Source organism: Musca autumnalis, unplaced genomic scaffold, assembly GCF_047663935.1.
Source record: "Musca autumnalis isolate F117 unplaced genomic scaffold, ASM4766393v1 scaffold_1, whole genome shotgun sequence".
NCBI classification, from domain to species: Eukaryota; Metazoa; Arthropoda; class Insecta; order Diptera; family Muscidae; genus Musca; species Musca autumnalis.
In genome coordinates, this window is record NW_027411644.1 from 34,153,601 (window position 1) to 34,285,034 (window position 131,434).

The 131,434-nt window shown below is 35.2% G+C and overlaps 10 protein-coding genes and 2 long non-coding RNA genes across 22 annotated transcripts; 7 read left to right on the top strand and 5 right to left on the bottom strand.

Annotated features, from left to right (window-relative positions):
- The first annotated feature begins 8,990 nt into the window (after positions 1-8,990).
- LOC141390465 (G patch domain-containing protein 11-like) lies at positions 8,991-10,294 on the top strand. Of its 2 annotated transcripts, none has more exons than XM_073963418.1 (3): positions 8,991-9,296; positions 9,348-9,833; positions 9,896-10,294. In XM_073963418.1, exons 1-3 carry the CDS (start codon positions 9,250-9,252, stop codon positions 10,209-10,211), a joined length of 849 nt encoding a protein of 282 aa, XP_073819519.1. In that variant the 5' UTR covers positions 8,991-9,249; the 3' UTR covers positions 10,212-10,294. The 2 variants fall into 2 exon arrangements, with proteins under 2 accessions (XP_073819519.1, XP_073819520.1); XM_073963419.1 differs by having other exon boundaries at positions 9,041-9,296; positions 9,356-9,833.
- On the bottom strand, positions 10,191-11,866 carry LOC141390464 (serine/threonine-protein kinase 16). The gene is made up of 4 exons (XM_073963417.1): positions 11,632-11,866; positions 10,925-11,519; positions 10,715-10,849; positions 10,191-10,580 (listed from the first exon to the last, which is right to left on the bottom strand). The coding sequence occupies exons 1-4, from the start codon at positions 11,739-11,741 to the stop codon at positions 10,464-10,466; spliced, it is 957 nt and encodes a 318-aa protein (XP_073819518.1). The 5' UTR covers positions 11,742-11,866; the 3' UTR covers positions 10,191-10,463.
- Positions 11,867-25,165: 13,299 nt separating this feature from the next.
- On the top strand, positions 25,166-27,327 carry Dlip2 (Dorsal interacting protein 2). Its single transcript, XM_073971889.1, has 2 exons — positions 25,166-25,255; positions 25,449-27,327. Exon 2 carries the CDS (start codon positions 25,514-25,516, stop codon positions 26,810-26,812), a length of 1,299 nt encoding a protein of 432 aa, XP_073827990.1. The 5' UTR covers positions 25,166-25,255; positions 25,449-25,513; the 3' UTR covers positions 26,813-27,327.
- Positions 27,263-32,899, bottom strand: slx1 (structure-specific endonuclease subunit SLX1). Its single transcript, XM_073971899.1, has 4 exons — positions 32,772-32,899; positions 29,747-30,006; positions 29,249-29,443; positions 27,263-27,891 (listed from the first exon to the last, which is right to left on the bottom strand). Exons 2-4 carry the CDS (start codon positions 29,993-29,995, stop codon positions 27,412-27,414), a joined length of 924 nt encoding a protein of 307 aa, XP_073828000.1. The 5' UTR covers positions 29,996-30,006; positions 32,772-32,899; the 3' UTR covers positions 27,263-27,411.
- On the bottom strand, positions 30,968-32,902 carry MED31 (mediator complex subunit 31). 2 transcript variants are annotated; one of them, XM_073971909.1, is made up of 4 exons: positions 32,772-32,902; positions 32,195-32,487; positions 31,800-31,889; positions 30,968-31,735 (listed from the first exon to the last, which is right to left on the bottom strand). In XM_073971909.1, the coding sequence occupies exons 2-4, from the start codon at positions 32,220-32,222 to the stop codon at positions 31,155-31,157; spliced, it is 699 nt and encodes a 232-aa protein (XP_073828010.1). In that variant the 5' UTR covers positions 32,223-32,487; positions 32,772-32,902; the 3' UTR covers positions 30,968-31,154. The 2 variants fall into 2 exon arrangements, with proteins under 2 accessions (XP_073828010.1, XP_073828017.1); XM_073971916.1 differs by lacking the exon at positions 32,195-32,487 and having other exon boundaries at positions 32,772-32,897.
- Positions 32,903-50,649: 17,747 nt separating this feature from the next.
- On the top strand, positions 50,650-52,962 carry TfIIFalpha (transcription factor IIFalpha). The gene is made up of 5 exons (XM_073971930.1): positions 50,650-50,948; positions 51,023-51,930; positions 51,989-52,206; positions 52,275-52,560; positions 52,634-52,962. Exons 1-5 carry the CDS (start codon positions 50,925-50,927, stop codon positions 52,842-52,844), a joined length of 1,647 nt encoding a protein of 548 aa, XP_073828031.1. The 5' UTR covers positions 50,650-50,924; the 3' UTR covers positions 52,845-52,962.
- A 1,448-nt stretch (positions 52,963-54,410) lies between these two features.
- LOC141390466 (probable dimethyladenosine transferase) lies at positions 54,411-55,671 on the bottom strand. The gene is made up of 3 exons (XM_073963420.1): positions 55,516-55,671; positions 54,732-55,444; positions 54,411-54,668 (listed from the first exon to the last, which is right to left on the bottom strand). Exons 1-3 carry the CDS (start codon positions 55,571-55,573, stop codon positions 54,519-54,521), a joined length of 921 nt encoding a protein of 306 aa, XP_073819521.1. The 5' UTR covers positions 55,574-55,671; the 3' UTR covers positions 54,411-54,518.
- Positions 55,672-68,976: 13,305 nt separating this feature from the next.
- LOC141390467 (short coiled-coil protein B) lies at positions 68,977-69,901 on the bottom strand. Its single transcript, XM_073963422.1, has 2 exons — positions 69,677-69,901; positions 68,977-69,616 (listed from the first exon to the last, which is right to left on the bottom strand). Exons 1-2 carry the CDS (start codon positions 69,738-69,740, stop codon positions 69,279-69,281), a joined length of 402 nt encoding a protein of 133 aa, XP_073819523.1. The 5' UTR covers positions 69,741-69,901; the 3' UTR covers positions 68,977-69,278.
- Positions 69,902-70,826: 925 nt separating this feature from the next.
- Positions 70,827-86,887, top strand: l(3)mbt (lethal (3) malignant brain tumor). Of its 3 annotated transcripts, XM_073971940.1 has the most exons (5): positions 70,827-71,049; positions 73,611-74,525; positions 80,591-82,657; positions 84,382-84,941; positions 85,002-86,887. In XM_073971940.1, the coding sequence occupies exons 2-5, from the start codon at positions 73,988-73,990 to the stop codon at positions 86,340-86,342; spliced, it is 4,506 nt and encodes a 1,501-aa protein (XP_073828041.1). In that variant the 5' UTR covers positions 70,827-71,049; positions 73,611-73,987; the 3' UTR covers positions 86,343-86,887. The 3 variants fall into 3 exon arrangements, with proteins under 3 accessions (XP_073828041.1, XP_073828049.1, XP_073828056.1); XM_073971948.1 differs by lacking the exon at positions 70,827-71,049 and having other exon boundaries at positions 73,417-74,525; XM_073971955.1 differs by lacking the exons at positions 70,827-71,049; positions 73,611-74,525 and adding an exon at positions 80,349-80,468.
- An 8,798-nt stretch (positions 86,888-95,685) lies between these two features.
- On the top strand, positions 95,686-110,078 carry woc (zinc finger protein without children). 7 transcript variants are annotated; one of them, XM_073971976.1, is made up of 12 exons: positions 95,816-96,409; positions 98,927-99,709; positions 99,774-99,992; positions 100,706-100,792; positions 100,897-102,617; positions 104,465-105,585; positions 105,646-106,022; positions 106,090-106,215; positions 106,293-106,414; positions 108,030-108,159; positions 108,228-108,327; positions 108,398-110,078. In XM_073971976.1, exons 2-12 carry the CDS (start codon positions 98,983-98,985, stop codon positions 108,570-108,572), a joined length of 4,905 nt encoding a protein of 1,634 aa, XP_073828077.1. In that variant the 5' UTR covers positions 95,816-96,409; positions 98,927-98,982; the 3' UTR covers positions 108,573-110,078. The 7 variants fall into 7 exon arrangements, with proteins under 7 accessions (XP_073828093.1, XP_073828099.1, XP_073828077.1 ...); XM_073971966.1 differs by having other exon boundaries at positions 95,827-96,538; XM_073971985.1 differs by having other exon boundaries at positions 95,827-96,538; positions 108,231-108,327.
- Positions 110,079-115,388: 5,310 nt separating this feature from the next.
- Positions 115,389-118,077, top strand: LOC141396511 (uncharacterized). Its single transcript, XR_012411181.1, has 2 exons — positions 115,389-115,610; positions 115,692-118,077. It is a non-coding gene; the product is annotated as an uncharacterized lncRNA (long non-coding RNA).
- Positions 118,078-125,416: 7,339 nt separating this feature from the next.
- Positions 125,417-128,111, top strand: LOC141396512 (uncharacterized). Its single transcript, XR_012411182.1, has 2 exons — positions 125,417-125,647; positions 125,729-128,111. It is a non-coding gene; the product is annotated as an uncharacterized lncRNA (long non-coding RNA).
- Positions 128,112-131,434: the final 3,323 nt, after the last annotated feature.

The following is a 131,434-nucleotide window of genomic DNA, read 5'->3' on the forward strand; positions in this document are numbered from 1 at the left end:
CTCAATGTTTATCTTTTTTATGGAAAAATACTATAAATATTAAAATTCAGCTATATTTATTGATTTTTTATTAATATATTAATTATTTTGTATTTATTTTGCTTAAAATTTAAGAACTTTTTCATTGCTTTGGAGTTAGTTTATTATTATTATTATTATTATTATTATTAACTGTATTATTATTATTTTTATTATTATTATTATTATCATTATTATAATTATTAACTGTATTATTATTATTTTTATTTTTATTATTATTATCATTATTATTATTATTATTATTATTATTATTATTATTATTATTATTATTATTATTATTATTATTATTATTATTATTATTATTCTTATTATTATTATTATTATTATTAGTGTTATTATTATTATTATTATTATTATTATTATTATTATTATTATTATTATTATTATTATTATTATCATTATTATTATTAGTATTATTATTCTTATTATTATTATTATTATTATTATTATTATTATTATTATTATTATTATTATTATTATTATTATTATTATTATTATTATTATTATTATTATTATTATTATTATTATTATTATTATTATTATTATTAGTGTTATTATTATTATAATTATTAACTGTATTATTATTTTTATTTTTATTATTATCATTATTATTATTATTATTATTATTATTATTATTATTATTATAATTATTAACTGTATTATTATTATTATTATTATTATCTGAGTTGTGACATTCTCAGCGCAAGCTGGAATTTACGCACCGGGTCTATGACCAAAGGTTGCGCTCAGTTGGGATATTATATATCCATTATTCTTCCTCATCCAATAGTTTCTCTTATTATAGAAGTTGCTTTAATTAAAATACTTTTCTGCATTTCTGTGAGAGTTTTGTGGCTTAGATTCAGCTGTTCCAGGCTTTTTGTGGTTTCCTTGGGTATTGTTCCTAACGAGCTTATTACAATCGGTAGTACTTCTATTTTCTGCAAGGATAGTGAGTTTTTTAGGTATTGTGCTAGCGGTTGGTATTTCGATTTTTTGGTGTTGATTGTTTCCGTTATATTGATATCCAATGGGACAGCGAAGTCTATGATTTTTGCAGTATGTGCTTTTTTGTCTATTATGACCATGTCCGGTCTATTTGGTATAGTTATATCTGGTGGATTGTTTACCAGGATTGATCTATCCCAATATATTGTGTAGTATTCTGTCTCTATTACGGGTTTTGGGTGGAATTTATAGTAATATGATGTGTTTTCGTTAATTTTCAGTAGTTTGATTATGTTTATATATATTATTTTTCCTATATTGTTGTGTCTTGTTGTGTAGTGGTTGTTGGTCAGGGAGGTACAACTATTTAGCAAGTGTGCTATAGTTTCTGAGGCTCCTCCACATCTTCTGCATCTGTCATCGGCGATCGTGTTGTCATGCATGATATATTTCCTGTAATTTCTTGTTTGTATTACACCGTCCTGTATTGCCGTTATGAAGCCTTCGGTTTCGGCATATATGTTGCTGTACTTGAGCCAGTTAGTTGTGTTTTCTATGTCGACGTATGTTTGATTTATTTGATTGGGATATTTTCCATGTAATGGTTTGGATTTCCATTTTTGCAGTAGCAGTTGTGTGGTTTCCGGGATTCTTTGACTATTATTTTTCAGGTTTAGTGGCGTTAGGTTATCGTCTGAATTTACAATCGCGTTGTAGAGTGTGGAGGTTGTTGCTTTTGCTTTGAAGTAGTCCGTTAGTGTTTTTATTTGTTTATCATGTAGGATCTGGATGTTGAGTAGTCCTCTACCTCCAAGTTTTCTTGGAATATATAGTCTCTCCATACATGACTTGGGGTGATGTTGGTTGTACTTGGTTAGTATTCTCCTGACCGTTCTATCCAGGTCAGTAAGGTCTGTGGGAGACCATGATATTATGCCAAATGTATATGTTAGGAGGGGTATTGAGTATGTGTTTATTGCTTTGATTAGATTTTTTCCGTTAAGTTTGGTTTTACCAATATTTTGGACGCGATATATGAATTCTTGTTTTATCTTTGCTTTATTCACAGTATGGTCTATGGTTATGTTTTGTCGGATACCCAGATATTTGTATTGCTCCTCTCTTAAGAGTGGGGTTATTTGCTCTCCTGCGGACGTACAGAACAATTCTCCTGGATTGTATTTGCCCTTCGTTATGTTCTGTGTTTTACATTTGTCAATCCCAAATGCCATTTTTATATCATTGGAAAATACTTCGACGATTTTGAGTAATTGACTTAGATTGGGCTTGGTCCCTGCGTATATTTTTAGATCGTCCATATAAAAACAATGTGAGATCCTGAGGTTGTCGGATGTTTTAAGTTTATATCCGTATTGGCTATTTTTTAGGAGTGTGGAGAGCGGGTTAAGAGATAAACAGAAAAGTAGTGGGCTTAGGGAATCGCCCTGGTATATACCCCTTAGTATTTTGATTGGGTTTGATGTGACACTGTCCTTTCCATTTCCTATGTGGAGAGTAGTTTTCCAGTGCGTCATTAGTTGACTTATACACTTTATTAACACAGGGTTAATTTTGTATAGTGTTAGTACTTCAATTATCCCGGAGTGGGGTACAGAGTCGAAGGCCTTTTGGTAATCTATGAAGGCAGCGTACATGTTTTTTTTATTCTTAATAGCTTGTCTTGTGATAGTGCTGTCAATGATAAGTTGGTCTTTGCATCCTTTTGTTCCTTTCCTACATCCCTTTTGTTCTTCGGCCATTATATCTTGTGACTCGCAGTGTTCGGAGATTTTTTGGCTTATACATGCCGTGAGTATTTTATATGCCGTATTTAGGCATGTTATTGGTCGGTATTGGGCCGGGGATTCTGGGCTGTCCGTTTTGGGCTTTAGGTATGTGATGCCAGCGGTGGTATGGTTTCTGGTTGTGTTATCATATTGTTAAATATGTTAATAATTATTGGGTGTAGTGTGGTGAGATATTTGTAGTAGAAATTTTGTATTTTATCTGGTCCTGGTTGTTTCCAGTTATGGAGTTTCCGTGTTATTTTCTTGAACATGGGCTCTGTTATTAAGTGGTTGGTCATACCGGGGTTTGTTGAGATATCCTCAAGTAGGGTGCTTATCCATGTTGATTGTGTATTGTGTTTGACCTCATGGCTCCATATTGCTTTCCAGAAGTATTCTATTTCATCAATATCAATGCTGTTTTGGGTGGTTGGATTACATGTGGAGGGTGCAGTTATGGAGTTATAGAATCGTTTTTGGTTTGTGTGAAACTGTTTATTTTGCGTAGATCTTTGGTAGCTTTTCATGTATGTTCGTAGTCGGTTTGTATATTTCAGAAGCCTTTGTTTAATGGTGTCGCGGATCTGTTCTATTGAATTATTTATTGGGTCGAATTGCGTGTGTATAGTATATTTACGTTTTATGTTGTTTAGCTTGTTCTTGCATCTTTTTCCAGTTTTTCCATTGATGTGGCTTGTGGTTACGCCTAAGTCTCGTCTATATTCGTCTATCTTTCCCTCTATTCTTGATTGCCAACGGGGTTTTTGGGTGGTTTGCTGTTTTGACGTTGTGTTACTAACTTGTCTTGTGTTTTCATTATTATGACTATTTGTCGGACTATTTCGTTTTGTTATATTGGACTTATGTATTTGGTTCGCCAGGGTGGTTATTGTGTTTGCGCTACAGTACATTAATTCGATGAGTTGATTGTAAGTGATAACTTGTCCAGCTATTTCTTGAGGTAGGATATGATTGTTTACTATTGAAGTGATTTTGGTTAGTATTTTTGAGGATGTTGGTTTCGGGATATATGGTCTGTTTTCGGGGCTGATTTCTGAGAATTTAATCTTTGCCTCATTGAATGCAGCTATGGTTGCTGAGGGAATATCAGTGATTGGGTCTGTGGGCTGTGCTGGGTGTGGTATGTGTATGGTTTCTCCTGTGGGTTCATGAGTTTCTGGAGTGTTATTAAGTGTGCTTTGCCTGGTTTCTGTTATATTTTGTAGTATTGGATTGCTGGTATTTTGCTGTAGCTCGTGTTCGACGTTTCGTCGTATTTCTTCCTGTATAGCTATAGGAATTAGGTTGTTCCTAATTATCGCAGCTCTTCTATCCGCTATATTTTGCTGAGTGAGATGCGATAATTCGGGGTATTCGGATAGGAAGATAGTGTACATCTGCTGTCTGTAACCAATTGGGTTTTGTGCGCGAGTAGCTTTGAAATAAGCCTTTAGGACTGACACGTTCATGTCATGTGTCCATTTGATTCTGCGCCGCGGCAGCCCTATCTCGGCGGTCGTCTGCTCACGAGGGACAGACGAAGCGCGAGTGATAGGTGGACTTCTGGTGTGGGTTGTCCTTTCTCCAGTTATGTTAATTTGTTGATTTGTTATGTTTGTGTTATCATTATTGTTTTGTGACTCCATTATTTGTTTTTGGGGGGTTTTTGTGGGTATTTTTGTTGACGTCTGCCTACCCGAAAGACGTATGGTGGGCAGCCGTTCCTGACATGGAAAACAGACGCTGACCCGAAAGCCGCTCGCTGCGAGACAGGCGCTCTCAGGATTCACTTGGGGTCCGCGGGGTCGTTAGGCCCGTCATTCCTTGTGTGGAATGCCCCATGCGGGGTATTATTATCATTATTATCATTATTATTATTATTATAATTATTAACTGTATTATTATTATTATTCTTATTATTATTATTAGTATTATTATTATTATTATTATTAACTGTATTATTATTATTATTATAATTATTAACTGTATTATTATTATTTTTATTATTTTATTATTATCATTATTATTATTATTATAATTATTAACTGTATTATTATTATTATTCTTATTATTATTATTATAATTATTAACTGTATTATTATTATTTTTATTATTATTATTATCATTATTATTATTATTATTATTGTTAATTTTAGCAGACACCGGTTCCCGATGCTGACCCGTCGTATTGAGTTTTAATGACAACTTTTTAGGGACTTTATGCTAGACAATTCAAAAATAGGTATTTTCTTCCTAACTTCTTCGGTCCATTGTCAAACCCTGTCTTTATCCTAAAGCGATCTAATTATACAAGTTAAAAAAAATAGTTAAGTCGAATTCTCCCACCTATCAAGACTTATATGTTTTAGTTTTTTTATGGCTGAACCTCACCATTTAAGGAAATTTGTAAATATATCGTTTTTCTTGATCGGGGGCGCAACACCGTTGTCTCGAAAATTAATTTGCAAGCCGATGCACTCATAAGTTTAGCAAATACAGCGATTATAAAACAATAGGATCCCGAAATTCGTGGACCACGGGATATTCCTGAACATTTTCTGAAAATTGCATGAAATTTGGGGGTTGATTATGGATAGCAACTCAACTGTAGTGTGATATAGTGACATCTTATGTTGCCACCAATTACCGATGCGGCTACCTGTGTATTTGACATAACCATAATGCTAAGTTTACATTTACGAAATCCACTCGATTTCAACTGTCAGTTCCATAGCTCAAACGTCAAATGAAATCTCATCTGGATTTCATTTGACGTTTAACCTATGGATTTGACAGTTGAAATCGAGTGGATTTCGTAAATGTAAACCAAGCATAAGGCCATATCAATCAGCTGATTGAACCAAACCTATGGAAATCAATGTATTCGATTAGTAGTAACATAACATAATGCCATAGTCATAACCATAAGAAACCAATTGGGTTTTGGTTTTCTATGGTTATGGCTATGTCACGTCTAATGCTTGGTTTACATTTACGAAATCCACTCGATTTCAACTGTCAATTCCATTGCTTAAACGTCAAATGAAATCCAATGGATTTCAGATCAGATTTAATTTGACGTTTAAGCAAAGGAATTGACAGTTGAAATCGAGTGGATTTCGTAAATGTAAACCTAGCATAATTCTACCTTTACTCATGACACCAGTAGATCAACCGGTACGTCTCTGGAACGATCTTATGGTTGATAGCAACGCCTACCCAGTCAAGTTGGAGAGCTTTTTTATGATCTACAGATAGAGAATGAAATTTGTACTGAATGTTGTGTTTTTACTTTTTTTAATTTTTTCCTTTGAAAGAGTATAAAATGCTTTACTCTCTAAAAAGAAGTTACTGAGTAATATTTACTGAGAAAGTACTGGGACAAACCTGTTATGTGCGTTTATGTTAAAATTTTCCTAAAAAAGAGGAAACAAGAACTGAAGGCCTGCGTACATAAGCTGCCTTGCCTGATTGCTTTGCTTTCCTGCTCCATTTCTGACATAATAAATGGTCTGTTCCAGTACTGCAAGAATCTACTAATTTTTACTATTTTTTCCGATAACATAAAGGAAAAAATGTTATCGTAGTAAAAAATAGTAACTTCTTGCAGGTTCTGGAACACAGCAAAAAATAAAAGAAGGCCGAACAAATTTCGAACTGGGTTGCCCTTTCCTTTTTTATTCTTTTATCAGAAGCAAGCAAGGTAAGCAGGCAAGGCAGCTTATGTACTCACCCCTTGAGAAAGAATGTTACTATGAATGACGAATGGTGTCGTGGAAACGGGTTAATTCGTGTACGTCGTTCGACAGACATAATTCAAACGCTCGTGGGAACATGCTATAACATAGTGTTACCACGACACTCAGAGGGATCTTGGAGTGATCAGTGTGAACATCCTAAGAAGTAAATAATAGCTGTGTTCCTTTACTTACCTGAGGTTACCATTTCTTACCATTTTTATCCTGTAAAGTGTTCCCTTACTTTTAATAGCATACAATTTATATGATAGCAGTTTACCACTTTTACCATTTTCTGCCACTGTTACCACTTTTAAAAGAAACGGAACAGACCAAATTTAAAGCAAATAACTGTTCTGTTCCCTTACTTTTAAAAATTGTAACAGTGGCAAGAAATGGTGAACTGCAATCATATAAATTGTATGCTTTTAAAAGTAAGGGAACAATTTGCGGGTAAAAAGTGGTAAAAACTGGTAACCTCAGGCACGTAAAGGAACACGAGGTGAAAGATTGCAACACAATTCTATTGCAACTCAATTTTATTGAAATCTCGGGTCTCAAATCTGTGCAGAGTCAGCAGCAGCTGTGGGCAAATATTTTCTTTTTAGATTAGAATTGTCTTCTTTTAACTTTCTTAAGGTTGTTTTAGTCGTTGATCTTTTTTTATGGATAGCTGAAACCATGGAAATTGGAACATAACCAAGACTTTGGAAAAAAAAAACAGTATACATACATATGTTAATAATTGTATAAAAGATAAGGATTGATAAACACACTATGCTTTAAATTTCCATTTAATTCCGTGTTATATACCTGTGTTTAACGGAGAATAATTCAGAAGCTCGATAATTTGTGGAACTTCAGGCATGCGTACATAAGCTGCTCTGCCTGATTGCCTTGCTTTCCTGCTTCATTTTTGACATAATAAAAATAAAAGAATAAAGAAGGCCGAGGAAATTTCGAACTGGGTTGCCCTTTTCTTTTTTTATTATTTTATCAGAAGTAAGCAAGGTAATCAGGCAAGGCAGCTTATGTACGCAGGCCTTTCTTTCTTCCGCTTCGTCTTGTAAACATTGGCTCAAAGGAATATGACAAACAAATATTTTGGAACAAGTCGAGTTTACGCACAACGCGAACAAAATTTTCTTTAAAAATGTAAATTTACGACTTTCTCCTATGGACAGGAGCAAATTTCGGGCACGGAAAAAAATATTTTTTAAATTGTAAAATTTTCACTAACTAGCCGGCCTTTAACAAGAGAATTTTCGCAACTCAAGAGGCCCATATCTCGGGAAGTATGGACTTCCGCAACAAATGTTGTATATATTTGTGATCAGGGTGACGAGATCTACCTGTGAAAAAATTTCACCCCGATCCGAGCTTAATGGGTAAACTCTTATACCCCGTTTGAATATAACCGGATTTAACAAACCGACTGGGTTTTAAATGTCAATTCCATTGCTTATATTTCAAACAAATCCTCTCAAAGAAGGTTAACCCTGCAAAAAGCTCTAATATAAACAGCATATGAGGCCATGTTTATATTATACCTTTTGCAGGGTTAACCTTCTTTATGAGGATTTGTTTGACGTATATGTAATGGAATTGATATTTAAAACCCAGTGGGTTTGTTAAATCCTGTTATATATAAACGTACTATTATATGCTGTTTATATTATACCTTTTGCAGGGTTAACCTTCTTTATGAGGATTTGTTTGACGTATATGTAATGGAATTAACATTTAAAACCCAGTGGGTGTGTTAAATCCTGTTATATATAAACGTACTATAATACGGCGTTTATATTATAGTTTTTTGCAGGGTTAACCTTCTTTATAAGCATTTATTTGAAGTATGTACAATGGAAATGACATTTGAAACCCAGACCCACTGGGTTAACCTTGTTATATGTAAACGGCCTATTATACTACATTTACGAAATCGAGTGGATTTCAACTGTCAATTCCTTTGTGTATACGTCAAATGACATCTCATCCGAAATCCATTGGACTTCATTTGACGTTTAAGAGGTAGTTTACACTATCTATCAATTTCATATGACACGAAATAAAAGCATTCCATATCTACCCACTGAGGCCATGTGGAGACGTAATTTTATTATATTTTTGTTGGGGTGGACGCAAAGAATAAATTGCGTAAGGAAAATCTCCAATATTCCACATATTAGTGAATATTTAACGATGGAAATTTTCATGTCATATGACATTTACATATAGTGTAAACTACCCCAAAGCAAAGGAATTGACAGTTGAATCGAGTGGATTTCGTAAACCTAGCATTATGCCTATTTTTTAGTTTAAAGCAGGGATAGGCGATGTGCGCTAACTGAGAGCAGCATACATTTCAATGTATTTTACATTGAAATTTTCGCTCACTTGCTCTCAGTAAGCGCACATCGCCTATCCCTGGTTTAAAGCGTACATACGTTACGTTAACTACAGTCATTTGCCAAACGTCAACATTGAAGGAACCACAAGGTAGCGATTGTCAAAGTACACTGAAAAAGTAAAGTGTGCTCTGTTCCAGAACCTACAAGAATCTACTATTTTTTACTACGATAACATTTTTTCCTTTATGTTATCGGAAAATATAGTAAAAATTAGTAGATTCTTGGAGTTCTGGAACAAACCAGTGAGAAAACTGTTGTTTATCAAACATTGTTATTGTTTGTTTACATGAATTAAATTTTCAATTAACAAAAACGAAAAGAGGAACTATGTCGGACGAAGACGATGATTATATGTCTGATAAATTCTTAACTGGGTAAGGTTTGACGGGTTGTACTCACTTACACCGTGTAACCTAAATTCCTAGAATTCCAGATGTACGTCCAAGTTTGATAAATAATCGTGCCAAAAAGCGTCAAATAATGGTGGAGGCAAAACAAAAGGATCACATTAAGAAACAGCGAGAAATGAAGGCCCAAACCACAGGCTTAGTTGATAATGAAAAACTCCAGGAAGCCCTCAGTAAACCAATAGAAAATGATAATAAAGGTTTTAAGCTATTGGCAAAAATGGGCTACAAGCCAGGACAAGCTTTGGGTAAAGCTGTGACAGAAAACGATGATAAACCAGCAATGTCGTCTGGCACACAAAGACTACTAGAGCCCATTGGAATTACCATTAAATCTGATCGTCAAGGTTTGGGTCGAGAGTCAGCACTCCGGGAACTAATGGAAAAACAGATTGAATTGCGTAAACAACGTTTGAAAAAAGAAAGTGGTGAAACATCAATTGAAGAATTTCGTAGAAGGGCAACAGAGAAAGCAGAAGAAAGATTTGTTACCAATGCATTAAGGTAAGTAGCAGAAAGTTTTGAAATTGTAAAGCAATACTAAATTTTGTTTTAAATGACTACAGGAAATGCCAGAAAACATGTGAAAATTTAGATGTGGAAAATCATGTCGACACACCCGCAATGCCTTGGTTTTGGCCTGAAGTGCCCAAAAACAAAGATGAAGCAGATGATGAAAAATGCTCAGAAAATGAAAATCATAAATCAGACTCTGAAGAAGAGGACGCTGTTGTTGATGAGTTTAGCAATAGTGAAAAACTGGAAATGTTAACACAATATATTCGTACCTCCTATAATTTTTGTTTTTGGTGTGGTATACGTTACGAAGATCTAAATGATCTCAATACAAATTGTCCTGGCTTAAATAAAGATGATCATTAAACTTTATTTTTTTATAAATGCATGTAATACATGTTCGAAATAAAAGCCTCATATGTGTATGCAGTATATATAAATACACACAAGAAGAATAGAAGGTATAAACTTTTAATGAAAAATATTTATATAATTTAACAAAAATTAACTAATTGAACTTTATAGTTAAATAGAGAATGTGTAAGAAAATTAGTAAATAATATTTGTTTTATATAAATGATAAAAACATATAAACACCATAATTTTCTCTGGAATGTGCTAAACACGACCTTCAAGTTTTTGTATTAGATCGTGGCATTTTTCAATTACACTATAAATGAAGGGTCTTTCCATCGGATCCATTCGCAGCATATAATTGATGAGGTCATGCATGTCCTGTGAAAGGAAGATGGAAAATAATTAGAAATAGGCCCAAAAATACGAAAATATGTGAAAAATAGCCATCCTTTATGGTTATAAACGCTATGAAACTACATGTTTTACTTTTAAATATTTTTTATTTACTTTACCTGTGAATATATTGAATTCTCCGGAATATTTATATTGCCACTTAGAACAGCTAGGGCCACACTGTCGCCTTTTTCGTAAATTGGATCAAATGGACAATGGAAAAAGCACATTGCGTACAGAACACAACCAAGACTCTACAAAAAACCAGGGCATGTTAATGAGATAAGCACACTAAGCTTTCAATTTCTTTTTTATTCCATCTTTCATACCCATATATCAGTTCTTTCATCAACAGTACAATACGATTTGACCGAAAATAATTCTGGAGCTCGATAAACAATGGAACTACGTTCTTCCGCCTCGTCTTGTAAACGTTGGGCTTCGCTTTGGCCGCATATTTGCAGACGTGCCTCTGTCATTGAACCCAAATCAACAATAATAGGTTCAAAGGAGTCGGACAAACAAATATTTGCCGTCTTCAGGTCACGATGTGCCAATGGAACTGGTTTCGATTCATGTATTGCTCTTAAACCTTCACATATGCCCAAGAAAATTTGCATAATTTGTGATTCTGGCATATAATCATGACGTTTAGCACGCATTTGTAAATGATCCAGCAGCGAACCATGTTTGTAATAGGGCAACACAATATACAATGTACTCGTTGTATTTATCACAATATCAGCAGAGCCCTTCAACTCATAGTCAATAACTTTGATGACATTTTCCGAGTCTATGCGACGGCAGTTTTCAATTTCTCTTAAAGCTATATTCTGATCATCAATACTGTGACAAGTTATCCTTTTTACAGCATATAATTTTCGGGTGATGTTATTTTCTGCCAAGTCAATTAAACTGAAACCTCTGCAAAAACAAAATTTTTAAAACGAGAGATAATAAGTTTTATATTAGACGTAAGCATCATCATCGTATCTCTCTGTTCATGTCTTTGCAATAGAGCAAATTTACAATTTACCCTTGTGCCAGTCGATCTTTTATTGTATATTTGGTCCCGTTAATGGTTAAGGTTTCTTTGGAGCAAAAGCAACCACGTTTCACTATTAAAGCCCATCCTAAACTATTCATATTTTGTTGAAAGGATAAATAAATCTTTTACTTTGATTTAATAATTTGTTGTTTTCTTAGTAGTTAAATTGTATTTTTGTTTTTGTAAAAAAAGTGAAATCATTTAATCAGACAGCTGTTTGAGGGTTCTGTAAGAGCGACTTTTGAGAGTCCAAAAAATAAAATTGGAGATCTCTAACGTTTGGGCAAAGAGCATGGCACAATCATACAGGTACAACGGGAAAAACAGCTGATTATCACATTAGTTGTCAAAATGCATTATTGTAAATAAAATTACATACAAAGGTAAACAAGCAATACACAGTAATGCGTTATACCCCGGTTACACTATTGAAGGTTAACCCACTGGATTTAATAGATCCAGTGGGTTAATCTTTGCTGGTTACACATAGCTTTTCGAGGATATAAACTGTCAGCTGATGTTTGTTTACGTATACATACAAAATAACTAATAAAGTCGTGTGTTACACTTTTACGATTTCTCGTATGAGATATCGTCCCCTCTTTGCTCATATTGGTATATTTTACATAGGGATACATTTTTGTATCATGGTATCAAGCGTACTTTTTGTTAAAAAAGTGTCTAATGAAAAAAAAAAAATAATAATTTTATGATTTCCAAATAACTTTAGATTTACTAAAAGCGTTTCTACACGGTATGTTTTTTACATATTTGTGCATACCAACTGTCACTTTTTACAAATCTGAATTTTGTACACATGGTGTGAACCATACAGAAATTTCAATGCATCAAAGAGTTATGTGCATACATATGTATATTTTTCGAATAGAACGCGCTCTATTCTCGTCTGTACAACCAAAGGTAAACAGCTGTTTTGTTTGTACGCGATATAAATAAAGAAAAAACAGAAAACGAATGAAAAATAAAATTTTGCCGTGCAGAAGGAATTACATATGGGCGAAAAAAAGTGACAGTTGCTATGCATGAATCTGTAAAAAACATACCGTGTAGAAACCCCATAACTCCATAAAATCTCATACGACCAATCGTAATAGCTCATTTAGACTAGCCATAAATCCTCGACTGGATTTAATAAATCCAGTACAAATCTCATTGCATTTAGATATACATTTTGGAGGATTTAAATGGCAGTCAGCTGATTTTTGTTCATAGCACAATTACCAAGGTAGATGCATCAGCCCATCTGAACGAATGTGAAACGTCAAAAGAATTTTTTGTAAATTAAATTCGTCTCAAAAAACATACGTCAAATTACAAATGTATTGTTTAATACCGAAAATGTTAGCACATTATGCTACTAATGCTAACTAAAGAGCAAATAAAGAATTATTTTATCGCAGTTTGCCCATCTAAAATAAATAAACGAATTATTTTATCGTTTATACATCGTAAATATCAGTCTTGGTTGATTAAAATCAACTTTGTACATCAAAACAAATTTAATTTTTCCGCCTTGTTTACAAATTTTTACATTTTAAATTATTTTTAGTGTAGCAATTCACCGATGCATCTACCTTGTTTCTTGTGCCAGCATGCAACTTTTTGTATTTTCTAGCAACATGTTGCAAAAAACAGAGTTGTATACGAGGATTTATGCCAGATTTAAAACAAATCCACTCAATAGGAGGATTTATTTTTGTATGGGAAATCTGGTAGATTTTGGCTGGATTTAGCAAATAAAACCTGATAATGCGCTAAATCCGGCTAATGGTGTCATATCTAAATGGCATATAAACGTGTAAAACACGACAAACTCTGTTGCAAAAACAGTTGCAACTTTTGGTACTTTTTGAGTAGAGTTGGATTTTTTTGCACAAATACCGAATACAACACTGTATTTTTGGTGGATTTGTGCCGGATTTAAAATAAACCCAGTCGTGAGAGGATTTAATTTTTGTATGGCAAATCTGGTCAGATTTGACCAGATTAAGTAATAAATCCTCATAATGTGGGTTAACCCGGCAAAAAACTGTAGTGTAACCGCCATGGTACAATAATACAGGTAGAATTATCAAGCCAGCTGATGGTAACATAATGTGTCAGTTGCATTGAATTGATGTCAAATTTTGACATCTTATGTTACCAACAATTGCCGATGCGGCCACCTGTGTATTTGTACCATGGTAACCGCACTATTATTGTGAACAAATTTTGACGTTTGGTATGGTAATGCTTATGCTTGGTTTACATTTACGAAATCCACTCGATTTCAACTGTCAAATCCATAGGTTAAGGTTTGAGCTATGGAATTGACAGTTGAAATCGAGTGGACTTCGTAAATGTAAACTTAGCATTAGTTTACATTCGTCGTCGTTTCGTGATTTCGAAGGCGTTTCGTGATTTCGCGCGGAATCAAGCTAAATTTATCATGATTTCGGATACAAAAATGAAATCATTTTATTTCATGATTTCAGCGAAATCAACATCGAAATCACAGTACACATGAGCTGTGTTCCTTTACTTACCTGAGATTACCATTTAAACCATTTGTTACCATTTTTAACCTGCAAAGCGTTCCTTAACCGCGAAAGTGGCAAAACTGGAAGCAATTTTTAAGAGAGTGAGAGGGGACAGAGAGCGAAAATGGCTTTCTCTTCTACCACAGGCTACCAGCAAAATTTCTGCAGGTAGAAAATGGCAGAACTGATTTTTCGACTATTGTTTGACGATTATTTCACAAAATGGACGAAAAACCGAAGAAAACGTCGAACACTGACAACACTAAGTCCCAATTTACATTGGGCGAGTTTACTTGCGGCAATTGTCATTTTGTAGGAGAGAGAGGTGAGGCATATGGTAACCCTTTGCCTCTCAGCACCCTCTCTCACCTACAAACTGACAATTGCCGCAAGTAAACTCGCCTAATGTAAATTGGGACTAAGTTAAAAACTGTGAAATAAAAGACGAAAATTGATTTTTTTATGTTTTTTTCTGACATTGCTGCCAGACCTACCATTTTTCCGTTCCTTTACTTTTCTGGTAAAAATGTTCACGAGAGAGCAATTTTGAGCAACTTTGACACTTTTCTCTTTTACCACCCTTACCATTAAAAAAGTAAAGGAACAAAGCTTTAATGAGACAGCTGTTTCAAGGGTTCTGTAAGTCCTTGGTCACACTAGCTGGTTTCATTGAAACAATTTCATGAAATCCAGGGTTCCTAGGTCGATTTCCATACTAGAGTAAATTCATAAAATTGCTGTAGTGGGAAACTCGATTTAAGAATCCCTAAAAGTTTCAATGAAACCACTCTAGTGTGACCTTCGACTAAGGGTGACTTTTGAGAGTCCAAAAAATAAAAGTGGAGATCTCTAACATTTGAGCCAAGCGCGAACAATGGTGGAATAAGAAGGTGTATTATTGTACCATGGTCTGTTCGTTTACTCAATAATTAGTACAAATTTGTACAAGTCCAGTAACTTCTTGCAAACCACTAAGGTCTTTTGCATTGTACTGTAGAGTAAACGAACAACATCCAGTAACAATTTGTACAAATTTTAAGTAAACGAACACACATATTGTGAGCAAATTTGACGTTTGACATGATTTGATGTAACACCTTCTTATTCCACCATGATGTGAATCATTTGTAGGAAACGTAAAGAAACATTTTGACATATTGAAGAATTTTCGTCAATAATAGAGATGTTGTTGTGCTACTTACGTGACCTTATAAATAGATCTTGTTATTCCACCATGGAACGGACATTTGTTTTTATACTGCCTTTGATGTAATAAAAAGTGCTACATTTTTAATAAATAAGAAAAGTACACGTGCGGGTGCGGCAGGAATGTTGGCATTTCTCTTTTATCAAAAAATTCATTTTCGACCTTATAATTGCCGGATCTGTCAAGGTGACTTTGACAATCGAATAAGACATCCCAAATAGGCTGTTTATATTATACCCCGTTTGAACTTAACCGGATTTAATAAACCCACTGGGTTTCAAATGTCAACTCCATAGCGCAAATGTCAAAAAATCCTCGATAACTCTACAAAAAACTTTAATGCAAAAAGCGTATGTATTGATTTTTTCGAACTGTCACTGGCATGTGTAAACGCTGGGTAACGCATGTACTCAATTGGCACCAATTTACTGGCATGTGTAACTGCTGGGTGGTTAGGACATTTTGTCGGCAGCATGGTACAATAATACAGGTAGCATTATCATGCCAGCTGATGGTAACATAATAGCCCTGTTCCTTTACGTTCAAGAATCTTCAAGTTTTACAACTTTTTACTCGAAAAGCGTTCCCTTACTTCAGACACAATACAATTCATATGGGAGCAGTTTTCAACTTTTACTACTTTTGCCAGTTTTACCATTTTCAGAAGTAAAGGAACAGACCTAATGTGTCAACTGCATTGAATTGATGTCAAATTTTGACACCTTATAGTACGTTTATATATAACCGGATTTAACAAACCCACTGGGTTTCAAATGCCAATTCCTTTGCTTATACGTCAAACAAATCATCATAAATAAGGTTAACCCTGCAAAAGGCTATAATATAAACATGGCAGAACTACCAGGTAGTGGTATCACACCAGCTGATCGAATATGAAAAGTCAAATCCCTTTATAAAAAAAATATTTTTGTTGTAATTTCCCCAACAACATAAAGAAAGTTTTGACATGACATATTCAAAATTTTACGATGCCACTACCTGGGTAATTGTGCCATGAATATAAACATGGCCTTATGTTACCAACAATTGCCGAACAATTGTCGGCAGTGAGGTTGATAGCAAGGCAAATTCATATAAGGTATATGCATGAATTACAACAACTAAGTCCCAATTTACATTGGGCGAGTTTACTTGCGGCAATTGTCATTTTGCAGGAGAGAGAGGTGAGGCATATGGTAACCCTTTGCCTCTCAGCACTCTCTCTCACCTACAAACTGACAATTGCCGCAAGTAAACTCGCCTAATGTAAATTGGGACAAACAAATTTACAAAAACAACATTGTTGTTATTGAAAATTAATTGTCAAAGAAAATATTGAATATTAGGGTCGTTCCAAAAATTTGTTCAGGAAAAACATAAATAGATTTTAAAAAAAGCAATATTTTTATGGTAGCAAATTTCGAAGTTCCAAATTTCATAAGTAGACCCTATTACATTTTGAAACCCAAATTTACAAAAAAAAGTAATTATACAGCTGATTGTCACTTCTACCTTGTATAAATGTGCCTTGGTTGATAGTAGAGCTTTGTTCCTTTACTTTTTTAATGGTAAGAGTGGTAAAAGAGAAAAGTGTCAATATTGCTCTCTCATGAACATTTTACCAGAAAAGTAAAGGAACGGAAAAATGGTAGATCTGGCAGCAATGTCAAAAAGAAACATAAAAAGTCAATTTTCGTCTATTATTTCACAGTTTTTAATTTGGTTTTGTTAGCGTTCGACTTTTTCTTCTGCTTTTCGTCCATTTTCTTTTTCATTGTGAAATAATCGTCAAACAAAAGTCGAAAAATCAGTTCTGCCATTTTTTACCTGCAGAAATTTTGCTGGTAGCCTGTGGTAGAAGAGAAAGCCATTTTCGCTCTCTCTCCACTCTCACTCTCTTAAAAATTGTTTCCAGTTTTGCCACTTTTCGGGGTTAAGGAACGCTTTGCAGGTTAAAAATGATAACAAATGTGAACAAGTAAGAACGGCGTTAAGTTCGGCCGGGCCGAACTTGTTATACCCTCCACCACAAGTTGTATTGAAGTAAAATGGAATAATTAGTTTCCTTTCGTGTATGAAGAAGACTTAATACTAAATTTCAGCAATTTCGGTAAAACAATGTGAGGCACCATTCTATGGGGGCTATTTCAAAACGTCGATCTATACCGACAAATTTCTGACGGAAAGTTTTTAGGCTCAAAGAAGACTAAATACCAAATTTCCTATATTTCGGTAAGAGAATGTGGCTAAAACTTAACAAATACCGCAAATCAAGAAGTACGCTTCTATGGGGATATAGGAAGACGTGGACCTATACTGATAATACTCTTCTGGAATATTTTATAACTATATGAAGGCGTGGACCTATGCCGACAAATTTGAAGGGGAAGTTTGAGTACCCCCAACGAAGTCTAAATACCAAATTTCAGCCATTTCGGTGGAATATTGAGGCCACAACGTTCAAAATACCGAAAATCGGGAGGTACCGTTCTATGGGGGCTATATGAAGGCATGGACCGATATCGACAAAATTCTGGGGGAAAGTTTTATACCCCTAAAGAATAATACGTACCAAATTTCAGCCATTTTGGTAGGATAATGAAGCTAAAACCTTCAGAATACCGAAAATCGGGAGGTACGGTTCTATGGGGGCTATATGAAGGTGTGGACCGATACCGACAAAATTCTGGGGGAAAGTTTTATATCCCTAAAGAATACTACGTACCAAATTTCAGCCATTTTGGTAGGATAATGAAGCTAAAACCTTCAAAATACCGAAAATCGGGAGGTACCGTTCTATGGGGGCTATATGAAGGTGTGGACCGATACCGACAATATTCTGGGGGAAAGTTTTACACACCTAAAGAAAACTACGCACCAAATTTCAGCTGTTTTGGTGGGATAGTGAAGCTAAAACCCTAAAAATACCGAAAATCGGGAGGTACCGTTCTATGGGGGCTATATCAAAACGTGGACCGATATATCCCATTTTCAATACCAACCATCCTGTAACTAATAAAAACTTCTGTACCAAATTTGGGCTCTCTATCTTTAAAATTGCGAGCTGTATCTTGATTTCAACAGACAGACAGACGGACGGACGGACAGACGGACATGGTCAAATCGACTTAGAATTTTATGCTGATCAATAATATATATACTTTATAGGGTCTCCGACGAATATTTCGATGTGTTACAAACGGAATGACAAATTTAATTATACCCTCCATATGGTGGAGGGTATAAAAATGGTAACCTCAGGTAAGTAAAGGAACACAGCTAATGTGTCAACTGCATTGAATTGATGTCAAATTTTGACACCTTATAGCCCTGTTCCTTTACGTTCAAGAATCTTCAAGTTTTACAACTTTTTACTCGAAAAGCGTTCCTTTACTTCAGACACCATACAATTCATATGGTAGCAGTTTACAAGTTTTACTACTTTTGCCGGTTTTACCATTTTCAAAAGTAAAGGAACAGGGCATATGTTACCAACAATTGCCGAACAATTGCCGAACAATTGTCGGCAGTGAGGTTGATAGCAAGGCAAATTCATATAAGGTATATGCATGAATTACAACAACTAACAAATTTACAAAAACAACATTGTTGTTATTGAAAATTAATTGTCAAAGAAAATATTGAATATTAGGGTCGTTCCAAAAATTTGTTCAGGAAAAACATAAATACATTTTAAAAAATACTCTAAAATAGAACAAATTTGAATCAAAATGTAAATATAACGCATTCAGAACTCTCGTAGGTAATTTTTGTTACACGTTCAGGATGAAAAGCAGTATTTTTATGGTAGCAAATTTCGAAGTTCCAAATTTCATAAGTAGACCCTATTACATTTTGAAACCCAAATTTACAAAAAAAAGTAATTATACAGCTGATTGTCACTTCTACCTTGTATAAATGTGCCTGGGTTGATAGTAGGTGTCATTGAATATCTCATGGTTCACCCATACGCAACAGTTGCTGCAATTTTGCAATTCCATTTTGACCTTCATTTTCACATTCTGCAGGGGTAGAAAAAAGTAGCAACATAGGTAGAAATCGTACAATGAAATTATGGTCACGCACTTTTGAAGGAATTTTTAGCTGTGTGGTTGATTTTCATCCGAATTCATCTATTTTTAAAATCCCCCACACATAGTTTTGGGCCTCTTTATTTCATAAAAACACACATATTAATTTTTTATTACTGCTAAACCTAAATAACGACGGACATACACAAATATTTCACCAACCTACCAACACAACGCTCTCTGACCGTCCGTATTACCCAAATACGTTGAATCCGAAATCCCATTTAAAACACAAAAACCGCGACTGAAACTTTATTAAAGCTTTGTTCCTTTACTTTTTTAATGGTAAGAGTGGTAAAAGAGAAAAGTGTCAAAATTGCTCTCTCATGAACATTTTTACCAGAAAAGTAAAGGAACGGAAAAATTGTAGATATGGCAGCAATGTCAAAAAGAAACATAAAAAAATCAATTTTCGTCTATTATTTCACAGTTTTTAATTTAATTTTGTCAGCGTTCGACTTTTTCTTCTGTTTTTCGTCTTCATTGTGAAATAATCGTCAACATCGTCAAACAAAAGTCGAAAAATCAGTTCTGCAATTTTTTACCTGCAGAAATTTTGCTGGTAGCCTGTGGTAGAAGAGAAAGCCATTTTCGCTCTCTCTCCCCTCTCACTCTCTTAAAATTTGCTTTCAGTTTTGCCACTTTTCGGGGTTGAGGAACGCTTTGCAGGTTAAAAATGGTAACAAATGGTAAAAATGGTAACCTCAGGTATGTAAAGGAACACAGCTTAAATGTTTTCATTCGTAAAACAAACATTTTTCCTTTGCAATAATTGTATTTCATGTTTTGTTGGGCTTTTGTTTTTAAAATACAAAACACACACATACATACAATACGTTCTGTCATAGTTGAAAATGTTCAACTTACAAAAAGTATACGCTCGACGTATTTCGGTAGTTCTCATAAGAATACATGTGTTCTACTTTTTTCACCACCAATGAACGGAAACAAACAAAACGATTCCCGTACCAATCACACAAAGCCACAAACTTTTCAGCTTCTCTATATCGTTTCATTCTCACAACCAAAACAAAAACACAAACTTTTCAATGTAAAAAGATGGAAACTGTACGATTGCTGTAATGTAACTTCGGCTATGCTTTGCCGAGTTGTTTCATTCACCACCGAAACGACAAGTATTTTTGGGAAACGTTTGCCGTGCGTATTGTCAATGGCACACTCAGACACACACACATGTGATTGCTTAACAACCCTATAAGTTAGCATCAGCATAACACAGTGAACACAGTGAATTTTATCAACCACCAAACGTTTTTGATTTATTCACATGTGTTTAGTACTATTCCGTTTTCTATCTGCTCTTGTGGAGTTGAGTACTTTTCGCTTTTCGTTTTGTTCGTACTCACGAATGTAAACAAAACAAAACTAAACAGCGAGCTCGGCCAACGTGGGTTATGTTTCGTTTTGTATTGTTCCTATGGAAAATACGAAACGAAACGATTGGAAATGTTATTTAAAGTATTTTTACGTACGCTGTTCACCACACACGCCGTGGGAATACGGACGTATTTAGGCATAGCAGTAAAACAAATAATTTTCTTTGCAACGAATTGTATTTCATGTTTTGTTTGGCTTTTGATTTTAAAATACAAAACACACACACCTACAAACAATAACGTCTTTCAAAGTTAAACTTTTTCAACTGGCGGTATCTCTTAGGAGCGGCCAACAACTCTTCGGGGGATTGATTGTCCTTCGTTGCAGTAATAAAGTACAAGAAAAAAAAACTTTTTCAACTTACAAGAAGTATACGCTCGACGTATTTCGGTAGTTCTCATAAGAATACATAGCTCTGTTCCAGAACTAAAAAGTTTTTACAATTTTTACCACTTGTACACATTTTGCGTTCCCGTACACAAAATTTATATGAAATTCATTTACGACTTTTACCACTTTATAAAGTACGGGAACAGGCCACACGTGTTCTACTTTTTTCACCACACACGCCCTGGGTATACCTCCGTATATACAGTTTGTCAAGTAATTGTTTTCGAACCAAGAAAACTAACATTTTTCTGTATTAATTTATGAAAAATTACTGATAATTGTGATAAAAATGTCGGGTTTTTTGCAAAAATTAGTTGGTCGACTTATTTAAGACAAGATAGGATGAATAAATAAAAAATTAACCCACGTAGTCCAACAAAAAGTAACGAAAACCAATAACTACGTCTAATGCAAGTTGTCAAATAAATGTTTTCGAAATGTAGTGAAGTTCCGAAATATCCCATATTTTTGGTAAATTCTTGAAAATCATGACATTTTATGAATGTTATTCTTAAAAAGGGTTAACTACTAACAAGTATCAACAATATTAGGCATAGAATATATATAGAATACCAGGTCATATTACATGTAAACAGGGTCCTATAGGTTTTAAACAGGGAATATCTGAAAACTAAGACGATTTATGAGTTTTTTAGTTCACGAGAATGGACTGCCATCAAATACAATAAATATTACCTACAGCATAATTAGATCAGAAGGGTTGCCATAATGACTAAAAAGGTACCAGTTTATATAAACAGTGAACGAGGCCACCTGGGCCCCGAAACAGGGCACCGAAGTTTGTTTTTTTACTTAAAATTAATTAAGAGATAATTGCATTTCACTAAACAATCGGAAATATCGCAGTAGTAGACCAGTACTGCTTAGAAATGTATGGGGTAAAGGTTTCGACAATTTTCAGAAATGCATAGGTTAGGTTTTAGGATGCGTAGCTGCTGTGATAGCAGCCACTCCACTCGGAGACCTTGGGGTCCATTGTGATCATCCTGAAGGTTGAAACGGATTGTGGTTGTGATTGTGATATATAGGAGATGTGGATGTGTGATAGTAGCTGTGGGTAGACGGAGCTTGCGAGTGATGTGGTTTGTAAAAGCGTAGAATCCAATAGTTCAGGTGTGGTGGTGAAGGTATTGAAGGTGATGACGGGTGAGATGTAGTGGTGTATAGGCGATGTCTGCAGATTGGGTGTGAATTTCGGATGCAACTATAGGAGTAGAAAGATATTGTAGATGAGAGTGTAGATATGGAGGTTAAAAATAGAAGTAGTGAAGTTGTAGTTTTGTTTATAGAAGTAAGTTGTAGCTCGGGCATGGTTGACAATGCTACTATATAGGGATAGCGATTGTCCTGTTCTCAGCTCTTTGGAGCCATTTTAGGCCTTTTGCCATGTGTAAAAGATCCGACGGCTCTGCTTGGCAGAATGCTGTAAGAGCATGGATGGTGTGCACACCCATGGTGCGTTGTCTTCTAGAAAGGAGCATAGGACAGCGACATAAAAGGTGCTCGATCGTTTCAGTTTCTTCCTCATCCTTGCATAGTCTGCAGTAGTCAGCCGAGTGGTCTGCTTCCCATTTGCTCATCATGGATCCTATTCTACAGTGACCCGTGATGATCCCCACTGCTAGTTTGAGGTCTGATTTCCTCATTGAGAGCAGTGAGGCGGTTCTCGACTTGGACGGGATTGGCCAGATTGCCCTTGATATGCTGCAGTTTGGCGTGTTTTGCCATTGTTGGCAGAATTTCTCCCGACATTTTTTCTCTATTATTTTCCTGAAATGGCACAGTGGTGGCTTGATGGAGTAGTCGATTTCAATGGTTTGTGACTCCGATCCACAGCGTGCCAGTTCGTCGGCTGCCTCGTTACCTTCGATGTTGCAATGCCCTGGGACCCAACACAAGGTGACGGTTGATTTTAGTGGCTCCAAAGCGTGTTTGCAGTCTAGAACAGCCGCGGACTTGATGTATTGGGATTTGAGTGATTTTAGGGCCGCTTGACTATCAACGTAGATAGTCACCGGTCCAACTATTTCCCCTCTCAAGTTGTTTATCAGTTCCGCGGCCTTTCTTATCGCAAAAACTTCGGCTTGGAAGACACTACAATATTCGTTCAGCTTGTATGATTGTCGAAGACCAAGGGATTTGCTGTAGACACCTGCTCCTGTGCCTGTTTCCATCTTAGAGCCATCAGTATAGATCTCTATACCGTCTAGAGGTTGGCTACTGTGTGTCCATTTATCCCTGTGGGGTATGTGCACCTTCGTTGCCTCGAAGCACATTTGTGGTGATATATAATCACTGATGTTCCCCGAGGCCGTTGATAGTCCGAATCGACGTAGAATTGCAGTTCTTCCGTGTTCGGAACTGCGCCATGAACCTAGCTCCTTAAGACGAAGTGCACTCATTGCTGCCAGTTCCTGTACTACTAGGTCTAGCGGATGCATACTTCGACCTATTGTACACATTTCGCGTACTCCGCAGTACTACTGAAGAACATTTTAAGGGGAAAATTATGTTGATGGGTAAATAATGCTTCAGTGTTAGCATGGAAGCAAAAAAACTTAAAGAATTCCTCTGAACTCGCTATAAACAGTTGAAATCGGAGGTCTATTAAAAATCAACATAGACTGACAATATCTTATGTATGCATTTCTAAGCGATTTTTTTACCTCTATGTCGTATTTTGGTTTATGTTGGGGAATTCCCTTATCCCTTAATTCAATTTGAGTTAAATAAACAAATTTTAAGCCCTGGTTATGGATCCAGGTGGCCTCGTTTACTGTTTATATAACCTGTCACCTTTTATTAGATCTGGCAACCCCCCTGATCTAATTATTCTGTAGGTAATATTTATTGTAATTGATGGCAGTCCGTCCATTTGAACTAAAAAACTCATAAAACGTCTTTGTTTTCAGATATTCCCGGTTTAAGACCTATAGGACCCTGTTTACGTGTAATATGACCTGGTACGCCCTTGGTCCATATGGTAACCCTCCTAGTAGGGATATTCTATGCCCAATATTGTTGATACTTGTTAGTAGTTAACCCTCCTTAAGATTAACATTCATAAAATGTCATGATTTTCAAGAATTTACCAAAAATATGGGTTATTTTGGAACCTCCATTAAATTTCGAAAACATTTATTTGACAGCTTGAATTATATGAGTTATGGGCTTTCGTTATTTTTTGCTGGACTACGTGGGTCAATTTTTTATTTATACATCCTATCTTGTCTTTAATAAGTCTACCAACTATTTTTTGCAAAAAACCGACATTTTTATCCCAATTATCAGTCATTTTTCATAAATTAATACAGAAAAATGTTAGTTTTCTTGGTTCGAAAACAATTACTTGACAAACTGTAGGTATCGGCCTTAGTCGATGGTCAGACTAGCACGATTTCAACATGGCGACGTCAAGTTTATAGGCGAGGGGTATGAAGTAGTGAAACCCATGTACATGGTTTTCTGTGTTTGGTAAAATAAAGAGGACACGCAAAAATCTTAAATTTCACGTTAACGTGTGTGGACACTAACGAAACTTGAAAAGAAACTTTACCGAAATTGGTTTCAAGAAACCTTGCTAGTCTGACCATCGACTTACAGGCAATTCAAATTGTTTTTGTACATGAATATGTAGTACATTTTTGTTCACAAAGTACGTTTGTTACAAAAATGCTAAAAACATAACATAAGAAAAATGGTCAAAACGGAATTAAAAAATTTGCGGCAACGGTTGCGTATGTGTGAACCATGACCTTGCTGCAAAACACATCAACGCGTTGATAAGGATTTAGTTCCCATAGTTCATTTTAAGAAACTGTCGCTTTGAACTACCACTCTTTTTTCATGGACGCTTTCATGGCACAATTAGGAAGGTAGATGCATCAGCCCAGCTGATCGAATCTAAAACGTCAAAAAACTAGGAATTCGCCATGAAAAATCAAAACAAATAACCATATGATTGGGTAAGTAAGAGATAGCATGTCATCACTTTAAAGACAAACACAAGCGATAAAAAGAGACAACAAGAGACCATTCGGCGAAAATTTTGACAGTTTACATTACAAAAAAAGTTGCTTTGTTGTAGCAATTCGCCGATGCATCTACCTTCCTAATTGTATCATGGACGCTTTTTAATTTTTGTTTATTTTTCAATAGACGCTTTATTTGCTGCCTTGCAAGGAGGCGCTCGAAACCACACACACTCAATAGACGCTAAAAAGATGGCCGTAAGAAGTTGTTTATATAAAAATTGTCAGAATTTTACAACAATAGGAGATAAAAATTTTCGCATTAAACCAAATTTAACAGTATTTGCCTTTCCTAAAGATCCTGAACGGCGAAAAAAATGGATGGAATTGGGAAAGGCGCCACCGAATTTGCCACAGAATTATTATTTCTATTGTTCAGATCATTTCGAGGATCGGTTTTTAAACCATAATAGTCGTCGAACGACACTCGTAGGAGAAGCCATTCCGCGACCATACCAGCCCCAGCCTGACGACAATGATGAAGATGCCGAAGAGGATTTGTTTCTATATAACATAAAGGATGATTGTATGGAACCTGTTGTACAACATCAAAAAGACCAACACATATTGGTGGAGTCAACAACCTCACAAGATTGTGATGAAGATATACAATTTTTAGCCGAAGAACTAGGTTTGGATGAAGATAATCTTTCATCTGGTCTTATAACTGTTTTAAACCCTGCTGGTGGTGGTGGTGGTAGAAGCGGAGGAACAACAAAAAATGTGCTAAATAAAACATATAAAAGAAAACTGCTCAATACGGAGCCCTCAACAATTGGATCTTCTGGTAATAAAATTAGAATTGTACATAATGTGGAGAAACCCTCAACATCATCTTCAAATGTCAAAGTAAAAAATGTATCTAGCACTTCCATACCATCATATACCTTGGCGAATACAAATGATATGATATCCCTTGAGGGACAGGAAGAGTTTTCCACACTTCTACCTGGTAATAAAATTAGAAATGCAGAAAGAACTATTGCCTCCTCTAAAATTAAAATTGAATCCAGCACTTCTATACCATCGTTTACTTTTGCGAATGCAAATGAAATGATAACTCTTGAGAAACATGGGGAATCTTCAACATCTATGCCTTCTACTAGTAATAACATTAGAAATGTACATAATGCAAGGAAGGCTAACACAAATGTCAAAATTGTATCTAGCTCTTCCATACCATCGTTTACATTATCATCAAATTCAAATGAAATGATAACATTCGAACGATTAGATGGGGAAGATACTACTAACACAAATGTAGACGGCGAAACTGAACCACCGAATGTTGATATTATTTCTTCTGGTCAGGAAATAAATCCTGAGAAATTAATTGATAGTGAACAAGTAACATGTTTTATTTTTAAAGGCGAGGAATATGTACAAATGTCTAAGGACTATTATATTAAAGAGAAATTGGAATTGGCCAAAAAAGTTGAGAAATTAACCAAAACTATTGACAACATAAAGAAATTGTTGAAAGAGACATGAAAATTTATGCAATTTTGATGCTATAGTTAAGGGGTTGATTATGGATAGCAACTCAACCAGAAGAGAAAATCATAGAATTAAAATAATTGTAGCGACAGAAATGTTTGTCAAATTAATTCAATATCAGTATCAAAAGTATGAATTTCAATGCAGAAATGGAATTTGCTAAATTTGTTGTCGGCAACGCAACTGTACTTGGATTGCTATCCATAATCGACCCCTAAGATTTCTTATTCTATATTTATGTATATACATACATATGTAACTGTTTTATAAGAAAAATAGTATTAAGTCTTGCGTGTTGTACAATAAAGCCAGTAGAATCTAGGTTAAATTCTAAGCGACGATATAAACTGATGGAATTTTTGTTATGTTTAATGCAAAACTTTTACATTACACCCAGAAAGTGTATTGAAAAGTGAAGGGATAATTTAGAAGTAAAAGAAAAAATATGGATATGTTTTTTTGTAATTAAATTTTAATACAAAATTAATAAATAGCACAAAAATGGCACATAATAATGAACTTTATTTTATAAATCGGAATAACATTTTTAACAATTGTGTGTGTATAAACACTTTCAACACTTGATAATAATCTTAAAAACTATCATTACAAATTTCTGAATCTAATTTTTCATCTTCACTGCCACTTAATATTTCCACATCACTATCATTCTCATCATCATAACTATCATCATCTTCTACGTCATCATCGTCGTCTTCTTCCACTGCAATACTTTGCATTTTACGTTTACGTTGTAACAAATCGATCCATAAGAATTGTATCTCACACAATGGACAATATCCCGAAATTGGAATATAATGACCTTTTTCTTTGGGATCAGCTGATATCATATGATTGGCCAGGCATATAATGTGACAAGTAAGTTTACAAAGATTATTTAAACATCCTATACGGGAACGTTCAACATCCTGTATGGGTTGCATGCACAAATGACATTCTGGAGCCCATATGGCTTTAGGCAAAGCTTCCTGATGCGGTTTCTTACGTTGTTTTTGTTCCAAGGCAATTTTACCATTGCGAATTTGCATGTGATTTGGCGGTCTATAGGCAAGCTAAAGAGAGTATCATTAACAAGATTATAGAAATTCTATAGGAAACGCTATTTTTTATCAACAAGAAAATGCTATTCCATGGGAAAACTTTCATTCAGCCCGGCTGAATAGGGTTTTCCATGGAAAAACTTGCATTCAGCCCTGCTGAATAAGGTTTTCCATGGAAAAACTTTCATTCAGCCCTGCTGAATAAGGTTTTCCATGGGAAAACTTTCATTCAGCCTGGCTGAATAAGGTTTTCCATAGGAAAACTTTCATTCAGCCCGGCTGAATAAGGTTTTCCATAGGAAAACTTTCATTCAGCCCGGCTGAATAAGGTTTTCCATAGGAAAACTTTCATTCAGCCCGGCTGAATAAGGTTTTCCATAGGAAAACTTTCATTCAGCCCGGCTGAATAAGGTTTTCCATAGGAAAACTTTCATTCAGCCCGGCTGAATAAGGTTTTCCATAGGAAAACTTTCATTCAGCCCGGCTGAATAAGGTTTTCCATAGGAAAACTTTCATTCAGCCCGGCTGAATAAGGTTTTCCATAGGAAAACTTTCATTCAGCCCGGCTGAATATGGTTTTCCATGGGAAAACTTTCATTTAGCCTGGCTGAATAAGGTTTTCCATGGGAAAACTTTCATTTAGCCTGGCTGAATAAGGTTTTCCATGGGAAAACTTTCATTCAGCCTGACTGAATAAGATTTTCCATGGGATAACTTTCATTCAGCCTGGCTGAATAAGGTTGTCCATGGGAAAACTTTCATTCAGCCCGGCTGAATAAGGTTTTCCATGGGAAAACTTTCATTCAGCCCGGCTGAATAAGGTTTTCCAAAGGTAAGCTTTCATTCAGCCCGGCTGAATAAGGTTTTCCAAGGGAAAACTTTCATTCAGCCCGGCTGAATAAGGTTTTCCATGGGAAAACTTTCATTCAGCCCGGCTGAATAAGGTTTTCCAAGGGAAAACTTTAATTCACCCCGGCTGAATAAGGTTTTCCAAGGGAAAACTTTAATTCACCCCGGCTGAATAAGGTTTTCCAAGGAAAAACTTTCATTCAGCCCGGCTAAATAAGGTTTTCCATGGGAAAACTTTCATTCAGCCTGGCTGAATAAGGTTTTCCATGAGAAAATTTTCATTCAGCCTGGCTGAATAAGGGTTTTTATGGGAAAACTTTTACTTAGCCCGGCTGAATAAGGTTTTCCAAGTGGAAACTTTCATTCAGCCCGGCTGAATAAGGTTCTCTATGGGAAAACTTTCAGCCCTGCAGAATAAGGTTTTCCATGGGAAAACTTTCATTCAGCCCGGCTAAATAAGGTTTTCCATGGGAAAACTTCCAATCAACCTTTAGAACATGTTTTTAGGAGAACTACTTACATCGAATTCACATTCATAATCACTCTCCAGCCACTGAATAATAAGTGGTAGCCTCTTCCATGGTCCAGTATTCAGCATACGACTTAAAATCCGAAAATTGTACTGAAAATATGTTTCCTTGGGTAGTTTTCGTTTCAATTCCGGATATACCTTTAAGCGGGCCGATAGGGAAGGTTGCTGCCATGCCCATTCAAACTATTTAAAGAAAAACAGTGAGTTTCCATTTTGAGGTTAAATGATTTTAGTTTAGTTGAGGAACACCACTTGATTTGCTATGAAAACTGTAACCAACATAGAATATTTTGGTTCCATTTCCGAAAATCAAAGAATATTGGGAGTTATTCTGAACGAAAATTCCCCTTGAGTTTTGTCATTCCGTCGTTTCAACTTAAGGAGATTCCAAGGGGAATTTTCGTTCTGAATAATGTCAGAAGACGTTTCATAACAATCGCTTTGTGGGCCCTAAACTTAACCTTTTCAATATAGAGGACTACTTACCTGTAATGCTGATATGTTATTAGGAAATCCATGTACTATCATTACCATTTTCCATGGTCCCTTATTGCTGGTCTTCTTGGCACCACCAAAGTCCTTGCCACGATTATGTTGTTTGATTCTACGATTTGGATTAACAGTAAACCCGATATAACATTTGCCATTATAACGTTTCTCCAAACTATGGCTACACAAAAGATAAACACCAAAGAATCGAGATTTCGAATTGTTGTTTGCAGCATTTGAAGACATTTTCACTTAATCTGAAATAATAAAAAAAATAACCATGAAAACACCGTTTTACGTAAATTGAGGTAAAACTTGATGTGGGAGTAACATTTTTTTTCGAAATTTCTTTCTTTTAATGTCTTCAGCAGTCCACATCTTCGAAAAACTGTTCACTGCACCACATAAGATGTATGTATAATATAAAAGCCAACCTATGGTGAAAATTTCATGTTAAATTAAAGCTCTGTTCCAGCACTAAAAAGTTTTTACAACTTTTACCACTTTTACACATTTTGCGTTCCCGTACACAAAATTTATATGAAAATCGTTTACGACTTTTACAACTTTTGCCACTTTATAAAGTACGGGAACAGGCCATAAATGTAACCTAACCTTGTAAACTGATTTAGTTTGGATTGAAATAAGGCTTACATTTTGATTAATATAGGCTGACGTCCGTATCGCCAGTTGCTTTACAAATTACTGAAAATCTGCGAAGTATTATGTTTCTTAACGCCGTTGTACTTAACTGCGAAGCTACGTGTTTCAAAACATCAAAACTACGTACTTTCAACGCAGGTAAAAAAGCAAACGTTTATCTGATACATTTAGTTGCATTTTCGAAAAACAATGTATGAATGTGCAACTGAAATATTTTGACGAAGTTTAAACAACACAAAGCAATTGACGATACGGAAGTCAACCATAGTCTATATGGTGTATATTGGAAGCAAAACAGCAGGATCAACCGCAGTTTAAATTGTTATAACAATCTGAGTGCTGCATATAAACTTAACCTGAACCTCTTAAACATTTCGGAAATAAGCCCGTTTTTATGTTAGGTTGAAATGTAGGGGGGGCAATGTGATATGGCCACTTACATGGGAGAGATAAACATTAACCAGCGTAGTCCCATACGTTTTTAATTCTATCCTTAATCTAAAAACTTTATCCTAAACAACAAATTGTCCCTTAAATAACAACTAAACAAAGTAGTTCTATTAATATCAAAGATTGTTTATATATTATTTTTAATAAATTAGTTGAACTTTTACCTATCACTTACAATAATATTTTAAAAAAGCGAGAGTACAATACATTATTGTTTAAAGCTACAAACTATTGTTGTTGGTTTTTTTTTTATAATTATAATAAATGAAAAATAAGAATAGAAAAACAATTATTAAATTTTCTGCATCATTGCAGCACCAGTGTTGCTTTGATTTGGAACAATGGAAGAATTTGCTGAGTTGCCATTCAATTGTTGTTGAGACTGTTGACCTTGTTGTTGGGCCATCATTTGATTTTGTGGTGTATTGACCGCCGATGAGACAGTACCATTTTGCATTGCAGTACCACCACCACCCATGGCATTTGATATTTGACCTCCTCCTTGCTGTTGTTGCTGTGTTTGTTGTTGTTGGCCCGTTGTTATTTGCGATTGTTGTGTATCCACCAAACCATCCAAATTGGAACCACCTGATGTATTCAATTGACTATTGACATTACCATTGACGGCATTTAACATTTTAATACGTTTGCGGGTGTAATGCTGCCACTGTAGAATAGCTTGGTCATCAATAAATTTACAGCATTGCGAATTAACAATTTCCCGGCGAAAGTGTTCATATTGCAGGAGATCAAGAAAATATAAACACATGGGATACATTAGATATTTGGCATATTCCGGTTCTTTCCAATATTGCAGGTATTTCAAATAGTTGATAAAGGCAGGATCCTTAAAGTAGCCACGTTGGGCCAAAACTGTAAATCAAGAAACAAAACAATTATTTTAAATTTATTAATAAATTCTAAAGCATTTACTTACAATTTAAATAATTGGGATTAGCCAAACACTGAACAAATTCCAACTCCACTTGCCATCGTAATTTTTGTTGTTCCTCCGATTCAATGGCGGCTATGGATGGTCAATACAAAGAAATCGTTGATTAAAGCATGTTAACAACATCACCAAATAATATGATACACAAGCATACAAAACCAAAAAGAAAATGGCAAATTAAAATAAAGCTTGGCCAAAAGGTTTGTAAAATTGTTAAATTTTGGGTTCAAAAGCATTTTCAAATGATAACCATGAGAGATGATTTGTTTCTTTTTTTCTACTTTAATTTTTCTTTCTTTTTTGTCAAAACTACATTTTTGTTTTTTAAGCATTTTATGAATAACTTGAAGGTTATATTCAAGATATTGATATATACTTACTCTTACCCTTTCCATACATTTTGGCCATATTGCATGGAAGGGTTTGCTTGCGTGCTTTCAGTTTGCTTGTTGTTTTTTTAGCAAAATGCTCCTGGACAATTTTGGTTTATGAAAATGTTCTTTTTTATTTTGGGAATTTGTATAGTGTTTTGGATCAGGAAATGCTTTCCTTTTGTGTGTAGTAGTAGTGGAATATATTTTGGGAATATTTGTTTTATAAACTACTTGGCGTTATATGGTGGCTGTATGTTTATTGCTTGTTTTCTTTTGTTTTTACACTTGTAACACACAAACTAAAAAGAATACAAAACGAAAGTTAAGAAAAAGAATACCACACGCTATTTACACAATAATTAATAATGGAATATAGTTTTATGAATGTACATAAATAAAAAAACACAATAACAGATGGTGGATATGTTTGTCAGGCCGTTTTTTTATAAATGCGCTATGCGAGACTGGAGCAAGAGGGCTGAGCTAAATTGTTGGTGGTGCATATATTTAGAGGCATTTTGAGGAATTGGGCGAACGTAAATAATATATGGGGAAAGATTGATGTTCTATGGTAAATACAAACCGTAGGAGTTCATTAGACTATGTTAAAGCTAAGTTATTTTCTGTAATATTTATTAGAAAATTGTTGTTTTGTTTAAAAAATGTTTGATTGGGCAAAGCAAAAACACTGAAGAAAATATGATGGAGAATTAGAGGTGACAAATAAACGATATTAATAATCGATAGCTCGTTTTTGCAAAAATATCGATGTTAAGGTGTCTGGTCATACAACAAATCATTTTGCAAACAATCTCATGGTTCACACTAGAGCTGGCAAACCATCGACATTTCCAACATTAGATATTTCCGATATAAGCTGTGTTCCAGAACTAAAAAGTTTTTACAATTTTTACGACTTTTACACATTTTACTCGAAAAGGCGTTCCTGTACACAAAAAAGTTGTAAAATGTTCACTTCTCTTTAAACAAAAATGGCGCTGAATGACGCTCTCTTTAAAAACTTTTTACACGACAAATTTGGGCGAGTAAAAAAATAGTAACATGGTTGCCGGCGTCTGATTGGCTGATACGCCGACTTTGACATTTGTTCCAGTTTTTTTGACGTATTTTCCATTTTTCCGTTCCCGAACTATTTCAAAAAACTTGTGTGTAAGAACAAATTTTTTGCAGTTCTCTCTTTTACGAGTTTTACCATTAAAAAGTACGGGAACGAAGCTATAATGTTTTAAAATATTGATTGCTATCGATATTATCGTTAAGTTGTCATCACCATTAATTTGGAGATGAAAATGGCGGAAATGTCAATGATTTTCTTGAAATTTTGCACAAGTAGTTCACAGAAATGTAAAGGAGAATAAACAATTGCTGTCATTTTTTAAAAAATATGAAAAAAATACATTTTACTTTGCCGAAAAAATGTGTAGGTGTGACTACGGGGCTTAGTTTCTCACCCACGCATAACCGAAAAGCAGCGAAATTTCTATTTATTTGAATGAATTTCAGGTTAGGGGTTTTTGTTCCGATAATATCGATAGGCAAAACTATTTATCGATTTTGAATTTTTAAATAATAATCGATATTATCGATAGTGCAATCGATTTTTGCCAGCTTTAATTTATCTGGTACCCATTTGGTCTGTTCCAAAAGTCATAAAAGTTGTAAATTGCTCCCATTTGTATGGTGTCTGTAGTAAAGGGGAGTACACACTAACAGTCAAAACTGACAGTCAACGTACTTTAAGGACAATTTTCCGGCAAATAACAACTTTTATTTAGCTAAAAACGTTTGAAATACAATATTTACGGTATTATTTATAGATTATAAAAGAAATTTTTCAATTAGGCTTTGATATTCACGAAATAAACCTCGATGACTGTCAGTTTTGCTTGTCAATGTGTACTATACTTAAAGGAAGGAAAAATCGACAGTCAAATCTGATCGTGGGTACAGAGCTGGCAAACCATCGATATTCCCAACATTAGATATTTTCGATATAATAGTTTAAAAAATCGATTGCTATCGATATTATCGTTAATTTTCCACCACCATTAATTTGGAAATGAAAACGGCGGAAATGTCTACGCTTTTGTTGACATTTTGCACAAATAGTTCACAGAAATCAAAAATTAAAAAAAAAAACCATTGCTTTTATTTAATAAAAATATATTTTACTTTTTCGAAAAATTTGTACATGTGACTACCAACTTACTTTCTTACATCCACAAAACCGAAAAGCAGCGAATTTCTATTAATTTCAATAAATTTTAGGTTAGGGGTGTTTATTCCGATAATATCGATAGACAAAACTATCTATCGATATTGTATTTTTAAAAATTAATCTATATTATTGATAGTGTGTTCGGCTTCCGGCTATGGACAGGACACCGCGACTATCTGGGTAATGAAAGAGCAGATGAATTAGCTAGACGAGGATCGTAGTCTACAGATCTAGCTATCGCTGACTCTATCAAACCACCCATTTGTCATTTCTTCCAAAAAATTGAAACGTTCTCTGACGAAAGAGCCAGTGAATTGTGGCATAATGAACCTAGGTGCATTGTGGCAAGATCCAGTCAAAAGAACCTGAGTAAAGCTGAAGTTAGAGTAACGACGGGAGTCATTACTGGACACTGCTATATCAGGGCCCTTACCATCAAATGGGATGAAGATGTTACTGACTACTGCAGACTCTGTGAGGATGAGGAGCAGTTAGAGACGATTGAACACATCCTGTGTCGTTGTCCAGCCCTGACTCGTAGACGGCATAGGCTAGTAGGTGTTCACTTTCCACCGTGTCTAATAGCCCGTTTCCACGGTACGTCGTTCGTTCTCTATTCGTTGTTCGACCCATAACTACGAATAAATTACTTATTTCCCCACACAAAATTCTATGAACGAACGACGATTTTTCTACGTTGTTCGATTAGAATTACTCTCTGAACGACGAATAAGTATGTCCCATCCCTAACAAAAGAGAGAATTTATCGAAAAAATTAATTATGACATGTCTAAATTCAAAATTGAAAATTTTGTTGAAAACACAAACATTTTTAGAAAAAAGGAAAAAGATGAATGAAAATTAATGAACTAAACATTTTATATAGATGCAGAAGGAAGATGGTTGTGTTTCCTTCTTAATTCCACACACATTTCTTGTCCATTAGTTCAAAATCGCGTAAAAAATCAGAAACAAATAACTGAAAGTCTGTATACACAAATATTAGCTCTGTTCCTTTACGTGCAAGAATCTTCAAGTTTTACCACTTTTTACACGAAAAGCGTTCCTTTACTTCAGAGACCATACAATTCATATGGGTGCAGTTTACAACTTTTACTACTTTTGCCGGTTTTACCATTTTCAAAAGTAAAGGAACAGACCAATTGTTTTGACATGTCTCTCTCTCTCTTTAATTTTGAAAATAGAAACATACGCCAAGTTTACACTTGCGCTCCAAAATCCACTGGATTTCACGAAATCCTGAAATACACCCCGGTGTTTACACTTATTTTTGTTGATTTCAAACATATCACAATGATCAAGGTAGACGCATATGCGCAGTTGATCGAACATGAATTTTCAAATCAAGTTTTTGCAAATTGAATTAATCATCAAAAATATACGACAATATAGAATTTTACAACTTTCTTTAGAAAATTATAGTAAAATTATCTATATATCGTATTATTTGTGTATAGTACTAACAAATGAAAAAATAAAAAAATGATTTTATCGTTGAGACATCGTTATAATAAATTTTGATAGATAAAAGTTGTGCTCAGATCCTGCACAATATTAGTACTTGCAGTAGTTTTCCCGTTTAGTGCTAAAAATGCGTTCCCGTAATTCGAATTCTAGTAATACTTGCACTTCTCTTCAAACAAAAATCGCGCCGAATAACACCCTCTTCTCCTGTTTTCTGCCATACACTTTTGGCCTAGTAGAAACTAGCAGCAAGCATGTTCATTGGTATCTAATATGATAGCTGATACGTTGATTTTGACATTTATGCTGGAGTTTTTGCAATTTCCGTATCTGTATTTTTTAAGAAATTTTTATGGGGAAGCAATTTTTGACAATTCGCTCTTTTTTCTAACATTACCATTAAAAAAGTACGGGAGGGAGCACAATGAAAAATAGCATTGTAACAAAGTAATTTAATATTTTTTCACATTGTTTACAAATTTTGATACTAAAATTTATTGTTGCAGCAATTTACCATCTACTAGAGCTGGCAAAAAATCGATGGCACTATCGATTGTTATTTAAAAATTCAATATCGATAGATAGTTTTACCTATCGATATTATCGGAATAACAACCCCTAACCTGAAATTCATTGAAATAAATAGAAACTTCGCTACTTTTCGGTTATGTGTGTGGGAGAAAGTAAGCCCGTAGTCACACGTACACATTTTTCGGTAAAGTAAAATGTTTTTTTTTTTATTTTTTATAAAATAAAAGCAATTGTTTATTCTGCCTCACATTTCTGTGAACTACTTGTGCTAAATTTCAAGAAAATCATTGACATTTCCGCCATTTTCATTTCCAAATTAATGGCGATGACAGCTTAACGATAATATCGATAACAATCGATATTTTAGAACATTATATCGAAAATATCTAATGTTGGGAATATCGATGGTTTGCCAGCTCTACCATCTACCCATGGCACAATTATAGAAGGTAGAAGTGACAATCAGCTGTCTTTCTACTTTTTTTAATTATGTTTGTGAAATCAGTTGTCAAATTCAAATACTGACATAACGACTTTTCAAATTGATGTCGATTTAAATAAATTTATTTGTCAAACAAATCTGTTTGTTTTTAATTTTGCTTTGATTTTACTTCGATTGTTTGCACAAAAATAAAAATGCGAAAGTGTATCGTTTGCAAAAAACGAGAACTTCACGGAAACGGATCTTTTTTTAATGTCCCGAAGGACGAAAAGAGGAGACGTAACTGGAGCGAAATATGTGGTATTGAATTGTCGGTTAAATCATGTATTTGCGAAGACCATTTTTCCCCTTCTTATATGATAAGGGGAGCGCAAAAAAAACGTTTACTGCCAAATGCTGAGCCAAATCCATTCTATAATTTAATTGGGCTTCATATAGAAGAATGGTAGGTACGATTATCTTTCATGGGAAAAAATGATTGATTTTGTTTGATTAGCGGAAGTATACACGAGATGGATACATTGGATGATTGCAATTATTATGAAGAAACGGAATGCCTGAACAATGATTACGCTAACTTCAAAGAAATGGAAACACAAACAGAGTACGTATAGCCTTTTCCGATGCGGTAGTCAAATACGTAACATTATTATTCATTCACAAATCCAATTTCTTCGTTTAAATTAAAAGGGGGAGATAGATAGACGCCATATTCCGAATGAGTTAATATAGAAGGAAGTTTCTATAAGTGCGCCTTGGGCTTATCATCAAGTTCAAATATGGACTGTATCGGTCCACGTTTTGGTATAGACCCAATATTACGGTACCGCTCGATTTCGCGTATTTTGAGAGATTTAGATACATTTTCAGAGCGAATTAGCTATAAATAGGCATTTAAGATTCGAAGTGGTTCAAATACTTATCCACTAAAAATTGCGGAAATAGGCTCACGTTGTGTTATAGACCACCTATAACGGTACCATCTGATTTCGGATATTTTTACATTTTAAGCTATAATTTGGCATTTGGGTTCCTTGCGGTCAATTAAATATTGTGGACATACCTATGTACCATAACAGAAAGAGAATTAACTATTCCATATTAGCTCAGAATATTTCATAGATATAAAAAGTTCGGTCGAGCCGCTTTTTTTCTTGATTGCCGAACGTTTGTCCTTGATATCGAACGCTATTCCAAAATCAAATTTTTGCCCTTATTTTTTACAATTAAGCTCGAGCATCTTCCAATATTTGGAAAAAGTACAAATATCAGGGTTTCCGTATGCTTTCCTTCTGCCACTTGCTGCTAACAAGTCGAAATTTCTCTTTTTATAGGTATGTTTTTATCTTTTAATGAAAATGTGCTTATCTTCCTTAATCATCCTTGCGTACAATGGTTCGGCTGAACGCTATTTCATGTCACCTGTTGACGCGCAATTAATACAATTATATTTAATTTTACAATCCCAATTAGATTAACACTCGGGCTGTTGGCAACTGGAACGTTAATGCCACCATCAAAGGAGTCATTTAGTCAGTCAGTAATTGATAAAAATTACCATGGGACGCATATTAGTTCATTAAATGCAACCAATATAAATCCTGAACATTGTTATATCTCCATACCTACCTTTTATAATTTTTAGCACAATAATCATTGAATGCACAATGCAAATGGAACTTGAGAAACTAAGAGCTGCAAATAGGTCATTAAAAAAAGAGAACCAAAGTTTAAAGGAAGTGGTCAAAGAAAAAAATGAGGAAATCAATAACATAAACGAAATGCTAAAGCCAATATTTACTCCAAACCAAATAAAAAAGCTGCAAAATCCTCGCCGTCACAACTGGAAAAGGGAAGACATTTCTAGCAGCTTATGTTTGCACGCGGCGGGTCCAAGGGCCTACAGGCATTTGTATAGCAAAGGACACCCAATACCGCACGAGTCAACCTTGTATCGCTGGAGCAAACATGTTTCAATAAAAGAAGGGATTATAACGGCCTCGTTAGAGATCTTAAAACAGAACACAGAATTGAAACATGAAGAAAAGATATGCGTTCTCGCCTTCGATGAGATGAAGGTGGCCGAAACTTATGAATATGAAGCTGAAGGTGGTTACGTAAGAAAGCCGGCGAAAAACGTTCAGGTTGTTTTAGTTCGTGGTTTAAAAAAGTCGTGGAAGCAGCCGATATTTTATAGTTTTGATTGTGCTATGACCAAGAAAATATTGTTTAAAATAATATCGGAGCTTTACAACATAGGCTACACGGTCGTTGCTATTGTCTGTGACCAGGGACCTTCAAATAGGAAGTTGATAAACCAATTAATAGTGGATATAGGTATTTATTTAAAATTCGTACATACGCATATTTTTGCACTCTTGAGTCCTGAAATTATATATACATCATAGAAAACCCGTGGTTTCCTCATCCTGAAAATCCCAATGACAAAATTTTTGCGTTCGCTGATGTTCCGCATCTTTTAAAACTTGTTCGAAACCATTATCTTGACTCGGGATTAATAATTAATGGTCATTTATTAACACCCAAAACAATTCATGATGTCCTTGATCACACTTCAAAAAGTGACGTGACAATTGCCTTTAAAGTGACAAAAGAGCACCTTTCAGTTAAAGGAGTTGGTTGGTATTCATAAATATAAACGAAACAATTTTAAGTATTATTTTTCAGGGAGACAAAAAGTTAAATCCGCCGTACAACTATTTTCAAATACAACTGCCAGTGCAATCAAGTGGATATATTCACAGGGGTTGGACGTATACAAAGCTGTTCAATCGGCAGACTTTTTCAAATTGATCAATGATTGGTTTGACGTAATGAACTCCAAAATGGACACATTTTCTTATCCCGGCAAGGTATAGTAAATATGTTTTTCCTCATATTGTGTAAAATTTAACATGGAAAAGCAAAGATAGTGTAGAGTCTAAAAATAAGATATATAATGGAATTTCCTAGCTTTGCATTTACATGTTTACTGTCTCGGTAATTAAGGAAATTTTTCGGTAAGTTACCAACCAAACTAAATTTCTCGCTAAGTCCTACCGATAGCAACAATGTTATTAATTTGTTCGATTTTTGTCGAGATTATTCATCATTTTCCAGCCATATCATAGTAACATATTGTATTTCTTTTGTAATCATTGTATTATACAACTAATTTAGGAACCATACGGAATAGCGTTAGAATCCCAAGAGCAAATTTTGTTACGCATGGCCCACCTCATGTCAACCCCTATTGTACCAAACAGGAAAAGAATAGAACCATTCCAAAAAGGCATCATTATGAGTAGCAACGCCTTAATAATGCTGCATAAATATGTTCAAGAACGGTTTTCTATGAGATACATTCTAACTGATCGTCTAAATCAAGACATCATAGAACATTTTTTTGGCGCTATTCGTAGCAAGGGTGGTTTAAACGACCACCCAACACCAAAGGAATTCAGATATAGGCTAAGGAAATACATTCTAGGTATTTATAATAAAAGTGTTACATAGTACTATTTAAAGCATTATTATTCCTTTAGCTCGTGACACCGAAATCTTACGAGGATCTGGATCTGTACAATCCGACAATACAAAATGGTGTAATACTACAAATAACTTCAATGGTGCAAATTGTAATACATCAACAATCCAGAATGATTTTGAATTTGAAGACAATACTCCATTGTATGTGGAAGAGAATAACGATGATGAATGGGAAGTGGAATTTCTTGAAGACATTCAAAATATGGTATTTGAAGAATTAGGTACGTTGCAAGAACATGCTCTACAGTACTTATGTGGATACATAATCAAGAAGTTAAGTCTTCGTGAATATGAAAGCCTAGAGGATTCAAATACTTGGGTTGACCATGTGTCAAAGGGTGCCCTCAGAAAACCCAGTCCGCAGTTTTTGGAGGCTGTTAAGGGCCTTGAAAAAGTATTTCTCTATATAAATGGTATGTAGATTGCAGATACTAAAAATCTTACGAAAGAATTACTTGATGCGAGTACTTTTGTTTGTCTGCCACTAAATGTAAAACGCTTATTTTTCAAATGTCGTATCCACTTTAGAATACGCCACTTAAACGCTAAGCTTAAGGACCAAAAACTAAAAAAGAAAGCATTAGCCTACAAGAAACTTTTAAAAACTAATTTTTAACATTGTTTTTTCGCCAATGTTTTACTTTATAATATCTTGTTTTCTTTGTTTATCGTTTTTATTTGAGCCAATCCTTAATATATGAACAATTACATAAATACAAATTAATTGCGTTTTACATGTTAATAAGCTTATGGTTTTTCTTTTTACAATTTTTTATACACTTAAGATGATATATACACTTCGATACGATAAAAAGTGTTCATCATCACAATAGTAGCTTTAGACCACCATCCGTCTGTCTGACTGGTGCACACGTTAACTCTCGAAGGAAGAACCCGATTTTGTCAAAAATTTGCGCGTCGTAATATTTGCTCCGGCCGTAGATCAACTTTTAACCTGGACTTTATAGGTCCAGCCCTTCGAGTATCTCCCAAATAAATTTCAAAATTGTTGGCACAAGTGCAGTTATGGAACTCTTGTTAGATCGACATAAAATGTTTAGCGTTCAACAACATTCTTCCAAAACATTTAAATAGCACTGCCCATGGTAGAATAAAGTAAAGGTAGGCCACAGCTAACAGCTGATTACAATTTTTTTCTTTTTATGGCCTAATCTGTCAAAAGCAGGGTTGACATTTTGTACTGTTTTTGACATTATGCAATCATAAAGGTAGATGTATCGCTAAATTGTTCCTAAAAAACTTCTGCTGTAACACTTGGTCTGTTCCAGTACTGCAAGAATCTACTAATTCCTACTATTTTTTCCGATAACATAAAGGAAAAAATGTTATCGTAGTAAAAAATAGTAGCTTCTTGCAGGTTCTGGAACAGAGCAACTATTTCTTAAAATTGAAAACAAGGACAAAAAATGTGTTTTCGCGTGGCAAAATAAAATTGTTGATTTTTTTAGCAAACTTACGAATGAACGGTTTATCAAATATTGATATTAATTTAAATTTGTTCCAAAAGTACGGGAATGTAAAAATGACAATTTTTGTAAAAATTCTGCTGACATTTATCTGCAAATCGGATGCCAGCAATCACGATGTCAGATTAGCTAAACTTGTCAAGTAGAAAATAAGTGAATGACATTTTTCACTGTCATAAGTTTGGGAAGAGCTTTTGCTATTTTTGGAACACTTTTCCAACAAGAATATTCTGGAGCCTAGCTAAAGAAATGTTTTTACACTATATGGCACTTTTTAACATTTAAAAAGTGAAGCTCTAAGTTCCATATGTTTTTGTAATACGGGATAGCTATGCAGGTACATCTACCATTATTATTGTACCATGCCATTTGACGTTTTAAGCCATGGCTGCGGGGTGGCATTTCGCAGTGATTTTCATACCTGGCCTACCTCTACTTTATTGTACCATGGCACTGCCGATATCAACTCAAAATGAATGCACATCGTTAAATGTCGTCCAAACGTTTGAAGACGGTCTTTATTGGAACACCTCTCAGGGTACTTACGACCTGTTCCTTTGCAAATTTTGTGGCCATGTTTACAGGGAAATATATACTGTTTTCCGTATGGACTTGATATGCTTCCTGACTAATGGCCCAACAACTCTGAAAACCCAGGACGACAAATTAATTTCTTTCACAATTAAATCATGTTCGAAATATTGACTTTATCTGTTTACTCCTTTGATAACCTTCCACAGACAATTTTCCGCAATGTGCAATTCAAGGACTTGCCTCAGATCGTTTTAAAATGGTTACATTAAGTAAGTCCATGGATCTGACTCTTCTGAAGCAACATCCACTTGTTTATAACATTTCTTCCATTTAAGACTTTACACCTTCAAGGAGATATGTAGGTTATCAAATGCTATCGAGTTTCGAGGATCATCACACGAATCTTGAAATTACATCTATTGTAGATACATCAGCGTAAAGTAGACGAAATTGTTTTCATTTCAGCCATGTAACTCTTCTTTACAAGAAGGTGTCTTGTTATATTAAAGGATACTTCTCAAAAATTCGATAGAAACTTGTGTCTGTAAATGATTTTGTGGACAGAGTCCTTTGAAAAGATTAGCGGTTAAAGAAAGAAAGTATATAAATATATTATATTGCATACATACGTATATTTCGTGTTTCTTTTTTTTTTGCAGTCATTTTTGATTTACTTTTTTGTTATTCTCTCCATTATTTCAAAGAATAATTTAATTTTGTTTCTTATTTACTTTTGTCTTCATGTCAAAGAAACACAAATAGTCTTGACAATTGATTTTCTATAACAACAATGTTGTTTTTGTAAAAAAATAGTTGTTGTAATTCATGCAAATACCTTATATAAATTTACCTTGCATCTACCTTATTTATTGTGATACGTGAAAAGTGTTGCAACTTTTGGTACTTTTTTATGCAAATACAGGGTTGTATATCATGTGTACTGTGATTCGATGTTGATTTCTCTGAAATCACGAAACGAGATGATTTCATTTTTGTATGCGAAATCATGATAAATTTTGCTTGATTCCGCGCGAAATCACGAAACGCCTTCGAAATCACGAAACGACGCCAAATGTAAACTAAGCAATATAAAAATATATTGAAAATACAAAATTATTCAGAATTTATGGGAAAAATGAATGAAATGTGTATAGTTAAATATAGAAGATACATTTGAAGGAAAGTCTATTGATTTTCCTATTCATTTAATGTATATTTTATGTGATTTCGGTTCAAATTTTCGTGAAAACAAGGAAACAAAAATGAAGGAAATTTTGTTTATGTTTCTGTTAACTACGAATAGTGTCGTGGAAACGGGTTAATTCGTGTACGTCGTTCGACAGGCGAACAACGTAATTGAAACGCTCGTGTGAACATGACATAACTGTGGAACCTGCTGTGGTCTACAACATCATCAAAAATCTGAAGTGGATGGGACAGCACAACCTGAACGCGTAAATTATGTTTCAAATATTCTGCCTACCATTAAAAATAAAACTTTTTTCCTTCTCTAAAACTATTCCTCCCCTCTTAAAGTTTCTTGTAATTTATTCGTTCTTTACTTTTTAACAACTTCCTCTTTTTATTTCTTCCCCCTATCCTCTCTTTTCCATCTCCTCTTTTCTTTGCAGCATTTTCCTCTTTTTTCTACTGGGTGATCACAATGGACCGGAAGGTCTCCGAGTGACGCAGTCACAAGTTAGTGGCTGCACATCCCCTAACCTAACCTAGTGTGTACCATGATAGAATTATTTATGGGTACTTTACACGATATGTTTTTTACATATGGGTTGTCACTTTTTATATAAATTCATGGTACAATAAGGAAGGTAGGACAGGTTCGAAAAAACCATAGAAAATCAACCCTACACGTATGCCCGCTTCCTTTCAAAATTGTCTATTGTGACAAACTTCAAGTTTTGTTTGTGTTTATTTCATATTCAATTTTCAAAATTGATGAAATGTGAAAGAAATAAATGGAAAAAATGATTGGAACACAAAAAATGTTTATGCGGATCTACTGGAAACGTTGCTGCTGCAGATGTTGTAGCAACTCAAATATGTTCGTTCGGATATTATTTCAGTTATACGGTTCCTCTGTATCCAGACTCAAAAATTCTGCAACCTGGACTGGACCTGCGTCCATAAAGAATGAGGAGATGGTGAGTGAGGTTTAAAACAAATGTAAGTGTTGAATATCATGGCATCAATTCGGCACCGATACGAATAAAGGCGGCTGCATCGTCCGGATCTTAACTGGGCTAAAACCACTCGTGTTTGCCGTGACAGCTGGCGTTCTTCTGTTACGATGGACGGGGGTGGTCCCCAAGTACGGCATTTACACTGTATCGCTGTACCACCTGCGCGACTGCATTAGTGTGAATGCTATCTAAGCCTGCCCGATAGGTCCGTTGATCTACAGGTTTTTGTTTATACCTTTGGACGTCTTTTTCTAAATCATGACGTTCCTGGGAAGCCTGTCCATTAAATCGTGACAGGGATGTTCACTGCGATGAGACCCAAGCAGGTACTGCATCGAAAACATTCTGTTGTGCTGATGCACCGTCAAAACCTTCGTCTCCTCATGAAGATGGTCCACTGGCAGGTTTAAATATTTTTTCACTGCGTAGAGGAACCATTTGCATACCACGCTGGCGCCGCATAGCTTACCACAGAACGGCATATTACTTTGTAAAAACCTCGGCACATACGATCTGTTGGGTGCCGTTTTACAACAACCACATGAAAACTTCAAGAACGAACTTGCCATCACTTGCACATTTTTCGTGTGGTTGTTGTGTGCCACGCGTGACGCGACTCACAACGGACTGTATGTGCAGAGGTCTTAAGAGGTCAACATGATTTCTTTGTCAGCACCCTAAGTGCCAAATTGCCCTTCCCATGGTGAAAAAATACACGAACATAAACACATAATTGTTGAGGTGGCGGTCCTGGTCGAAGATTCATCCGAGTCAATCTGGTGCATAGAACCGGCCACCGTGATGGTAACTGTTGGTGAATTTATGTATAAGAAAGGTACCGGTAGCCAGCGGAAGTAACATGACACATCCTTCTTATCGCTGCGTCTGGACGCGTATCTAACCAAATACGCAGAAATGAGACAAACAGGTGTGTTTACCATTGCACCACGGTAAGGACTACCTAAATCTTTAAAATTACCCCAGAGAATGTGGAAAAGTAGCATTCTTTCCACTGGAGATTAAGATACCACATAGTGATGAATAAATGAAAAATCAGGATAACATTACCTTAGAAATATGTATAAACTGGAACTTTGATGTTTATTGATTATTGTTTATTCACTGAGAAGATACATTGTTAAATACCCAGCAAATTTTGAAGGAATGGGTTCTTTGCGATGACGTGATTTCATGTCATCTTTTACATTGGTTCAAAGGAAGTCGTGAAAGATGCGATCTTTTCACTAGGATTTGTACCAATGCAAAGGAAGTCGTGAAAGATCCGATCTTTTCATCAGCATTTGTACCCATTCCATCGATCCGATAGAGAAGATGTTTTTATTTACACACCTGTTTATTTTCATTTTGGTATGTTCCAGTACTGCAAAAATCTACTAATTTTTACTATTTTTTCCGATAACATAAAGGAAAAATTGTTGTAGTAAAAATTAGTAGATTCTTGCAGGTTCTGGAACAGACCAAAGTTGTTAGAACTGTCGTCGGTATGTTGTCTTACATTTCCTGCGTATTGCTTGGTTTACATTTACGAAATCCACTCGATTTCAACTGTCAAATCCATAGGTTAAACGTCAAATGAAATCCAGATAAGATTTCATTTGACGTTTGAGCTATGGAATTGACAGTTGAAATCAAGTGGATTTCGTAAATGTAAACTTAGCATATCAGACAACTAAAACTTCTAAACAATTGGTATTGTATGAAGCTCGAAATGTCTGCAATAAAAATGAAGTCCCAATCGAGCTAAAATAAATCGCTAAAAATAGAATCGGACTGCACACATTGCTATTTTAAAAGTTCCCTTGTCTGTTCTAAATCTGACGTAGAACGAAATCAATCAAATCTCGCTTCTTGGAATTTGAAAAAAGTCCGAAACGAAAAGGTACAAGAATCTGAAAATAAAGAAGAAACGACTTTTGGAAAAAAACAAAAATAAATTAATTAAGCATAAATGGTATTTTCCAGAAAAAGTCTCTCCTCCCTGTTCGTTACATTTTGTTCTTAGAGATCCCTAAAGCAAGCCGGGTTGTAGATCCCTACATATTTTCGTCATTAAACAAATGAGTATAAATTTCCAAAATGTTGTTATAAAATAACAAAATTATAAAATAAAAGTAATTTACGAAATAAAAATACTTAAAGAAGTGCATTTGGAGTCCATGTCGAAATCTGAACTGGTGATGGGAAGATAATAGAAAAAACCTTTTGTAAGATGAATGAATATCAGTTGCGGAGAACGGAGGAAGTACTCTTTTGCGTTGGTGGTTATTGGCGGTGATGCAATTTTGGATGTAAACTTTTTGCTGATCAATTAATTGTTGTTATTTTGTGAATTCGTTTGAATTAATAAAGTTTTGTTGTTTTGTTTGTCCATATTTCAATAGAGCATTTCCATTTTCCAAACAAGACATGAAAATGTCATGCCAAGGGGTTGGTGAAAATGACATGTCAAAGCATTGGTTAAAATGACATATCAAAGAATGGGTGAAAATGACGTGTCAATGCATTGGTTAAAATGACATGCCAAAGCATTGGTGAAAATGACATGTCAAAGCATCCCAAAAAGAACGTCATCTCTTCCTTTTTGTTTTATGAAAATAAAATGTATGTATGCACGGTTTAATAAGAAAGGTTAGCCAAAGCTTTATGTCAATTTAATTTTTTTCATTCGAGTATGCCTAAAACTTCAAAACAATATAAACAAACCGTGTATGTGTGTGCGGTGTTTGAATAATATGCCAAACAATTTTAAAAACAATCGAATTCAATGATTTTTAAAATTGTTTTTAGACTATTTGTATGGAAGAAATTGTTGAGATTTGGATTGAAACAATTAGTTTATCATATTCACAACTCGATTATGTGGAGAAAACTTAACTCTTCATTCATTTTTCGCGTTTTTTATAAAATGCTCAAAAAATGCATTGTAAACAAACCCACATGTTGCTTTTATTTTGAAGTTTTAGGAATTCAAGAAAAACAAGGGTTCTATAGATTTTTTTTCATTTAAATCTACCTCTTTACTCATGGTAGAACAATAAAAGGTAGCAGCAATACACAGCTGACTGAACTGGGTTGTAACGTTAGTGTCAAATTTTATATGACATTTTATACGTTTATTTCTATTTCGATGTACATTAGGGATATATATTTTTTGAGAAAAAAAATATATCATTCGGGAAAAACCATTTCCCAGAAAGACTTCTTCATATCAATGATATGTAACCTCCTCCAAGTTCGAACGATAAGCCGCGCAGTAAATCCCCGCTTGTAGAGGCGACACAACGTTTGTTAATATGTGAGGTATTTTGTTAAAATTAAAAGAAATAAAGCCCTAATAAACATGTGCTTCTTTGATTTCTAAAATAAAACATTGAAACAGCTTCTCCTTTTTCTATGAATTTCCAGCGACCCCAAACTTGTCTGCAAGAATTCTACTTTCTGCGAGAATTTATGCATTTAGTGGAATGATGTGGAAACATAAAAATTGAAAATGTAACGAATTTTCATTCATGTTTTCCAAAATATTCAACCAAATGTGAAAAATTATTAGTTTTTTAAATTCCAATAATTTATAGACATTTCCTTGTTTTGTTTACAAATACAACTGGCAGTAACGTTACAAACAAAAACAAATTCCTTTGTGGTTGTTGTTCGAGTTGTATTTGTTGTAGTATTAACTTTACCTTGTATTTGTTCTACCATGCTCTTTACTTATACCATGTATGTATGTATTTACTTTTTTGAAATTTGACATAATTTGAATCATGGTACAATAATTCTTAGGTAGGCCACAGCTAACAACTGATTACAATTTTTTTTTTTGTTATGGCTTAATCTGTCAAAACCGTGTTGACATGCAGAGTTGATATTTATTATTGATCAAAAAATTCAACTCTGTTTTCTTTTTAATTCAACATTTCGTTTTTCTTCTTCTTTTTTTACTCATCCGTTATCATTCATCAAAACAATTTTGACGTTTTAAGCCATAGCGACAGGGTTGTATTTTTTTTTTGGCGATTCTCATACCTGGCCTACCTATGAATTATTGTACCATGATTTGAATATTAAAACTAAACATTTCAAATTGAGTTTGACACAAGTCGGTCACCAACGAAAAAAATTGAAATCAGCTGTGAGCTCTGCCATACCTTTCTTATTATACCACGATTACAATCATGTTGAACAGTTTTTCTACTTTTACTTTATTTAAGCTGTGTTCCAGAACTAAAAAGTTTTTACAATTTTTACGACTTTTACACATTTTACTCGAAAAAGCGTTCCCGTACACAAAAAAGTTGTAAAATGTTCACTTCTCTTTAAACAAAAATGGCGCTGAATGGCGCTCTCTTTAAAAACTTTTTACTCGACAAATTTGAGCGTGTAAAAAATAGTAACATGGATGCCGGCGTCTGATTGGCTGGTATGCCGACTTTGACATTTGTTCCAGCTTTTTTGACGTTTTTTCCACTTTTGCGTTCCCGAACTTTTTGAAAAAACTTTTGTGTGACAACAATTTTTATCTCTTTCTCTCTTTTACGAGTTTTACTATTAAAAAGTATGGGAACAAAGCTTTAGTTTTAAGAATTAATTTCAGAGTTAGGTTTAGTTTAGGATAACTTTGCTTTTGTAACATAAACGCATTTTGCACTTAAAACAGATGTTTTGGGAATTTACGTCATTTATTTGATAGATATTTGGCCTGTTCCCGTACTTTATAAAGTGGTAAAAGTCGTAAAAGTTTTAAAAGTCGTAAACGATTTTCATATAAATTTTGTGTACGGGAACGCAAAATGTGTAAAAGTTGTAAAAATTGTAAAAACTTTTTAGTTCTGGAACAGAGCTATTGTATGGAATTGACAACTTAAATGTTGCATGTTTTGTAAAACATCCTAATGCTAGGTTTACATTTACGAAATCCACTCGATTTCAACAGTCAATTCCATTGCTCAAACGTCAAATGAAATCACATCTGGGGCTCAATTCTGTTTCTATGAAAATGTGAAATGAAAACTTTTATAAAGGAAGAAACTGTCAAATGAAAAAAATTATAAAGAAAATATTTTTCATTTCAAATTTTCATAGAACAAGAATCCAGCCCCTGAAATCCATTGGATTTCATTTGACGTTTAACCAATGGAATTGACAGTTGAAATCGAGTGGATTTCGTAAATGTAAACCAAGCATAAATGTAAAATGGGCTTATAGGCTTGGGCTGGATTCTTGTTCTATGAAGATTTGAAATGAAAAATATTTGCTTTAAAATTTGTTCATTTTATATTAGTTGTGTCTTTTTACTTTTTCAGTAATAATTATTCAGTAACTTCTTTTCAGAGAGTAAGTCCATATTTACATTCGGCAATTTTCCTTGCGGCAATTGTCAGTTTGTCGGTGAGAGAGGGTGTTGAGAGGCAAAGGGTTACCATATGACTCACCTCTCTCTCCATCGAACTGACAAGTGCCGCAAGGAAAATTGCCTAATGTAAATATGGACTAAGAGAGATTTTACTCTTTGATACGAAAATAGAGAAACAAGTAAAAAGACAGCATTTAGTAAACTTTAGCAAGATAACAGTTGATAACCAAAACAAAAACATTGGCGCCAATGCATGAACGAAAAAATAACTCCAAAGCAATGAAAAATTTCTTCAATTTTAAGCAAAATAAATAGAACATAATTAATATATTAAAAAAATAATCAATAAATAAACCTGAGTCGTAATATTTATAGTATTTTTCCACAAAAAAATTAGATTAACATTGAGCAGCTGACCATTAGCAGATGATTAAAAAACAGCTGATCGAACTTGCTGGGAAAAATTCTTTCAGCAACTTTTAGCAAACAACTGTCAAACTTGTTCTCTCACTTCGCTCTCTTTTACTGAACTTTTGTGTAAAAAGACAGCATTTAGTAACATTTCGTAATAATTATTACAAATTGTCACGTAAAAAGACACACCTATTTATTTCCTTTATAAAAGTTTTCATTTCAAATGTTCATAGAACAAGAATTGAGCCCTTGGTTACCCGTATGAAATAAATAAAATAAAAAATATGTGTGTGTAAACGGGGGGTCGGTAATTGGGCCATGCAAGTACTCTAATAGTAATGAATACTCATGATACTCTCATCACTAGTAATACTGCCACAAACCTACTTGGAGAGAATCTGTGTGCGGTGGTTTTGATTGATTTTTTTTAGTTTATTGTGAAAAAAATAGAAAGTAATTTAAAATATAACATTTAGAAACATGTCTGCAGTGGCCAAACCAACGGTATGTTGTTTTAACTAAAAAATTTCACAAAAATGTGTATATCTCACGCTTCTTGGTATATTTTTCGGCAATAGCCATCAACAAGTTCGTCGTCAAATGGCTCGGCAACTGCAACGACGCAACCTGCTCCACCAGCTAATGTACAAGAATTTAAAATTCGGGTTCCGAAAAATCTTCGCAAGAAGCATCATGTTATGCGTTTTAATGCCACTCTGAATGTGGATTTTTCACAATGGCGAGCTGTCAAATTGGAGCGTGAAAATAATATGCGCGAATTTAAAGGAGCCGAAGAGGATATGCCCAAATTTGGCGCTGGTTCAGAATATAATCGCGATTTGCGTGAAGAGGTTAGACGTAAAAAGTTTGGTATTATTGCCAAGAAGTACCGACCCGAAGCCCAACCATGGATTTTAAAGGTTGGGGGTAAAAATGGCAAAAAGTTTAAGGGTATTCGCGAAGGTGGTGTAAGTGAAAATGCAGCATTTTATGTTTTCACTCATGCTCCCGACGGTGCTATAGAAGCCTATCCCCTTAATGAGTGGTATAACTTCCAACCTATACAACGTTATAAGTCGTTGTCGGCCGAAGAGGCGGAGCAAGAGTTTGGTCGCCGCAAAAAGGTCATGAATTACTTTTCACTTATGTTAAGGAAACGTTTGAAGGGTGACGAAGAGGAAGAAAAGGATCCTGAGGAGGTGAAAGTAAAAGGCGCTGGTTCCAAGAAATCGAAAGAATTAAAAATTAGTGAAATGGATGAATGGATTGATTCAGAAGATGAATCGGATTCGGACAGTGATGGAGAGGAGAAGAAGAAGAAGGATGCAGACAGTGATGATGACATGGGTAAGAAAAAGGGTAAAAAGGGAAAGGATGGTGAAAAGAAGAAGAAAAAACGTGATGTCGATGATGAGGCATTCGAAGAATCTGATGATGGTGACGAGGAAGGACGAGAAATGGATTACGACACAGAATCCAGTGAAGAGTAAGTCATAAGAGCATAATAATGCGTTTATAGCTTTATAATAATATTTGATTTACAGTGAACCTGATCCCGAGGCAAAATTGGACAAGGACATGAAATCTGTTGCTGAAGAAGACGCCTTGAGAAAGTTGCTCACATCCGATGAAGAGGAGGATGAAGAGAATAAATCAGATGAGTCTGACAAGGATGATGATGAAAAGAAGAAGAAAGACAAATCCAAAGATGAGAACAAAGAGAAAAAGAAAAGCAAAAGTAAAGCAAAGGATACTAAAAAGGGTAAGGAAGAAAATATTTCAATTTGTCATGTCATACCTATAAACCTAATCATCGCAATCCTATTTCAGATTCATCAAGTGATTTTAGCTCAGATAGCAGCGATTCCGAAGCTGAAAGTAAAACCAAGAAGAAAGGAAGTTCCAAACCACCCAGCAAACAAAACTCACGTTCCGCTACTCCCACATTCAATAATGATGCTAATAAACGTAAATTGAACAGCATGCCTGGTGATCTTACCGCTTCTGAAAATAGTAATAGTCCCATTAATACACCATCAAAACGTCCCAAAACTGAATCAATTACCCCATCACTACCCTCAACATTTGCCGGAGTGGTTAATACAAATAACAAAGAGTAAGTGTTTCAATCTAACAAAATTAATTTCAAATTTTCATTATTTTTTTCTCCCCTCTCTTCCTATGCACAGTGACTATGGCATTACTGAAGAAGCTGTACGTCGTTACCTTATGCGTAAACCCATGACAGCCACAGAATTATTGACCAAATTTAAAAATAAAAAGACTGGTGTTTCCAGTGATCGTTTGGTCGAAACAATGACACAAATTCTCAAGAAAATCAATCCTGTCAAACAAACCATACAGGGAAAAATGTATTTAAGCATAAAGGTTAATAAATAGTTTTGTTTGTTGTTTTTTTAATATCGTAGAACGCAACACTTGCGCAATTTGTATTTGTGATGGAAAATTATTTTAGAAACAAATAAATATTTTATTGGAATTATATATAAAGGATAAAGGACGAGTTTTTTACACAATGGGGAAAAATAATCTCGGATGAACTTTTTTTATAGGAATAGTTATCACCAATGAACTTTTCTATAGGAAAACTGATCACAGATGAAGGTTTCTATAAGAACTTTTCTATTGGAAAAGTTTTCACCGATGAACTTTTCTATTGGAAAAGTCATCACCGATGAACTTCTCTGTAGAAAAAGTCATATAGAAAGTCATCACCGATGAATTTTTCTATAGAAAGCCATCACCGATGAACTTTTCTATACGAAAAGTCATCACCGATGAACTTTTCTATACGAAAAGTCATCACCGATGAACTTTTCTATACGAAAAGTCATCACCGATGAACTTTTCTATACGAAAAGTCATCACCGATGAACTTTTCTATACGAAAAGTCATCACCGATGAACTTTTCTATACGAAAAGTCATCACCGATGAACTTTTCTATACGAAAAGTCATCACCGATGAACTTTTCTATACGAAAAGTCATCACCGATGAACTTTTCTATACGAAAAGTCATCACCGATGAACTTTTCTATACGAAAAGTCATCACCGATGAACTTTTCTATACGAAAAGTCATCACCGATGAACTTTTCTATACGAAAAGTCATCACCGATGAACTTTTCTATACGAAAAGTCATCACCGATGAACTTTTCTATACGAAAAGTCATCACCGATGAACTTTTCTATACGAAAAGTCATCACCGATGAACTTTTCTATACGAAAAGTCATCACCGATGAACTTTTCTATACGAAAAGTCATCACCGATGAACTTTTCTATACGAAAAGTCATCACCGATGAACTTTTCTATACGAAAAGTCATCACCGATGAACTTTTCTATACGAAAAGTCATCACCGATGAACTTTTCTATACGAAAAGTCATCACCGATGAACTTTTCTATACGAAAAGTCATCACCGATGAACTTTTCTATACGAAAAGTCATCACCGATGAACTTTTCTATACGAAAAGTCATCACCGATGAACTTTTCTATACGAAAAGTCATCACCGATGAACTTTTCTATACGAAAAGTCATCACCGATGAACTTTTCTATACGAAAAGTCATCACCGATGAACTTTTCTATACGAAAAGTCATCACCGATGAACTTTTCTATACGAAAAGTCATCACCGATGAACTTTTCTATACGAAAAGTCATCACCGATGAACTTTTCTATACGAAAAGTCATCACCGATGAACTTTTCTATACGAAAAGTCATCACCGATGAACTTTTCTAAACGAAAGGCCATTACCGATAAACTTTTTTATAGAATAAGTTATCACAAATGAATTTTTTAAAGGAAAAATTATCGCCAATGAACTCTGCCATAATCAAAAATTAAATTTAAAAATCCATAACGGTCTGGCATACCGATTTATAGGAACACGTTAATCGATCTGCTTTCCCCAAAAAAATCGTTAATGAAAAAATTTCTTCAAAAATAGGTTTTTATTTTTTAAAAAATAAATGTTCTATACTAACTATAAAGAATCTTAAAAAATATGTATGTATTTAATTTTTACATATCAATCTGAGCCTTAATTAAAATGGATGCCCTCTGAATTGAAGGCTAATAACAAACGCATAAAATCATCCAAATCCATTGAACGGGCACGGAAATTGTCCATGTCCAATTTTTGTAGTATTCCTATTACCTTCTCTGTCATATTGAGGTTTTCTTCAATGGGCTGAAAAGAGTAAAATTATTTAATTTTGTATCGGAAGTTGATTTCTCAAGTGGGTGGACATACCATATTGTTAAGTGACAAATGTAATTTATAATTTTTTTCCAACATTTCCATAACGGAATTTGTTTTGAATGCTGCAGCCAGTGTTTTATTCTTACGCAAGAAGGCAATACGTGTCAAACCATCCCATTCGGTAAAGTTGACAGGTGGTGGAGGATTTTTGGGTTCCAAACGCACGACACTTGACTCAACCTTTGGTGGAGGTTTAAAATTATTCTTGCCCACTTTCATTAACATATCCACCCTGGCCAATAGTTGTGTATTTATACTCAAACGACAATATAACTTATCGCCTGGTTTTGCCACCAAACGTTGTGCAAATTCTCTTTGGAACATCAAGACGGCACAACGAAACAGTGGGCGATGTAGCAACAATTTAAATATCAAAGGAGAACTGATTTGATAGGGCACATTGGCAATGCACAAATCAAAGAAAGGAAGCTCCGCTTTGAGGAAATCACCAATTAACATTTGTAGCTTTGGTTGCAGCGGTGTGCCTTGTATACGTTTTTGTAATTCAGCCGCAAGACGAGTATCAATTTCACATGCCACCACCTTTTTGCAGCGTTCCAACATACGTACAGTCATGTTACCTGTTCCGGGACCGATTTCCAATACTATATCTGTGGGTCGTAGGGCAGCCTTTTCAAGCATGCTGGTTATGACGAGTGGATTCTTCAAAATATGCTGGCCAAAATCCTTGTTAAATACAATACCTTAGTGTGTGGGGAGAGAAAGAAATTGTTTATTATTTCAATTCATGTCCATGTGAACATTTAATACTTACCCTGTTTTTGCACCTCATTGTGTATGCGTGACTTCTTTTCTGTTTTCACTTTCGGCATTTTTTATTAGTTTTATTTTAATTTTACTTTTAAAATTTAAATTCCTTCTTCTTTAAAAGAGCACACCATGTGGAAGTGTTTACGTTTTAGAGAGGATTGTTGACATTTGTTGCCACAGTCCACAGTTGTAAATTGAAGTATGTAAATCAGCTGTGACCGTGATATTTTTACTATCTATCAAAAAGAAGGGTGCCTTAGACAGAGAGATTAGCTTGCCACTTTTCTTATTTATCGGAATTAAAGGCGAACTTCGGTAATCCGGAAATGAAAAACATAAATTCTTGTTTATTTTGCACCGAATAACCGTAAAAATCTTTATGATTCGAATTTCAATAGACAAAAACAATGCACAAATTAAACAAGAACAGTTTCAGTTCTTTCAACTTCACATTTAATTCATACTCTTGTTTATAAATTATTGTAAGAACGCATATTTTTTGATTAAAAATATATAAGAAAATGCCTGGTCAGAACCTACAATAATCTACATTTTTTACTACGATAACAATTTTTCCTTTATAAAGTCGAAAAAATGAACAAGATTAGTCGATTCTTGCTGTTCAGCAACAACTGCTTCTTGTTACTCCAATACCCGGGAAAATCGATTGTCCGTAATGCCAAGTTTACACTTGCGCTCTAAAATCCACTGGATTTCACGAAATCCTGAAATACATCCCGGTGTTTACACTTATTTTTTTTTTGTTGATTTCAAATATATCACAATGATCAAGGTAGATGCATATGCGCAGCTGATCGAACATGAATTTTCACAAGTTGTTGTAAATTGAATTAATCATCAAAAATATAAAAATGTAGAACTTTACAACTTTATTTGGAAAATATCGTAAAATTATCTATATATTTTATTAATTCTAACAAATGAAAAATAAAAAAATGATTTTATCGTTGATACATCATAATAATAAATTTTGATAGATAAAAGTTGTGCTCAGAACCAATAAATGGGATTATTCGTGTTCATTATGTTTCCAAATACATTATTCTTGTTCTTATGCAGTAGTTTTCCCGTTTAGTGCTAAAAATGCGTTCCCGTACTCCGAAATGTAGCAAGACTTTCTCTTTAAACAAAAATAGCGCCGAATAACACCTTCCTCTCCTGTTTTCTGCCATACAATTTTGGCCTAGTAGAAACTAGCAGCAAGTATTTTCATTGGCATCTAATATGATAGCTGATACGTTGATTTTGACATTTATGCCGGAGTTTCTGCAATTTCCGTCATTTTCACGTTCCCGAATTTTTTAAGAAATTTGTATGAGGAAGCAATTTTTGACAATTCGCTCTTTTTTCTAAGTCCGTGTTTAGACACACAAATTTCTCGGGAAAGTAAATTCAATTTTTAGGCAATAGGGGGTAGGAAAGAGTATTGAGGAGCTCTTTCCTCTCCGCTCTCTCCCAAAAAACTCAATTTACTTTCCCGAGAAATTTGTGTGTCTAAACACAGACTATCATTGCCATTAAAAAAGTACGGGAACACAATAAAAAAATATCATTGTAACCATGGAACAATTACTCAGGTAGTGGCATCGTAAAATTTTGAATATATTATGTCAACACTTTCTTTATGTTGTTGGGGAAATTACAACAAAAATATTTTTTTATAAAGGGATTTGACTTTTCATATTCGATCAGCTTCTGTGATACCACTACCTGGTAGTTCTGCCATGATTGTAACAAAGTAATCATGGTATAAGTAAAGAGGTAGATTTAAATGAAAAAAAATCTATAGAACCCTTGTTTTTCCTGAATTCCTAAAACTTCAAAATTAAGCAACAAGTGGGTTTGTTTACAACACCAATTTTGAGCATTTTATAAAAATCGCGAAAAATGAATGAAGGACCAATGTTTCTCCGCATAATCAAGTTGTGGATATGATAAAATGTTTGTTTCAATGATAACCTGACGAATTATTTCCATACAAATGTTCCAAAAATAATTTTAAAAATCATTGAATTCGATTGTTTTTAAAATTGTTTGGCATTTTATTCAAACACCACACACACATACACAGTTTGTGTTTATTGTTTTGAAGTTTTAGGAATACTCGAATGAAAAAAATTTAAATTGACATAAAGCTTTGGCTAACCTTTCTTATTAAACCATGAAAGTAATTTAATAATTTTGTCACATTGTTTACAAATTTTTATACTAACATTTTTTGTTGCAGCAATTGACCATCTACCTTATTTATTATGATACGTGAAAAGTGTTGCAACTTTTGGTACTTTTTTAGGCAAAACCAGGGTTGTATATCACGTGTACTGTGATTTCGATGTTGATTTCGCTGAAATCACGAAATGAGATGATTTCATTTTTGTATGCGAAATCATGATAAATTTTGCTTGATTCCGCGCGAAATCACGAAACGGCTTCGAAATCACGAAACGACGCCGAATGTAAACCAAACAGTAGATGCATATGCGCAGCTGATCGAACATGAATTTTCAAAACAAGTTGTTGCAAATTGAATTAGTCATCAAAAATATACGACAATATAGAACTTTACAACTTTATTTCGAAAATTATCGTAAAACCATGGTTCAATTATTAGAAGGTTGGGCAGGTTCATGAAATTATAAAAAAACAACTCTGCTGCCGGTTTGCTTATAACTTCAAATGACTAATAACAAATGCAACAGGTTTTGTTTATTTGAAATATTGTCAAATATTTAAATTGAAATATTTTATATATGTATGTATGCCCACGTTTTGGTATTATAGCCCCATATAACGCGAATTGCGCTTTCAGGAATTTTGAATGTATTAGCCCAATTTGCCCTTGTAATTTAATATTTTGTATCTGTAGAGGTTAAAACACATTTCTACCGGCTTAAGTCTCGTTTAGGGGCACCTCTCGGATCGGGCTGAAATTTTCACCATAGGTAGTCCTTGGGACCCTGATAACAACTATATATATATTTCCCGGGGGAAGTCCATACTTCCCGAGATATGGGCCTTGACATTTCGGGAAAGTCCTACTTTAACACCATTACTTTATTTATGGGCACCTCTCGGATCGGGCTGAAATTTTCACCATAGGTAGTCCTTGGGACCCTGATCACAACTATATACATATTTTCTGGGGGAGGTCCATTCTTCCCGAAATATGGGTCTTGAAATTTTACTATTTTTACTTATGCAATGATACCCATCATTTTAAAGCTCGTGGTGAGTACTTTTCTTTGCAATTACGACTTTTTCTTTTGATTACAACAATATATAGCTTTTTCGGGAGGAGTCCATACTTCTCGAGATATGGGTCTTGAGATTTTACTATTTTTACTTGGGCAATATGGGTATCATTTTCAAGCCCGTGGTGAGTACTTTTGATTGCGTTTACGACTTTGCTCCTGTCCATAGGAGAAAGTCTTAAATCCCAGCCGAAGGCCGGCTACCTTAAGAAAACTTATAATTTTGGAAAAACTTTTGTTCGCGTAGCCCACTTTTGCTCCTGTCCATAGGAGGAAGTCTTAAATCCCGGCCAAAGGCCGGCTACCTTAAGAAAACTTATAATTTTGGAAAAACTTTTGTTCGCGTAGCCCACTTTTGCTCCTGTCCATGGGAGAAAGTCTTAAATCCCGGCCGAAGGCCGGCTACTTAAAGAAAACTTATAATTTTGGAAAAAATTTTGTTCGCGTAGCCCACTTTTGCTTCTGTCCATAGGAGAAAGTCTTAAATCCCGGCCGAAGGCCGGCTACTTAAAGAAAACTTATAATTTTGGAGAAACTTTTGTTCGCGTAGCCCACTAAATAAAAATTATAAATAATCATTACAAAATTAAATTACTGATTCAAATTATTAACTGCATTAGGAAGCAATACTCATGAGCTTTAAAACGACGCCCATATTGCATAGGTTAATAATGGCGATAAGACTAACAAAGTCAAGACCAATATCTCGAGAAGTATGGACTCCCCCTGAAAAAGCTATATATTGTTGTAATCTGAAGCAAAAGTCGTAATAGCAAAGAAAAGTACTCACCACGAGCTTTAAAATGATACCCATATTGCCCAAGTAAATATAGTAAAATGTCAAGACCCATATCTCGGGAAGTATGTACTTCCCCCGGAAAAGTTATATATCGTTGTGATCAGGGTCCCAAGGTCTACCTATGGTGAAAATTTCAGCCCGATCCGAGAGGTGCCCATAAATAAAGTAATGGTGCCAAAGTAGGACTTTCCCGAAATGTCAAGACCCATATCTCGGGAAGTATGGACTTCCCCCGGGAAAGATATATATAGTCGTGATCAGGGTCCCAAGGACTACGTATGGTAAAAATTTCAGCCCGATCGGAGAGGTGCCCCTAAACGAGACTTGTTCCTTTCTACCAAATATAAAGTCCACGGATTTTAGTTCAGAAAACTGGAGGATATAAAACGTTCGCCAGGCCCAGTGGACACTAAGATCACCTTGGTGCCACCTTCCGAGCTACCTTTACTATCTGTTATGGTTAATGAGCTAACATGTTTACTCAAAAGAACGTTAAAAACTTGAGTTGGGCATTGGGCTAATAATCCGTCCCTCCAAAAGATCGTATTACGCAAAACAAAGAAACAGAAAACAACCCCCCTCTTAAGTTGACGACCTCGCAAAAGTTTTATGGATTATAAACAGCGAATCTGCACCTGGAATGTTCGGAATCTTTGTAGAAGGCGCAGTTTACGCTTTGGAAGGTGTACTTGAAAAATACCAATATTACTGCCATACAGGAAATACGATGCATTGGGAAAATCATCAAAAGAACACCTAATGGCCCCGGCACATACGGTCCGAACAGACCAAAGATATATTTTTTGAGCGCTTAGGAGAAACGCATAATTGTTGTCCAGTACATTTATTTTATGCTATTTTAATACCGAAATTGGAAAGGAGAATAACTTTGGTCCAACAATCCGACAATTCAGCCTTCCCAGTGAAAATTCTGCCAAACGATCAGGTTGATAGTCTTCGCAGCGACAAAAACATTGCAGTTTGCAGTACCGGATTTAAGCATCTCGACATTCATCGTTACGAGGAGCTAACATGGACTCCGATCACCATATTGCTACGAACGGACACAACACGGAAGTTGAACATCGGTAAGCTGCAGTCCCAACACATAGCCACAGCATATTCCACTCATCTGGCCCCATTGTTTAATGCAAGTGCACGTCGACAATGTTGAAGTCATTTCTGTTTTCAAAATTGTACATCTTCTGTATTTGTTTTTGTACGTATCCAATTTGATTTTGAATAAATTTATTTTGCCGTTTGTCAACTTTGTCAAAACTGTTTTGACACAATAGGAGGACCTCAGGAAAAAATTGTAATCAGATGTTTGCTGTGCCCTACCTTTTAATGATTGTACCATGACACATCCAACGTTTGGGTAAAGTTTTGTGTTGGGCATGTGAAAAAGCATACAAAAATATGTATATGTATAAATCAACTATGATTCATCAGTAGTAAAGAACAACCGGAAGTATCAGGTTCAATTTGTTTACCATCAGACAGAATGAGTTTTGGTTTAGCTCCATTAATTATTCTGTACTTCGAAATAATATTCTGCCGACGAAGTTACTAGCCTAGATGCCTTTAAGAATCGACTCTTAAAATATTGTCATGATCTCATCTCGATGTTCTGCACAGTTAAGTTTCACTAAAATATGCTTCTTGTTATTAATGTAACAAGCTAAACCGTCATCACGACGTTCCAAATTCACATTAGAAAAGCTACTATAGAAATCACAATTCCAACCAAATCAATTAAACCATCAGGAAGCCCACTAATAAGAAAATCTGTACGATTCAATCTACGGTGCAAGGCATTATTTTCCGCTTTTAGGAGCTTATTCTCATCTTCCAGCGCTTTAACAAACGTTTCAACAACAGTAACTTTCTCATTGCACCTTGCGATATCATTCTTTATTTCATTGAGACAGGACATCATTTCCGCATTCATGTTTTCAATAGCTGTCTTAATTGAGCTAAGCTCTCTCTGACACACAGCAGTGAAGGAATCCAGTTTCTTGTTAATATTTTGTAAGTCATCTGAAGTTGCACTACGGCTATTTCGGATTTTATCAAGGTTGGATTCACAAGTGGTGCAGATAAAGGCGCTGACTTCAATTGCAGCAAGATCTTTTTCACTTAAGTTTGCTCAATGTCCATGCACCCATTTGTCACAAATATTGCACTGAATAGAACCAGGGTCACAGGTTCATTACATTTACATTTTTTCGCTGTAGGAATATTGTTTAGCAACAACAGATGAGGAATAACAAAAAAGGATTTCGTCTTCGGACGGCTCACCGTGAAGACATAAAATTACATGTAGAGACTACGCCTACGGGCTTTAAAACAAAATGGCGTCATGTTGGGCTATCGCTTGACATGTGCGCTTTCGAAAATTAACTTATATAATTAGTGATTACGCCTACGGGCTTCAAAATAAATTTAATATTTACTGCTTGTTGTGGCGATATAGCGGTCAATAAACCCGAGAGGAGTGTTCACTCCTATTCAGGTTGACAACTTTTAAACACAAAAAAAAAGAATAACAGAAAAATACAGCAACAACAGCAAGGCACTTCCAGTCAAAGGAAAGAGAAACAACAGAATAGCAAAGAATAAAACAATTGAATAACTCAGTCAAAATTTATATATGGAAACCACAGCATATGAATTTCAATTTGCCGGTACAAAATAACTTTTTCGCAAAAACACTCTATTGTTTACAAAAGCCAACAGTTGATATTTAAGACAAAAAACAATTAAGCGATCACCTGCAACCGAACAGACATTTACTCAGGCATAGGGTTGCCTCTGCTTTTTAAGAGGAGATGATCTTGTTGTCCAGAATACAGTAGCATGGATCTATAGAAAAGAAGTAAACACAATTCTTCTGACGTCTACAGTTTTTTTTCGAGCTTTTGGTCCATTTTCTCAAGAAGTATGGACTTGCCCCCGAAAAAATTGTACCGTCATAACTAGGGCGACGATTCCTTAAATTCCACTCTTCAAGCTTTGTGTGGGTCCGATGTAAACAATGTTCGGACATTATCAGAGTCTGGAAGAAATAATACGATGTACAACGTTTGGACCAAATCGGTTTCTCCTCTCGAGGGTTACGCATTTGTTGGGCCATTATCTCAGGAAGTATGGACTTGAATCCAAAAGAATTGCGCAGTCGTTACAGGGCGCGCAAAAAGAACTTGTGCAAAAAAATTCTAAAAGATTCGAGACGAGCTGTTAAACCTTTATATATACCTTTTCTAAATGTTGTGTGGGAGGTGCACGAAGGAGCCCAGCAGAATTTTATGGAAGTGGTTCCATGAGATGCCATGATTTCACTGGATCTTTTGCATTGGTTCAAATGAAGTCGTGAAAGATCCGATCTTTTCATCAACATTTGAACCCATTCAAAGGAAGTCGTGATAGATCCGATCTTTTCATCAGTATTTGAACCCATTCCATCGATCCAATAGAGATGAATTTTGTGTTTTTATTTATACACATGTACATATATTTTCTTTTACTTATCTAAGATTTATTAAAGCTGTGTAAGATTTATTACGGTGGGAAGTCCCAATCATTGAGCAAAAAATAGAGTCGGACTGCAATCTTTGGTATTATAAAAGTTTTCTTGCCTCTAGAGAGCCCTGCTCTACAAGTCGATTTGTAAATCCCTACAAAACAAAAAAACGTACATTTCCAAAATGTTCGTAAAATAAAATTCACGAAATAGTAATTTGCAGTTAGATGAATCAATCAATCAGTTGCGGAGGAGTTGAACTATGTTGCGAGCAGCGGCGGTGCTTAAACTGCAACAGCTGGACGGCCAAATGTCAAGTATCTCAATAAAGTTCTCAATCCGTCGCTAGCCACACACATCGTTCCCGAAGTCTGGAAAATAGGTGTGTCTTTTTACGTGATAATTTGTAATAATTATTACGAAATGTTACTAAATGCTGTCTTTTTACACAAAAGAGAGCGAATTGAGAGAACAATTTTGACAGTTGTTTGCTGAGAAATTGCTAAAAGTTACTGAAAGAATTTTTCCCAGCAACATTTAGCAAGTTCGATCAGCTGTTTTTTAATCATCTGCTAATGGTCAGCTGCTCAATGTTTATCTTATTTTTGTGAAAAAATTCTATAAATATTACAATTCAGCTATATTTATTGATTATTTTATTAATAATTTTTTTATTTAAGAACTTTTTCATTGCTTTGTAGTTAGTCTTTCTTTCATGCATTGGCGCCAATGTTTTTCTTTGGTTCATCAACCGTTATCTTGCTAAAGTTTACTAAATGCTGTCTTTTACTTTTTCTCTATTTTCGTATCAAAGAGTAAAATCTCTCTTACTCTCTGAAAACAAGTTACTGAATATTTATTACTGAAAAAGTAAAAAGACACAACTAATATACCAGCTACTGAAGACTAGCAAGGATGACAGCAAAGGTGAATCGTGCAGACAAATTTCGCTTTTGTCGCCCGTAGCAAAGGCCCTTGAGGCTTTAGTCCTCCTCAGCATCAGAAATAACTGTCTATTTGCCGATCAATAACATGGGATCCGCAAGCAGCACAACAACTGCGCTGCACGCCATCTCCACACATATTAGTCGAGGACTCAATCAGAGCAAGCCGTGCGATAAAACAGTGATGATGGCGCTTTTCTTCTCAAAACCCTTTGATACTGTCAAGCACTCCACGCTGTTTGAGGTCATCGAGCAGTTTGAAACGTTGGATAAAAATTATATGTGTGTGACACCGTGCATAACATCTGCCTATCATGCGGCACAGGCCCGCACGACCCGCTGCACCTTTTCAAATGCCCTACCAAACCTTCTAACAAACTTAAGTATGTAGCTTTGTGGTTACAAACCATCGAAATTCTTACAACTGACATACAAACATATAAACTACTGTTACAACAACAAACTGCAATTATGGATGTAAACTTTTTTATGATAATTAAATAATAGTTATTTCAAAAATTCCTATGAATTAATAAATACATTTTCCATTTTCCGAACAACACGTGAAAATTTCATGCCAAAGGGTTGGTGAAAATGACATGCTAAAGATTAGTGAAAATGCTATTCTAGGTAATCGGTTAAGATGTCATGCCAATGGATTGGTATAGATGCCATGCCAAAGAATTGTTGAAGATGTCATTCCACCGAGTTAGTAAAGATGACATGCTTAGGATCTGAAAATGAATTGCATCTTTTGGGGGTCACGCTCTTGTAAAAAGAATGAGTGAAGATGCTAAAAAAATGACATTCCATTTCACTTGCACCCATTCTTGAATAGCATCTTTAGCATCGAACATTTTGCTGGGTTTGAATAAATAAAAAAGCCATGAAAATCATATTTCAGTACAGCATTTTCCGAACAAGACGTGAAAAATTCATGTCAAAGGTTTGGGGAAAATGACATGCCAAAGATTAGCGAAAATGCTATTCTAGGGAATTAGTTAAGATGACATACCGAAGAATTGGTATAGATGCCATGCCAAAGAATTGTTGAAGATGCCATTTCACCGAGTAAGTGAAGATGACATGCTTAGGATCTGGAAATGAATTGCATCTTTTGGGGGTCCATTTCACTTGCACCCATTCTTGAATAGCATCTTTGGCATCGAACATTTTGCTGATTTAGTCCATATTCATAAGCCTGCCTTCTAAACGACAACACAAAGTCAAACCCCAAAACATAATTTTGCGTAAATTTCACGTAAAACTTCTCTGTAAAAGAAAACCCGTTTTCAAATTTGAAAACTCATGTTTTTTTCGGGCTTCGTACTAGAATAATTTCTCGAGTAGAATAATAATTTTTCGAGTAGCTATGGCATAAAGAAGAAAATATTGGTTGTACCGATGATATTTTTGAAAATTCTATATTAATTTTTACCTATTTCGCCTTTCAAAAAACAGGTTATTATTAAATTAAATACTTAAAATTTTATAGCATATATGAAGAAAAGACAAAATTTTTTAGTTTTCCATAAGAAAAAAAATTAAAATTTTTTTTTAAGCTACATGAAAGATTTTTGGTACATAGATTGGGAAAAAAAATCCCATTCTTAAATCTGTTCGAGATACTAATTTTGGTTGTTGCGCGCAAAAGTTATGGCGGTTTCAATTCTGATAAAAAGAAAAAATCTTTAAAAGACTGCAATCATTATATTGAGATACTCTCTTAATTAGGGGCTCCCTACGTAATATATGATTACTGAGGCCCCATAACATTAGTGAAAAAGTTTTAAGTTTTCGCGGAAATTGAGAAAGAGTTAAAAAAATTGGTACTTTGCAACTTGTTTTAATAAAATTCAACCTGTTTATGCATCTGAAAAATATATAAAAAATATGTACGTAATCTATACATCGCGAAGATTCAAATGAAACCAAAACTATACAAATCCGTTTAGTGGTTTTCATATTATAGCAAAAACCAAAAAATATATTGAGGAAATTTATAAAATTTTTGCAAGAGAAAATATTTATTAAAATTTATTTTGTGAGTTAGTTGAAGAAAATGTAGGAAAAATAGGTTAGAGTTATTTTTCTATTTTAGTTAATTTTCACGCAAAGAATCACATTTTTTATTCTAATCACTTCTCGAATACACGCTAACATCTAGCGGAAGATATGGGTATCGTTCAAATAAATGTTGGATTCCTTTAAATGGGGTATACTCTTGAAATAAAACTGTATCGGGTAATGTTCATTTTGAAATGCGTGTAAATCGCGAAATCCTCAAAATCACTTGATGCGCATGCAGTTTACCAACACAGCGAATTCTTCTCTTTTAATTTGTACACATTTGCCAGGATTTACTTTGGCCGCTAAGATGTAGCTTCGTCTGCAGTTTAGTGTGCAACAAACTGTATAACGCTTATAATTTGCACAAAGTGCATACACTTTTTATGCGCATCCGATTTCACTATCAACCGTGAAAAAATACATCGATCTAAACATATTTCAATAAAATCCATCAAGAACCGTGGATGTAGCATCACACAGTATTTTTTGGATAAATCGGATACAGCTCCCATGCCACTAAATTTTTCAAACCGCTGTTTTCGCACAAACGCGATTGATGATTCACTTTCTTCATTGAAATGGAAACGATCCACATAAAACGCGAATTAGTCAGCGATATTTTGAAAAACATTTTTCGCAAATTTTTCAATTTTTGCAGTAGCCATTTCCGCCGTTCTAGTAGATGGATTTTTACGATCTGTGATTCATATGATCCGGATCGTCGAAAAACTAAAATATCGCGGGGTACCAGCACACTCAAAACGATATTGTAAATACTGTACCCAAAAAATAGGTTTTTTAGAAAAAATATCGCACTAAATTTTGGCCTTTGGCAGTAGATTACTCTGCTGCTGTGTGGGCTACATACTCAATATACATATCAGATTATGCGAAATCGCGAGTTCTTTAATCATATAATTGGTTTTTCGAAATATCCGAATGCGCGTCCCAGTTACATAAAAAATACAAAAAACACCTGAAATCCGGCTTCAAAATGTCAGCATCCATAAAAGGTGGATACAGTGGAAATTTTGGAAAAAGATACATTAGAAGTGTAATCTTCATTTTGTATTCTCCTACTTTTACTTTGAACAGATGTCCGTCATTTGAATGGTTTAATCAGAAATCGAATAGCAATGTAAAAAACCTGTTTAGATTCAACGTGTTTTTACCTATGGTTTTTCCTTTACGCGATCGTAACTACCACGTAAAAAATAAATTTTTTTGCTAAATTTTTGAGCTTTGTACAAAAACATCTAAATTAATCCAGCAATAGTCATAGTTACTGGTAAACTACAATAGTTCGCGTATTATAATAGTGCAAACCTTGGCTTCATGGAAACTAAAAAATTTTGACTTTTCCTCATATATTCATTGTTATTAAACTTCACAAAACAAAAAAAAAAAAAAAAAAAAAAAATACAAAAACATAACTTTTATTCGAGTAACTATGGCATAAAGAAGAAAATATTGGTTGTACCGATGATATTTTTGAAAATTCTATATTAATTCTTACCTATTTTATAATATGTTGATAATATACATATGAGTAGTTATGATGTAAAGGAGGCAAATTATAATCAATGCAATAATTTTTTTTTTTAATTTTTATGTATAGTTTGTAAGAACAATAATGTTTAATATTTTATTTATAGAGTAGCTATGAAGTAAGGTGGAATCTTTGTAATTATATCTGAATTGGCCATTGAATTATCCATATGGCTTCGATTGCAAAGTAATGAAAAATAAATAAAAATAAATAAATAATTCACCATCCTACCACAAAAGCGCTCTTATGGCGTCCGTATTACCCAAATAAGTTATAATCGAAATTCCGTTTAAAACACAAAACTAAATACGGACGTATTTAGGCATACCTCTAAAGTCAACGTTTAACTTTCACCGTAAACGAAACTCATTGACCACTTATCTGTAATCTCTCTTATATTCAAGAAAGCATTGACTTTCAAATCCACTCTGGTACCTTGACGCAATGCTAATACCTGCCCACTTTGCTCTGACGAAATCACCAAGTCAAGGCCTTTAGCATGTTGGTTACTCTTGTTCCAGTAATTTAACATTTTCATGAAACATTTGTTGAATTCATGGTTAAGAAGGGAGAAAGGGAGGTTTTTGCAACGCAAAAATTTTCTTGTTTGTTTTGTTTTGGTTGAAGTTTCAATCTCATTTGATTGTTTTTAAGTCTGGAGTATTACCCCAATGGCTTAAACTTCATCATTACTTTCTGTTACAGAGAGTAATGTTTTTCAAAACGAACTGACAGTGTTGCAAAATTTTACTGATCGCTACCATGATTTCATCCCGGCGAAAGGAATTATCAATTGGGTTTTCAGTTTTTGAAATGATGCCTTTTTAGCGAAAAACCGAACGTTTTAAGTGTCTAGTATTCTCAAATAAATGAGAATCACACTCACTTTTCGGCAAAACATCAGAACAAAAATATTTGGAACAAATTTTCTGTAAAATGAGTTTTACTGCCCAACACGACTAGGCGATATGAAAGAGGCCACATTATGAATCTCTTGCCTCTTAAGGAATGTTTGTGCAATAAAGTTTCTATTGTATTGGTTGTGACCTTTTATGAGGCTCCGAAAACTTTCCAATTTGTTTTTTCAATGGGCTCCCTTTTTTGTCACATTTATTCAACATACTTCCGTAGTGGCCTCCAATCACAATGATGTTCACATTCCCCTGCGCATACTCCAACAAAACATTATTTTCTGTCAAATATTATTGCCCCCACTCAACCCAACGGAGTTCCATGCTTATGTTAATGCAGACCAATCATAACAATGATGTCATGAAAAGCTAAAATTAAACATACAAACCATTTCGGTTTTTTCTACAAGCCGTGTAATTTTATTAAGCATTACATTTATTTATCTTTCTCAAATTTATGTTGCACAAAATCTGGTTTACATGATGGTGTTGTTAGAAAGTCTATAAACTTTCTAATTACAATACAATATTCGAAATAAAAAAAATGCACATACATATCAATAAACGAGTATTTTTTGTTATTATAGTTTGTATAAATAATAAAAAAAACTATTAGTATCTAAGGGGTAATAAAACTGAAAGCTAGATGAATATTCTTGACCAAGAGATCTTTTCCCATATCTCTCTTCTATGTATGCCTTACTTCTTTTTAGCATTGGGACTTGTCGATTGAAAAACTGATGAAGCCGACATCAGATTTTCAATATATTGACCCAACACCTGATTCTCGGAACGTAACTTGAGATTTTCTTCCTTAACCGAGTCAACACGTTGTGACAAATCATCCAATGTGTTTTGTAGCTCCAACACTTGTGTTATAAGACGTGCTTTTTCTTCTTTTTCATCTGGACTAATTTCTGGCTCCAGTGAATTGTGCGAGTCTGGTGTAGAGCTGCGATTGGTAAACGAAGATCTTAAAGAATCCATGGAATGTCCAATGTTATTGGTTGTCTGATTGTCGTCATCGTTAATTATTACTAGAAATAACAAAATAATTATGGAATATGTTGTTAATTGCATATTTTTGTTACCATTACCTTGTGGGTCGTCGTCTGCTAATGGGATGGGTTCCTGCTCTTGCAATTTGTCAATTAGCGACATTTTGTTTTTGTAATAAATTATATTAATATTTTGTTTGTAGTTTGGATTTGAAATCGTTTTTATTTTAATATTTCCTATTTTTCAATTTATTTTCTGCAGTATTTTCCTCCTTGTTTTCTTACTTTCCACATACATTCACAATTGTCGAAAGATTACTAATCGCATCATTCACAATAATAAGTGCCAAGTTGTATTACATTAACAATAGTTTACAAGTTGGGGTGTTGGGGTAAATAGATAAATTATTTTTAAATGACAATGAAATATATACATCTATTTGTTATATAATATCTTCTAGGTCTTTGTACTTTTTAAGATATAAAATAATTATTTTATTATTTTGTGTGTGAGGTAATTCATTTTCTCACTCTCAAAAAATTGCATGTCATTCACAATATGCCGAATGGTAGAGTTAGTCAAAAAGCATTCATGAAATTAAATGTTTGAAAAAAATAATTTTATTGTATAGATAAGAAGAATCTAACGAATTTTAGAATAAATGTGATCTCTATAATTTATAGTTTTTTAGGAAAATAAATAATAAATAAATAAACAGATGAAAAGGTTATTGTACATTGAAACAGATAAATCATGAAAGTAAACCGTCCCGAGAACCGACTACTGGTATTTCATTCAAAAATAACTACATATGTACATATACAATGTATTTGAGAAGTATGGAATTAGTTTCTTTAATCCACAAATACCTATCACAGATCACATAACCTAAGTACATACAGAATTTCTTTTAAATTTTGATTAATTCTATTTCTTTATTAGTTTACGTTTAATTGTAGTTAAAAAATTACGAACATTTTATGACAAATATCTAAGTAACCGGTTAATTTAACAATAATGGTATTCCCATGCCACAATTTCAATGGAAGTGGAGTGTGAATGTGTTTATTACTTTATTTCTTTAATGTTTTTTTATGTAAATATAAATAAATTGTAGAAAATTTATTAAAAATAAAGCATATGCTATGATTAAAGATGAAAAAGATGACGGAAAGATGGATAAATTCTCCAAACAGAATTTTCTAATGACCATTCACAATATATCCAGACGCATTGCTTTGCGATATTGTGATTGAATAGTTAAATGTCAAAGAGGGTTTTTGTTATTGTTTGTGCCGTAGATAACAGTCAATCAGGTTCATCTCTTGTATTTTAGCAGCCCAATTCCGTGTTATTACAAAATAATTAATAAAATATAAACTAAAGGCGATCAAATTTGTTTAATTAAAACATTATCCAATCCAAAAGTTTATAAAATTATAAACTTTGGTCCAAATTAGAATTAGCCAAGGTAAGTAAAAGTACTATGTTCAAGTTGTTGTTGTTGTAACATAAAGGCAAAGTAGCTACGTGCATTTTGAAACAAGAGACATTTTTAATGTTATTTTTTTCTATTAGAATTGGCAATGTAAGCGCGTTGTAATAAAAAAAGTTTATTTTTATCACGTCGCGAATGATTTTCTATTACTACCAATCTGGAAATTTGGGTAGGGACTTTTCCATCATGTTTGTAATACAGGTTTAAAGTGAATCCAAAATGACATGAAAGACGTGTAAGAAAAACAATTGAATATTGTAATATTAACATTTTTCTTATATATTTATCAATATTAAATATCATTTTGAATTAACTTATACATATTTTCTTTATCTTGCTTCAGAGAGCCGTATATTTGTTTGATTTCCTAAACATGATTAGTTGATAGCAGGCAGCATCCTCTTGGTCTCTTGGAATAATAAAAAATATAACTATTCAAAACACACTTTATCATTAAGTCACCCAATTTTTGCCAAATATACATTTTACGCTTGTAATATATAATATCGCAATCGGGACAGCGAGACCTAGCAATCTTGCTGGAGACAAGATTTAATAAACCTTCAATCATAGTCTTATTCGTCTTTCATTATCATTTTTTTGAAGTATTTTTGTTCTTCCAAGTGGCCCAATTTTTTATTAACTGCAAAATAAAATTAATTCAATAATGGGCGACTGTTAAGGTATTCCCAATCTTACTGCTAGTTGAATTTTTTTATTATAGTAGCAATCACGCTGGTCGTACTTGCAAGGCACCAACTAAATAGTATATCTATAGATATTAGGAAACTATAATCGTGGCTGGATCGAATGCAAAATAATTGTTGTGTTCCAGAACTAAAAACTTTTTAAAATATTTACCACTTTGGCGCATGTCGTTAAAAACTTTTACTACATTTACCACTTTGTAAGTACGGGCACATACCAAATGATTGGTGATACTTGTTGAAAGTACTTTTGATTATAATCAGCACTTGCAAGAATCTACAAATATTCACTACAATAAAAAATGTCCTAGTAACAATTAGTAGCTTCTTGCAGTTTTAGAACAGACCAAGTTTAACTATATTGTATATATTGGGAAACAACGTTCATGGTTTGACCAAAAGTCGATAGGACAAACAATATTCGGATTACTTTACAAATCTCAGTCCATTTCTAAGTTTGATCTTCATCTGTTTAAATAAGGGCCCAATGTATTAGATATACCCCGTCCCTTTAAATAACAAAAACCTACATAGGTACCAATAGATCTAAAATCTACAAAAAAAGATCTTTCCTTGTAAAAATTCTATTGCTATCAAAATCTACAAAATATTTTTAATAATTTACATTAGAACATGGTTCAGTTTCTCACAATCACAACTCTTTTCGTCATACCTATTTCAATCTCGAATCTGTACTACATAAAAAAGACGAGGAGGCTAAATAATATCGATATCAAAAACATTTATTAAAACTTAACATAGTAACAACATGATATTTTATTTAAATTATTTATTATTGTTAATATTATTAATAATAGTTTTAGTTTTTCCGCATGTCTTCACTGTTGATCAATGGGACATGGGGATGGGTCTCTGTTTATGAAGTAAAAATTATAATTAGATATCTATTTACATATTATTAAAGCATTTTCACAAGTGTTTTTGACAAGCAAATTTATTTTTAATTACTTCAACAACAATTCTTTTTAATAATTAAATAGATTTTTTTGATCTTGCCTTCTTTGTTAATCATTGAAGTAACAATTTTTCGTTTGTTATTGATTTATTTCTATAAAATAAAGAATTGACATAAAAAACCAATAACGAAACAGTTTGTAACAATTACAACAACAATCCATTATCATAGGCCGCAATTCTTTGTAATAATTAAAATAGATTTTTTTTGATCTTGCCTTCTTTGTAAATCAATTTTTCTTTTTTTATTGATTTATTTCTATAAAATAAAGAATTTCCCAAGTGTTTTTGACATAAAAAACCAATAACGAAACATTTTGTAACAATTACAACAACAATCCATTATCATAGGCCAATAATTTTGACAGACAAACTGTTTCCTCTCGCTCTTTTGTTGTAAATCAAGAGATCTCATTGGAGTGTCTCTTATTGCAAAGTAGAAGAAGACAAAAAAGGTAGCAGAAAAGTGACACATAAATATTAGGTAAATATGAATTAAACAATTATTAAATTTTAAACAATTGTTAATATATATCGTAGACAATTTGTGGATTTCATTAATTTCAAGTTTATCAACAACAATTTTATTGGCCTTTATTGATGTATAGGTATGTGTGTGGTGTGCAGATGATTGAATACGTAAAAAATACAACCCTGCAGATTGCCAAAAACAAAATAAATAGGAAACAGAGTAGTTTTCATTCTATTGTAAAGTAAACAAGCAACTTGTTCAGTTTATAAAGAATAATTGAAGCCAAAAATAATATATTAATAATATTTACTAATTTCTGTGTGATTAAATAAAAGTCTGTTTGGAATTGTAAAGTAATTTTTAAATACATTGCTTTTTAGAACGTTATTCACGACACGCTTTTATGTGACGTTCGTGGTCGTGCTGGTTGGTGGTCGTCGTCGTTTTGTTGTTATTCATTCACAATTGGCAACAACAAGAAATCAAAACACACATCCTCACACTGTATTTTGTCTCTGGTCGGTTGGTCGTCGTTTTCGTCCTCCTCATCAGTAAAATAGTTCGCCAAAAACCAAGAGAAACAGCAGACACCACAATAATCATTATTATCATTTGCAAGCTGCCCGAAGCAGCTAAGATTTTGGAAGTTACCAACTTTAAAAAATGGTTATCTAAAGAAAAGGCAATTTGTTAAAAGTGTGTGAAAGTGAAAAAATAATTTCTGAACCAATAAAGAAATCTTAATTCATGGACAAAAATGAATCCCTTAAATAGCCAAACACAGTTTTTTATAACTACAGGAGGGATGTCATCGGTATTGACTCCCTCAACAACAACATCTGATCAACGCCTCACAACGACAACAATATCTTCTGGGCCAACAGCAACGCCGCCAGTTATCACCATGAATCCTTCGTTAAATAATCCAAATCATTTTATGGAAACGAATAAATTCATGGCCACCAATAGTTATGTTCCTGTTTTGTTGACAAATCAAACAATAATTACAAATTTAGAACAACAACCTCAGCCACAACAACAACAACAGCAAAATATTTCTTCAACTTCATTAATAAATGTAACAAGTGCTGTAAATCCTAATGCCAATATTCCATTGATGTCTTCCAACAATACGGGTGTTGCTGGCGGTAATGGCGTCACTTATCTTATGACCACCACTCCAGCAGCACAAACTCCAAATTTTGCTCCACTAATATCAGGACAAAATGGTACGGTTAGTGTGCTCTTGACTGCACCTGCAACAGCACCCACAACAAATTCAATGGCAACATCTGGTAAGTGGGAACTTTTTTGTTAACAAAAAATATTTGTTTAATTTAAAATATATTAAATATCTCCATTATGTAATACCCAACAAATTGGAAAATTAGCATGTAACCAATATCAAATATGGTCCATTCACAAAACTTCTCTCTTGGCCACAATACAAGTTGAGTAAAACGTGTGCTGCTGCCTGCCCCCAGAATAAATACGAAATTTATATAAACATACTTCTTCTATATGTATTTAACTACATACGTACATGGGCATTTATGGCCTTCCCCTTCTGTTTTATAAACATTTACAAAAAGTTTGTAATTAAGAAAAATAATTCAACTCTTTCAAGATACATATTATGGTTATTTTTATTTATTTTTGCTAATACATTAATTATAACTAATTGAGGGACTTTATTCTCTTTTAAGCCTCACAGTTATTAGTTGACCTACAATGCCCTATTGTCCCTTTTTATGAAAACTTTTTTAATTAATTTCTTTACCATTATTTAATTTTTTCTTCGTTATATTTCTGTAATTAACCATACATTTTTGTTTGTTTTACTTGCAAGCGTTTTATTTCGCATTTCTACACTTTTATTAGGTGTAAATGTCGTTTATTCAAAGTATTAAGGTGACCAGCTGGGTTTATTTCTCTTATGTCTGTCATTAAAAGTTTTGCGTGCATTTACATCAAACTTGACAATAGGTTTGTCCTAGTACTTACTAAATGTTGCTGCAACATTTTTTCAGCAACTTTTCCTTTATATAACTGTCAAAATTCGAAACATATGTAATAATTATTACAAATTATCGAGTACACGGACAGGTATAATGTGTCATTTAAGTTTTCAATTCCTTTGAGAATATGTCTGTATAACCTGATAACCCAAAAATTTGTACAAACTTTTACTGAATGCCGTTAACATAATTGTCCAGCAAAAGAGAGCGAGCTTTTTTTGACAGTTCTGTGACTGAGATCTTGCAAAGTTTTGCTGGGAAAATTTGTCCCGTAAATATTTGTAAGTTCGGCCAGCTGACTTTTAATCGGCTGTTCAATGTAAACAACTTGAAATGTTAACATTTTTGACCAAGAAAATTTCACATCTTTTTAGATTTTAAAGCGTTATGCATAGGATTACTGCTTTAAATAAGTCAAATGCAATTTTTAAATAGGTCTGTACGATAACCCCAATGTTTGTACAAACTTTTACAACATGCTATTCGATAACAAACATGTTCAGTAAAAGAGAACTGAGAGAACTTGCAAATACTTTTTACCTGCAAAGTTATCGAACAGGCCTAATGTATGTTTTTGTTCCATTTGTTTTAAAATGTTAAAAGTAACAAAAACAATTTTCATACATTTTCGGAAAAAGGCTGACTTTCTTGCAAGTTTTTGCAAAATGTTGGTCGATAACTTTCTGCAATTTTTCTTGCTTGAGAGAGTAAAATTCACTGAGAGAAGTGGCTTGAACTTCCTGAGTAATTATTGCTGGGAAAGTTATCGTACAGACCTATAATCTGTCACTTCAATGTGAATCCTTAGCTGTCAAATGTCATGTTTGTCTTGATTAGACATTTATAATTACTGCAATTCTCAGTCTATTTGTGACAGCAGTTGTTTAAAAGTGGAGGGAAATTCAATTCCCCATTTCATTTTAATCATTATCTTGACAAATAACAAAGCATTATAGCCGATAGCCTTAGATGCTAGTGCTATTTTTTACATAATTTTATTGTATTTTTTTATTATAATAAATATTTGAAATAAATAAATAACAAGTAAAAAAGTGTCAGTCGGCTTTACCGACAGAGATATACCCTCAGCCTGTGTATATTGCAACAATTTTTTTCCCAAAATACGTATGTATTTAGGGGGGTTTAAAAACTGTGGGCGTTTGAACCGACAAAAATGTTGATTACGATTAAATATCAAAAGTTTTGCGGAGGAGATACTAAAAGGAATGGATCGACATTGACCGTTATGAAAGTGGATCTCCAGCCACAACATATGGTGCCATAGGGGGTTTTTACACTCTTCGGGCTGTTTGCCCAAGAAGTATGGACTTGCCCCTAAAAAAATTTCTACCATCGTAATTGAGGCAGCGAATGCAAGTTGCTTCAACAAAAATCAAAGTGATTCGATATCAGGTCTTAAAGTGAAATTATCCACAATTTCGTGTGGGAGGTATCGGATGGAGTGGACAAATATAGTTCATATTTGAACCTGATTTATATCTGGTAGATATATCAGGATGTGTAAAGTATGGACCAATTCGGCCACTCCCTTCAAGAGTTACCGTACGAACAATTTTTCCGAACATTTTTAAACTTTTGTGGGGGAGGTACCTGAAGGAGTGGACCGATATGGCTTATCTTCAAACTTAAACTATGTTTGGACAAAATATTACTAAGGCTAAATTTTGGACCGAATCGGCTGATCCGTTCGAGAGTTATCTTGCGCTCCAACCACCTCACACGGTGTCATAGGGGTTTTTTGCAACTTTCAGGCTATTTTCTCAGGAAGTATGGACTTGCCCCTGATAAAACTTGTAGCGTCGTATGAAGGGCAGTGAATACAAGTTGCTAAAACAAAAATCAAAGCGATTCGAGAGTTGGCCCTAAACTGAACTTTTCCGAAATTTTGTGTGGGAGTCACCCGAAGGAGTGGACCGATTGAGTCCATATTGAAACCTTATCTAAGCCTGGTACATATTTCACGATAGGCAAAGTATGGACTAATTCGGATACTCCCATCAAGAATTATCGTGCGCACAAATTTTCCGAACATTTTCGAACTTTTGTGGGGGAGGTACCGGAAGGAGTGGACCGATATTGCCCATCTTTGGACTTGAACTAAGTTTGGGTAAAATATTAAGAAAGCCAAAATTTGAACCGAATCGGTTTATCCGTTCGAGAGTTATCGTGCGCTCCAGCCAGCCAGGCAGACAGACGGACGGACAATGCTCAATCGACTCCAAATTGTCTGAAACACATTTCGTCCAAACATATTTGGGGTCTAAAACCATTATTTCGATGAGGCACATTTTGCCCGTATGAAAGTGTATATACCCTCGTTAGCATAAATGCTGAGGGTATAATCAGAGCGTTACGTTCGTCTATATTCGTAACATGTGCTCTGTTCCAGAACCTGCAAGAATCTACACATTTTTACTCCGATAACAATTTTTACTTTATGTTATCGAAAAAAAAAAAATAGTTAAAATGTGTAGATTCTTGCTCTTCGGGAACAGACCAATGGTGGAATAAGAAGGTGTTACATCAAATCATGTGAAACGTCAAATTTGTTCACAATAATGCATTACTGTGAATTGCTTGTTTACATTTTGTATGTGATTTTATTCACAAAAACGCATTTTGGCAACTGGTGTGAAGAACAGCTGTTTTTGGCGATACACCTTAATCCACCATGATTCGTAAAAATATCCGCATCTATAGCTTAGCCGCTAGATGACCTAATTCTTCGTAGACACGTTCTATATATAGTTAAGAATTCCTCATTCAAAAATCAGCGTTCCACATTTGCGAGTAAATCGCTCTACAAAAATTTGACAATTCGTGTTGAATGTAAATTAGTTCTAATGCTTTGTTTACATTTACGAAATCCACTTGATTTCAACTGTCAATTCCTTTGTGTATACGTCAAATGAAAACTCATCTAAAATCCATTGGATTTCATTTGACGTTTAAGCAATGGAATTGACAGTTGAAATCAAGTGGATTTCGTAAATGTAAACAAAGCATAATAGTACGTTTACACATAACTGTATTTTGTTAATCAAGTGGGTTTCAACTGCCAAGCTCTTGTGTATAGTCGAAGGTCACACTAGAGTGTTTCATTGAAACAATTTCATGAAAACAAGGGTTCCTAGGTCGAGTTTCACAGTAGAGTGATATCATAAAGTTGCTGTAGTGGGGAACTCGATCTATAAATACCTAAAAGTTTCAATGAAACCACTCTAGTGTGACCTTCGACTAATAAGGTAAACCAGAAACTATATAGGCCTTGCCAGAAACACTATTTCGGTTGAAAGTACTTCAAGCTGCCATAATTATACCCTCAGCATTTAAACGAGGGTATATACACTTTCATACGGGCAAAATGTGCCTCATCGAAATAATGGTTTTAGACCCCAAGTATGTTTGGACGAAATGTGTTTCAGACAATTTGGAGTCGATTGAGCAATGTCTGTCCGTCCGTCTGTCTGGCTGGCTGGAGCGCACGATAACTCTCGAACGGATAAACCGATTCGGTTCAAATTTTGGCTTTCGTAATATTTCACCCAAACTTAGTTTAAGTTCGAAGATGGGCTATATCGATCCACTCCTTTCGGTACCTCCCCCACAAAAGTTCGAAGATGTTCGGAAAATTTGTGCGCACGATAACTCTTGAAGGGAGTAACCGATTTGGTCCATACTTTGGCCATCGTAAAATGTGTACCAGACTTAAATAAGGTCTTAATATGGTCTCAATCGGTCCACTCCTTCGGGTACTTCCCACACAAAATTTCAGAAAAGTTCAGTTTACAACCATCTCTCGAATCGCTTTGATTTTTGTTTTAGCAACTTGTATTCACTGCCCTCCATACGACGGTGCAAGTTTCATAAGGGGCAAGTCCATACTTCCTGAGAAAATAGCCTGAAAGTTGCAAAGAACCCCTATGACACCGTGTGAGGTTGTTGGAGCGCAAAATAACTCTCGAACGGATCTGCCGATTCGGTCCAAAATTTGGCTTTGGTAATATTTTGTCCAAACATAGTTTAAGTTTGAAGATAAGCCATATCGGTCCACTCCTTCAGGTACCTCCCCCACAAAAGTTCAAAAATGTTCGGAAAAACTGTTCGTACGGTAACTCTTGAAGGGTGTGGCCGAATTGGTCTATACTTTACACATCCTAATATATCTACTAAATATAGATCAGGTTCAAATATGGATGTCCACTCCATCCGGTACCTCCCACAAAAAAATTCGGATAAGTTCACTTTAAGACCTAATATCGAATCACTTTGATTTTTGTTGAAGCAACTTGCATCCGCTGCCTCAAATACGATGGTAAAAGATTTTTTAGGGGCAAGTCCATACTTCTTGAGCCAACAGCCCGAAGAGTGTAAAAACCCCCTATGGCACCATATGTTGTGGCTGGAGATCCACTTCCATAACGGTCAATGTCGATCCATTCCTTTTAGTATCACCTCCGCAAAACTTTTAAAACTTTTGATCTTTAATCCTAATCAACATTTTTGCCGGTTCTAACGCCCACAATTTTTAAAACCCCCTAAATACATAAGTATTTTGGGAAAAAATTGTTTCAATGTACACAGGCTGAGGGTATATCTCTGTCGGCAAAGCCGACTTATAGTTTTTTACTTGTTTTTGTTTACATTTTCATACGATTAATTCAAAATAACAAGAATTTTTGATAAACAGTAGATCCCATATCATTGAGCTAATATGAATCGGAGTGCACCCATTGATATGAGAGAAGTCTTCATTGTGACGTCATAACTACCAATAATACACCAATACTTGACATTTGTTTTCATACAAGATAAAGCCCTACCTACATCATCAAAATAAACTGTAGTGTAAATGTCATTTTACACTAGCTCTTATTGTAATGACAAACAACCGCCTCTATGTGAATTTGTTTGATTTAAAATATATAACAACTGTCAAGTTAAACCGAAATTGAATGACTATTATCGTATTATACAAGAGTATTTGTGTTTTAATGCCAACGTTAAATGTAACAATTGTTTTTGTTCTGCATTTTTCTCGACATGGTCACCTTTGTTTCTTTTCGCCCATAAACATACATGTACAATTTGATGATGATCATGTTGTGAATTGTGTACAAAAGAGGTTTATTTTAAGAAAAGCAATTCGTTAATTTAGTCTACCGAGTGTTAGTTTTCCCTTTTGTTTTGTTTAATACTGTAAATATTTGTAGAAAATTTCTCAACTTGTTATATAATTTATTAACGTCTTTTTTAACAATACTAATATTTCGATTTTTTGTTTGTTTTTATTTTGCCTTGTTTGATATGAATATTACTAGGTCATGTTGCAGCACAGCCGTTTATAATACGTAACACATCAACACAAATTAAAACACAACAACTTCACAACAATCAAGGTTTTAATACAGCAACAACAAAACAACAATTGAATCCTAATAATGCAGAATTATTGAAACAACAAATTAATAATTCCACAAATGTATCCAGAAACAGCAACTGCAGCATGGCCACAACAGCAATGGCAACACCAGTAGCAGCAGCACCAACAGCAGTATTGGCTGGAACAACATTATTAAAAACATCATTATTGCAAAGCAACAACAACATGTCATCAATAATTGGTCAGCAGACCCAAAATGCAACTGTTTTACAAAATAAAATTGTTAATAAAATACCACAACAACAACAATTACCAAAAACCCCGGGAATAATTGTAAATTGCGATGTCCCTTCTACTGCTGCTGGTAAAATAAATATCAATCACAATAACATTTCACCAGCAACATTAATAAGCCAAACCGTACAAAAACTACCACAAGTTAGTCTTTTGCAGAATACAACAAAAATCAAACAATCACCAGCAACTACAACAACACCTGTCAAAATGATGGCTCCATCCATCAATGACATGGGCAAATTAGCATCCAAACAGTTCATAATAGCTGAGATTACAAATGAAAAATCATCATCATCATCTATTGGGAAACCACTCATAATGAATCCCCATGAAATAAAAGTGGGAAATCTCAATGCAGAGGTTTCCTTAATTAAGAAACCAAACATGAATAACAAGGATAACTCCACAAACTCCTTGTTAAAGCCTGTTGGCGGCGGCGGCAGTGAGGTAAACAAGAAAACCCCAATTACTGCAGGAGGACAATTATCAAAATCTAACAGCAGTAAATCGATTGAATCAACACCCATTACCAATGAGAAACAAGAATCTTTATTAAAGAACAACAACAATAAACCAATGGCAACAAAAATGCCGCCTGCTCAAACTGTTAGTCCACGCAATCAGCGTTCCCAATCCTATAACTCCACACCAACAACAAGTTCAATTATCAATAGCTCAGCAAATGAGCGTAGACATTCAGAGCCAGCAAAACTAGAAAAACTCATGGAAATAAAGGATAAAAACAGGCTACTTAAAACCAATACAAACAAAGAGAAAAATATGGCAAAAATACCGGAAGAATATGAAGCTGAAGAATATCTAGATAGTTCAGGAGAAAAATCCAATAAAAGCGAAAACAATTCAACTCCAACTAACGGCTCTCAAGAGTCCAAAGTAGAAGAAGAGAATGCATCTTTAACAAAAGATTCAAGCCAAGAAACAAACAAAGCTGATGATTTAAAAGATAATGCAACTAGTGGCAGCCAACAAGGTTCAGAATCTGATGATGATGATGTTACCATATTACCGGTGGATGATTCTTTTACAGAACCAATTGAAATCGATGATGATGATGACGACGAAGAAGAACGGGAGGGGGAGGACAGAAGGAGTAATAATACCCACCACAGTCCATCATCAAAAGTCAACACGAAAAACAATGAATCCTTACTTTGCGATGAACAAGTCCTTATTAGCTCTTCATCTTCCATATCGAATCAATCTTTAGACCAAACACCAAATTCGTCGAACAAAAATTCTCCCAAATTTGAAACAAATAATAATGGAAATTCCGTTTTGTCACCCATACTCAAGAAATCATTAACGGAACAACGGAAACAGTTTGTTAAAGAAGAACCACCAGCCATTGCAGTTCCATCACCATCATCTTCGTCTTCCTCCTCTTCATCGTCGTCGTCTAAGAACGTTTCTGCTGTCTTAGAAATGCTATCCAACTTTAATATGTTAAATTGGCGCGAACGTCTCGGCACGGGACGTGGCACCTCCATGAAATTTGAACTAAACGAATTCAATATTTTACAATTGCATGAAAAAATTCCCACACGTACAAAAACTCATACAGCCTTTGAAAAGCCGGTCTATGAACGTGACAGTTTACACATTAGACCGGAACATGGTGAACCCTTAACGTATTACACATGTCGTAGGTGTAAAGTTCGTGCTCCAGCATTGGATTTTTTGGCACCAGGTAAGTCCAAAGTTTTGACGTTTTATAAGCGAAATTACTTTGCGGATGAACTTTTTCTAATTGAAAACTCATCATCGACAAACTTAACTATAAAAAATCGACATTTCTAAAGGAAACAACATCACCGATGAACTTGTCTAAAGGAAAAGTCATCTCCCATGAACGTTTCTAAACGAAAAGTCATCACCGATGAACTTGTCTAAAGGAAAAGTCATCACCGATGAACTTTTCTGTACGAAAAGTCATCACGGATGAACTTTTCTATACGAAAAGTCATCACGGATGAACTTTTCTATACGAAAAGTCATCACCGATGAACTTTTCTATACGAAAAGTCATCACCGATGAACTTTTCTATACGAAAAGTCATCACCGAAGATCTTTTCTATACGAAAAGTCATCACCGATGAACTTTTCTATACGAAAAGTCATCACCGATGAACTTTTCTATACGAAAAGTCATCACCGATGAACTTTTCTATACGAAAAGTCATCACCGATGAACTTTTCTATACGAAAAGTCATCACCGATGAATTTTTCTATACGAAAAGTCATCACCGATGAACTTTTCTATACGAAAAGACCGATGAACTTTTCTATACGAAAAGTCACCACCGATGAACTTTTCTATACGAAAAGTCACCACCGATGAACTTTTCTATACGAAAAGTCACCACCGATGAACTTTTCTATACGAAAAGTCATCATCGATGAACTTTTCTATACGAAAAGTCATCACCGATGAACTTTTCTATACGAAAAGTTTTCACCGATGAACTTTTCTGTACGAAAAGTCATCACCGATGAACTTTTCTATACGAAAAGTCACCACCGATGAACTCTTCCATACTGAAGTCACCACTGATGAACTTTTCTATACGAAAAGTCACCACCGATGAACTTTTCTATACGAAAAGTCACCACCGATGAACTTTTCTATACGAAAAGTCACTACCGATGAACTTTTCTATACGAAAAGCCACCACCGATGAACTTTTCTATATGAAAAGTCACCACCGATGAATTTTTCTATACGAAAAGTCATCACCGATGAACTTTTCTATACGAAAAGTCATCACCGATGAACTTTTCTATACGAAAAGTCATCACCGATGAACTTTTCTATACGAAAAGTCATCACCGATGAACTTTTCTATACGAAAAGTCATCACCGATGAACTTTTCTATACGAAAAGTCATCACCGATGAACTTTTCTATACGAAAAGGCACCACCGATGAACTTTTTTATACGAAAAGTTATCACCGATGAACTTTTCTATACGAAAAGACATCACAGATGAACTTTTCTATGCAGAAAGTCACCACCGATGAACTTTTCTATACGAAAAGTCACCACCGATGAACTTTTCTTTACGAATAGTCACCAGCGATTAACTTTTCTATACGAAAAGTCACCACCAATGAACTTTTCTATACGAAAAGTCACCACCAATGAACTTTTCTATACGAAAAGTCATCACCGATGAACTTTTCTATTCGAATAGTCACCACCGATGAACTTTCCTATGCGAAAACTCATGAAAAAGAAATTACAGATGACTTTTTCCATGGGGAAAATCATCACCGATGAACTTCTATAGGAAAATTCAACACCTCTACAGATGAACTTCTAGAAGAAATATAAACATTTTAAGCCCATTCCTATGTCTGTTCCTTGTAATCTCCTGTAAAATCTGTAAAAATTTTTTTCTTTCTTTTCAGAATTTTGCTCATATTATTGTTTAAAACGTGACTGCCGTAAACGTCAACTTCACGAAAATGCCATACTGCGCAAGAAACAACGTTGTTCCAACACTAACAATCCTCCACCATTGACATATATTAATCAACCGAAATTTCGTTGGTCGAATTATTTGAAAGCGAATTACACCTCAATGGCAGCACCTATATCACTCTTCCTCAATCCCTTCCCCACTGGACCCAATAACTTTAAAATTGGCATGAAGCTGGAAGCCATCGACCCCGAGAATTGTGCACTATTCTGTGTATGTACGGTGGTCGATATACATGGTTATCGTCTAAAGTTGAGCTTTGACGGTTACGATAATTCCTATGACTTTTGGTTGAATGCAGATTCTATGGACATTTTTCCACCTGGTTGGTGTGCCAAGACAAATCGTATTTTACAACCACCCAAGGGTATTAGTGCTAATAAATTCAATTGGGTAACATATTTGAATAAGGAGAGGTCCTTGGCAGCACCAAGGCAATTGTTTACACATTTGAATTCGTCTTCCCTAACTCCAAGGAATCCTTTTCAGGTATGTTAACATGTTAAAATTGTTGGTTTCCATGTTGAAATTCTGTTTCATTGTTTTCAGGTTGGCATGCACTTGGAGGCTGAGGATTTAAATGACACAGGCAAGCTGTGTGTAGCCTCGGTAGCCGATGTCTTGGATGATCGCATTCGCATACACTTTGATGGCTGGGATGATTGTTATGACATTATTGTGGATATAAACTCCCCCTACATTCATCCCTGTGGTTGGCATGAGGGTCGCCACCAATTGGTGGTACCACCAGATTGTGAGAACTCAGCCTTTAGCTGGCAATCCTATATACGTAAACAGGGTAGCGGTATTGTTGCAAGCGAAGAAATTTTTGTTCCCAGAGAACCAATTCATTTCAAACCAAATATGAAATTAGAAGTGGTCGATCCACGTAACTCTTCATTGATACGTCCTGCCACAGTGGTAGCCCATAAAGGACATCGTGTTAAACTACATCTGGATGGTTGGCCAAATGATTATTGCTTTTGGTTAGAAGATGATAGTCCTGATCTACATCCCATTGGTTGGTGTGATGCCACAGGCCATGAACTAGAACCGCCACCAGGTTTTCAAATGGCTAAACAAAAAATGCCTTGCCCCACCCCAGGATGTCGTGGTATAGGCAATGCGAAAAAGCCATTTATGGGGGTACATGCGTCGCGGGAATGTTGTCCCTATGTACCAGAAAATTGGCGTATTGTAATGGAAAAACCTCCAAGGATAAGTTATGATGAAATTGTACGCACCTTACCTAAACCAAGCCAACCAACCAAACACAATACCCAGTCGAGTGGCACTAGTCAGCAACGTTTGAGCGATCAACAGATTTTGGAACGGCTGCATATGCTAGATAACATCAAGACACACAATGTACACATGGCTCAAGATAAATCTTCTAAAGATGTCATGTCTTTGGCCAACGTAAAGCAAGAAGAACAAAAAGAAACTAAGTGTAATAACCCCACTTCAACAACGTCAGCCTCATCAGCGAACAAAAAACTCAATGAAACAACTCCCCCACTCGATGTTCACCTAGAAATTGCCAAAGAATTTCTATGTGATTATGGGCCAAGGCTGCAACATAGTTATGATGTTTGGCAAAAGAATTTCACCTTTGATACAACAAAAATCAAAAGGAATCCCTTGACATGGTCTGTTTCTGAGGTTGGTGTTTTTGTAGATTTGTATTTAAGTTGTCGCCAAACAGCAGCCCTCTTTGCCCAAGAGGATATTGATGGCCAAGCATTTCTGCTTTTACAGCAAAATGATCTAACCGAAAGATTGGGCCTTAAGCTGGGGCCCTCGGTAAAGTTATACGCTTGTATATTACAATTACGAACATTAGCAGTGACCAAATTTAATGCAGCATATCGCAAAGCTTCATTGAAGTAACCAAATCAAAAAAAAAAAGAAAAGGCAAAGAAACTTTAGAGTGAGATAAAAAACAATTCTTACAACACCCAATGTGTGGTCCATAGTCTTCATAATGCATATTGTTTAATTTGTTTTCTCTCCTATTAATCAATGCGGCCATATATTAATTGTTACAATTTTTTTTCTATACATTTTTTTCTCTTTAATAGTAGTTAAGATTGCGCGGTTTGTTTGTTATTATCATCGGTTTGACTCGTCTCTTTTTCTTCCTCAATATACATTATATATTTAGTAGTTATGGTTAGTTGTACTATAAGTTTTCATCATCGTTAAATTATAGTTTCTTAAACTATAATAAATTTTCTTAGATATTAAGTACCTTTACCACTACCGCTACAGGGTTTAACCTGTACACAATACTTTTAATAAATTGAAAATGTTTCAAAATGAACTAAGAATTAAAACAAAAACTATACTGTATATAAATCTAAAGAAGAAGGTACATATACATACATTTCAAATATATAGCTATACTTTATTAATAAACTATTGATTAAAATAAATGAATTGTTTTTTATTCATCCCATATTCTATAAGAGATCTGATGGAAAATTCTGTACTGAACAGTCCGTTTGGTGACGTACATAAAACCATACTTATATCCAGCGGGCTTTAACAAAAACATGTCTGACGGTTCCATTGAATGTCTAATAAGTGACGGTTGTATTCAAGGTTTGTGCAAGATCGGTCAATAAGTCCACCAGATTATTATGGGGTCGATTATGGATAGCAATTCAACTGTAGTTGCGTTGCCAGAAGAGAAAATCATGCAATTAAAATGAGCAAAAATACGGAAATTTTTGTCAAATTCAATTAAAATCAGTGTTTTGAACCTTCAGCTATTAATTTAATTGTAAAAAGTATACATTTTAGTGCGGAAATAGAAAATTCTATTACTAAATTTGCTGTGGGCAACGCAACTGGAGTTGGGTTGTTATCCATAATCGACCCCTATACCCCGGTTACACTTAACCGGATTAACCCAGTGGTGGGTTTCAAATGTCAATTCCATAGCGCAAACGTCAAATATATATCCTCATCAAGTGGGTTAAACCGGCAAAATACTCTAATGTAAACGTACCATTATGTTGGCTGTGAAATACGTTATTGTGATTTAAAACTCAAATCGAAATAAAAGGTGTGTTTACGTGATAATTTGTAATAATTATTACGAAATGGTACTAAATGCTGCTTTTTACACAAAAGTTCAGTAAAAGAGAGCGAAGTGAGAGAACAATTTTGACAGTTGTTTACTGAGAAATTGCTAAAAGTTACTGAAAGATTTTTTCCCAGCAACATTTAGCAAGTTCGATCAGCTGTTTTTTAATCATCTGCTAATGGTCAGCTGCTCAATGTTTATCTTATTTTTGTGGAAAAAAATATAAATATTGCAATTCAGCTATATTTATTGATTATTTTATTAATATATTAATTAGTTTTTATTTATTTTGCTTAAAATAGAAAATTTTCATTGCATTGGAGTTAGTTTTTCTTTCATGCATTGGCGTCAATGTTTTTGTTTCGGTCATCAACTGTTATCTTGCTAACCCAGCAAAAAGTTTGCATCCACGGAAGCAGTTAAATCACTGGTGCAAGTGTCACGAAGTGCTTCTTTTTCTATGAATTCCTCAGTGAATTTTACAAGGGAGCGCGCAGAAAGGAAGCACTCCATTTTGCTTCCGCAGCACGCAGTTAGGAAGCACTCCATTTTGCTTCCGCAGCACGCAGCTAGGAAGCACTCCATTTTTAAAAGTTTTACCACTTTTACGAGTTTTGCGTTCCCGTACACAAAATTTGTATGAAAATCGTTTACGACTTTTACCACTTTGTAAAGTACGGGAACAGGCCATTAATAAGACATTTTAATTTTATTCTTATAGGCCGTTTATATATAACAAGGTTAACCCAGTGGGTCTGGGTTTCAAATGTCATTTCCATTGTATATACTTCAAACAAATCCTCATAAAGAAGGTTAACCCTGCAAAAAACTATAATATAAACGCCGTATTACTTTAATTTCATTTGTTGAATGAAAATTGAATTTTTTATCGTTTATACATAAAAGTGCTTGTTGGATGTAATCCAAATGTGAGGAAAAGGATTGCCTTTTTCATTAGTCCACTGGAAGCGCATCCATGCATGTAATGAAATCCTCACTCCAACTTGCACCACTTCCATTTTTTTTTGCTGGGAAAGTTTACTAAATGCTGTCTTTTTACTTTTTCTCTATTTTCGTATCAAAGAGTAAAATCTCACTTTGAAAACAAGTTACTGAATAATTATTACTGAAAAAGTAAAAAGACACAACTAATGCTAAATATTGCTGTGTTAAAGTACTTGCAAGAATCTACTATTTTTTACTACGATAACAATTTTTCCTTTATGTTATCAAAAAAATAGTGAAATTTAGTAGATTCTTGCAGTTCTGGAACAGACCATATATTATGTTTATTGCATGGTGGAATAACGTCATGCTTACATTGGAGCTTTTTGCAGGGTTAATCTTCCCTTTGAGGATTTCTTTGACGTATATGTAATGGAATTGACATTTGATATCCAGTGGATTTATTTAATACACTTTATATATTTAACGTGCCTAAAACGCCTGTTAGACTATGAAATGATACTATGACTTAAACTGTCAATCCCATACAATATACGTCAAACAAAATCCAGTGGATTTAGAACTACGATTTTTTTGACGTATATACTATGGAATTGACATTTGAAATCGAGTGGATTTATAAGTCTAAACGTACTATTATACCACGCTTGCACTTAACCGGATTAAACCTACCGGGTTTTCAAATGTCAATTCCATAGCGCAAACCATGGTACAATAAAGTAGAGGTAGGCCAGGTATGAAAATCACTGAGAAATGCCACCCTGCAGCCATGGCTTAAAACGTCAAATGGCATGGTACAATCATAATGGTAGATGTACCTGCATAGCTATCCCGTATTACAAAAACATATGGAACTTAAAGCTTCAATTTTTATATGTTAAAAGTGCCATATAGTGTAAAAACATTTCTTTAACTAGGCTCCTGAATATTCTTGTTGGAAAAACAGCAAAAGTTCTTCCCAAACTTATGACAGTGAAAAAATGTCATTCACTTATTTTCTACTTGACAAGTTTGGCTAATCTGACATCGTGATTGCTGGTATCCGATTTGCAGATAAATGTCAGCAGAATTTTTACAAAAATTGTAATTTTTACATTCCCATACTTTTGGAACAAATTTAAATTAATATCAATATTTGATAAATTGTTCGTTCGTAAGTTTTGCTAAAAAATCAACAATTTTATTTTGCCACGCGAATACACATTTTTTGTCCTTGTTTTCAATTTTAAGATATAGTGTTACAGCAGAAGTTTTTTGTTGGAACAATTCAGCGATACATCTACCTTTATGATTGCATAATGTCAAAAACAGTACAAAATGTCAACCCTGCTTTTGACAGATTAGGCCATAAAAAGAAAAAAATTGTAATCAGCTGTTAGCTGTGGCCTACCTTTACTTTATTCTACCATGGCGCAAACGTTATAAGAAGGTTAACCCGGCAAAATTCTCTAATGCAAACGCCGTTTAATCAAGGTGTTCATCAATACCAATAATTGTGCCATTGTGGAATAATAAGGTGTAACGCCAAAAACAACTGATCTTCATACCAGTTGTCAAAATGCGTTATTGTGAATAAAATCACATAAAAATGTAAACAAGCAATTCACAGTAATGTGTTATTGTGAGCAAATTTGACGTTTGACATGATTTGATGTAACACCTTCTTATGCTAAGTTTACATTTACGAAATCTACTCGATTTCAACTGTAAATTCCATAGCTCAAACGTCAAATGAAATCTCATATGGATTTCATTTGACGTTTAACCTATGGATTTGACAGTTGAAATGCTTGTAAACCAAGCATTATTCCACAATGGCCATTACCATACCAAACGTCAAAATTTGTTCACAATAACTCATTATTGTGAATTGCTTGTTTAACTTTTGCAAAGATAACAAGATGGGACATTTCCATTGCGACTATACATTGGCAGATGGCGCTGGGGGTTTAACATTATGTTAATTTACAATATGGTGACATGAATTTATGTTACACTACAGCTTTTTGCCGGGTTAACCCACTTCATGAGGATTTATTTTCTTAATCGGGTCAAATCTGACCAGATTTACCATACAAAAATTAAATCCTCTCACGGCTGGCTTTATTTCAAATCCGGCACAAATCCACCAAAAATGCAGTGTTGCATTCGATGTATGTGCAAAAAATTTCAACTATGCTTAAAAAGTACGAAAAGTTGCAAGTGTTTTTAAAACAGAGTTTGTCGTGTTTTACAATTTTACGATTGGTCGTATGAGATATTATGGCCTTTATAAAACGCCATACACATTAGAGCTTTTTTTCAGGGTTAACCTTCTTTGTAAGGATTTATTTGACATATAACCAATGGAATTGACATTTGAAACCCAGTGGGTTTGTTAAATCCGGTTATATATAAACGTACCTTAAATCTAAAGTTATTTGAAAATCATAAAATTATTTATTTTTTTACATTAGACACTTTTTAACAAAAAGTACCATGGTACAAAAATGTATCCCTGCGTGTAAAATATACGAATATGAGCAAAGAGGGGACGATATCTCATACGAGAAGTCGTACAAGTGTTAAGGCCTGCGTACATAAGCTGCTCTGCCTGATTGCCTTGCTTTCCTGCTTCATTTGACATAATAAAAATAAAAGAATAAAGAAGGAAATTTCGAACTGGGTTGCCCTTTTCTTTTTTATTCTTTTATCAGAAGTAAGCAAGGTAATAGGTACTTTACACTATATGTTTTTTACATATGAGCTGTCACTTTTTATATACAAAATATATACGCTAAGTGACAAGACATATGCAAAATAACATATCGTGTAAAACAGGCCTTAAAGGCCTGCGTACATAAGCTGCCTTGCCTGCTTACCTTGCTTACTTCTGATAAAAGAATAAAAAAGAAAAGGGCAACCCAGTTCGAAATTTCCTCGGCCTTCTTTATTCTGTTATTATTATTATGTCAAAAATGAAGCAGGAAAGCAAGGCAATCAGGCAGAGCAGCTTATGTACGCAGGCCTTAAAGGCCTGGGAACATAAGCTGCTTTACCTGATACCAATATCTGTTTAACAGGCCACGTAAGTAGCACAACAACAACTCTATTTTGGCCGAAAATTCTTCAATATGTCAAAATGTTTGTTTACGTTTTCATACAATTTATTCACAATAACAAAATATTTGACAGATTGAAACCAATCAGCTGGCCGTTTTACGCCACCTTATAATTTCATCATGCCTGATACTCAATTCTGTTTCTATAATAATGTGAAATGAAAACTTTTATAAAGGAAAAATCTGTCAAATGAAAAAAATTATAAAGGGAATATTATTCATTCCAATTTTTCATAGAACAAGAATCCATACCCAGGTTGCCTTGCTTTTCTGCTTCATTTCTGACATAATAAAACCTTTTCTTTTTTGTTCTTTTATCAGAAGCAAGCAAGGTAAGCAGTCGAGGCAGCTTATGTACGCATTCCTTAAAACACGACTTTTTTCTTTGCATTTTGTCCCATATTTTTTTGTTTTCCAATCAATCACAATACTGTTTAAATACTTGTTGTAATGCATCAATAGTTACCATTTTAATTTTTGGAAACTATTTTGTTGATATTTATGTGTTATAAGTTGCATGAAAATGTAAACAAAGATTTTGACATATTGAAGTATTTTTGGCGAAAATTGTGTTGTTGTTGTGCTACTTACGTGACATGGGGCTGGATTCTTGTTCTATGAAAATTTGAAATGAAAAATATTTCCTCTATAATTTTTTTCATTTGACATTTTTCTCCTTTATAAAAGTGTTCATTTCATATTTTCATAGAAACAGAATTGAGCCCCTGGTAAATAGATCTTGGTGTTACATCAAATCATGCAAAACGTCAGATTTGCTCACAATTATGTCCCAGCAAAAAAATTTGGAAGTTGTGCATGTGGAGTTATGATTTCACAACATCCCTCCATGCAGTCCACACGGTGTTATGAAAAATGCACTCCGTTGGATACAATTTATAAGCAGTTGCTTTAGAGATCCCTACAAAAAAATAACAAAAACAGTTGGTTGATCCCTACTCACCGCTGGCGAAATCATTAATTCTACAAATAAAGGGTTGTTTACACCATCTATCAATGTCGTATGAGATGTCAAATTTTCTACCTGCGAATGTTGTACACATAGTGTGACCACTATGAAAATTTTCATCTATCAAAATGATTTGGCAACTCATATGTAAATTTTTCATTTAGGGAGCGCTCTATTTGATACGGCATTCTTGTATGTAAACATAAATTTATCAGCTGTTTTCTGGCATTCTCAAAAAACAAAAAATGAAAAACAAAATTTTTTAAAAAAGAAAATGGAAAGTTATTTATATTTAAATATTTAGAAAAGTAAAGAAAGGGTGTTTATAATGTAATTTTCAGATTGATTTGTCGAAAGAAGCAGTCTTGGAAATGATTGCTTTGTGGCAAAAACATAAATGCCTCTATAACCCCAAAAACCTATTCTACCACAACAAACATGCCTGATATTCATTTTCCTTCAACCAAAATTAAAATTTGCGCAAATTTGCAACTCAACAATCAATGTAAACAATGACAAAAACAGCTGTTTTTATATTTATAGGTTATGTCATACGAAAATAACACTTATAGGTATAAACGCACAACTTGAAAGTTGTATGGATGACGTCAATTTTGACAAACATAGAGAATGTCGAATGGGTGAAAGAAATGACAGCTCATATGACATTGATAGATGGTGTAAACAGCCCTTAAGAGAGAGTGTATACATTTCTAATGCCAAGTTTACACTTGCGCTCTAAAATCCACTGGATTTCACGAAATCCTGAAATACATCCCGGTGTTTACACTTATTTTTTTGTTGATTTCAAACATATCACAATGATCAAGGTAGATGCATATGCACAGCTGATCGAACATGAATTTTCAAAACAAGTTGTTGTAAATTGAATTAGTCATCAAAAATATACGACAATATAGAACTTTACAACTTTATTTCGAAAATTATCGTAAAATTATCTATATATCGTATTAATTGTGTATAGTAATAACAAATGAAAAAATAAAAAATGATTTTATCGTTGAGACATCATAATAATAAATGTTGATAGATAAAAGTTGTGTTCAGAACTTGCAGCAGTTGTCCCGTTTAGTGCTAAAAATGCGTTCCCGTACTCCTAAGTTTAGCAAGACTTGTGTCCAATTTACATTAGCAACTTTTTCGTCATTTGAAGCTGTTTCGTCATTTATTTGCTAAAACAGGCAACATTTTGCGTCATTTACCATACCAAAATAAATGACGATAGCTGCGTCATTTATTCTAAACAACGCACGAAAACACCATACTATTATACGCAACCCTGCTTTTTCGTCATAAACTACTAAAAAATGCAACCGCTTTATGATGTGTTTGTGTGTGTTGTAGAAAAACAAAAATACCCAAACGATGACAAAAGTGAAAATAAATGTTAAAAAACTTGCAAAAATTATGTTTTTTTTGTTTTTAGAATTAACCCTGCGTTTACAAATGCCAATATTGGCAAGACAATAGCAAAAATACAAACCTTTTTCACAAATACATTTATAATTTTTTAAATATGTATAGAGAAAATTATGAATGTATTGGTGAGAATGGTTTGTAACTTTGCTATTGTCTTGCCAATACTGTCTGGGTGTAAACGCCTAGTAATTTAAGTTATTCGATACACATTTGTGTTGTGAAATCCCAATTTCTCTGAATAAATATATTGTGTGCGTGTGTTTGTGTTATTGCATAAGTGTGTATGTGCGATTGTGTGCGTAAGCAAATGACGCAGAAAAACAGATGTAAATACACTTCATTTGATTCTAGGATTTCGTAAAACGAAATCATTTAATGTGCATATGTAAATTGGACTTTGCACTTCTCTTTAAACAAAAACAGCGCCGAATAACACCCTATTCTCCTGTTTTTTGCCGTACAATTTTGGCATAGTAGAAACTAGCAACATGTTCATTATCATCTAAATACGATAGCTGATACGTTGATTTGCTGCAGTTTTTGCAATTTGTATGGGGAATCAATTTTTGACAATTCGCTCTTTTTTCTAACATTACCATTAAAAAAAGTGCAATAACACACTGAAAAATAGCATTATGACAAAGTAATTTAATATTTTTTTCACATTGTTTACAAATTTTGATACTAAAATTTTTTGTTGCATCAATTGACCATCTACCTTGTTTATTGTGATACGTGAAAAGTGTTGCAACTTTTGGTACTTTTTCAGGCGATTTCGATGTTGATTTCGCTAAAATCACGAAATGAGATGATTTCATTTTTGTATGCGAAATCATGATAATTTTTGCTTGATTCCGCGCGAAATCACGAAACGCCTTCGACAAACATAAGAATTTGTTATAAAATAAAGAAATAAAAACTTAAGGGGTGAGTACATAAGCTGCCTTGCCAGCTTACCTTGCTTGCTTCTGATAAAAGAATAAAAAAGAAAAGGGCAACCCAGTTCGAAATTTGCTCGGCCTTCTTTATTCTTTAATTTTTATTATGTCAGAAATGAAGCAGGAAAGCAAGGCAATCAGGCAAGGCAGCTTATGTACGCAGGCCTTTAAAGGGGCTTATGTACTCACCCCTTTAACTCTCTGAAAAGAAGTTACTGAATAATTACAAAGACATAAATACAACAAGATAAGACATTTTTTTGCTATCATTCTTCAGTGAATGGCTTTTGAATTTAACATAATGTTATATTACGATATGGTAATATAACATTTTTTTTCTTTTATACATTTTTACGTATTTAACCGAATTTACCGATCCAATTGACATAGAATTATTCGTGAATAGATCCTCGAATTCATAAATTTCGTTTCAAATACCACTACATGAAATGTTGCTCCTTGGTTGCGATTTTGAATTAACTGCAACCTGTTAAGAGTAATGTTTCTATACAAAGTTTCGTAAAATTTTTTTTGTTGCATGCATTTTGTCTAGTCTTAGTTGTATTTATGTTTTTGATAATTATTACTGAAAATGTAAAAAGACACAACTAATATTAGACGAATGCCACTGAAGTATTTATGACTCATGTTTTTGTTGACACAAACGTACTTGGCAGGTTATTCTCCTGTGTTTTGTTTTGAATTTTCTTTTTTGTTTGTTGTGTTTTTTATTTTTTGAAATTTAAAAATTATAACAATTTATTACCAATAATCAACCCTGTATTCAAACGAATACAAACGAGTCATACCTCCATTGAAATACAACTCTGTGCGGTAATCTATTACAAAAATTCCCAGCAATGTATTTCATGCAGTCTCTAGTTCTGTGTGTTTTTTATTTGGTTGTAATGCCGATTAGATTTTTTTGATGTGTGTTCCACCACTTTAAACGCGTTATTTAAATACAATTTTGTTGTAGAAAATCTATTGAAATCGAGAGCGCAAAACAAAATATAAACAAAAATATTTTTTAAATTTATTATTATTAAATAATGTGACATAAAACGCCAAGCAAAGAAGTGGTGTGTGTGAAAAAGCAAATACCTAAATTGACACAAGTAGTGATTACTCTTCTTACGACGTTTTTGTACGTACGACGAAGGCAGCATTTTTCTTTCCGCGTTTTGCTTGCCATATAGATTCGCCTCATTTTTATGAGGTAGACGAGTGAAGAATTTAATCGGCGGCATTAAAAAACGAAACTATAATAATTTAGTGAAGAATTTATTATTGCAAATAACAAGAAATAGAAAGAATTGTGTATAAAATTGTACAAAAGAGGAAAGGGACGGGTTCGGTTCGTTTTTGCTGTAGCAGCTCACTTTCAATTGCCGAGTACCCACTGTGCGTTGCTGTACTTCCAAAAACATCAACATCACTCACATTTGACAAGGGTTTGTGTTTCTTTATTTAACTAAACGAAAAAAGAAGAGAAAAAACGCCTCGGAACAAGACACCGGATTATATTTGGATTATTCGACGCTGTCATTGGATTAATTTGGGAAATTTGTATTTTTATAAAGGTATTCCTTGTTTGTTTTATTATTGTTTGCAAAATTTGTTTGCAAGTTCTTCTACTGTAGGGGGAAGTCAGTCAGTCACCCTACTGACGGCATTGACATTTTTTTGAGAGACTCGGTTGTCGGCTTTGTTGTCCATAGTTGTGGGATGCCTGCCTCTATATTGCCTTGCTTTGTTGTACACCTTTTTTTCTGTATTTTGGTTGTGTCGTCCCATTATCGTGAATGTTAGTCGTTGTGGCTGTATTTTATATATGTATTCGTTGTTGTTTTTCTTGTAGTTGTTGTCATTCTACTTGCGCATCACAACGGCGGGAAAAATATTTGTAAGGTGGCCATACCGAAATGTTGTTATTTTAACAACACAACTGGTTGTTGGTTTGTGGAAATGGTTCAGAAGAGTTTACAAACAAGAAAGAAAACCCGAAAAAAGCTGGAGGGAGGCAAAATAATATTCATATGATAATTTATGTTCATCACAACATATGTGTATATAGGGATAGGTACAGATACAGATAAATGTAATTAAATAAGAAAAATGGAAATTTATATTTTTTAGATAGAGACAACAACAAAGTGAAAAGTATATATTTTTTTTTAAATTTTAAAGGACGAAGGGAAAATTTCGTGGTTTAAGTTTTGTAGGGACAAAATATTTGGTTTATGTTTAGTTTAGGAGGAAATTTGTATCGGAGATAGCTCTTGTTTTCTTGATTACGAAGATGTATATCTTTTGTGGGGGAACGATTTATACTTTCCGAGTTATCGACCTAAGGGAAAATCGCTATCAAAGACCGGCTTTTTGCAATTCCGCTTAGGTCCGATTTTACTACCAATACAATATATATACCGATATCAGACAACGAATCCTGTCGTAAGTTCACATCGTTCTAGCTATTCGGCCATGTTTGTTGGCACAAAGAGCGTTGAATGACGGCTCTTGGACTCTGATCATAAACCATTCGGTGTTGTTGTTATTGTTTCAGAGGTATTATCCCTTAACGTAGTAGGTAAGATTCGGGCCATTTAGATAGTAGTTGCCCTATTATTCGTTTCGAACCATAGGCCTGACAATTCTGGGAGCGAAGCGGCTGTCGTTATAGAATTTAAACTATTCCGATTATCTGCTTTGGCTGCAAGTAACACCCAACTTGAAGATAGGTGATTGAATTATCTGCGAATAGTGAAGTCCATATGCTGGTATACCCTCTTAGAGTCTTCTATAGGTAGAGTATCATCTAAGGATCATCTTAGAAACTTTTATAGGTAGAATATCGTCTAAGGGTCCTCTAAGGATAGATTAATTACCTCTAAGCCTATTGTGAAGTACCAGACCTCGTGCTGCTATGCCCTCTTAAAGTCTACCATAGGTAGACTATCTTCCAAGCGTCCTCTGAATATAGAAGAATTAGGCCGACTTCCGTATTGGCAGTTGCTTTGTGTTCGTGCATGAAACTAGGGGTTCTTAAATCGATTTTCCCACTACTGCAATTTCATAAAATTACTCTATTCGATTTAAGAACCCCTAGTTTCATGCACGAATACAAAGCAACTGACAATACGGAAGTCAGCCGTACCTCTAGTCGAATCGAGAAGTACCATTCAGCGTGCTCGTATACCATCTCAGAGTCTTCTATAGGTAGAATAATTTCTAAGGGTCCCAGAGGAATAGAAGAATTGAATTAATTACCTCTAGGCGAATCGTGAAGTATTTTCTTAGGGCATTTTTTCTTAGAACCTCAATTTTCTCCTATAACCGATTCAGACTCTGTGGATGTCTAGAAAAATTTTCTATTTTTTATACACCCTGAATTCTGGCGGAAGCCTTGTTCCAAACTTTCATCACGATGACTTTCCATGCTTTTTCTCTTGATAGAAGACCTTCTTAAGGTCGCATATAGATACATACATATGTTGCCACAACATCCTAGAATGGACAAGGGAGACTTCTCTCATGTCAATGAGTGCACGCCGATTTATATTGCCTCAATGATATCGCCCAGTCTGAACGACGTGTCACCTGTTGCAGAGAAATTTTTATGTGTTGCCTACATTACACTGAGGGGATTTGCCACCGCCGGAAATGTTGATTTTTGGTCAGGGATTGAACCGCAGATGGTCTGAGTGCAAGGCGGACGTGATTACCAGTGAACCACGGTGGCTCCCAAAAGGATAGAAGATCATCTAAGCGCCCTCCTTTATATAGATCATTTAAGGGTTCTCTATGGGTTGAATACTTCCTATGGGCATATATCACGAGGAGGGACTTTCCCGACTAAATAAATTTAATACCGATCGAACATAAACTCAATGCTTTATAAAATATTAGTTAAATCACAAAATTAACTAACCCTTCTTCTCTCTCTCCTTCCCCTCTTTCTCTTCTTTCAGTTAATGTTTATTTATTTCAAATTTGTTAACAATTTGCCGTATAATTTGAGGATAACATGGAAGAGATATCAAGTTTAGATTCCTTTCAAACTGACGAAGCAAATTCTTCGGTACGTCCGGAATCCGAGACGACACAACAATCTGGCAAAGATGCAACTGGAGCACAAGAAAATATAGCAGAAGATGCAGCTAAAGATAATAATGGTGATGATTTTGATCAAATATCCGAGGGAACATTTGAGGTTGATGAAAATTCACAGGCCACTTCGGCTGGTCGCCAGCAACAAGATGAAAATACCGAAGATGGTGGAGGTGGTGGTGGTGGTGCTGATGTTGATGACGATGAAGGTGGTGGTGGTTCCAATGAAAACACTGGATCACAAAGTTTTGAACAATTTGATCCAAATATAGCCCAAGGTGAACATGGTGGTGAGCATGATGAATCCGATATGTTGGGTGAAGCCGATAATACCCTGCCAACATGTCGCAATGAAGATGGGGAGACGGATGATCATAATGCCGCCATGGATGTCGATCAAACAGCAGCAGAGGATGATGACGAAGGAGAGGAGGTTGGCGATCAAGATAAAAATGGCAATGACCAAGAGGATCAAGATGAGGAGGATATGGAAACTCTTCAGCAAGAATGTGATGATGAAGAAAAATCACAAAACGAGAATAATGAAGAACCTAAAGATGATGAGGAGGAGGGAAATCAGGATGGCCGCAGTGAAAAGGCCAAGGATACCAACAATGCTGAAAATAATGATGCGGAGGATGATGGTAAGTAGCAAAAGCGATAATGTAAAGAATAAAAATTGTGAATTTTACACTCTTGTCTCATTAGTTGAAAATGTCCAGGAACCTGAGGAGTCGGATGTTTGTTTGATTCCCGATGACACCGAATCTACGGTTACCGATGCCGAAAAGGAACAAGCCATCTTGGCCCGTGAAAATGCCGAAAAAGATACAACAACAAATGAAAATGCTGATGAGCAGGGTGCCGGCGGTGATAAGGAGACGAATGCTGAAAACGCAGATAAATCAAATGCACCAGAAACAAGTGGTAAGTAATGGGAAAAATAACATTCTCTTGATAATATATCTTCTTTAAATGGCCTTTTAACGATCTTTCATGTATTAAAGGGGTCTTCCATGGATTGAGAACCTTTTAAAGGTCTTCAATGGATGGAATACCTTTTAAGCGTATTTTATGTATAGAAGGAAGATTCCCTAAGGTTATTCCATATATAGAATCCTCTTAATAGAGTTCTGTTGATAGAAGGGATACCTTATAATGGTCTTCTAATGAAGTAATATCTTCTAAGGCCCCTTAAGGATATTTTTTTCTATGAATAGAAGATTCTCTAAGGGTCTACCATGGATATAATACCTTCAAAGGATCTTCTATGGATAGAACTCCTCCTTATTCTAATGACAGAAGAGTTTTTAAAGAACTTTTATGGATTGAATAACTTTTAAGGGTCTTTCATACATTGAGAACCTTCTAAAGGTCTTCAATGGATGGAAGACCTTTTAAGAATATATTATGGATATAAGATCCTCTGCGGTTATTTCATGTACACCTAAATGTCTTCTATGGATGGAAGACCTTTTCAGGGTCACTTCTATAAATATACAACTATTGTAACGATCATCTTTTGATATAGAAGAAGAAGGTTTTCTCCCTTCCTAATGGATCATTAGTTCTTAATTTAAGTTTATAAATATTTTCTGTTCTTTTCTGCTTCTGTATTTATTTTTATCTTTTGCCTCAAGCTCAAGCTACTAAGAAAGCTGGAGCTGAAGCTGAAGTAGTGAATACAGTGAATAAAGAAAATCAGGAACGTATTGAAGAAAATCAAGGTATGATAAATTGTAAATAGTCACTACAATACTTCTAATCTCAAACCCTCCCTTTTTTGTTATCTTTAAACCTTTTTTAATATTGAATTTTTACTATTTTCCAGAAGCCAACACAGCTGAAGCCGAAGAACCTCTGCTCGAAGAAATGCACAGCACCACTGAGGGTGGTAGTAGTACAAAAACCATTATCTCTTGGATTGTAACAATCGAAAAGACGTGTACCCAATGTAATGTGGTAAAAATGTGCGGCTTTCGTTTTCGCTACCCCGAAACAACAGACACGGCATATCTTTGCGATCAAGATTGTTGTACAGCCTTTGTGGATGCCAATCCGGGCAAATATTTTATACGACGTAAAAAATTCCTAGTTGAAGAACTAAATTCGAGCAATGAAAGTGGCAAAGATGCTAAACATCCATGTTTGCAGTGTAAAGAATCCAAAACATGTAAATATTTCTTTAAGCAGGACGAAGATACATATTATATTTGCGATGATGCTTGTTACAATCTGCTGAATTCGGAGGAGCCTGATAAATTTAAGCTGAAAAGGCATTCGATACGGGTGCGTAATATTGGAGCCACCACGATATCAAATGATAATGGCAAAAAGTCCGGCAGTTCAGATTCGCGAGTGGTGGCTCGAACAGGCGCTGAAGCTGAGGCGGCACGCCTGGAAAGAGCTGCCAGTTTTGTACGCCGCTGTGCTGATTGTTTCTCGGAAATTACATTGGGCGACAAGAACCTTATGTGGGAAACCATGGACTTTTGCAATGAAATATGTTTGGGTAAATATCAGCGTACAATTGGAGCTAATTGTCAAACCTGCCATGGTGATGTACCACATCCTGCCTTGGGTAAATATTGTGTACGCTTTGGTTTTGATATACGGCAGTTCTGTTGTGCCGCCTGCCTCAATGAGTTTAAGAAAGGTTTGAAAACCTGTTCGTGTTGTCAAAAGGACATATCATCGGGAAATGAAGGATTCCTTGCTCCGGTCGGCGATAAAGAACAATTTAAGGACTTTTGTTCCCAGGCTTGTATGCGTCGCTATGATAGTATTGCCAATCCCAAGAAGAAACTACGCAATGACATTTGTGCTGTGTGCAATAACGACAAGCCTGTGCGTGTTGAAATAATCCTAGATGACAAGGAACACAATTTCTGTTCAAATCCCTGCTTTTCGGCTTTCAAATTTGTCAGCAACATTGTGGCCGATCAATGTGGTATGTGTTGCAAGTATTTTGAACGTAAGGCCACCGAATCGTTTACCATCTATTCCGAGAAGCGAGCTAAAGTATTTTGTACGCGTGTATGTTTGAATATTTTTATTGTGGTAAATCGCCGCATTGTCTCGTGTCAATGGTGTAAAGTTAAGAAATATAACTTTGATATGATTCTCAAGCAGCAGGATAATCAAGAAATACAAATGTGCTCGCTGAATTGCCTCACTCTATATGGAGTGTCAATAAGTGCTTTCTCTCGTACCGTTACCAAATGTGACAATTGTAACGCCATGGCCACGCCGCAATATCATCTAACAATGTCGGATGCGTCAATGCGTAATTTTTGCACCTATCAATGTGTTATGCAATTTCAAAGTCAATTTGCCCGGGCTCCCCTTACATTGGAGAGTGATACGAATGCTGCAGCAGCTGCTGCATCGACTGCGAATAGCAGCGGAGGTACAGCATCCAGCCATAGCAGTAGCAGCACCACCACAAATCAAAAGTCATCATCAGGCAAACAAGGTGCACCCTTCCCAACAGGCCTGCCTAAACGTGTTAAATTGAAAGGAAATCAACAGCAGAAAAGCGGTGGCGCCCATGTAAGTACAATGATATTTAAATGTTTAAATATTTTTTTTCTAATAATCAAGCATAGGCATGTTAGTGTAGTAATAGGGAGCAGTATAAGGCCGTGTTCGGCTAAGCTTTTAATAAAAAGGGGAAAATAATTTGTCAATCCAATGCATCGTATCTCTATTTTTTATAATCGGTATTGGATACTTAAGAGGCATGTTATTCTTGCTACATAAGAGGCATTCTTGGATACATAAGAAGCATGTAATTTCTGGAAAAAGAACAAAGAGCGACCGATCAAATTTCGAACAAATGTTGCCCTTTGCCTTTTATTTTATTACCAGGGGCCTAATTCTCGCATACGTGATCGAGTTGTTTCGATCGATATTTTCAGTATTTGGATTACGGCATCCGTTGTCGAATACACTTTCGAGTGGAATCTTGCGAGTTTTCGCCCGCCACACATTTGGTGTCGAAATGATTATTTTTGTATCACAAAACGAACTTTAATGAAACATTTTGCAATAAAACTAATCAAAATCACATACTAAAGACATTTTTCAAATAAAATGAGTAAAAACTACACAAAAAGGTACTGTTTCTTAAAAATTAAAAATATATTTTCCAATGCCAGAATGCGATTTTTATATTTTTACATAGTGGAATTTATTTCTGGTCACTATTACTTTTAATTTTTCGCAATTTTCTATTATTTTAAACAATTTTCATGTTTTCATTTCATTTTACGAGAAACTTCGCCGCACAACAACTTGTTTGTTTGTAATATTTTGTGTTCACCGTTCGATAACCGTATGTATCGATAACTTTTTTAAATAATTTCGATCGTAGAAGGGAATCCAAAAATTTCGATCGTTCGTAATTTGTCTTCGAACAAAAACTCGCTCGATAACGGATGCGAGAATTAGACCCCAGAAATAACTTCAGGGAGAAAGGCAATAGTGCATATGTATATACCGAGGCCTTTATTATTAATCTTCCAGTTCATACTTCATTTTTTTAAGAAAGTTTCAAATGTGGATTTAATAACTATTATGTAAACTATAATTTATTCGCAATAATTAAAACGTAGTTAAAACGCGTTTATGAAAACTATATTTTATTCATAATATAAATGTTATTTGACTTACGGCAATGTAAACAGGAAACTTATTCGCGATGCTGTAAACATAGTTTTATTCGCTCCTTTACGTTGTAGAATATAATTTATTATGTTTATGAAACGGTTATTTATTCTCAATAATGCAGAAGTAATGTTTACCATATACATTATGCACTTACACTTATTATCGTGATATTTTGGCAGTGTAAACGACGTCGACATGTGTGCGGCATTTAAAAGTGGAGCACTCGTTGTGTGGAGATAGATAGATAGAACGGCTTTTTTCTTTAGACGGTATTTACTAGCGCTTACCGTGAAAATTTAAGTATAATAAATTAAAATAAGCCCTCGTGTAAAAGCAACATATGATATGTTCATGTAAACGTTGCGTTGTTCTAATTATAATAACGTAAACATTTGCATAATTATTTACTCAACAATCCCATACACAATAGAGAGATAACATTTCGCTCTGCTCTCTCTCTCCAATATTGCCCCGTTATTCACGTAATGAAAAAATTGATATTTATAAAACTACGCGATGGCAACCCTTTAATTTATTGTAATAGACTACCTGATATCACTTGCTATCTCTTTCACTCTTGTACAGCGTAAAAGTTAGTTTTCAACGAACTTTTTCAAATACAAAACCCCAGATTAGAGGAAATAGAAATTGATTTGTATTATTTTATTGGAAATATTAACGATCATTTAATATCCCCAATGCATACTCGTCGTTCTTCGATACAACAGATAAAACTTCCAGCCGGCAAGTCGAATTCTGCATCTAAACAAAAGTTGCCCACAATGCCGGTGATATCAACAGTCTCCTCATTGGCCAGCGGTGAAACTGAAACAATGATTGGTAATGTCACAGTGAGACGCACACGAATAAGAGGACGCAAAACTGATTCACCCACACCACCAGCATTGCCACCAACACCACCACCTATGGCAAATAATCAACAGAATCAGAGTCTCCCGGTATTGGGTCGTAGACAACGTAAGGCCGCTGTTATTGACAGATCGTTGACACCATCTCCACCTCGGTTGGCGCAAGCAAGAAAAAGTGAACGCGCTACCGCTACATCTGCCACCAGCACATCTGTTGCATCTGGCGGCGGCGGTGTTGCAGTGGAGAAAGTTGTGGAAAAGGTCTCGGTACAGACAGAAACTAAAATTGTGGCCGTACCTCCCTTGCCGCCAGCTGTGCGTAATGTCCAGACCAGCTGTAAACCACAAACCATAACTGTTGGTTTCCAAACAGAACCTAAAACTCATACCGTGGGCACCCAAACCGATAAAGACTATTCGAATAAGGTTTTAATACCAGTTCCGGTGCCCATATTTTTGCCACAACCAATGTATATGTACTCAGCACCCTTTCCAGTACCAGTTCCTATACCTCTACCCATCCCTGTGCCCATTTTTATACCCACAACACGTAATTCAGCTCAGGGTATTATGAAGGAAATTAAAAAGATTCAAGACAAAATGCCAGCCGATCCATTTGAGGCTGAATTGCTGATGATGGCTGAAATGGTGGCCGAGGAAAAACGTGAATCGGATTCAGACTCTGAAGATGAAGTGAAACCAGATCCGGCTGTGGTGTCATTGCAGTATAACAATAGTGTGCAGCAGGTTGATGTGGCCAACAACTCCTATGGTGAAGATGTTCTGCAGATGGCACTTAAAATGGCCACAGGTGATTATGATCAACCCACCAGTACCATTGATTTGGAATCGGCAGTGACGGCAAACACCATTACCAATCCTCCGCCTGGCATTGTGCAGCATGATGATTCCATGTCGCACATGAGTGGTCATCATATGCAACAGCAACAACAAACACATCATATTATGGAGGCACAAAGGTAGGATAAATAATTTCACAATTGAAATCATAATATAAACATAATTTTTTATGGTTTAAGGGGTGGTCGTGGTCGCAAACGTGGTGCTGTGGTCTCATTGGTATCACCTCGCAGCAGCCGTTCGCCTGTCAAACGTCAACGTATTGATGAAATGGAACCTTCACCGCAGCCACCACCACAACCCATGCAACCGGTGGAGAAGCCCGATGCCAATATGTGTCTGAAATTCACATTTGGTGTTAATGCCTGGAAACAATGGGTCATGACCAAAAATGCTGACATCGAAAAGAGTTCGATGCGAAGACGTCCATTTAAAACAGAGCTACTGCAAATGACAGCCGACGAGTTAAATTACTCCCTGTGTTTGTTTGTCAAAGAAGTTCGCAAGCCTAATGGTACCGAATATGCACCCGATACCATTTACTATTTGGTACTAGGTAAGAGATAAATGGTTAAGTTAGTATTGAATGCCGATTCTAAATATGTTCTTTATTGACTTTATAGGTATCCAACAATATCTGTATGAAAATGGACGCATAGATAACATTTTCACAGATACCTATTATGAACGCTTTACCGATTGTTTGGATGAAGTTGCTCGCAAATTTTCCGTTCTATACAATGATTCACGTATGTTTTCACTTTTGTTGTTGTTGTTGTTTCTTGTAATGTGAGATGTTGGGTATTTTTATTTTCTTTTTTTACAGAATACATTGTTACCCGTGTTGAGGAGGAACATTTGTGGGAGTGTAAACAATTGGGCGCCCATTCGCCACATGTTTTGCTAAGTACTTTGATGTTCTTCAATACAAAACATTTTAATTTAACGGTAAGCTTAAATTTTATTTAAATATTCGAAGTAATCGAATTAACGTTGGGGTAGGTGGGTGGGCCGGCTGTGACAGTTGGTCTTCAATAGACAGAAGACCTTTTTTTAAAGGTTCTCTATAAATTGAAAGACCTTCTAAAGGACTGTATTTGTTAAGGTTTTTATGTAGGAGATGTAAAAATACCTTCTTAGTCTTTTATAGAAAAATACACAGTAGACCTTCTTCTGGAGGTCTTTTTTTAGACAGAATACCTATTTCTGGGGGTCTTTATAGAAAGAAGAACTTCTTCTGGTGGTCTTCAATACACATTAGAGCTTCTTCTGAAGAAGACTTTCTTCTGCAGGTATTTAGGTATTTTATAGATAGAAGACCTACTTTTGGAGATCTTTTATAAGCAAAAGCCCTTCTTCTGGGGGACTTCTAAAGACAGAAGAACTTCTTTTGAAGCCAGCAGACGTTTTTATGCCGAAGGCCTTTTTCTTGTTATGAAGACCTTCAGTCAATAGACCCAATAACTTCTGAATGTCTTCAAAAGACCCAAGACCTTCTTCTAAAGAAGGCCTTCTTTGGATGTCTTTTATAGACAGAATACCTTCTTCTGATGTCCTTTATAGAAATTCGACCCTCTTCTAAATGTCTTCAATGGATAGCATATCTTCTCCTGAAAGTCCTTCTGAACAGAAGACATTCTTTGAAGGTCTTGGATAGAAGTTTTTCTTCTGAAGGGGTTCTATAAGCAAAAAACCCTATACTGACCTTCTTCTAGGGGTCTTTTATAGACCTTAGACCCTCTGCTGAAGGTCTTATTTTCACCGAATACCTTCTTCTGAAGGTCTTCAACAGACCCAAGACCTTCTGAAGGTCTTCAAAAGACCCAAGACCTTCTTCTAAAAAAGGCCTTCTTTGGATGTCTTTTATAGACAGAATACCTCCTTCTGGGGTCATTTATAGACAGAATACCTCCTTCTGGGGTCCTTTATAGAAATTCGACCCTCTTCTAAAGTTTTTCAATAGACGTTATTTCTTCTGAAGTTCTTTATAAACGGAAGACCTTTTTTAGAGGTCTTCTCAATAGGCCAAAGATTTTCTTATGAAGGTCCTCTATAAACAGAAGGCCTTCTATAGACAAAAGACCCTCTCCTGAAGGTCTTCTTTCCACCGAATACCTTCTTCTGAAGATCTTTAACAAACCCAAGACCTTCAACACTTTCCCCTGATGGCCTTCAATAGATACAAGACCTTCTGAAGGTCTTCAACAAATCCAAGACCTTCTGAAGGTCTTCAATAGACACAATACCTTCTTCTGAAGGCCGTCCATAGGCCGAAGACCTTCCAAAATTCTTTTGCAGACACAAGACCTTCCAAAGGGGTTGTACAGATAGAAGGAGGTCTTCTATGGACCGGAGATTTTTTTCTGAAAGTCTTCTATAAACAGACGATCTTTTTCGGATAGTCTTTAAAAGAGGCAAGGCCTTCCTCTGAAGGCCATTAAAAGACATGATAATCTTCTGAAGGTCTTCAATAAAAAAATATACAAAAATAGTCAAAGGACCCTCTGAAGGTGTTCTACAAACAAGACACAAATTTTAAAATTTTTTCAATTCTTATTTTCAGACGGTTGAGGAACACATGCAGTTATCATTTTCCCATATAATGAAACACTGGAAGCGCACAGGACAAACAGCTAAAACGCCTGGGTCACGAAATGTTTTATTACGTTTCTATCCCCCACAAGCTGGTCTTGGTAAGTATTTCATGTTGAGTTTAAAAGTGGTACATTTGAAATGCTAATTATTTTTTGTTTTCTATCAGAAGCGAATCCCCGCAAAAAGAAAGTTTATGAACAACAAGAAAATGAAGAAAATCCTCTACGTTGTCCAGTTCGTTTATATGAATTTTATCTTTCAAAATGGTAAGAGGTCGAAATTACGAATATTTTTATTTCAAAATTCCTAAATTCTGTTTGTTTCGTTTTTTTTTAGTCCTGAAAGCGTTAAAACACGCAACGATGTTTTCTATTTACAACCCGAACGTTCGTGTGTACCCGATTCTCCTGTTTGGTATTCAACACAACCCTTGAGTCAAGAATCTTTACAGAAAATGTTACATCGCGTTAAAATGGTTAAAGAAATTAATATTGCCCTGCTGACAAGTTAATCATCGATGACAGTAGGATATTGATTTTAATTAAGGATGCATATTTAACATTTCATTGAAATTTATTAACAACAACCAACACCAGACAGACAGACAAACACACCAACGAAACAGCAGAGAAACATAACATAAAATTGCTGCTCAAAGCTGGCAATAATTAGCGATGATAAAAATAAGAACATTTTAAACATAAAACAAACCATTAATGTAATAAGAACATGATGAAGAATAGCAACATGAATATAACCAACCATGAGTATAATGGTACAACAACTTTTTGTACAATTTCAAAGAGACACGACGACGGACACTTTCACAAAAAAAGGAGGAATATAAATAAAGCAACAATACACAAATTTGATATTTGTAATGTTAATATTTAATAAATGGATTTCTTTTTTAAATTAGTAAACATGAAAAACACACACTGACGCGCATACACAATTTATGAATTGGGGTTAAAACAAAGGTTTTATTATAAAAAACAAGAACCAACCTTTGTGTAATGTTTTTAAAGAATATATTTTTCAATGCTTAAGTAAAGTGCAAAGCACATCCTTTTCTTCTTATTTTCTTCCTCTCCTTAGTATGATAAGGAAAACATGAATATTTTTCTAGTTTTGTTTTTGCAATAAATTTTATTGGGCGTTTTCTTTTCCAAATAAAATTATTTGCCGTTTGGTTTTTTTAGACCCCAAATCATCGATAAGCATTTTAGTTTTTAAGTTTAGTTTTCTAAGGCATGAATATCATCAGCAACAATTAATTACACCTTTATATTCTTTGCATTGAATACATGCATACATAAATGTATGGTCGGACTTCTTTTAAGGATGATTGATGGAGGCCAAGGAGAAATCTAAACAACCATCCCTTACGCAGCCCACCTTCTTTTTTGCTCTGATAAAAAGTCTTATTCAATTTTTATCAATCAATTTTCCATAAATATATTATTGGAATTATTAATGTTAATAACTTTTATACATGTTGCAAAAATAACTTTCATCAAAACAAAATAAAAAAACTTAGTCATTGTTTTTATTATTACTTTTTTTTTAATTTTGGAATGTAACATAGTTTTAATATCTTTTTCTTTGATTCTAGAATTTCACAAATTTAGATATAAAAACAACACCAATCAATATTTAAAACACACATTTGTTTTTTTTTTCCTTATTACCTTTATATATAAAAAGTAAATTAGAATGCAAACGAAAAAATGTCAAACCCGCAAAATATAAAAAATAAATATTAACACATATTTTTTTAACAATTTAAAAATATTTTAATAAAAAATAGAGTATATATATGGTGTGTTAGCAATTAATATCCATTACATTTACATGCATACAGATACGATACATATATAAATATATAAGTGACACTATAAAGAAAAACAACACAAAAGCCAACATTGTAAAATATTGCATAAACCTATAAACAAATAACTTGTGTGAAATAATAAATAAAATAAAAACAATTAAGTAACAATTTTTTCTATAAAGAGTTTATTTCTAGAAATTAATAATTTTCAGTGAACTAAATGTCATGTGAACAGAACCATGCAATAGAACCTTTTTCCCCAGTTGAATTTTAGGTATCAGAAAGAGTGGACCTAATTATTCCTTGCTTTCTATAGAAGCACCCTTTCTTCCTGAAAGGGTCTACAGAAGCGCCCTTTCTTTCAGAAAGGGTCTATAGAAGAACCCTTTCTTACAGAAATTGTCTATAGAAGCACCATATCTTTCTGAAGGATTCAATATGAACATCCTTTCTTTCAGAAAGGGTCTATAGAAGCACCCTTTCTTAGAGAAAGGGTCTATAGAAGCACCCTTTCTTACAGAAAGGTTCTTTATAGAAGCACCCTTTCTTTTAGAAAGGGTCTACAGAAGCACCCTTTCTTTTAGAAAGGGTCTACAGAAGCACCCTTTCTTTTAGAAAGGGTCTACGGAAGCACCCTTTCTTTTAGAAAGGGTCTACAGAAGCACCCTTTCTTTTCGAAAGAGTCTACAGAAGGACCCTTTGTTTTAGAAATGGTTTTCAGAAGCACCCTTTGTTTTAGAAAGGGTTTTCAGAAGCACACTTTCTTTTAGAAAGGTTCTCTATAGAAGCACCCTTTCTTACAGAAAGGTTCTCTATAGAAGCACCCTTTCTTACAGAAAGGTTCTCTATAGAAGCACCCTTTCTTACAGAAAGGTTCTCTATAGAAGCACCCTTTCTTACAGAAAGGTTCTCTATAGAAGCACCTTTTCTTACAGAAAGGTTCTCTATCAGCCCTATTCTGAACATGGAACTGTTTCCCATGGGAACGAAATTTCCCATTCCCATGTTTTCCATATTCTCAACGACGTGGGAACAGCAAACGATGGGAGCTGAAATTTCGAAATTCAAAATCAGTTACACCAAATTATTATAGCATACTTTTGGGGGCTGTAATTATGTTTTGTAATACAAAATGCCCATTTGCATTGAATTCGCGGTTTTTGAATTAGATTACCAAAGCACAACTCACTTAATTCAACAACCGTGCATTGATTTATGGATTTTTTAAGTGAATGGAGTCAACGATGTGTGGTGTTGTTCTAATAAGCACATTTTCTTCAGAATTTGCGAATTGGTGTAAGCATTTTTTTAATTAGTAGGCAAACATAAGTTTTATGTATAAAGTAATAGGAACTTTTTAAGTTTGCAACGAATTTAAAAATTGTATGTTGATTCGGAATAATTTTAGTTAGGGGTTTAATGCGTATATCGTTAGTTTTACTTATTCCTAATGATCGCTAGAACTCGTATTTTGCATATTTTTAAAAAAAAATTCAAAAAGATAAATTCGGATATTTTTCTCGATTATTACATATTTCAGAAGACGTATCTCAAAAAAATAAATAAATAAAATACGTTTTTGATTGAATCTAAAACTAAAACGCATGCCCTTGCAAAATTTCAAGCTTCTACGTTCAAAAATAACGATCCTATTCAAGAAAAGGCATTTCGGAAAATGGAATAGCTTTGCAATAATTTAGCATATATGTATGTACGTTTGTGTGATCGTTGTCGTGTCGTTGAGGAGACTAACACGTTTTCAATAGAACGTTAGTCGCCTGATTTAAAAAACCCGAAGGTTATTTTACGAAAATGAATAAAAGTTGTAAAGATTGTATATATTATGGTTATTTTCCAATATATTTTAATAATTATTGCCAAAAATTTTGAAATTGATTTGTCTTTACTTGCTGTGCTGCGTTAATAGAATCAACCATGACTCTTTTTCTCGTATTTCAATACATATGGTCTGTTCCATAACTGCAAAAATCTACTAATGTTTACTACTTTTTTTTGTTTTGTTCGATAACATAAAGGACAATTTTTTATCGGTGTAAAACATGTTAGATTCTTGCAGGTTTTTGTATCATATAAGAATATGCAAAATCCGAAGTCGTCTAATGACATATTTTACCGTACATTTTGTATGCTTTTATTAAGCAAACACATGGCGATTATAAATATTTGCAATAATTTTGTCGTGTAGATGTCTTAAAATATGAAATTACCTAAAAATATGAAATTTCTTGAAATTTTTTTTCAAACTCCCACACTGTTTGCTGGGGAGAATTTTCCCACAAAAAGACACAAAATTCTCCCACAATTCAAGATAGAGAATGTATACTTTTTTCCCATGGGAACAAATTCCCAATTCGAACTTCATTCAGAATGAGGGGAGATGGGAAATGGGAAAAAACTCCCACAATTCAGAATACGAAAATGTGGGAATGGGAAAAAATTCCCAACTCCCATGCGTTCAGAATACGAAAATGTGGGAATGGGAAAAAATTCCCAACTCCCATGCGTTCAGAATACGAAAATGTGGGAATGGGAAAAAATTCCCAACTCCCATGCGTTCAGAATAGCGCTGTATAGAAGCACCCTTTCTAACAGAAAGGTTCTTTATAGAAGCACCCTTTCTTACAGAAAGGTTCTCTATAGAAGCACCCTTTCTTACAGAAAGGTTCTCTATAGAAGCACCCTTTCTTACAGAAAGGTTCTCTATAGAAGCACCCTTTCTTACAGAAAGGTTCTCTATAGAAGCACCCTTTCTTACAGAAAGGTTCTCTATAGAAGCACCCTTTCATAAAGAAAGGTTCTCTATAGAAGGACCATTTCTTACAGAAAGGTTCTCTATAGAAGCACCCTTTCTTAAAGAAAGGTTCTCTATAGAAGCACCCTTTCTTACAGAAAGGTTCTCTATAGAAGCACCCTTTCTTACAGAAAGGTTCTCTATAGAAGCACCCTTTCTTAAAGAAAGGTTCTCTATAGAAGCACCCTTTCTTACAGAAAGGTTCTCTATAGAAGCACCCTCTCTTACAGAAAGGTTCTCTATAGAAGCACAATCTCTTACAGAAAGGTTCTCTATAGAAGCACCCTTTCTTACAGAAAGGTTCTCTATAGAAGCACCCTTTCTTACAGATAGGTTCTCTATAGAAGCACCCTTTCTTAAAGAAAGGTTCTCTATTGAAGCACCCTTTCTTACAGAAAGGTTCTCTATAGAAGCACCCTTTCTTACAGATAGGTTCTCTATAGAAGCACCCTTTCTTAAAGAAAGGTTCTCTATTGAAGCACCCTTTCTTACAGAAAGGTTCTCTATAGAAGCACCCTTTCTTACAGAAAGGTTCTCTATAGAAGCACCCTTTCTTACAGAAAGGTTCTCTATAGAAGCACCCTTTCTTACAGAAAGGTTCTCTATAGAAGCACCCTTTCTTACAGAAAGGTTCTCTATAGAAGCACCCTTTCTTACAGAAAGGTTCTCTATAGAAGCACCCTTTCTTACAGAAAGGTTCTCTATAGAAGCACCCTTTCTTACAGAAAGGTTCTCTATAGAAGCACCCTTTCTTACAGAAAGGTTCTCTATAGAAGCACCCTTTCTTACAGAAAGGTTCTCTATAGAAGCACCCTTTCTTACAGAAAGGTTCTCTATAGAAGCACCCTTTCTTACAGAAAGGTTCTCTATAGAAGCACCCTTTCTTACAGAAAGGTTCTCTATAGAAGCACCCTTTCTTACAGAAAGGTTCTCTATAGAAGCACCCTTTCTTACAGAAAGGTTCTCTATAGAAGCACCCTTTCTTACAGAAAGGTTCTCTATAGAAGCACCCTTTCTTACAGAAAGGTTCTCTATAGAAGCACCCTTTCTTACAGAAAGGTTCTCTATAGAAGCACCCTTTCTTACAGAAAGGTTCTCTATAGAAGCACCCTTTCTTACAGAAAGGTTCTCTATAGAAGCACCCTTTCTTACAGAAAGGTTCTCTATAGAAGCACCCTTTCTTACAGAAAGGTTCTCTATAGAAGCACCCTTTCTTACAGAAAGGTTCTCTATAGAAGCACCCTTTCTTACAGAAAGGTTCTCTATAGAAGCACCCTTTCTTACAGAAAGGTTCTCTATAGAAGCACCCTTTCTTACAGAAAGGTTCTCTATAGAAGCACCCTTTCTTACAGAAAGGTTCTCTATAGAAGCACCCTTTCTTACAGAAAGGTTCTCTATAGAAGCACCCTTTCTTACAGAAAGGTTCTCTATAGAAGCACCCTTTCTTAAAGAAAGGTTCTCTATAGAAGCACCCTTTCTTACAGAAAGGTTCTCTATAGAAGCACCCTTTCTTACAGAAAGGTTCTCTATAGAAGCACCCTCTCTTACAGAAAGGTTCTCTATAGAAGCACCCTTTCTTACAGAAAGGTTCTCTATAGAAGCACCCTTTCTTAAAGAAAGGTTCTCTATAGAAGCACCCTTTCTTACAGAAAGGTTCTCTATAGAAGCACCCTCTCTTACAGAAAGGTTCTCTATAGAAGCACCCTTTCTTACAGAAAGGTTCTCTATAGAAGCACCCTTTCTTACAGAAAGGTTCTCTATAGAAACACCCTTTCTTAAAGAAAGGTTCTCTATAGAAGCACCCTTTCTTACAGAAAGGTTCTCTATAGAAGCACCCTCTCTTACAGAAAGGTTCTCTATAGAAGCACCCTTTCTTACAGAAAGGTTCTCTATAGAAGCACCCTTTCTTACAGATAGGTTCTCTATAGAAGCACTCTTTCTTAAAGAAAGGTTCTCTATAGAAGCACCCTTTCTTACAGATAGGTTCTCTATAGAAGCACCCTTTCTTAAAGAAAGGTTCTCTATTGAAGCACCCTCTCTTACAGAAAGGTTCTCTATAAAAGCACCCTTTCTTACAGAAAGGTTCTCTATAGAAGCACCCTCTCTTACAGAAAGGTTCTCTATAGAAGCACCCTTTCTTACAGAAAGGTTTTCTATAGAAGCACCCTTTCTTACAGAAAGGTTCTCCATAGAAGCACCCTTTCTTACAGAAAGGTTCTCTATAGAAGCACCCTTTCTTACAGAAAGGTTCTCTATAGAAGCACCCTTTCTTACAGAAAGGTTCTCTATAGAAGCACCCTTTCTTACAGAAAGGTTCTCCATAGAAGCACCCTTTCTTACAGAAAGGTTCTCTATAGAAGCACCCTTTCTTACAGAAAGGTTCTCTATAGAAGCACCCTTTCTTACAGAAAGGTTCTCTATAGAAGCACCCTTTCTTACAGAAAGGTTCTCTATAGAAGCACCCTTTCTTACAGAAAGGTTCTCTATAGAAGCACCCTTTCTTACAGATAGTGTTATGTTAACCGTTTACATTAAAAAAAAAAAACCATTGAAACCGAGCGAATTTCGTAAATGTAAACGCACTATGAGTGTCGGCGTAAGGAACGCCGTTAAAAATATTAGGCAACCGAATTTTTGACATTTCGTTTTTTGAAAGGTGGCAACATTTTAGCAAATGGCTCATTGCAGCCAACTTAATGACCACTTGCAAGAACAAACCACCCGAAGAGAACACGAACACAAGCCGGTCGAAAACAATATTTGCAAACGTAGCGCGAATTGTTCTAAATTATTCTAAAAGGAAAGTTTCATTCCAATTGGAGTTGGAAATTGCTTAAAGTTTTGGAGCCATAAAATATTTTGTGTAAATCAATTTTCATAGCATTGGAAATTAATTATAAAAGGTGAGTTTTTTTATACTCAATGAGAAAATTCATTTGCACCGAACAAAAAAAAGATTTACACAAAACTTTTATCTTCTATAGAATATCCCGTTGGTTAACGGTACCTCATCGTCATGTATCTATTCTAGGTACACGTTACCAACGTGGAAAAAAGTGCATGATTAATGCCATTAAAATATTAAAAAACCATATGGAGCAAAAAACCAACAATCCCGAAACGATCCTTTTAAATTTTTTTGGAAGCATTAGAACATCCTGCCCTAGATTCGATAGTGCCTGATCATAGCCTCGGAAGATTATTGGATTAGCAGAAATGATTTTCTCCGTTCCATCGTCCAAAAATTGTGAGCGCGTAACTGCAACCCCATACCAGGCTGTGTGCTTTGAAGCAATCTGTTGGATAACTTCACCAACCGTCCGCAACATTGTACAATGCTGCCGTTAGAGTTTTGGTTGTAAATTCTTTTTATGTTGCTGTAATCACACAACCTCTCACTATCTATAAAGGCCGCTAACACCTGCGCCAAGTAACAGTTAACTACCGCTCATGATCGCCAGTCTGTCTGCTACAAAGAAATCGAAGACTGCTTATCCTAATTAGCAAACTCTGTGGTAAGCCGTAAATCACCAGGCCTATACACCAGTAAGAGCAACCGGAGTAAGTACTAAAAAAATCCAACCAGTTACAAGTGAGGCAGACAAACATCATATTCATTGGTACCCACCACCTTCAGTCATAGACGGGAGGTGTGGGGCCAAGTTTTTTTTACGTGTCCCTCGACGGTCAGCCGAGAAAAACCCAGCATTATCCATGAAAACATTCCTGTAATTATTCTGTATAGTGAAACCCAATAAGTAATTTATATCTAAGCCCAGTTTATTCGCTCTATTCGGGGTCCTCTATCACGTGCGAAACCTGATGACGTTGCCATAATCTTTCCTAACGGTACTTAACAACACGTGTGTTGTATAACGGATTTTTTGTTTCATTGGGGTTCTAAGTCTTCATACCCACCTGATAGCCTTCCAATTCGGGAGCCTATGAATTAACGATTTGAGACCAGATCAAAATTAGTGGTCAGTGGATTTTAAAATTTTTCCTTTTGCTATTCCAATACTAGAATTTGTACCAATTCAACACCAAATTTTGATCAATTTTAGAATCAGATCGCTTTATATTTCGCAATCAATATCAAATGTGCATACCATTAACATATTGGAATAGAATTGATACAAATTAGTTTGGGAAAGTGAATCAAATCCAAAATAGTAATTCATTCAAATTTGATATTGGATCCAAACGTTTTCCACGATCAAATTCATAGGGAATCTAATTTTGGTAGCAAACAAAATCAAACGTGGACGTTGGCTAAAAACGAATTTCGTGGCATTTTCAATTGAAGCTTGAACATGATATGATATTGGATCTGGACCAGTTTTAATTTTGTGCTTATTTGAAATCGGATCCGGTACCATTTTTCAAATTTGATTTTGTTTCTATCCCGGTGTTGATTTCAGACCAAGCTTCGTTTCAAATCCCAGTTGAATTCGGAATTATATCCTGACATCATTTTAAGATTGGATTTTTATCGAGTTTAAATTTGGTAACCCTTTTAATACTGATTAAATTACCAATTCATGCTTCGACCAAGTTTTTAATCCAGCCTTATGTAACTTTGAAGTCCAATTTTACTTGAATTAAAAATAAGTTCTGGAATACTATTCCTGATTTTGACTTGGTCTTAGATCATTCGACGAAAAACGGGTTGTGATTCTCAGAAAAGAGTAAACTTTGAACTCTGTTGTATAGAAACTTGTTAGATACAGGGTCGCACGTGAAGTGGACCTATCGATTATTAAATTGATAGTAAAGTACATATTTTATATAACAGTCGAATTTTATTCATCATTTTGCCTCATCTCAGATCATTGAATGAATTTACTTGAACTTTCTCATAATTTATTTATGCGAAATACCCATAACCCAAAATGTTACCCTATCCCTTACTATTAAGCGTACACATTTCCGAACGTTATCCCAATTGTAAATAGTTGCCTGAATGTACCCGTAACCCACATTGTTACCCCATCCCATACCTATAAGTTTATACAATTTCGGCGATTTTTTTTTATTGTTAATGTTTATCCCAGCTGATTTTTTTTCCTTTTTAAATATTGGCTTCAATCTATGAATTACGTCGTCAATCAGTTTATAACCTCCGTTGAGCTCAATAGGTAGGGTTAACTCCTAAAGTACATATATACGAATTTTTATTTGCGAATACTAAATTTTTCTAAATTAGAAGTTGGGATTGACATCCAAGAACCCACATAAATATTTTGCTTGTAATGTTGACAAAGTCAAAGGTCATTAAATTTGTTATGAAATACCTAACTAGTCTTAAGAACCATAAATTTTGATAAGAATATTTTTTTCTACCTGAATAAATTAATGTTGGATCTCGTATATGCAATTGATCTTTGAGCATCATTATGTTCTAGTTAGATAAACATAAAGGTAACGTAGAAGGTAACAGCCAAGGGAACTTTTGGGAGTCATCATCATTGATGAGGCTCGTTGGGGATTTGTGTAGAAATCCATTGGGAGGGTAAGGTAGCCCAGCAAACATCTTGGGTACCATCAACAACAACAACAACTTTAATTCTTTTGAATTTAAATAAGCATTTTTTTTGACTTTGTGATTGATAATGAATCAATTTGTTTATGTCTGGTCTGGAGTGGCCAACTGAGCTAGACCGAAATACTTCAATGGCAAGTGCATACCAGCGACACCTAGGTATGCCTCATTCCCCTTTACACTCCGAACTAGTTTCATAACAATGGCGCCCAACGTACAAGCCGATGTCTCAGGTTCAACTCCCATCAATGGGAATTGTTCTTAAGCATTAGGTGTGTGAATTTTTGTTTGATTGATTTTCAGTATGTCTTGAGTTGTTGCTATATTACAACTTCTCAATTGCGACTTGACGTCAATTAAATTTGCAATACCATTTCTTGAATTTCATCTTAAAGGAAAGAATTTTGTCGTCTTGCAAGCCTGAGTTTATGTCAAGCTGCAATTTTGTGACAAAACTTCTACATTTCGAGATTCATACTTCGACTGTCTTTAAAGCTTTGTAATATATTGTCATCTGCAGTTGATTTTTTATGATCTTTCGCATGATTTGCTATATTATAGATGCTTTAATATATTGATTTATTAGAATTGAAATTTTTGGGGAAAATTTTGACTGCGCTTTTGAAAGATGTTGAAGATTGTTTGCTGTTGTTGATTATTTTTTTATCTTGGCTGAAACCTTAACCTTCTACTAATTACCTTTTGTTTTATGAAAATTCTGATCTACAATTATTGGAAAAATTTTCTGAAAGTTATTGAAAATTAAATTATTGATATTTATTCAATTGTTGGAACATTTAAGACATACGAGTTTACATTTTTTTTTGGCACCTGCACTAACGAATTTTATTTTCACCATTTTATTTCCTGTTACCGGTTTGAAAATTGAATATAGAGCTCCGTCGTGGAACCTGGTGGGACCATTTGGGGTGTAGTTGAGATTTGTTGGGTGTTAGTTTTGTCGGATTTTTTTTTTTTTTTTTTTTGGAACCTTTTTGCAGAGTAACGGGCCTTGGCCATTTTATTATATACGCCGCTTGAGTTTTCCGAGGCAGAGTTACCTTTCTAACCCAATAGCTTGAAGCTAGGGTCGTCGCCCTCAAGACATTTGTTTTTCTCTTTTTGATTAAAAGACTGCAGGAGGGGTTTGATAGGCTCAAACTACTGATTGCTAGTTCTTACTTTTAAAATATATAAGCTTTAAGTAGTAATATATTTTTGTTTTGGTTTCACGTACACACAGGGTGTACACAGAACTGGACTAACTGTAACCGAAGACTGGTCTTCAGTTCGACTCGAGGTCAACTGAAGTACCTTAAGGTTGTAGGGGCGGTTAGTCTGGAGAGCCTTCGGACGGCAGCGCTCAACCTTGAGTTGGAGCATTTTCCGTAGGACTGATTGTTGTCTGGTTGTCGATTTCCCAGTGTATCTTTAGAAAGCCGTTCTATGCTTAACTAAAGATACACTGAAGAGACCTCGAGAAACTTTTTGAGGAAATTCTAACCGGCAACAATCACTCCTACGTTTTGAACAGTTTACCTCATAGAACAATAGGGGTAGGCGAAGAGGACTGAAGAGCCTATCGAAGTCCTATATATATATTTTTTTTTCCTCACCAGCTAAGACCTTTCTTTTTCTGATTCGAATATTATTCGAATTAATTTTACCCGGACTTACAAACTTTTACCCTGATCTACCACAGCCTAGATAATCTACTGTCTCAATTTATTCTGTTTTTCAGGATTTTTGAGTTTTTTTTTTCTGCTTATGAGAAACTTTGCAAGATTTATTGTTTTTTTGGTTCGATCCTTTTTCGAAATACCTGACCTGTTGGAACCATTTAAATTTTCATATTGAGTTTTGTTGCGTATGAGATTTTCTATATTGGACTTTTCGGAACCTTAAGGCAGTAACCGTGATTGACTGTTTCATCTATATATCTTTGGTATTTTTGTTGAATTTATAGTATCATACCTACCTTTTGAATAACCTGTTGATCATTTGAAAAGTCATATTTTTTTTTTTTTGGAAATTGTTTCTTGAGCTTTTTATTGAGATTTATTGTTGTACTGAGTAATAAAAGTACATTTTTGGAAAGTTCTTCAATATTTTTTTTGTTGAGATTTGGTTTTGATTTGAACAACATGCAGCCTGCTACGGGTGCTAAGCCAAAAACATACGGCATTATTACCAGGTCGACAAGCCAAGCAGTAGGAGAAGCTGCTGGAACAGAACCAGGTACCGAATCGGGCATTCCTGCTAGCGCTGATGGCAATGATCCGCCTACACCAAACGAATTTGCAAGTCCACCTACTCTTTCGCAAGTAAATGAGCAACCAAGCACAATTACTAGACCTTCTTTTAGCCCTTTGACTATTCGTGGAAATGATGAAGATCAGGTTGATAGGCTTAGTAGCACAGGAGTTCTTGAGGTAGTTCAGTCCGCCTTAGAGGCCACCCAAGCATCAATGGTTGAAACCATGAAAAAGGAAATGCAGAAAGCGGTTGCTGCTGCAGTTCAAGCTGCTTTTTCTCAATCTTCTGTTCCTCCAGTTAATCCTATTAACAGACAAGAACCACATTCCCAAAGCATTGATTGGCCTCATGATTTGCCACCACTACAAACCGATACCAGACATGCAGGTTCGGGTAGTAGAAACCAGGAAGTTCCAAATCGAAATAGGGAAGATTTTAGTAGGCCCAGGTATCCATATCTCAGTAAGTGGGGCATTAAGTTTGATGCTACCCCAAAGACACCAAATGTCGAAGATTTCATCTTTCGAGTAGAAAGACTTCGAAATAGTTATGGCTGCCCAGAACCAGAATTGGTTGATGAATTCCATCATTTACTGGAAGGCCGTCCTTGTCAGTGGTACTGGGGTCTGATCCGTCAATATCCAAATTTGAACTGGGAGAGTTTAAAGCTGTGTATAGTCAGGGAATTCCAGCGTTTTCAATCAAATCTTGATGTGATGAGGCAGATTATGGACAGGAAGCAGGGTAGGGATGAATCAGCTACTCAATATATAGATGCCATAAATAGTCTGCGTACTCAGTTGAGGGAACCTTTGAAAGATTTTGAAGTTATAGACATCCTCAAAGCTGGATTGAAACCCAAACTTGCCCATTTAACATTTAGTGGCACTTTTTATTCGGTGGAACAATTCCGAAATGAAGTTAGAAAAGCTGAAGAGTTTCTTGAAAGGGAATCGTCGATGAGATTTAGGACAGGCCAACCCCCTCGAATGATAAATGAAATTAACGATTCTGATTTTGATGATTTAGTCCATGATGTTGAGGAGTTGCGTTTACGGCAGAAGCCAACTGGTGTTTCCAAAAATGAGCCTTCACGGTGTTGGAATTGCGGCAGCAATGGCCACATTTTTAAGAATTGTTCTAGTTCTCATCGTTCAGTATTTTGTTTCCGCTGTGGATCACCAGGGGTTACCACTCCACAATGCAATCAATGCAAACAAATTAGTCGTCCTTCTAATGTTTCTAAATCAGAATCCATAGCTACTCAGACTGTGGACTGACTAGGCTTATCTGATGTTTCCACTTCTACAGATCCCATCCTTTCTGATCCATGTAGTGTATTACCCAGACTTTCCGACAATATTGTCAAAACCAAACCTGATTTGACTTTGCCTTTTCATATCCGAATGGCCAATTACTTGAAGACTAGAGAGCGCATTTTCAATTCTGAAATTTCGTGCAAATCTGATGTTTTCGTTTCCAAACGAATTCTTAAAGCTCGCGAGCGGTATAAAGTGAGACGCCTTAAGAGACTTTCTGTTTCTTCTTGCACTTTTTCTGATTCTAAATCCAAAGACCCTCGTCCTTTTCGAGAAGTCTTAGTGAATGGTATGTCTGTATTAGCATTGTTTGATAGTGGAGCAACGGTGACGTGCTTAGGCAAAGATTGTTTATCCTTTGTTGACAAATTGAATTTGAAAATTATTCCGGTTTTTAAGTGCAGCGTTGGTACTGCGAGCGGACAGCGTGTATCTTGTGCAGGCAAAGTTAAAGTTCAGCTTAGTTTTAATGGTTTAACCAGATCCATGGAGGTTTACTTGATTCCGGGCCTTGAAAATTTGATGTACTGCGGCGTCGATTTTTGGAAAGAGTTTAGCGTAGTACCCAAACTCATAAGCAGTCTCGAGATCGGTTCTATAGGTGAGGATTCTGATATGCACACTTTATCGGATGATCAGTTAGTCCAGCTTGAGAAAGCTAAAGAGAGTTTTATGGATTTCGAGAAGCATGGTCTTGGGAAGACGCATTTAGAGGAGCACGTGATTGATACCGGGGATGCGGTCCCGATTAAACAGCGTCATTATCCCGTGTCTCCCGCCATAGAATCTCTCATCTATAAAGAACTCGATCGCATGCTGAGTTTGGGGGTTATTGAGCCCAGTACGTCACCGTGGAACTCTCCAGTCACCTTGGTCCGTAGGGGTGAAAAGAATAGGTTGTGCCTAGATGCACGCAAGTTGAATGAGGTCACCATCAAAGACGCGTATCCTCTGCCGTTTATAGACGCATTACTGGGTCGTCTCCAAGACACCTATTTTATTTCTAGTATTGATCTTAAAGACGCCTTTTGGCAGGTGCCCTTATCGGTAGACAGTCGTCCGAAGACCGCGTTTACAGTGCCGGGGAGACCACACTATCAATTTACCGTCATGCCGTTCGGGTTGTGCAATGCAGCCCAACGGTTATGTCGGTTAATGGATAGTGTGATCTCACCGGAACTGAAAAACAAAGTCTTCGTTTATCTTGACGATCTTTTGGTAGTCTCACCCGACTTTGAATCTCATGTGGTACTGCTTCGTCAAGTAGGGGAAATGCTGTCTAGGGCCAATCTCACGATCAACTTGAAAAAGTCAAAATTCTGCAGGCGACAGTTAAGGTACCTCGGATATATAGTGGGTGAAGGAAAACTTAAGCCGGATCCGTCCAAAATAGATTCGATCACAGACATACCAATCCCCAAGACAGCTCGGGAAGTTAGACGATTTTTAGGAATGGCTTCATGGTTCAGGCGGTTCATTCAGAACTATGCCGAAATTACAGCACCTCTCACTAGGACTTTAAAGAAAGGCAAACCTTTCTCTTTTGATGATAAGGCGATAGAAGCTTTCAATCAGTTAAAAGTAGCTTTGACTACTAGCCCTGTCCTCCATCATCCGGTGTTTGATAAACGGTTCTACGTCCAGTGTGACGCTTCAAACCTTGGCCTAGGTGCGGTCTTGTACCAGCTGGACGCTGTTGGTCTGGAACGTCCCATCGCCTTTCATTCTGCGCAGCTCTCAAAGGCTGAACAGAATTATTGTGTGACGGAGCGGGAGTGTTTGGCAGTCATTAGTGCGATAAAGAAATTTCGCCCTTTTATCGAGATGATGCCATTCACTGTCGTGACGGATCACAGCGCGCTGAAATGGCTGATGGGGCAGAAGGACCTCAGTGGTCGGTTGGCAAGATGGAGTTTAAAGTTGCAATCCTTTAATTTTGATATTCAGCACCGCAAGGGATCACAAAATGTGGTAGCCGATACACTTTCTCGCGTTCACCTGGACGAAATCAATATGTTTGTTGACGAAGTGCCTCTTGTAGATTTAGATTCAACCGAATTTAAAGGTGAAGAGTACTCTCAATTGATTAGCATGGTACTCGAAAACCAGGACAGTTTACCGGATTTGAAGGTTAGCGATTCGTTTGTGTATAAAAAGACACTCCCGTCAGATGGTACTCCGGTACACGAAAATTTTATATGGAAACTATGGGTTCCAAGTTCTTTAACCGAATCACTTATTGAAAAGACGCACACTTCTTCGTTAAATTTTCATTGCGGAATTGGACGTACGATCGCGGCACTGAGGCAATATTTTTATTGGCCTAAGATGGCTCAACAAGTCCGAAACTTTATCAACCACTGCATTGTTTGTAAGCAATCGAAAGCTCCGAATCATATTTTAAGACCCAAGATGGGCACCGAAACCGTTACCGATAGGCCGTTTCAAAAGATTTTTATAGATTTTATTGGACCTTTTCCGAGGTCAAGGTTGGGAAACACGTATATCTTTATTGTGTTAGACCACTTGACAAAATTTGTTTTATTGAAACCACTAGCCAAGGCGAACTCGAAAAACGTTATCAAATTTCTGGAATCCGAGGTATTTCACAAATTCGGCGTGCCACTAATTGTTCATTCCGATAACGGAAAGCAATTCACTTCTTCAGAATTTTCTTCATTTTTAAATAAATATGGATGCCGACAGATTAAAAATGCCGTGTATTCGCCACAGGCGAATGCATCGGAACGCGTAAATAGGACGATTATCGCGGCGATCCGAACTTATGTTTCGGAGGACCAGAGAGACTGGGACCGGAATATATCGTCTATCGAGTGTTCTCTGAGGTCCACAATTCACACTTCACTTGGTTGTTCACCTTATTTTTCGTTGTTCGGCACCCATATGATTACGCACGCGAGTAGTTATGAATTAGCACGCCAGCTCGGGGTTTTGGAAGACGGATTGGTTGAGGTAGTCCCGAAACACGATATTTTGAATTTAGTCCGTGAATCGATTAAAACGAAAATTCACGATTCTTTTGAAAAATCTGCTGCACGGTATAACACAAGGACTCGCGACGTCAGTTTCAAACCGGGGCAGGAAATACTTAGGCGCAATTTTGTTTTAAGTGACGCTTCGCGCCATCTTAATTCAAAGTTGTGTCAAAAGTTCGTAAAGTGCAGAGTTGCCAGACAGGTTGGAACATCTCTATATGAAATTGAGGACTTACGCGGTAGGAAGATAGGCGTCTACCATTGCAAGGATTTACAGCACATGGTGCCAACAAAATAGTTGCCCGGCTTTAGTTTTTTATGATTTTTCTGTTCAATTTTGAATCAGGGTCGCGGTTCTTCCCCACCTTCAACATACTTCGGTTAACTTCCCGAATCAGTATGGCTTCGGCAGGCCTATGCCAACATGTTCGGGTTTGTTATGTTAACCGTTTACATTAAAAAAAAAAAACCATTGAAACCGAGCGAATTTCGTAAATGTAAACGCACTATGAGTGTCGGCGTAAGGAACGCCGTTAAAAATATTAGGCAACCGAATTTTTGACATTTCGTTTTTTGAAAGGTGGCAACATTTTAGCAAATGGCTCATTGCAGCCAACTTAATGACCACTTGCAAGAACAAACCACCCGAAGAGAACACGAACACAAGCCGGTCGAAAACAATATTTGCAAACGTAGCGCGAATTGTTCTAAATTATTCTAAAAGGAAAGTTTCATTCCAATTGGAGTTGGAAATTGCTTAAAGTTTTGGAGCCATAAAATATTTTGTGTAAATCAATTTTCATAGCATTGGAAATTAATTATAAAAGGTGAGTTTTTTTATACTCAATGAGAAAATTCATTTGCACCGAACAAAAAAAAGATTTACACAAAACTTTTATCTTCTATAGAATATCCCGTTGGTTAACGGTACCTCATCGTCATGTATCTATTCTAGGTACACGTTACCAACGTGGAAAAAAGTGCATGATTAATGCCATTGAAATATTAAAAAACCATATGGAGCAAAAAACCAACAATCCCGAAACGATCCTTTTAAATTTTTTTGGAAGCATTAGAACATCCTGCCCTAGATTCGATAGTGCCTGATCATAGCCTCGGAAGATTATTGGATTAGCAGAAATGATTTTCTCCGTTCCATCGTCCAAAAATTGTGAGCGCGTAACTGCAACCCCATACCAGGCTGTGTGCTTTGAAGCAATCTGTTGGATAACTTCACCAACCGTCCGCAACATTGTACAATGCTGCCGTTAGAGTTTTGGTTGTAAATTCTTTTTATGTTGCTGTAATCACACAACCTCTCACTATCTATAAAGGCCGCTAACACCTGCGCCAAGTAACAGTTAACTACCGCTCATGATCGCCAGTCTGTCTGCTACAAAGAAATCGAAGACTGCTTATCCTAATTAGCAAACTCTGTGGTAAGCCGTAAATCACCAGGCCTATACACCAGTAAGAGCAACCGGAGTAAGTACTAAAAAAATCCAACCAGTTACAAGTGAGGCAGACAAACATCATATTCATTGGTACCCACCACCTTCAGTCATAGACGGGAGGTGTGGGGCCAAGTTTTTTTTACGTGTCCCTCGACGGTCAGCCGAGAAAAACCCAGCATTATCCATGAAAACATTCCTGTAATTATTCTGTATAGTGAAACCCAATAAGTAATTTATATCTAAGCCCAGTTTATTCGCTCTATTCGGGGTCCTCTATCACGTGCGAAACCTGATGACGTTGCCATAATCTTTCCTAACGGTACTTAACAACACGTGTGTTGTATAACGGATTTTTTGTTTCATTGGGGTTCTAAGTCTTCATACCCACCTGATAGCCTTCCAATTCGGGAGCCTATGAATTAACGATTTGAGACCAGATCAAAATTAGTGGTCAGTGGATTTTAAAATTTTTCCTTTTGCTATTCCAATACTAGAATTTGTACCAATTCAACACCAAATTTTGATCAATTTTAGAATCAGATCGCTTTATATTTCGCAATCAATATCAAATGTGCATACCATTAACATATTGGAATAGAATTGATACAAATTAGTTTGGGAAAGTGAATCAAATCCAAAATAGTAATTCATTCAAATTTGATATTGGATCCAAACGTTTTCCACGATCAAATTCATAGGGAATCTAATTTTGGTAGCAAACAAAATCAAACGTGGACGTTGGCTAAAAACGAATTTCGTGGCATTTTCAATTGAAGCTTGAACATGATATGATATTGGATCTGGACCAGTTTTAATTTTGTGCTTATTTGAAATCGGATCCGGTACCATTTTTCAAATTTGATTTTGTTTCTATCCCGGTGTTGATTTCAGACCAAGCTTCGTTTCAAATCCCAGTTGAATTCGGAATTATATCCTGACATCATTTTAAGATTGGATTTTTATCGAGTTTAAATTTGGTAACCCTTTTAATACTGATTAAATTACCAATTCATGCTTCGACCAAGTTTTTAATCCAGCCTTATGTAACTTTGAAGTCCAATTTTACTTGAATTAAAAATAAGTTCTGGAATACTATTCCTGATTTTGACTTGGTCTTAGATCATTCGACGAAAAACGGGTTGTGATTCTCAGAAAAGAGTAAACTTTGAACTCTGTTGTATAGAAACTTGTTAGATACAGGGTCGCACGTGAAGTGGACCTATCGATTATTAAATTGATAGTAAAGTACATATTTTATATAACAGTCGAATTTTATTCATCATTTTGCCTCATCTCAGATCATTGAATGAATTTACTTGAACTTTCTCATAATTTATTTATGCGAAATACCCATAACCCAAAATGTTACCCTATCCCTTACTATTAAGCGTACACATTTCCGAACGTTATCCCAATTGTAAATAGTTGCCTGAATGTACCCGTAACCCACATTGTTACCCCATCCCATACCTATAAGTTTATACAATTTCGGCGATTTTTTTTTATTGTTAATGTTTATCCCAGCTGATTTTTTTTCCTTTTTAAATATTGGCTTCAATCTATGAATTACGTCGTCAATCAGTTTATAACCTCCGTTGAGCTCAATAGGTAGGGTTAACTCCTAAAGTACATATATACGAATTTTTATTTGCGAATACTAAATTTTTCTAAATTAGAAGTTGGGATTGACATCCAAGAACCCACATAAATATTTTGCTTGTAATGTTGACAAAGTCAAAGGTCATTAAATTTGTTATGAAATACCTAACTAGTCTTAAGAACCATAAATTTTGATAAGAATATTTTTTTCTACCTGAATAAATTAATGTTGGATCTCGTATATGCAATTGATCTTTGAGCATCATTATGTTCTAGTTAGATAAACATAAAGGTAACGTAGAAGGTAACAGCCAAGGGAACTTTTGGGAGTCATCATCATTGATGAGGCTCGTTGGGGATTTGTGTAGAAATCCATTGGGAGGGTAAGGTAACCCAGCAAACATCTTGGGTACCATCAACAACAACAACAACTTTAATTCTTTTGAATTTAAATAAGCATTTTTTTGACTTTGTGATTGATAATGAATCAATTTGTTTATGTCTGGTCTGGAGTGGCCAACTGAGCTAGACCGAAATACTTCAATGGCAAGTGCATACCAGCGACACCTAGGTATGCCTCATTCCCCTTTACACTCCGAACTAGTTTCATAACAATAGGTTCTCTATAGAAGCACTCTTTCTTAAAGAAAGGTTCTCTATAGAAGCACCCTTTCTTACAGATAGGTTCTCTGTAGAAGCACCCTTTCTTAAAGAAAGGTTTTCTATAGAAGCACCCTTTCTTACAGAAAGGTTCTCCATAGAAGCACCCTTTCTTACAGAAAGGTTCTCTATAGAAGCACCCTTTCTTACAGAAAGGTTCTCTATAGAAGCACCCTTTCTTACAGAAAGGTTCTCTATAGAAGCACCCTTTCTTACAGAAAGGTTCTCTATAGAAGCACCCTTTCTTACAGAAAGGTTCTCTATAGAAGCACCCTTTCTTACAGAAAGGTTCTCTATAGAAGCACCCTTTCTTACAGAAAGGTTCTCTATAGAAGCACCCTTTCTTACAGAAAGGTTCTCTATAGAAGCACCCTTTCTTACAGAAAGGTTCTCTATAGAAGCACCCTTTCTTACAGAAAGGTTCTCTATAGAAGCACCCTTTCTTACAGAAAGGTTCTCTATAGAAGCACCCTTTCTTACAGAAAGGTTCTCTATAGAAGCACCCTTTCTTACAGAAAGGTTCTCTATAGAAGCACCCTTTCTTACAGAAAGGTTCTCTATAGAAGCACCCTTTCTTACAGAAAGGTTCTCTATAGAAGCACCCTTTCTTACAGAAAGGTTCTCTATAGAAGCACCCTTTCTTACAGAAAGGTTCTCTATAGAAGCACCCTTTCTTACAGAAAGGTTCTCTATAGAAGCACCCTTTCTTACAGAAAGGTTCTCTATAGAAGCACCCTTTCTTACAGAAAGGTTCTCTATAGAAGCACCCTTTCTTACAGAAATGTTCTCTATAGAAGCACCCTTTCTTAGAGAAAGGGTCTATATAAGCACCCTTTCTTAGAGAAAGGGTCTATAGAAGCACCCTTTCTTAGAGAAAGGGTCTATATAAGCACCCTTTCTTACAGAAAGGTTCTCTATAGAAGCACCCTTTCTTACAGAAAGGTTCTCTATAGAAGCACCCTTTCTTACAGAAAGGTTCTCTATAGAAGCACCCTTTCTTACAGAAAGGTTCTCTATAGAAGCACCCTTTCTTAGAGAAAGGGTCTATAGAAACACCCTTTCTTAGAGAAAGGGTCTATATAAGCACCCTTTCTTAGAGAAAGGGTCTATAGAAGCACCCTTTATTAGAGAAAGGGTCTATATAAGCACCCTTTCTTAGAGAAAGGGTCTATAGAAGCACCCTTTCTTAGAGAAAGGGTCTATATAAGCACCCTTTCTTAGAGAAAGGGTCTATAGAAGCACCCTTTCTTAGAGAAAGGGTCTATATAAGCACCCTTTCTTAGAGAAAGGGTCTATATAAGCACCCTTTCTTAGAGAAAGGGTCTATAGAAGCACCCTTTCTTAGAGAAAGGGTCTATATAAGCACCCTTTCTTAGAGAAAGGGTCTATATAAGCACCCTTTCTTAGAGAAAGGGTCTATAGAAGCACCCTTTCTTAGAGAAAGGGTCTATAGAAGCACCCTTTCTTAGAGAAAGGGTCTATAGAAGCACCCTTTCTTAGAGAAAGGGTCTATAGAAGCACCCTTTCTTAGAGAAAGGGTCTATAGAAGCACCCTTTCTTAGAGAAAGGGTCTATAGAAGCACCCTTTCTTAGATAAAGGTTCTCTATAGAAGCACCCTTTCTTACAGAAAGGTTCTCTATAGAAGCACCCTTTCTTACAGAAAGGTTCTCTATAGAAGCACCCTCTCTTACAGAAAGGTTCTCTATAGAAGCACCCTTTCTTAGAGAAAGGATCTAGAGAAGCACCCTTTCTTAGAGAAAGGATCTAGAGAAGCACCCTTTCTTAGAGAATGGGCCTATAGAAGCACCCTTTATTAGAGAATGGGCCTATAGAAGCACCCTTTATTAGAGAAAGGGTCTATAGAAGCACCCTTTCTTAGATAAAGGGTCTATAGAAGCACCCTTTCTTAGAGAAAGGATCTAGAGAAGCACCCTTTCTTAGAGAATGGGCCTATAGAAGCACCCTTTCTTAGAGAAAAGGTCTATAGAAGCACCCTTTCTTACAGAAAGGGTTTATAGAAGCACCCTTTCTTAGAGAAAGGGTCTATAGAAGCACCCTTTCTTAGAGAAAGGATCTATAGAAGCACCCTTTCTTAGAGAAAGGGTCTATAGAAGCACCATTTCTTAGAGAAAGGGTCTATAGAAGCACCCTTTCTTAGAGAAAGGGTCTATAGAAGCACCCTTTCTTAGAGAAAGGGTCTATAGAAGCATCCTTTCTTAGAGAAAGTGTCTATAGAAGCACCCTTTCTTAGAGAAAGCGTCTATAGAGGCAGCCTTTCTTAGAGAAAGGGTCTATAGAAGCAGCATTTCTTAGAGAAAGAGTCTATAGAAGCACCCTTTCTTAGAGAAAGGGTCTATAGAAGCACCCTTTCTTTTAGATAGAGTCTATAGACGCACCCTTTCTTTTAGATATAGTCTATAGAAGCACCCTTTCTTACAGAAATTGTCTACAGAAGCACCCTTTCTTACAGAAAGGGTCTATAGAAGCACCCTTTCTTTCAGAAAGGGGCTATAGAATCACCCTTCCTCTTGTCTATAAAGACTTCCTTGTGTTCGTCTTGTATATGAAGACTGCTTGTGCTCGTCTATAAAGACTCTCTTCCGCTCGTTAATAGACTCCCTTGTGCTCACATATAATGACAAACCTCTACTCGTCTATAGAGACTCCCTTGTGCTCGTCTATAAAGACTCCTTTGTTCTCGTCTATAAAGCCTCCTTGTTCTCGTCTTTTCTTCTATAAAGACTCCCTTGGGCTCGTTTATGAAATCTCCCTTGTGTTTGTCTTTAAAGACTCCCTTTCGCTCGTGAATAAAAACTTTTTTCTGCTCGTCCATAAAAACTCCATTTTGCTCATCTATAGATTCCCTTTTCTCGTCTATAAAGAATCCCTTCCGCCCGTAT

Bases quoted from the DNA above. Each gene is read 5' to 3' on its own strand.
- LOC141390467 (XM_073963422.1), bottom strand. From the start codon at position 69,740: ATGTCGCTAATTGACAAATTGCAAGAGCAGGAACCCATCCCATTAGCA. The intron at 69,617-69,676 runs GTAATGGTAACA...TGTTATTTCTAG, and splicing joins AGCAGACGACGACCCACAAG to TAATAATTAACGATGACGAC.
- LOC141390466 (XM_073963420.1), bottom strand. From the start codon at position 55,573: ATGCCGAAAGTGAAAACAGAAAAGAAGTCACGCATACACAATGAGGTG. The intron at 55,445-55,515 runs GTAAGTATTAAA...CCACACACTAAG, and splicing joins CAATGAGGTGCAAAAACAGG to GTATTGTATTTAACAAGGAT. The intron at 54,669-54,731 runs GTATGTCCACCC...TACTCTTTTCAG, and splicing joins ATTTGTCACTTAACAATATG to CCCATTGAAGAAAACCTCAA.
- LOC141390464 (XM_073963417.1), bottom strand. From the start codon at position 11,741: ATGAATAGTTTAGGATGGGCTTTAATAGTGAAACGTGGTTGCTTTTGC. The intron at 11,520-11,631 runs GTAAATTGTAAA...TTGTTTTTGCAG, and splicing joins AAAGATCGACTGGCACAAGG to AGGTTTCAGTTTAATTGACT. The intron at 10,850-10,924 runs GTATGAAAGATG...GGTTTTTTGTAG, and splicing joins ATGAAAGAACTGATATATGG to AGTCTTGGTTGTGTTCTGTA.
- LOC141390465 (XM_073963418.1), top strand. From the start codon at position 9,250: ATGTCGGACGAAGACGATGATTATATGTCTGATAAATTCTTAACTGG. The intron at 9,297-9,347 runs GTAAGGTTTGAC...CTAAATTCCTAG, and splicing joins TCTGATAAATTCTTAACTGG to AATTCCAGATGTACGTCCAA. The intron at 9,834-9,895 runs GTAAGTAGCAGA...AAATGACTACAG, and splicing joins TTTGTTACCAATGCATTAAG to GAAATGCCAGAAAACATGTG.
- TfIIFalpha (XM_073971930.1), top strand. From the start codon at position 50,925: ATGTCTGCAGTGGCCAAACCAACG. The intron at 50,949-51,022 runs GTATGTTGTTTT...TTTCGGCAATAG, and splicing joins CTGCAGTGGCCAAACCAACG to CCATCAACAAGTTCGTCGTC. The intron at 52,207-52,274 runs GTAAGGAAGAAA...ATCCTATTTCAG, and splicing joins AGCAAAGGATACTAAAAAGG to ATTCATCAAGTGATTTTAGC.
- MED31 (XM_073971909.1), bottom strand. From the start codon at position 32,222: ATGGCCAAAATGTATGGAAAGGGTAAGA. The intron at 31,890-32,194 runs GTAAGTATATAT...GACCATCCATAG, and splicing joins AATGTATGGAAAGGGTAAGA to CCGCCATTGAATCGGAGGAA. The intron at 31,736-31,799 runs GTAAGTAAATGC...CTTGATTTACAG, and splicing joins TAATCCCAATTATTTAAATT to TTTTGGCCCAACGTGGCTAC.
- Dlip2 (XM_073971889.1), top strand. From the start codon at position 25,514: ATGGCCGTAAGAAGTTGTTTATATAAAAATTGTCAGAATTTTACAACA.
- woc (XM_073971976.1), top strand. From the start codon at position 98,983: ATGGAAGAGATATCAAGTTTAGATTCCTTTCAAACTGACGAAGCAAAT. The intron at 100,793-100,896 runs GTATGATAAATT...ACTATTTTCCAG, and splicing joins ACGTATTGAAGAAAATCAAG to AAGCCAACACAGCTGAAGCC. The intron at 106,415-108,029 runs GTAAGCTTAAAT...TCTTATTTTCAG, and splicing joins CAAAACATTTTAATTTAACG to ACGGTTGAGGAACACATGCA.
- slx1 (XM_073971899.1), bottom strand. From the start codon at position 29,995: ATGTCTTCAAATGCTGCAAACAACAATTCGAAATCTCGATTCTTTGGT. The intron at 29,444-29,746 runs GTAAGTAGTCCT...TTCTTTAAATAG, and splicing joins ATAACATATCAGCATTACAG to TTTGAATGGGCATGGCAGCA. The intron at 27,892-29,248 runs GTAAGTAGTTCT...TACTCTCTTTAG, and splicing joins ATTATGAATGTGAATTCGAT to CTTGCCTATAGACCGCCAAA.